The following is a 129013-nucleotide window of genomic DNA, read 5'->3' on the forward strand; positions in this document are numbered from 1 at the left end:
AGAAAGATGTAACTTATCTTCGTGAATGAACTGTGTATGATACAGAACTAGAACACTGTCAGGAAGATGTAACTTATCTTCGTGAATGAACTGTGTATGATACAGAACTAGAACACTGTCAGGAAGATGTAACTTATCTTCGTGAATGAACTGTGTATCATACAGAACTACAACACTGTCAGAAAAATGTAACTTATCTTCGTGAATGAACTGTGTATGATACAGAACTACAACACTGTCAGAAAGATGTAACTTATCTTCGTGAATGAACTGTGTATGATACAGAACTAGAACACTGTCAGGAAGATGTAACTTATCTTCGTGAATGAACAGTGTATGATACAGAACTACAACACTGTCAGGAAGATGTAACTTATCTTCGTGAATGAACTGTGTATGATACAGAACTACAACACTGTCAGGAAGATGTAACTTATCTTCGTGAATGAACTGTGTATGATACAGAACTACAACACTGTCAGGAAGATGTAACTTATCTTCGTGAATGAACTGTGTATCATACAGAACTACAACACTGTCAGAAAGATGTAACTTATCTTCGTGAATGAACTGTGTATGATACAGAACTACAACACAGTCAGGAAGATGTAACTTATCTTCGTGAATGAACTGTGTATCGTACAGAACTACAACACTGTCAGGAAGATGTAACTTATCTTCGTGAATGAACTGTGTATCATACAGAACTACAACACTGTCAGGAAGATGTAACTTATCTTCGTGAATGAACTGTGTATCATACAGAACTACAACACTGTCAGAAAGATGTAACTTATCTTCGTGAATGAACTGTGTATGATACAGAACTACAACACTGTCAGGAAGATGTAACTTATCTTCGTGAATGAACTGTGTATCGTACAGAACTACAACACTGTCAGGAAGATGTAACTTATCTTCGTGAATGAACTGTGTATCATACAGAACTACAACACTGTCAGGAAGATGTAACTTATCTTCGTGAATGAACTGTGTATCATACAGAACTACAACACTGTCAGGAAGATGTAACTTATCTTCGTGAATGAACTGTGTATCATACAGAACAACAACACTGTCAGGAAGATGTAACTTATCTTCGTGAATGAACTGTGTATCATACAGAACTACAACATTGTCAGAAAGATGTAACTTATCTTCGTGAATGAACTGTGTATCATACAGAACTACAACACTGTCAGAAAGATGTAACTTATCTTCGTGAATGAACTGTGTATCATTTATGATATTCGTGGAAAAAACAAAACAAATTTTAAATACTTATACTGTTTTCTCAGATCTTGAAAATGTTATCTGAGCACAATCGTTGTACAGTTTTATTTATAGATATATTTATTTGATTTATTAAGTTGTAAATGCCCTTCAGTCAAAACAATTAGTGTATTAACCTTTACTCACAATCAACTTAAAATGTGACTATTCAAAAGCATTTTAAGTTAATTGACTCATAAAGAAAGGCTAAATTTTGACACGTGCACATACCCATGTTTGGTAAACTGGTCATCAAAATGACTTAAACAAATAAAAAAAAACACAACAGACGGACATATACATTTAAATTAATATACAGTTGCAGGAACATAAGTAGCTTTATGTAAAATAACATAGATAATTATTATACAGACAAGAACGCTATTCTTTCTGAAGCACATTTCTTCTAGGATCGGATTGGAGCCGATACTTTATAAATTAAAAAAATAGTTGCAAATCCTGAACTAATATCTTGACCACTTCAGTAATAATTACCTACAACAGACCCTCATCTACTATAATTTACTGTAGAAAAAACACACACATATATATATATCTTTTTCTAGATGTTTTCGGGCAATCTGTACGCAAACATATTCTCACAGGTTGTCTTCATTAGGTTAGGACCTGGCTGGCAACAGCTTTGGTAGACGGCGGGGCTCTTGTATAGCGAAGAACAGCGCTGACAAAGATCTCCTACCGGCGTTCCTGGCGTGCACACATTAGCCCCTGCAAGGTCAAGACCGTTAAGATTTGACTTATTCTCGGAACGCTTCGATAAAAATCCAATTAGTATTGCCATTGTGTGATACTTTATGGAAATAAGAAGCAGGCACCCAAAAAAGTAATGTCGAAAAGTTGAAAGATCTTACGAACACTAAAAAATACATCTTCGTTCCCAATGGAATCTGTGTCTGATAAAAAGAGTTATTGTGTTAATTATTATTTTATATACTGTCATTGTGTAATGTATTATTTACTTTTATTGTGTTAGTGCGGTGTCTACTATTAATTTGCTAATACATTGTGTACTGTTATTTTGTTAATATGTTATACAATATTATTGGTTAGTATATGATATACTATAATTCTGTTGTATTGATAATGTGATAATTCTGAAATGAAACGAAATATTCTAAAAACACATTTTAAACAGCAACATGTATCTCAAGAAATTCATAGCCGTATGTAGTTCAATGAATACTTAGTTGTTTTTGCCTCAATGAACACACAGAATTCTTTACTTAAATGAATATGTAGAACTATGAGACTCAATAATTAGACAGTGAATTCAAATAAACGATCTGTGAAACTTATGTAAATGTCGTCAAAGCACATCCTTTCTTGGTTTTACGTCTTAAAGAAGATAACTCTTTTAACGATTGTAATCGTTGATAACGAGGGTTTCCTTTATGTACAAATATTTCAGAAAAAAACATATTAAACTTTATTTTTGGAGCGCCTTCAATAACACTCCAATGAGGAGTGACTTAATGAGCAAAGTATATATTCTGTTTTATTTATTTATTTGCTTTTAGAATAAAAGCATCTTATTAATACCTTTACCTATGAGTCAGGGCCATCACATCGCCTTATATTCGCGCCAAGAATAGAAAAGACAAATATGAGTTGATTAATGACAAGTGTAAATTCAGAAAAGTCACTTCTGTTGTTAAACACTTGTATTTGAACTATCGAACAGTAAGGATAATATCGACCGATGAACCTTAAAGCCTGTATGGAGTTACGAGTTCATGTACAGATGCCGAAAAAAGTTCCATTATATACATTGTCGAATATAAAATGTTACAAACCTACAGTATTGGATTTGTTCATTAATAACTTCACCTTTTTTCTTCCAGTTTAATTAACTTACAGCACGTAAAAACTTAGTTATTATAGTCTTTCACAAATAATTATCTAAATTTTGTGATAAAAATCCGAGAGAAAAATATTTCGTTATTTTTAAGATTTTTATTTCTATGAAGAAACCTTCCGTTGGTTCGACGGTAAGCTTTGGTACTAACAAGATTAAATCTGGGAGTCAATCCAACGATAGGCACAACAAATAAACAAATCATTTGAAGAATTCTTTTAGAATTTTCCTTCATACAAGTGGCTTACTTGTAAAGTAGTTTTGTTTGTTTGTTTGTTTTTGAATTTCGCACAAAGCTACTCGAGAGCTATCTGTGCTAGCCGTCCCTAATTTAGCAGTGTAAGATTAGAGGGAAGGCAGCTAGTCATCACCACCTACCGCCAACTCTTGGGCTACTCTTTTACCAACGAATAGTGGAATTGACCTTCACATTATAACGCCCTCACGGCTGAAAGGGCGAGCATGTTTGGCGCTACGGGGATGCGAACCCGCGACCCTCAGATTACGAGTCGCACGCCTCAACACGCTTGGTTATGCCGGACCTAAGTAGTTTTGCCCGATATTTTCTGACAAGAAGAGCGGGTTGTCGGCTTTCAAGAGCTAACTTTCTAACCGCCTTTGTCCTAAACTTCCTGGAAAATCGGTTCTAGTGGTGGCAACTCGGATAGTTACAGACTTAACTATCTGAGGTAACTGGTGGCAAAAAGTGACGTAAACATGGATTGACGTCATCACTCCTATACTTGTCTAATCACGAAAGCAAGATTTCTTTTTTATAAACTTTTTCGAAATATATTAGAACTAAACATATAAACTTGTAGATTTTGTGGGAACAATCATCCAATCACATGCTGAGCTGAAGCTTTTTCCTTAAGTTGCATTAGTTCAAACGAAGTAGATAGTTCTCAAAGTTTCAACATTGAAGATAAGACACCATTCATTGTGAAATGCCAGTTCTTTGTTAAGTCCTGCTCTCCCAGCCAGTGATACATTGGTATGTCTACGGATTTATGCAGAGCACACATAGGCCAGTTTGTAGCTTTATGCTTAACTACGAACATACACATAGTGAGCCCCCCTGTACATAATTACAATTTTGTATGGATTAAAAGTTTAGCCAGCTCAAGCACATAAATATAATAGTACATTACAAAAGTATGTAAGCATTATTTACACTGATTTTTTGTCTAAGTTGCAGGTAATCTTTAGAAGTGAATTGGGAAGGTAAAAAAGTTCAGGAGTGGACTGTTATCTCCTATAGCGTAACACATGATATTTTAATGAAGAGGTTGACGCTGTAAAAATAATAGTTATTATTATGGAATGTAACAATTATAAACAAGTAAAATCCTAATTTTTTATTCGGTATTTAGTGAAAAAAGCTTCAATCACAACGACACAACAAACACCCTACGATATATACTTTTTACTGTTTTATTTTACTATTGCACAGCAGAATACCACACGATATCCAGTTCTTTACAGCGATATTTTACAATTAAAGGGCACAACGTCATAATATCCTATTTTACAGTGCTGTATTTCACCATTATAAAGCACAGCTTTACGTAATATCCAATTTGTTACTGCTACTATTACAGTAGAACCCCCACTGTTAGACAACATTATCAACACAAATGCAATTTTTACTCCGCTATCTTTGACTTCAACAAACAGAAGGAGAACAGTAATTTTACCATGTTTTGACTATTTATTTTTTAAATAAAACTGATCATTCTCATTAGTGTTAAAGTGTTCAGATCTCTTTAAAAACAAAATAGGAATGGCATTCAGGATAATATTACTGGATCGGCCCAAGGTATTAACATCTTATCTGTAATGAGATCACTACCATGGGCTTAGATATGTTCTATAACTGTATGATATATGTTTTTGTTTATTGTTTTATCATTAAATTAACGGATATAAAGTGGTAAGATAACGTGTTAGCCTTGAAACAAAAAATGCACTATTGATTTGTTGTTTTTCAAACTATTAGTTCATGAAACTAAGCATCTAGTAATCACGTGTGTTAGTTACATCTAACACTAAGGCACAGTTAATCACGTTAAACGGAAATGCAGTAGTTGTAACTGGTAGACTAATAAAATAACCAAATGGTAACGCCGTGTTGAAAGAAATCGTAATACAAACAGCTGTAACTGTACATTCTTTGTTTTTCAGATATATTCCATTAAAAACGCGTTTCCATTATCACAACTTCATAAATACGCAATTATATTTTAACGTAAATCATAGCTGTGTCCATGTCGATACAACGAAAACATAGTCATATCCACGAGGGCTGTTCAAAAAATACGCGGACTGTTTGAATTGCGCGGCTCCAGTTGGTTCCAGGGGAATCCGCTTGGTGTCACGAGGTTCGCACAGATCAGCTGATTACGACGCCATTTCCCGATTGCAGATATCTTCATTTGAGTATTAGCTACGCGGTTTTAAGTGAAGTGCAATTTTTTCGTTTTGCGGATTTCAGAATGAATGATCTGAAGGAGCAACGACTTGCTGAGAAATTTTGTGTTAACTTGGAAAATCTGCGACTGAAACTTTTGCTATGCTTAACACGGCTTACGGTGATGTTGCTATGAAGCGTACAGCATGTTTCAAGTGGCATGAACGTTTTAAGGATGGTCGACAGTCCATTGAAGATGATGAGCGTCCTGGACGTCCTTCCACGTCAACTGACGACCCACACGTCGACAAAATCAACACCCTGGTGCGGGAAAATCGAAGTCTGACTGTCAGAGAGCTTGCTGAAGAGTGTGGGATATCAGTTGGATCTTGTTACGAGATTTTGACCGAAAAATTGAAGATGCACCGCGTTGCTGCGAAATTCAGCCCTCAGAACTCGTGAGTTTTTGGCCAAACACTCGATCACTGTTTTTCCCCACCCCCCTGCTCACCTGACCTTGCTCCTTGGGATTTTTTCTTGTTCCCCAAACTCAAAAGACCCTTAAAAGGAAGAAGATTTGAGACGATTCCCGAGATTAAGGCAAATGCGACGAAGGAGCTGGAGGACATTACAAAAGAAGCGTACCAGGACTGTTTCAACAAGTGGAAACACCGTTGGGATAAGTGTGTGCGTTGGGGAGGAGAGTACTTTGAAGGGGTCCCAGACCTGTAACTTCTAAATAAAGTACATTTTGTTTTATGACGTCAGTCCGCGTATTTGTAGAACAGACCTCGTATACGAAGGAATCGTAGCCATATCAATACGAGAAAGACATAGCGATTGTGATATGACGAAACGTGTCATGTTAACACGAGGGAAACATATCCCTGTCTACATGAGGGAAGTATAGCTATGTCGTTACAAGGACACATAACCATGTCGCTATGAGGAAGTATAGCCATATTTCTACGTAGAAATACAACCATGTCCCTACAAGGAAACGTAGCCATATCGATTATATCGCTACGATAAAAACAGTTGTGTCAAGGAAGGTTAGAATTTCAAATAATTCTTCTAACGCTATGTGTAAAAACTTAAATCTATTACGGTTTAGATCTTCTCTCCTTTCCCCCATCCCCTTTTATTGATTAGCAAAAATGAATTCTGGTACTTGTAAATGGTAATAATGAAAGTATTTATTTAGACATGGAAGTACGTCAGGGAAACAGTCTCTTGCCACAAATAGTTCATTGCTAATGTTCTCAGAACTGATGATCTTGTCTTCCGCCACGTCAAGATCATCTAATTTTACGAATGTCTAACGTGCTAGAATGCATTAACACGAATCGTATCATATGTCAGAACATCTCCCGGTAACACATACCTAGAAGAGCCATTCATCTTCTGATACTGGAAGGTTAAGGTGGGAAATAAATTTTTCGCAGTGCACAACAATGAGTACTATATTCATAAGCACAAGGTAAAACTATAGATCAAATGAAAATTTCTAGAACTTCGTTAAACCCCTTGTATCTAATGATATGATCTGTGTACACATTTACTTGACAACAGTTACACCAGACTTTTAAACACGTCCTGGTGATTATTTATAATATAATAAACTTGGACAAAAAGCAGTTTTTTAAATGACACGCGGTGTTGAAACATCAATAATTTTGTTGGTTCAGAAAGCCACACACTATTTTAGGGTTAAAAGGGAGCAAGTTCTTTAATTCAAGAGTCAACATAACACAAGGCATATACAAAGAAAAGTAGTTTTCAAATATGATAATTTATATAATATTGAGTAGATTCAAAGGTAACTACATAATATTAATAACTGATAGTAATAAGCCTTTCATGAGAGGTTTCGGAAACTGAGTGTAATAAGTCTTTCATGAGAGGTTTCGGAAACTGAGTGTAATAAGTCTTTCATGAGAGGTTTCGGAAATTGAGTGTAATAAGTCTTTCATGAGAGGTTTCGGAAACTGAGTGTAATAAGTCTTTCATGAGAGGTTTCGGAAACTGAGTGTAATAAGCCTTTCATGAGAGGTTTCGGAAACTGAGTGTAATAAGTCTTTCATGAGAGGTTTCGGAAACTGAGTGTAATAAGTCTTTCATGAGAGGTTTCGGAAACTGAGTGTAATAAGCCTTTCATGAGAGGTTTCGGAAACTGAGTGTAATAAGTCTTTCATGAGAGGTTTCGGAAACTGAGTGTAATAAGTCTTTCATGAGAGGTTTCGGAAACTGAGTGTAATAAGTCTTTCATGAGAGGTTTCGGAAACTGAGTGTAATAAGTCTTTCATGAGAGGTTTCGGAATACACTTATTAAGAATTCGGCTAATTCCTAGAGTAAACACTAAACTATAATTAAAAATAATAATCTGAAATTTGAATACAAGCTTATACAGTACAATAAACATTTGAATGAAAGGGCAATGTTCAGACTTAAAAGGATGGGGTTTTAAAGTCCAATAGATGAACTTGGCTATAGTCTCACATTGAGTTCTTATTTAAGCTGGGAATATTTTGTTTGATAAGTGTAATCAATTTAATCAAAATTTCCAAGGCTATGCCGCCCATAGCTAAACTTTTAAAGTCAACTTATGTTTTGGGCCTCGTAAATCTGTAAAATATTATCATTATTTCGTATATTGGCCATGAGGGGGTTTACAAGAAACTTGTTTGTTTGTCGTTAAACACGAAATTATGCAACCACAAATATCGATACCCGTTTTTTAGCAATGTGATCTCTTATACTTTACCACTAAGCCGTTGTGAGACCTGAAATGTGTTTATTTTTCGAAAATATATACTGCACTCCGTTTTTTAAAACCATACATATTTTTTAACGCTGTTTAATTTAGGCTAAATGATTAGAGAGCTTGACTCCTAACGTGAGGATAGCGGGTTCGTCGCACCAAATATGCTCGCATTATCGCCGTGCGGGCGTTATAATGTATAAATCAATCCCACTATTCGTTGGTAAAAGAGTAGCCCAAGAGTTGGCGGCTCATAGTGATGACAAGCTGTCTTTCCTCTAGCTTATACTGCAAAATTAGGAACGGCTAGCGCAAATAGCCCTCGTGTAGTTTTTCGCGAAATTCATAAACAAACAGTTCAGTTTTACGTATATACTACGAAGTCATTGTGCAGTATCAGTTATGTGAATGAATATCAATTATAGATTTTTCTTGACATTAAGTATAAAACATGTTCAAGACATAATAGTGACAAGTATTTACACGTGTGGTCTTAAGTCTATATTAAACGATTTTAATGATATCTTAAGCTTATACTTAACGATTTCAAAACAGCCTTGAGCTTATACTTCAAAAGTCGTATTAAGCCTGCATTTAATGATCATAGAGCGTTCTTGACACACGTGAATGATTTAAAATAACGCTGTTTAATAAGGTCTCTTTTATTAATCGGTACTAATCTATCAGGGTAAATGCGTTATTTTAAGAAGTATTGAATGTCTTGATTCCATTTTGTGACAGGTATAAAACTAATTGAATGTAATTTAGACCGTGCCCTTTTAATAGTTTAACCTACTAATTATTTATATTTAAAAATATGAGATCTGTTAAGCCAAATCGGTTTTAAACCTGACGATTACAAAAGTTATCCCCACCTTTATCGACTTATTTGTTAGAAATACACCTCCGAAGTTCGCGAGAGACGGAAATAAGTAAAGAAATATATATATGGGTGAGAATAAAGTAATTTTATCTTCTAGCACTCTTAAGATTGTCTATATTTGGAAGGTGACTTCCAAGGTTTGTATATTCTTGTTTGTTTTTGAATTTTGCGTAAAGATACAGAAGGACTATCTGCACTAGCCGTTCCTAATTTATTAGTTAAAGACTAGAGGAAAGGCAGCTGGTCATCACCACTCACCGTCAACTCTTTAGCTACTATTTTACCAATGAATAGTGAGGTTGACCAAAACATTATAACGCCCCTACAGCTACAAGGGCAAACATGTTTGTTTTAACAGGGATTCGAACCCGCAACCCAAAGATTGCGAATCGGACTCCCTAACTACCTGGCCACCACGGACCATGTGCTATTGGTTTTTATGCTGTTTATACCAGGAACTGTTGAATTTTATATTCATTTCTAACATACCATGTACTACTGACTGATCTTTTGTACTACTCCTATCACACCAAATACTGATGATCACTTTATTCCTACTAATCTTAGTACACCAGACCTATTAAATTTTATTTTCTATTATTCTAATGATGTGAAGCAAGGTGTTCACAAATATATGAAACTAAATGTCTACTTTCTTTTACTGTGATAAGAAACCAATATTTATACTGCCTTATATTAATATGAAATTTAATACGTACCTGTCTTACTATGATGTGAGCCTCCAGTGCCACAGCGGTTTCTCTGTGGACTTACAACGCGAGAAACCATGTTTAGATATCCGAAGTGGGTAGAACACAGCTAGACCATTGTGCAGTTTTGTGCTTAACTCCAAACAAACAACAGACAATGATGTTTACATAAATTTATAGCAATCTGAAATCAATGCTTATACTGTTTTACAATGATGATGTAGAAAATATGTTAATACTGCTTTAGACTGAAATGAAACCAAATGTTCATACTGTAATAAAAAGAAGATGCAGAACCAAATCCTTAAAACGTTTTACAATTAGTCAAATCAAATGCTTATTCTGTATAACAATGACGTGAACTCAGTCTTTATACTCTTTCACCATGATGACGTGGAAACAAATGTTTCCACTATATTATGATACGAAACCAAATGTTTATACTGAAATTTATTGTTTACATTATCTTAAAATTTGAGAAAGCAACGTTATTCTATGTAAAAGAGCAACGTGTACCAGTCAATCAATCCACGTGTGTATGTGGAAATCAGATGTTCCTTCTTGTTAATTGCATAGGTACTTTTAGGTTTGCCCCTTCCCCCAGTGGCACAGTCTGCGGAACCACAACGCTAGCGAGTTTCGATACCCTGGTGGACAGAGGACAGATAGCTCATCATCAGGGGCGTAGATGTTTTACACCCGATGGGAGGATGATTTTTGCAACCACTTATGTGGATTGTTAAATTTGCAAATTGGTAATCTCTGATTACGTGAACCTGAAAGCTGTAAACATGCAGTCACAGAGTAATCTTGTTGTCACTATACTTGCATGTATACTTACTGACTGATACTTACGAACTATAGCTTAGATCGAAAAGCTTAAAAGCACGCCTATATTAAAGATGTACATTTCGGCTACTGAAAAAGCCTACACCTAGGCCTAATTATGTAATTCGATTGGTAAGAACACGAGAATCACAAGAACAAACACACAGTTTGTAGGCCTTTGATGCTATAAAACAATTCAACAGACCAAACTGTAGGGGGGGATGATTGTATGCACCATACCCCCACCTAAAATGAAGGGGGTGTATACCCCTATCCCCCCAGGATCTACGCCCTTGCTCATCATTGTGTAGCTTGTGCGAAGTTTTAAAAACAAAGAAACTTATATATATTTATACGAGTGCAAAAATGAACATGCATTGTTCTATACGAGTGAAAACAACGGCGTTTATAACATTAACATCAAAGGCAATTACTTCACTATCAAAAACAAATATGCAAAGAAGCATATTAAGTTAATTCTTTACCTTTCCACTACACTGTATTACACTGATGTAAAAACAAATGTTTATAATGTATTACAATGAAGTGGAAGTAAATGTTTACATTTTCGTAAAATGATGTGAAACAAAATATTTTGTGTTTGATTGTGTGGATATTGAAGCAAATGTTTACAATTGTGTTGTGAAATAAAAAACTTACACTGTTTTACAAAGGTATAAAACTGAATGTTTACACTGTTTTATATCGATGTGTAATGAATCTTATGCTATTTTACAATGTTAAAAACCCAAATATATACCATTACAATGATGTACCAATGTTTAGTGTTTTACAATCATAACGTGGAGATAAATGTTCGCTTTTTCTTACTAAGATGTGAAGTTATACGTCTATTCAGTCTTCAAATGACGTGGAACAGAATGTTTACATTGTCTTACAACGACAAATCGAATCAAATATTTATGGTGTTTTACAATGATGTGGAACAAGTAGTTGCTAGAGGCTTAAAATGAAATGAAACTGAATAATTACGGTGTCTTACTATCATGTAAAAGTAATTTTTACACTGTTTTACACTGATCTGAAATAAAATATTTTCCCTGTATTAAAATTACGAGAAACCAAACGTTTACAGTATCTGATAATAATGTAAGATCAAACGTTTACCTTGTTTCACAGTAATGACATGGAGCCAAATTTACATTGCCTAAAGTTGATATGAAAGCAAATGTTTACAATGTCATACAAATATAATGTGGAACCAAACGTTGACTTTGTATTACAATGATGTTACAATGTCATACAAATATAATGTGGAACCAAACGTTGACTTTGTATTACAATGATGTTACAATGTCATACAAATATAATGTGGAACCAAACGTTGACTTTGTATTACAATGATGTTACAATGTCATACAAATATAATGTGGAACCAAACGTTGACTTTGTATTACAATGATGTTACAATGTCATACAAATATAATGTGGAACCAAACGTTGACTTTGTATTACAATGATGTGGCACAAAATGTTTTTTCAGTGACGACATGAAAACAAATCATTACATTATATTTCAGTGATGTCGAAATACATGTTTACAACATCTTTCACTGATGTAAAAAACTTGTATAAACTGTCCTTGAAGAGTGATATGGAAACTAATGTTTACACTTTTTACAATGATATGAAACTAAATGCTTTCAATGTCTTGAAATGATTTGAAACCAAATTGTACACTGTCTTACAAAGATGATGTGGAACCAAATGTATACTGTCTTGCAATGACGAGCAACTAAATGTTTATGATGTCTTACAATGATATGAATTCAAAAAGTTACACTATCTTAAAATATTGATGTGGAAAATAAGGTTCACACTTGCTTACAGTCATGTGAAAACAAATATTTGTATTGTCTTGCAATAATGTGAAGTTAAATGTTTTCACTGTCTTACAAAGAAATGGAACATAATGTTTTCACTTCTTACAATAATGTGAAACTAAATGCTTGTGGTGTCTTACAGTCACACCAATCCAAACTTTTACACTATTATAGAATGATGATATGGAATCAAATTTACTATATTGTATAATAATGTGAGAACAAATATTTACACTGCCTAAGAAAGATTATTTTGAAACACGTGTTTACACTGCCTTACAATGATATTGAATGAAATGTTTAGATTACCATACAATGGTGATGTTGAAGATATGCTTACAATATTTTACAATTATGTGAAAAAAATGTTTACAGTCTTAGAATGATGCGAAACCAAATGTTTACACTGAGTTAAGGTTATGTAAAACCGTTTATTTATGTTTTATAACAATGATGACTTGGAACCATATGGTTATTTTGTTAATGTTTGGCCTATAACAGTTTGATATTGTGGAAAATAGAATCATAACTTTTTTTTCTAAATTTTCCCTTTTGTCCATTGAGTATATGTTTTCACAACAGCTTGACAAATAAATAGGATGATACAGAACCAAGCATTAGTCCCAGGCCTAGTCCAGCTGCTAACATAGCTGATGCTGTCTGTCGGAATTGTTGAAGTGTTTCTCTGAAATGAAAAAAAGAAATATGTAGGGGTTTACTGTTTCTCCTATTGAAATTGTTTGGTGTATCAGAATACACAGCACCATCAGTTACATTAAAATAATAATAACATCAGTGATACAGACGCATTGAATATGAAGTTGTATAGAAACAATTACACATATGTACAACCACATCAGTTATATAGACACGTACATATAGGTACAAAACTATATGGGCCAGATAATATTTCCACGAGGGTTGTAAAGGAAGTAAAAGATTGGATGTGTGAGCCACTTGGCACAATTTTTGTTAATCCTTGAACAGCGGACAAGTACCAACAGACTAGATATTAGTTAATGTCACTCCTATCTTTAAGGAAGATAGTATAGACCTGTTAATTTTACATCAACTGTGGGAAAGTTTTGGAAAGTCAGATGAAAGATACTTTGCAAATAACAAATTTCGAATTTTATCAAACAGTCAATATAGTTTTAATAAGGGAAAATATTGCCTTACAAATAATTTAATATGCTTTGAAAATGCTGCATATGTAGATGAGGGTAGAGATGTAGATTTAGCGTACTTGGATTTTCAGAAAGCATTTGACAAAGTGCTTGTAAAGAAACTTATCTCTGCAGCAGTGGAGGGAAAGTTACCTAATTAAATAGAAGGAATTTATAATGTTGATGCATCAACATTTTTCATACTTAACAGCGAGAATTATAGAACGAGTGTGCAAAAATATAGATTTAGGCAAGGTAGAAGACATCTTCAGCTAAGGCAATTTTATTTTTCCAATAGAATGGTTGGTCTATAGAATGAGTTGTCTTCGGATGTTGTGAAGGAAGTAAATTTGAGTGAGTTTAAAAGAAAGTTTTATAAATATATGAATGATAAGGGCTGGCTTTTGATTTAAAAAAATTAATAGTTTTAAACTAGCTCAGAGGATGGCACAGAATACATGGCCAACAGACTCCTTGTTGTCCCTAAACATTATGTTATATCAAGTTGTGGAGTTGACACAGACCACAGAATATTAATTAAGCTCACTTTGTCCTTTATGATTATTATTATTATTCTCTCATTGAAAGGTATTACCATTTCATATTTCAAAACAAAATACATTAAATATTCAGACAAACTGAAATACTAAGATTACCACCTCGGCTCATATGTTTAAAAATCAAACAAGAAGTGAATTATCAAGCGTTCTTCGTTCATGCACTTTATGATGTGTTATAAAGCATCTAATGTTCTGAACTTTCGTATCATTTAACTTTCATGTGTCCAAGCGAGTGAACTTCGACTATAATTGGATTTTGATACATGAAACGTGCAGCAGTATAAATAAAACAAGGGCTTTGAGTAGCAGTTAGAAAAATTCAGAACTCGTTAAATATTCGAATATAACTTTAATTAGTTATTTGAGTAATTGTGGTGTTGTTATTAGAAAACAAGTAAAAATAAACATAAAAATAGTGTATATTGTGTAATAACCAGAAAGATATTGTCATCAGCTTTACCAAAGTGTAAATGATTAGTTATATAGCATGCAACTAATATTTGATAACTTTGCCTCTGATTGGTCATTCAGCCTGTCCTTAGTATAAAGATCTTCCATAACCTTTTCTCTGATTGGCCATACAGCTTTTGCATTGTGTCATGGTTTTCTATAACTTTGTTTCTTATTGATCTTTCACCCCGTTCCTTGTGTGGTGTCGTCCACAACCTTGCTTTTGGTTGATAATTCAGCCTCTACCTTTTTTCGTTGTCTTTCTTAATTTTGTCACTTTGATGTGGTTAAAGTTTTCCAATTTGTTCGTGGACAATGACTAGATTTCAAAGAAGACATTTCAATGTTTCATTCAAGTGGAGACTTATTAGACGAATGGAAGTTGACCAGTCACGACAAGCTGCTGTAAAATGGCTATAACAGTCTCTAAAAGTCCTTCTTGATGACAAGAAACCTACTTGAGATAAAAATGTATTTCAGAACGGCTGGTATGGGTATTAACATTTTTATTGATAAACAGAGAACGAAAAATGTCATTTGGTGAAATAAGATTCATTTTCAATACTAGACTGGTTAATGATACAGTTGAATTTCCCATCGAGGAACCGAGTACAAGCTAATATGTTATACAGATGAGTCCTCGGTTTAACAAGAATGACCAAATTACTTTTGCTTGTGCACTAACTGATATCAGCTGTCTCTACAATGTACCAATAATGAAGTTCTTTGGACTAATGGGCAAGGTAGACCATCCTTTAGAGCACAATAAAATGATTTCTGTTTATTCACTCTGTCTTCTTACTGTATTTATAAGGTACTTGTTTTGAAAGCGGGTTTTATGTTCACAGTCATATATGATCAGCCTACAGGTATCCGGAAGCAAGCATAAATACACAGGAAAGTAGAAAGCAGACTGACTGCAATTGTGCTAAAAGAATATCCAGAACACCAACATGATGTGGAGATTGTTCTACAGAAGATAAAAACCAATTTGTGGGTGGGGGGAACAAACATTAGTGGATGTTCTGATTTTCACCAAAAGACTACATATTACAGTGACCACATTCTATTCGACCCTGTGTGACATCATTTCTGAAAACTACGTTCTGTTTATCGTGACACAGTTCTCTTTAGCTTTAGATGTTGCGCTAAACCAGTCAATCGTTTCTTTTACTAAATGGAGAAGCTGACCTTTCATCAGGTTTCAGACTCATTGAACATGTCTTGAAAGATGAATATAATCCTGTCAAGTGAAATATCTCCTCCAAAGGACGACCTCACAACAGCGTTTTAGTTCTATATCATGAACTATAAATATGTAAACCAATTTTTGCAAAATATTCAACTGTAAATACGTAAATTCATATAAGCGTACGAGATGTGGGGGTTCTGAAGCTATCTCAGATTGATCCTTTTATGAAAATTTGGAGAAGTTTAATCGACAATCAAGGTACCATTAGAAAAGAAACATCCAAGATGATTTCAAGCTCTGTTTGGTTAATTGAATTGCACTGAATGATTTATAATTGATGTAAAAAAAACTTTTTTATAATGGGAATATCGTCTTTGACAATCTATGCCATGTCAGAAACGAGATGTGGGCTTGCGACTATAGAAACTTGATGAAATTTTGAGAAGGGAGAAAAATAAACATGACAAGTACAATGGTAAAGTAAGCTTTCATTTCTTCTGAAGAATCTGATGCTGAAGTCGTTCAAAACATTTTAATAATGATCTTTTCTACGTGCCGTCTGTGTTTAACAAATTTGTATCAATTACTGTAACGGGGAAATCATCCAGTTCCTGACATCGAGATAAATCATACTTGCATATAACGATAACTAAAGACAGATTATTTTCATCCACACTTATATAAACTCTGAGAGAAGTCTAACAAATCAAACTTTATCAACTGATATGTACAACATTATTGATAAATTAGTTGTTTAAGTGAGAGGAATGCTTATTTTTTTCTAGTGCATGTCATTAGTTTTAAAAGTGACATATTCACTTTTGAAATTATTTTGGATTTTTTTACTTTTGCATGTTTATAGTTTATCTTTATACTAATTGTTCTCATTTGTGTATGCTATTGTTAGTAAACGAAAAAGGTTTACAAAAGATTAAAACACTTTTTTTTTGACATTTGGGAAAAATATTTTTCACGCAAGTAAAACTCAGCATACACATTTCCAATATTTCTTTGTAAAACCAACCTCTGCAAGGTGTTCAGTTGCAAATATGGAAACCCAAGTGTGCTAAATATACAGATATTTCAGATCACACGATTTACCATTAGATGTTTGAATTGTATATAAATGAACACAAGCGACGTTTGCTATTATTTTATAACTGTTTTTTTTATTATATTATAGCAATATTATTGTATATCAATTATTTATCTTTCAGTTATCTTTTACAGTTTACTTAAGGTATTTTTTCTGTATGCATTCACTGATTTTTCGATAAAAACTGTCACTTTTTACATGATTATAACAAGATTCGCTTTAAAAACTACAGATATTCAACTTTTTCAAAACGCTTGAGAGTAGAAACAATTGTTTTTTAAAGACACGATTCTTATCAGGGAACTGTTTGAAGTGCAACCATCACAAAAGTGCTCTACTTTGTTACTTGTTGTGGACCTTCTGTCGTTACAACAAAGGAAACCGTTGGAAAGGCCAAATATGATCTTAAATGTTATTTACTTGGTTACTTTCGTGGAGTTTGAATCATTAGAACAAAGCAATAGAAACTGTTGTAAAGGTTAAATATTGCCTTCAAAGTTACTTGTTTCGTTATTTTTTGTTAATCTTGTGTCATTACAACAAAGGAAACTATTGAAAAGGCCAAATGTCACCTTAAATGTTATTTACGTAACTTACTGTGGACCTTGTGTCATTAGAACAGAACAAAGGAAACCGTTGGAAAGACCGAATATCACGTTGAAGATGACGTAGCAGACGTCAGTCTTGAACAACACTGGTAGAAGTGTTCGGGGATGTGCGTTGCACAACATGAAAAGTGGAATGAATATTACACGAAGGGCGCAAAGGCTGACTGTCATTTTTGGTCTTGATTGTGGCTGGAAAAACAAATCCAACCACTTTTAAACAAATATTTTTTTTATAATCCTCTGAAAATAACATTAGTTTGCATCTCCAACAAATGTTTATCTTTCTTTTTTGACTTAAACTTCTGTTACTATCAGAAGAGCGAGACTTTTAATACCTCGTATCGAAGCTTAAAATATATAAAAGTAGCTTAATTAAATTTTATAATAAACTATTGTCGTCAAAATTAAATCAATAAGTAACACAATGTCAAAGAAATACTCAGGTTATTTTTGATCTCCTGTGATGTAAATAAACTAATACAAATTACACTTTATCAATTTACTCACAACAGTTGTGTTTCATCGATTTTTTTTGTTTGTAGTTAAGCTACACAATGTGCTATGTACACTCTTCCCATTACGAGTATTGAGACCGGGTTTTGATGTCTGCAGACATACTGCTAGAGGACAGCTTTATCGAATTTAATAATGTAAAGAGCGTCTAATCACTACAACATTTTGTAGCGTCGAAGTCAGCCAGAAAAGCTATGATTGTGGGCACTGGATATGATAGATGAATGGTGATTAACATTTTATTATACATCTTTTACTTTCACACAGAAGTTCTCTTTTATAGTAATTATTAAATAAAACATCTTAAGAAATACTTCAATATTTATAATGTTCTTTAATGTGAGGCAGCATACATCGTCTTCTTTCAAAAATGGGGTTACATCATTTTTCTACCAAAGATATCAACTTACCATTGCACACCAACCCGCGATCAGTCTGCCACAGACATCTGCAGTATTAAATACCAGAAAACAAGCCACGGGTGTGAATAACCGCCCTGAAAAACAAAATTACATTCTCTAACGTAACCCAAATATACTCTTCAAAAAAAGAAACGCAAAAGGGATATTTTCTTTTATTTTAAAGAGAAATATATGTAATAACGTTACAAGCTCAGTGTATGTGATGTTAAGGCACTGATTGTCAGACCAAAATGACAATAAAAGTTGTGCACTTTGAAAACGGAGGAAAACATAGGATTTTTCGCCAAAACGCATTCGTGTCCAATAAATTTGTTTGAGAGATTTGCATGTTCTGTAAGTGCAACATGTGCAAAATCCCTATAAAAGTGACGGGTTCTCGGTTTCCATAGCTCAGTGTTAAGCCACCGACACGCAATACAGTTATGCCAAGACTGACTGAAGCACAACGCAACAACGCCATTGGTCGCTTGGAAGCAGGCGAATCTCAATCAGATGTTGCCAGAGCTGTGAATGTCCACCAAGCACCATCACAAGGCTATGGAATCGTCACCAACAACATGGATCAACTCGTGACCGTCCACGATCTGGCAGACCTCGTGTGACCACGCCCGCACAAGATCGCTACATCCGGTTACGTCACCTTCGGGATAGGACCACCACTGCGACGTCTACTGCCTCAACCATACCAAAGCTGCGTAGGATTTCCGATCAGACCGTACGCAACCGTCGACGAGATTCTTAGGCCCCATGTGCAACCCATCATGGTGAACGTCAATGACGTTTTTTCAACAACGCCCGTCCTCACACAGCCTGACTCACCACTGTCTTCTTGAGACACCACAACATCAACGTTCTTCCCTAGCCCTCCAGATCACCAGATTTAAACCCCATCGAACATCTTTGGGACGAATTGGACCGACGTCTGCGACGGCGACAACCTCAACCGCAGACTCTACCTCAGCTTGCAGCAGCTTTGCAGGCTGAGTGGACAGCCATTCCACAGGATGTGATTCGTCATCTCATCGCTTCCATTGGCAGGAGATGCCAAGCAGTTATTGATGCTCACGGGGGGCATACTCGTTATTGACGTTGAGTGACGTTAAACTTCAACTAGTGAGCGTGGACTTCGCCTTTGCAGACTTTGGATGTTCAGCAGTGAATGTGCAAAGTTTCACACATGTCATACAGAACTACCCGGAATAAACTTGTTAACAATTTGTCTCATATTTTGCCTTTTGCGTTTCTTTTTTTGAAGAGTATATTTTCTTTATGTTCATTGACCTTAAGATTTTGACGAGCAGTGTATATGTTATTAAAATAACAAACTTAAGTGTCGCACATACTAAAACATTTATTAATAAAACTTCAAAATGCACTAATACCTACCATCATGAAAAGAAAATATATAATTTAAATTTTTTAAAATCTGGATCTGGTTTTTAACTATGTATTCTTCAGAGTAATGGGTTTAATTTAACTACACAGTTTCTGGTATTCTGGATCTGGTGTTAAAACAACACATTCTCCAGGACAATTATTCTAGTATTAATTATATTTTCTTCAGAACAATGGATGTGGTGTTAGCTACACATTTCTGGAGTGATGGGTCTGGTGTTAATGCAAATAATCAAAGGTAACTGGTTTGGAGTGGATATGGATATAATGTTAATTACACATTCTCCAGAGTAATAATTCTAGTGATAATTACAATTTTCGGAGTCTGTCTTAGTGTACACGGTTGTATATTACTATTAAATTAAGGATTAGATAACAGATTTACTAAGCGAGTAATACACTAATTAAGATTTTTCTGAATAAAACAACTTAAATAAGAGATGATTATATCAAGGCAAGAAACAAAGGATCATAATGTTTAGATGTTTGTCTGCAACAAACACATTCCTATTCACTGACCTGTTCATATTTACTTCTTGTTAACTTGTCATAAACGCAACAATTAGTCTATTATTGACAAAAAAATCTTTTTCTTACTAACCCGTCAAGGAAGATCCACTTTGTTTACTTACAGACTCTACTAACACAATCACTGCCGGATAAACTGACAAGGTCACCCAGAATATCAACACAATGCCAATAAAGTAAAGCATTATCTAGGAAAGAAAAAAACAACAACTAGTGAGCTGACTGTTAATGATACAAATAAATATGTATATTTTTTCAACAGAACAATTCAATTTCTTACTTACATCTTGAAAGACCTTCAGTAGAGGCACGTCTCTACTTTCTTCAATTTCGTTTATTTTCAAATAATTTCCTAAATAGAAAACTAAAATCAAACAATCGAACGAACTGTTAGTAGAAGTAGAATTAAAGTGTCGTGAAGAAAAGTAAAAGTGTTTTGTAACATTGAAATGGAATATATAATTGAATTCTAACGTAAAACTCATTTCTCGTAATGTTGAGTACGTTATGTTAAAACATTTTTAAAGTTTTATCAGGTCGTTACAGCCTATGTCTCATTTTCGTTCATGATCTGTCTTACGATTGTACGTACTTACAATAGTCCTACTGTGTAATTTTAATTGCAATCGCTTAGATCGTAAAACTGTAATGCTCAAAGTAAAACTCTTCCTCGCATGGTTTCCACAGTATAAATGGTGTACAAGGTCGATGGTTTCCAGTGCTAATACCTACAGCTTGATCACACATAAGTCTATTGACGACTTGAATAATATGTCTTCTTAGTTTGAAATAGCTAAATACCCATGTTTCTTCTTCTAAAAGGTTGAGATATGTTACAGTTCAAAGAATATGTTATAGAAGAAACTTGTATTTGCATGAATTCTTCCACTTTTTCATGTGTATATTTGTTTTTTTTCTCATATTGTTATCAGGGGCAATGTATGATTTTTACAGTTGATCATTATATTTATGGATTTTCACCTATTGCAAGACGTAGCACCTTGCTTTCAATGGCCAAATACACATTTGCAGATCTCTTTCTTGATGGTTCTGGTACCTATAGTTAATCTATATTCCTTTGATTTCCATTGTTATGAAGTATAAGGGATATTCCCAACTTGGACATTCTAAATCTCCTATCTAAACACATTTTTATGACCCGAGTATATAAATAGTTTACATTGAATAGAATTTTGCACACTCTCCCCAAACCAATTAATTTTAGATAGCATCACACTGTAAATGCCAAACAAAGTCAGAAAATGCAGTTCTATTCATGTAATTTTACTAAGATTTCCCTCATATTTGCTGTGGCTGTCAGATGACTTGTTGAATTCCATAGTTAAAATATTCACAGCATAACGTGCTCAACTTTCTGCAGTACATAGCTTTCATTACCTGTTGCATTAGGAAACAAGTTAGAGAGAGAGGGAGTTAAGTTAATAACTCTAGAAATTCCCTATCAGCCAAGTAAAATCATGTTTAGTCAAATGTTTGTTATTCTTCCTATTTATGAAAAATTCTAATGGTGAAATATGTCAATTTTGAGTAGCATACTTAAATAAATATAAACATCCTCAAATCTCCTTCTCTAGTTTCATATTACAAATGTAGTAAACAATGCTCAGTGAAGAATTAATGTTTTTCTAATCCAATATACAAAGAATACTCACCACAACCAGCTTGGATTGATAGGTAGTGCTTGAAGAAGCTCTAATAAACAAAATGAAAGGAAAGAGAGATTCACACCATATTTCTTGCTATTAACGGTACGTATCATTATTTTCACGATCAGCTAGTACCTCTAACTCTTAAATGCATTTTGTTGAATTCACATTCAGACTGTATTTCTTAGTTGTAATGACATGAGTAGGTAGCATGACCATCTGGTGGCCGAAATAAAGTAACATGACCTTGAAACTTAGTTGTATGTACTGCAACTGCTTTTTGTAGAAACAAGTGTACAAGACAGGACAACGTTGCGAAAGGTTTCTGTTTTTCGTCTTTAGGCCAGTGTGTGTTTAATTTAATTTTAAACTGGGTAGGTGTTTAAGTTTTAAAGACCTTTGGGGAGACCCCAAAGGCAAACCTGGGGCGCCCAGAAACTTCTGTTTCTCTTCAGCCCCGCACATGAAAGTAGGTTAAAGTCATCAGGAAGAGTAAGATAAACACTTGGTAGCTTAGCGACTTGGTAGATTTCTGAAGATATACGTGGGGCAATTGGGACGTAGCTGCAATGCCGGCCAGAAGAGCTGGAGGAGAAAAGGAGGAACGAGCAATAATATGAAAGGGGGTAGTGGCTTCACGAGCTGGAGGGTAGGGATACAGATTAATGTGGGTGTTACATGAATTACAGAGATGATACAGGATAACGGACCTCTTTCCAGGGCCTGGGTATTGAAATACCCAAAATTTTTCTGTAAGGAGAAACGGGAGCACCCCGAGGAAAACCCACTTTCACGTTCAGGGCGCCGAATAATTTACCTTGAGCGTGCCCTGGATAGCTGGGGAAGTTTGAGTTAGGATATCGCATAATGCTGAGGAATAGGCTCTGTAATAGCTGAGATGTACATATAAACAGAGCTGGAAGAAACAAATGGAGTAAACAGTGGATCAGTAATCAAGGGGGTAAGGGTTCTTTAATATCGCTCTGGTGTAAGGTGAAAATTCCATATCCTTGGGCCATCATGGTGGAAAGGGGGACAGAGGTGGGGAATGTTCATAAGGCTGACACTGTGGGTTATCGAAGGTAGTTAATCGCGGCAGCGGTTATAGAGGATTCAGTTCTAGAGGAGGGGAAGAGAGTGGGAGCTGACCTTGTACAGGTAAGTTATCCAGGTGTTTATCAGTTGTCTGGGAAAATTTGTATCTTCTTGGTATTCCGGTTTGAGTGACTTGGGATATAGTGGGATGCTTGTCTGTTATAGCTGACTTATTTGAATAGGTAGCTTGTAATGTCAGCAACTGGGAAGACGAATTAGAAAGAAGAGAAATAAATGACGTCTGAGTGAATTTGCTGAGATTCTGATATTTGTTCGGTCCAAGATCAGAGGTCGTACTGTCGCTTGTCTGAAAAAGGTTGTCGTGCTTTTTGGTGAAAGTTTGTGTTGAATAGGGTATCAGCTTCGCAGGAGACGAGTTGTCAGTAGACTGAGGAGGGCGGATGAGCGGATGAGATGATAAGATAGGTGGCAAAATAGATTCTGGTTGCTTGGGTAACAGAGGTTTAGTTGAGCGACGGTGGGGACGTTTGGCACTAAAATGGAAAATGTGATAATAGCAACCATTACATAGAATGGTATCGGCAGAATGTTTGGTGGTCGTTGCTATTTTCATGTAGCTGGTAGCTTGCTTGGTGGATTTCGAGAAAATACGATGCATGGCGTATATCTCGGACGTTGTTTGACTTTCAACGGCACATTTGATTTCGTTAGGGTAAATGGAAGGGTGAGTCCCTTTCAGAAAAACAGAGAAAAGGCTAGTTGGACTCTTGATGGGTGAACATCTGACATTAATTTGGGAATTCCATGGCTCACAAAGGTAGGATAGGTCTGCAGGCGTTGACGGCTGGAGGAGAATTCCCCATCGGCGAAGGATCCGTGTTCTGGAAGGGTCTAGGGAAGCGCCAAGTTTAGCCTGCGCGATAAACGTAGCTATTTGCAGAGGCGAAAGGTGGGGCGGCAGGCCGTCGACGATTACCGGCGGGACAGGTGGCGAGATTGGCACGGCAGGTCCGAGTAATGAAAACGTCATGCTGGCAAAGCAGTGGGAGAAAAACACGTTTTACTTGCTCAGGGACTAGTGGTAAACGTAAACCTTATAGAGTAAAAAAGAACAGTTGGGTAAGTATGATATAAAATGTAAATGTCGGGTGTTTCATAAAGTATACCCTTAGGCAGTTAAATGTAGTATAAAAGCATTGCAAATCTACTTAGTTTTCATCTCTCTACTGAACAACAGTCAGAGTTCCAAGGGATGAGACGTCTGTCCAACAATAGTGAAGCTGGAATAAGTTTATGTCTAATGATATTAGCAAATAACTATATTCATTTGGTGTATTAGAATCAATAATTCTGCTTTTGTGTTCTTTCCATTTACAGACATCTAGTAACTGTCCTCGACCTGAGTATTTATTACTAACAAAACTTCTCTGAGACATATCAAAATATATAATTCTCTGACGATGACCTATTAAAGTCGAATCGTTGTTCTTTACTTTATTAGTAAACGTGTTAATACCAATAGCAGCTGTTCTGAGATACATTAGTAACATAATCGATGTTATCAGTGATATATCACAGAAACAAATGAACTTTATAACCCTAATAGATGGAAATAACTTGCAGCTCAATTGTCAATTTTAAATATCCCACAAGACATCGTCGGAAATGTAGATATATGGGTGTATATGAAGTATAAAGATCCTAGCGTTAAACACCCAAGTGAACTGTATCTAAATTGTCACATTTTAAAGAAACGAATATTGTATTCTATAATCATTTGTTTATTCAGCGTAAATCATTGAAATCTGTTACTATTATTAGTCATAATCAATCACACATACGGAAGTAGACGAAAAAGTGACCTTTCCATGAAAATATTGTTATTTTTTTATCTTTTATTATATAAAAATATGTAAAACTACATGTTTTTAGAACGTGCTCTACGAGATCTGTTCAAGTATATTGTAGAGTAATTGGAATAAGAAGATATAAGAAATTATAGCAGGTGCAAAACACTTTTTTATGAGAAGATGTACCTAAAATCATGAAAAGTTAAGGTATTTACGAAAGCCAGTGTTAAAATTAAAATTTGATATCACATTGAATAGATCTCGTCCAGTGCATTCTAAGAGCATATAGTTTTTACATATTGTTCTGCTATCTAATAAATTATATAACACATAAAAAAAAATTTCAAGAGGAGTTACTTTCGTGTCCACCTCCTGTAGTAAATATTGTCTAATGTTAATAAAACTTTATGATTTATTTATCATAATAGTTCACCCTCTGCTAGTTAGAGTTATAGAGGCCAGTAAACGTATTAAGTAGATTCTTCGGTTTAAATCAGGTCAAGGCATCAAGATACAAATCTACACAAACCTGCAAGATATAAATTTTCAAAAATGAATGATATTTTATTGTATTGAAGAACAGTAGAAAAATTAGTTAGTAGATATATTTAAGTCACCATAACAATCAGCATAAATATTTGCTGAAGTTTTAATGTATTTTTTAAATATGCACAAGTTGTTCCTTTAAAATATAATAAAATCACATTCACCTTTAATTTTTTTTAAAACTAGGTCGAAAACCTTGTAAATTTCAAACCAATTCTGGAACGAAATTTACTGACTTTCAGTTTGAACAATACCTTAAAGAACAAGATATTCATTTTTTTACTACACATACTGAAACAAAAGTATCTTTGTTGAACGTTTTAAACATATTCTCAGAACTAAAATGTGGCGCTATTTAACCCATTATATAACATAGAAGTATATCAAAGTGTTGAAATAGTTAATCAGTGCATATAATAGTATTAAAATGAGGTTGAGAGACATTGATAAGTTTAATTAGACTGAAGTGTGGATACCCCTCCACAAAAGTTAAATTTAATTAAAGTGGGTGATCAAGTTTAAACTAGTAAAGCAAAACGTTAATTTAAGAAAGGACATATGCTTGGGTGGATAGACAAAATATTTACAATTCACAAGAGATTGGAGAGAAGCCCTTCAGTGTACAAACTGCAAGACTATCTTGGAGAAGAATTAGATGGAACATTTTACGATACAGAATTACAACATGTTATCAAGTTTTCAAACAATGTATATGACGTTGTGAAAGAAATACTACGTGAACGGGTAAACACAAACAGCATTTCATTAAATGGACACTGTATCCAGATACATTTTATAGGTGGATTCCTCAAGATGATTTGAATCAGCTGTCATCATTAAATGCCATGTAGAATTCTATTACCCATTACTTTGCACGGACCAATTGTATGTGACATTACCAAGCGATAGTTCTATGAATTATTTTGCCAATAATACTCTCAGGCATAGATCGAGCATAATCATATCTATATATATATATGTGTGTGTGTGTGAAGCAAAGATACAAAATAATGATGAACCTGTTCCTGCCAATCTTTTTCCTCATTCTCTATTTTCTTAAGTGAACATATACCTGAATGTCAAACTAATTTCTTCTTCTCATAATCTCTATATCTATAAAGAGTACGTAGAAGCACTATTGAGTTATAATGAAGGAGCCAAGATAACCCATTTGACTATGTTTATCTGGGTAAAGACGAAGTTTTGACAATCTCAACTTTAATTAATGGAATCAAAGACCAATACATAAATACCCAAGATAGTTAAACAGTCTACATGATTGGCCATTTATATTTGGACATCTTTTTGCAAAGTAAGTTATTGCCAAATGTTGTATTTTAAAACTATACCTCAAACCAAATAAACATGCATTTGTATTATGTCAAGTGATGAATCAGATTCCAAACTTGTTCTACAACACGTTTCTATCTACACTACATGCAAAAGCCCTTTAGCAAGGATCTGCTAAATATCCTTTTAAGTATATTGAGTACAAATCATTTTTAAAACTGCAAACAGGTAATTTACAAGCATCTCTAGATAATTCATTTGTAGGTTAAGTAAGTTATACGTCTTGTTATAGAATGCGTTGAATGATGCATTTAATGGATCTTGGAAGAAAAACACATACGAATTCAATGCCAAAAAGATGTCGAAAATGGCTATCACAGTCTCTGAAAGTATTTTTCATTGAAAGAATACTCATTTTCAAACCCAGGCATATTAATGATGTAGATGAACTTGAAATTGATGAATCAAGTTCAGGCTAATATATTAAAGAAATTTGACAGAAATGGCCAAACTATTGTGTGTTGACCGATACTAACTGTTTTTACAATGTTTCAATAGTGAAGTTGTTTGAACAAATGGAGAAGGCAGGCCATTCTTTAGAACACAAGCAGATGATCTCTCTTTGATCATTCTGGGTTTTTACTGCATTTACAGGGGAATTATTTCGATTGTTTGCTGTATATTCACCGCCTACAGATGTCTTGAAACAGGCGCACATACACAGCTGGGCACATTTTTGGCACCATTGCAGTCAATCTGTTTTGTACCTTTTGGTAAAAGAAGAAGCTGCGTACATTCATCAGGCTTCAGGATCATTAAGATTAATATTATCTCATCAAGTCACTCCAAGCAGTAAAATATCCTCTCTAAAGGACAACATGATAATGTTTTACTTCTATATCCTCAACTGTAAATATGTAAACCAACATACGGGATGAGGGCTTAAGTTACTTCAGTTCGACCCTTTAATGAGAATTCGATTAAGTTTTGTCAAAAGTCAAGCTACTATTAAAAAAAATCAAGACATCTTCAGTCTCTGTTTGGTGAACTGACTGACACTAAATCATGTACCACTGAAGTAAAAATTTATTACTATTGGGATATCTATTTTGATAACAATAACCAAGCTATTTTTTATGCATTGATAGATGTTTTTGCAACTAAAAATTGCAACTATGCAATTATTACAGTCTTGTAAAATTGATAAGAGGGTATTTAGGAGTGAGAAAAATATGTGAAAACGACAATAGTAAGTAAACTTCCATTTCTTCTCTAAAATCTGATGATGAGGTTATTTAAAACATTTTAATAATGATATTTTCCATATGTTGTCTGTGTTTAACAAAGTTCTATCAATTCTTGTAACGGGGAAATCATTCAGTACCTGACATCGAGTGAAACCATTCTTACATTCAATAAACAACTCAGAAGGATTATTTTCATCTACCTTTATAAAAACAGAGAATTATAGTAAATGAAACCTTACCAAATGACATGGACAGCATTATTGGTAAATTTAGTTGTGCAAGTGACAAGAACGCTTATTTATTCTAGATCATTACACGTTACTACTTCTAAAACTGATAAATCCACTTTTTAAATTATTTTTGCATTTTTGTGCGATTATGATTTTTTTTTACATTATTTGTTTTATTTTAAGCATATAACACAGGCCTGCTGTGGTTTTATTGTCTTGAAAATTTTACATGCTGTATGCTGAATTCGAAAATAATAACCATGTTTATACATCATTACAGATTTTAAACAAAAAGTCATACGTGCATTTACATAAAAGAATAACTTTCATTGAAACTGGGTTACATTTTGTTACACGTAAAATGTTTATATTCACTGACTATAGATTTTTCTAGACCAATCGTTGACACGAGTTATCAACTGTTCTATAACCCATTAGAAACACACCATTATTATATGAGTGGTTAACGGGCCTCATGACGTGCAATTTTTGGAAGATATTTGTTTGCGCATGCACTTTATTACTTTTTCAATATCATTTATTCATTGATTGGTTTGGTTTGTTTTTCATTTCGCGCAAAGCTACACGAGGGCAATTAGTGCTAGACCTCGATAATTTAGCAGTGAAAGGCTAGAGGGAAGGTAGCTAGTCTGCCAACTCTTTAACAATTCTTTTACCGACAAATAGTAGTATTTATATTAACATTATAATACCCCCATGACTGGTAGCATGAGCATGTTTGTTACTCATTGCTACGGCAACAAGAAATTGTGTAAATTATCGAAACATTCTGTTATATTTGTGATAAATATTTGTCAATAACATGTTTAAAGGTAATAGACGATTCTTTTTTAACTTTACTCATTGTCCTTTTGAACTGTTTATTCAAAATCATTTTACTATTCTGAAGTCCAACAAATACTTATTGGCAATATTTTCGTAATTGGAGTTCTTGTTGCCAATTACATGCTCAATTCAGAGTTGGGTTGTAATGTGAGTTGGAAAATTCACTTTTTATAATTAGTCTTTGACTATTTTCCTGAAAATCTCAGTACCACGAGAATAGAACAAGGGAAGCATTTCATCAGGAAAACGGAGAAGAGATATTAGGTAAGGTGAAACATCAGCATGATGGCTGATTACTGATAGTTACTTAAACGGGATTAGAAGACTAAAAATTAGAATGAATGAGGATGCATATTCATTTGGCATCAATGTTCTTTCATTTTCTGCAGTTTGTTTGTATTTTTAGTAACATGATAATAAAAAATGTTCATTGTGGTAAATGAATTGTAATCTTATCTAAGTAAGACTTTTTACTCCTCGATTTGTAAAGAAATCTTTTCGAAAATGATACTCATAAACAAAAACCTAACAAAAAAAATAATTTTTACACCTATGTAAAAACCACCAGTGCCAAATATTTAACTCCACATAACTCCAAATATACCTCTGCCAGGTATTAAACTGCAAAGATGTAAGTCCACCTTGTCAGGTGTGTCAAATATTCAACTATTTCAGAACATATGACTGATCATTAGATGGATAATGATTGTACATTGATCAAGAGATGGTTGAATTGTCTATAAATGAACAAAAGCATGGTTTGATATTATTTTACAACACTGTTTTTTGGATTGTCAGAGTAATATTATTGAATATATATATATATTATTTATTTTTTAATTGTTTTTATAGTTTATTTGAAATAATATTTCTACGTGTATATATTCATAAATTTATGAAGATAACTGTCACTTTTTGTATGTATATAACGAGACTCGTTTTACAAACTACAGGTATTCTACGTTTTCGAAAACGCTTAAGAGTAAAAACAATTCCTTATTAAGGCGTGATTCTTATCAGGAACTTGTTTGAAGTACAAATATCACCTGAAGTGTTCTTTACTTTGTTACTTACTGTTGACTTTGTGTTGTTACAACAAAAGAAACCATCAAAGTATCAACTTAAATATCAATTTGGTCATTACAACAGAGCAAGAGAAACTATTATAAAGGTCAAACATCGCCTTAATTGTTATTTGAGTCATTATTTTCTGTGACTTGTGTCGCTACAACAAGGGAAGCGTTGAAAAAAAACTAAATATCATGTTGAAGATGAAGCAAACGTTACTCTTGAACAATACTGGTAGAAGTGTTGGAAAATGACTGTAGCCGTAAATAAACGTTAATAACGACATACATCCAGCCAGTTTTTAAACAACCCAATTTTTTTTTTTACCTGTAGAAAATAACATTGATTTCCATCGCCAGGAAATATTCACTTTTCGTTTTTTGACTAAAACTTGTTACTATCAGAAGAGTGAGACTTTTCATATATCGTATTGAATTTGAAAAGTCATCAAAACTAGTCTAATTAAACTTCTTTATAAATGATTAGTTTTAATATTAAATGAATAGTATAATGTTAAAAAACTGTAGGTTATTACTGATATATGTGACATAAAGCTATGAAAATTACACTTTACTTACTTAATCATAGCAGCCGTACTTCACCGAACTTAATAATGTAAAAAGCGTCTAACCACTACAACATTTATAGCATCCAAGTCAGCCTGAAGAGCCTTGGTTGTTGATATTGGATTAACATTTTATTATATATTATTTACTTTCACAAAGAAGTTCTCTATTATAATAATTACTGTATAAAACACTTAACAAAATACTTGAATCTTTATCATGTTGTTCAAAGTGAGGTAACACACAGCGTCTTCTGTCAAAAATGAGGAATCATCTGACTATGCTTTTGTGGGTAAAGGACACAGCAGATACTCTTGACTTCAATGGTGGAATTAAAGTCTGACGTAATCAAACTTTTGACATGATTGGCCGTTTACGTTCTTGCCAAATGGTGTTACTATGTCAAGCGATGAATCAGATTTCAATTTGTTCTACAATACGTTTCTATCTACACTACAAATTTAAAATCAGTCCTTTGGTTTTTCTGTAACTCATCACGTACAAAACTAATAATATATTTATGATAATACAGATCAAAGTCTTTTCTATATTTCAAATGTATACCATTATTTACTGATGGTATCAGTTTTTTAAATTCTTGCCATTCAACATATGTAAATGTAACATCTTTAGTAGTGTATAATGTGCTATTTTCATAACCTTTATGCTGATGAATGCGTATCTTCATTTCATAATTAAATAGGACAATTGCAATATACTCGTTATTTTCTAGAAGATATATCTGAGAATATTCAGAGGGTTTACATCTCCTGAAGGGATATGATGATGACTCATATTGTGCTGTCGGGAGTGAGTGGGGAAATGTACTGGATACCTGGATTGTTATTAGTATATAGTTAATTTTTAGAGTTTGGAAGATGTTTTAATTATTATTACTATAGAGTTATTGATTAACAGTAATACTGAAATATGCATAATACAGATATGAGGGTGAAGGAAACAGAGTTTTTAATAAGGTTTAATCTTACATTTGTATTTTCCATAATGTAGTAGGCATTCGAAGTTAACTCTTTCTCTCTTGGACTGTTTGTAGGCACAATGAAACTAAATAGATTTTCAAAGACTTTTTATAGCTGTTTTAATACCATAAGGTTCTACTTTATAAAACACATGATGTTTTTGTTTTTGGTCACACTTACACAAATTGGGATTATTAAAAAAAACACTTATAATTACTATCCATTATTAACATATCCTGCGTTTGTTTTCTATAATAATTTGCATCACGTCATTACATACTATAATTATGTTATCTTGACAAAAGTGGGTCATGTCCTCGGATGGTGCATCATGTCGTGAGAACTTGTCATTACATACTAAAATTATATACGCTACGCTGTCGAAATTGGTTTATAATGTTGCTGACGTGATCCTACTACATCATTTAGCAACACGCAGCCTGATATTGATGACTTATGAATGATAAAGTTATTAGGTCAAAGCTCCCTGCACTGTTAAAATTGGGTCAAAGTCATGTTTATCTGCTTGAAGTTAAGAATAAAGTTACACAGTGGGCTATGTGTGCTCTGCCAACTATATGTGTCAAATCTCAGTTACTAGCGTCGTAAGTCCAGAGGAACATTGCTGTGCCATTGGAGAACCATTCAGAAGGATTGTACCAAGTATTATTATAAGTAGTAAAATTTGAACAATATAAATAATTCAGACATGCAATGGTTTCATAGTCTTGAAATGTTTACATGTTCAACAATAATTCTCGTACATTGAATCCGAAAATATCCATTTTTCTCCAACACGTACAGATTTTAACAAAACTTCATATGTTTTCATTGAAATCGTGTCACATTTTGTTACAGTTGAAATATTAACAACCATTGGCTGTAGACTTATCTAGAACAATTGCAATGCGAAAGTCTTAGAATTATTTTTTAACACACCACAAACATACCATTGTTATATAAACGGTTAACTGACAGCATAATTTGTCATTTCTGGATAGTATTTTCTTGCACACGCACTTTGATATTATTTTTAAAGGAAATTGACTTTGAATGAACAGTTCGAAAAGACAATGAGGGAAGATGTGGAAGAAGTGTGGATTTACAGATATTACTGATGTTATTTATGAAACAACAAGACTACAAATTAAGAAAATATTGTTAATAGCATGCTTCATAAGCATTGAGTTGTAATATGAGTTGGAAAGCTCATTTTTTACACTCAGTCTTTCTCTGCTTTCCTGAAAATCTTGGTTTCGTCAGTAAAGAACAAGGGAAAACTTTCATCAAAACATCAGGAAAATGGAGATTTTACTGATTACTGCCGGTCATTGCATCTATAGCCTCTTGTTTCAGATCTACGTCTTTTAGCCTCAAATTTCACAAAAATATCAGTTTGAATGAGGATGCATAGGCATTTGCCATCATTGCTCTTCCTTTTTTCTTCAGATTGTTTACATTTTTGTTAATTTGTGTTTATTGTGGCAAGTGAAATAATAATTGTATCTATGTACGTATTTTCTTCTCAGTTTATAAAAATCCTTACGTGATAGAAGAAAGTGGAAATTATTTTCAAAATCTGCATAGTTGAACTATGCAAAATGCTATTAAAACCTAAACACCTTTGAAGACGTTTAAGGTAACAGCCTTACGTAATATAGTTTGAACATTACAATTAATAGAATTTGATTGGTTTGAATTTCGCGCAAAGCTACTTGAGGGCTATCTGCGCTAGCTATCCCTAATTTAGCAGTATAAGACAAGAGGGAAGACAGTCATTCATCACCCACCACCAATTCTGGGCTATTCTTTTACCAATGAATAGTGGGATTGACTATCAAATTATAATGCCTTCACAACTGAAAGGGCGAGCATGTTTGGTGTAACGAGGATTCGAACCCACAACCCTCGGATTAAGTCGAGTGCTTTAACCACCTAGCCATGCCGGACCAATATACAATTTGAACACCACAAAAAATGCAATTTAATCATTATAAGTGTTGCTATTTAAACATTATACGTAATAGAATTGATTTTCATACTTACAAAGTATGTTTTTCACTAAGTAAATGTTAGTTGATCAGAAAACCAATATAAAATGGTTGATATAAATACAAAAAATTAAAAGAACTATAAATTTATGAAAGAACAATCTAGAATGTTTGATAAAAAGTAAATACATAAAAAAACATGTTAACAATAAAACTATTATAATAGTTTTAATTATAAATAATTAAAAAATTAATTTAATTATAAAGAAAAATTGTATCTTTACCGTGTTCAGCATTATCCAGAAAAAGATAATTGTTACCAGTATGATAACAATAGAAGAGAGAAAGTAGCCAAATGCACTGTTGGTTGGTGAACTATGGCCAATAAGAGAGAAGACTTGAGCCAAGGAGGCTATAACTCCTCCTATTGCCTGAAACAGGGATTGACTTGAGTATGCACATACTGGAAAAACTTGCATTGATAGATTTTACACCAGGTCATAAGCTTCCCATTAACCTACACAGCATTATAGTATCAAATTCATTATTGAAAGACTCAAATGGAATCATACTTGTCCATTGACACTGGCTTCCATGAAATTTGTTGGAAAGCACCCTGCCAGTCCTGCTGTCCCACCCTGGAGGAAAGCTGCAGCCACTATACAACAAGACAGAAACCTAATCATTCAAGACCTGGAACAAAAAGCTTGGTATGGGTAAATCCAAAGCAGCTTCATTAATGATATACTTGACTAATTTTAACTGAGAGTAAGACGATATTCATAATCACTGTCAAGCAGAACTAGTTAAAAATAGCTTTAATTATCACAAATACCTCAAAATAAATGTAATGTACACTATAGGTTAATCTAAATAAGGCTTAAATCTTCATTGTATATTGCAATATAGTTGAGACTTAATATACACATGATTTTGATCTTTAAGAAAAGTTGATTGTACTGTAAATAATATTTATCATTAAAGTGTTTCACAAATGTTTATTGGTTTGTTCTTCCTGCTGGTGGTTCTCTATGGTAACTGTCATACATTTATCTTCTCGTGATGGTGATTTTTACACATTTCAACTCCTACACTTGTTTTGTACATTATTGTTATTCATTTATCCTCGTGACTGAGATGCTTTAATTTGTTTCAAATTAGACCCTGGTTACATATTCACTTGTCTGATAATGGTGCTCCTGGTTGATTTTTGCACATTTACTCCCTGGTGCTTGAACTGTGGGTTTAAGTTACAGATTTAACACCATGATTTTGGGTGAGTGTTATACATTTGAAGAAATATATACCTGTGATAGAAGTATTTCTAAGTAACATAACAATGTTTTTAGGCAACATGGGACCTAAATTTAGTAATAAATAAATAAATAAATTAATTAATTAATATACTTATCAATCTTTCTCTTAAACTCGCTTAAATTTAATGCCTCAACAGCATCCAAAGGTCACCCATTACAAAGGCCAACCACCTTGTTAGAAAAATAAAACTGTCCTAGATGAAGATGACTTTTAATTTTCCAAATGTTATACTTGTGTCTTCTAGTGCTACTATTCTTACTGTTAAATATGAAAAAATGATCATGCATCAACATTGTCAATTCATTAAGTATCTCAAACACCTCTGTCAGATACTTTGTAATTATGTTTTCAAGAAAAACAATTTGTGAGATTTCAGCCTATCCTCAGATGACAACTCCTCCATCTTAGGTACCATTCTAGAAATCCTTCTCTGAAACCTTTCCAACAATTCGATGTCTTTCTTAAGGTAAGTAGCCCAAGACTTAACATAATATTCCAAATGTGGCCTGACCAGTAATCTGTACATTCAAATTAACCTCTTTAGACTTGTAACCATTATTTTTTCTAGATACAACCGTGTATCTAAATGTCCTACCTCTAGCAACAACACAAGATTTGGATGGCTTTAGAAACTGATAGACTACTACAAGATTCCTTTCCTTCATAACATTGTCAAGGTTATTCCTATACAAAGTATACTTGTAATTCAAATTATAATAACCCACATGCATTATCTTGCATTTATTATAATTAAACCCATCCGCCATTTATTTGCGCAATTCAATAAATGATTTAAAGTAGTAGCAATTTCTTCGCAGCTAACAGCATCAATACCTTGATATCACTTGTAAATTTAAATAATTTATTGACTATTCTTTCATCTATGTTATTGCTGTAAATCAAAAGGAGCAAAAGTCCCATAAGCATTAACCTTTTCAAATAATGCCAAAAGATTTGTAAGGCAATATTCTCCTTAATGAAACCATGTTTATTATTAAATAAAATTCTAAACTTAGTTAAATTACTTTACAAAGCATCTCTTAGTAGACACGAAAGTTTCCTGTAAAAGTTTGATTTACTCTGCTTCGTTAAACTTGATAATTGTGATTCATTTTGATGCTGATTCAAGTTACATTTGACAACTATTTGTTGCCAAGATTTCAAAACCATATCTAACTATCATTAAACACTCACCATTTATTACTACAACAGAACACAGAGTAGCGATGACAAACGTCCTCTGGTCTAAACGAAGAAAAATCAACAAAAAATAAGATCATCACCCGGACAAAATATGAAGCCATTAGTACTAGGCCTATTATAGTCATGGCCTATTATAGTCAAAGTACATTGTTTATATAATAAAAATAAATAATTTAGTATTTAAAAATATAATACTAGTGTCTTATGAAGTTAAAACTGTAAATTGCTTCACCAGCTTGCAAAGGACTTTCACACTATAATAAAAGTTCGAGCCGTTTTCTTCTTCTCTATTATCATACCACTCTTTCTCTCTTAACTATCATTTTACCATTGAAATGACATCTTTCTCTTCATTTATCAATATATCTCTGGAATAAGAGATCTTACTCTTTATCAATATATTACTAGAATACATACATACCTTTCTCTTTATCTATTACTATATCATTAGAATGACACTTCTCACTTTGCCTATCAGTAAGTCACTAGATTAACAGGAATATGCTCACGTCTATCTGTATCTACTTCAATTAGGGCTGTTGTTACTATGAACACGATGAGACACACTAAAAGAGGACCACCGATTCTTTTCAATGGGCTTACTCTAGAAGATTTAAAGTTTTAAAGAATAATAACTGCTTCTGTCGCATTATCTACAACTTAAGAAGTTCACAAAGAAAGATCTAGTAATGAATAACACACCCTGTAAGTTACAATTTATATCATTTAATACATAGTAAAATGACAGAATAAAGTTTATATGTGATGTTGTTTACTATGTAAATAACGGACCACAACCTAATACTTATTGTTATAAATCAGATGACAGAACACGGCTTTTGTATTTTGCTATAAACCCTATCTAAGATGACAGAACACATATAACATTATACTCCTTGTAGAGAATATAACACACTTTATATGTCTAAGATGACAGAACACATATAACATTATACTCCTTGTAGAGAATATAACACACTTTATATGTCTAAGATGACAGAACACATATAACATTATACTCCTTGTGGAGAATATAACACAATTTATATATATAGCCCGACAAGGCCAGATGGTTAAGGTCTTCGACTCATAATTTGAAGGTCGCAAGTTCGATTCGCTGTTACACCAAACCTGCTAGCTCTTTCAGCCATGCGGGTATTATAATATTACGGTCAATCCCACTGCTCGTTGATAAAAGAGTAAAAAGAGTGTTGGTGGTGGGTGGTGATAAGTTGCTGCCTTTCTTCTAGTCTTACATTGCTAAATTAAGGACGGCTAGTGCAGATACCTTTCTTGTAGCTTTGCACTAAATTCGAAAATCAAACAAACAAAACATATGTATGAAATCGCATACCCTACCAATGACAGCAAATAATTTTACATGTGATGTTATACAGCTTTATAGATGAAAGAAACACTTATATGCGATTTTATTCACCTTATAGATGACAAAAGACGATTCATACATATATTAGCGAAAATTAATACATTTTGATAAAATTAAGTGAACAAAATCACATTATAACTTGCACTCTGGGATCTTTTCAATTAGTGCAGCGTTTTTTGTTTAATTTATTTTTGTTTCGGCTTGTTTTTTTTAAGTTATAACAAACTAATATATAAGTGTATATATTTTTTCTAATAAATAAGAACAAGACCAAACAAAAATAAAAAACACAGCACAAATCAAGAGGATCCTCACGGGACAGTCTATAATGTGAGATACAAAGTGCACCCTAGGTTTTGGAGTTGAATGTGTAATAGGGCCCACAATGCAATGGGGATACACTGTCTATAACTGTCAGTCTTATGTTCGTTCGCCCGTGTTACTTGAAAAAATTCATAAAAATAAATAAAAATAACAATAAAATAATAAAAATGAAATAATAATAATAAAATAATAAAAAGAAATAAAATTAGGAGGGCAAGATGTAAGGGCTCAAGCCCACAACGTTTCACATTTATATCACCCTTCATTGCCTGTAGACAGTTATGATAAGGTGACTGCACTACAAAGTAAAGAACAAAAACAAACAAACAAACAAACACAAAATAAGGTATTGACACTTGGAATAAACAAGATAACGTATCTCCTGAAGTTGGCATTCCTTTTTCCATTATAATGGCAAAGCACAGCAGACAAATTATATTAGTATAAAGAATTCTAACCAGTTATCTAAACCAGCAAGCATAGCTTACAACCACCACCATCCTAATAGCACAGCGGTTTGTATGCGAACTCACACTACTAAAATCTGGGTTTCAATATCATTGGCGAATAAAGCACAGATAGCCCTTTTTGTAGCTCTATGCTTGATTCCAAACAAACCAACTTAACCACCACTCGTTAAGTCTACTGAAACTACCAAATTTCTGACTCTAAACAATTCTTTATTATGCGATAAAGTCTTCATCAGCATAGCAGTACCACTTTGTTTAAATGATGCTATTAACAACTAAAAATTATTATCAGGAACTTTCAGAAAAAAATTTTATTAACTTTTACTTCTTTGTATTTATCTAATACATTCTTATCACAGAACATTTTAATAATTTTATTTAGTTTCTTAACTGAATCCACTAACTATTAATATTTACATAAATATTTCAACATTAATAATAACATATGGTAATTCTTTTATCAAAACACAGATTAGTTAGTTCAGTATCACCCTTAGATTCTATCAAGGCAGATAGGGCCGCAATCGCTTGCGGATTCTTCAACAGGTATTTAAGCGAGTAGGTTGTTAGCCCACTGCACCGAGCCGTCCCTAATTTAGTAGTGTAAGACTAGAGGGAAGGCAGCTAGTCATCACCACCAACTCTTTTGGCGCTACTTTTTTGAGCTACTTTTTTGCCAACGAATACAAGGGCTGTTAAAAAAATACGCGGACTGACGTCATAAAACAAAATGTACTTTATTTAGAAGTTACAGGTCTGGGACCCCTTCAAAGTACTCTCCTCCCCAACGCACACACTTATCCCAACGGTGTTTCCACTTGTTTAAACAGTCCTGATACGCTTCTTTTGTAATGTCCTCCAGCTCCTTTGTCGCATTTGCCTTAATCTCGGGAATCGTCTCAAATCTTCTTCCTTTCAAGGGTCTTTTGAGTTTGGGGAACAAGAAAAAATCGTAAGGAGCAAGGTCAGGTGAGTAGGGGGGGTGGGTGGGAAAGAACAGTGATCGAGTGTTTGGCCAAAAACTCACGAGTTCTGAGGGCTGAATTTCGCAGCAACGCGGTGCATCTTCAATTTTTTCGGTCAAAATCTCGTAACAAGATCCAATTGATATCCCACACTCTTCAGCAAGCTCCCTGACAGTCAGACGTTGATTTGCCCGCACAAGGGTGTTGATTTTGTCGGCGTGTGGGTCGTCAGTTGACGTGGAAGGACGTCCAGGACGCTCATCATTTTCAATGGACTGTCGACCATCCTTAAAACGTTCATGTTACTTGAAACATGCCGTACGCTTCATAGCAACATCACCGTAAGCCGTGTTAAGCATAGCAAAAGTTTCAGTCGCAGATTTTCCAAGTTTAAAACAAAATTTCACAGCAAGTCGTTGCTCCTTCAGGTCATTCATTCTGAAATCCGCCAAACGAAAAAATCGCACTTCACTTAAAACCGCGTAGCTAATACACAAATGAAGATATCTGCAATCGGAAAATGGCGTCGTAATCAGCTGATCTGTGCAAACCTAGCGACACCAAGCGGATTCCCCTGGAACCAACTGGAGCCGCGCAATTCAAACAGTCCGCGTATTTTTTGAACAGCCCTCGTAGTGGGATTGACCGTACATTATAACGCCCCCACGGCTGGGAGGGCGAGCATGTTTGGCGCGACGCGGGCGCGAACCCGCGAATTACTGGTCGCACGCACGCCTTACGCGCTTGGCCATGCCAGGCCCAAAATACAGATTAGTATTCTATTATTTGTGCTGAAATATAATACTTTAAGGAAGTAAATTTTAAGCACCAAATTTTTATTCATGCGCTAAAAGAATATTTTATTTATTTTAACGTGTTCTAGTATTTTAATATAGTATATGCAAATAATCGCTTTCTTGATATATCGAATAATACTAACTAAAACATTACTTACATCACAAAATAATTTAATATTAATAACAATAAGTTACGCTACTGAAGAACGCACCTGTGACTGATGATAGCGTGGAAGAGTAGAAACACCACGAAGGGAACTTTTGCTGAAATAGCCAGGCAACTTGAAAAAACACCTTGAAGGCTTGTTTTCTGGTCTGGATGGTCGACATCTCGTAACTTATACATCCAGTACTTCAGTTAAATGGAAAAGTAACGATATGCCTATTTAAGTAAGTCATATCGGTTTTTTTGAACTTTAATTTTAAACAAACTGTCTACTTCTTTTATAAACAGATTTAAAAGCAGATAGACGCGATATTATGAGGTTGGTTGATTGGTTGTTTTATGGGGCAAGGCAACTAGGATATCTGTGCCAAACAATCGGTTAAAAAATTAAAAAATGAAGTAAAATTATTAAAATTCGTAAAAATGAATCATGTTTAAACAAAATAAAGTTCAATTTTTGAATGAAGAACCTAAATAGCGTTAAAAAGGCAAATGGCCTTTAAAAAAGCTAAAAACATTTATAAGGTGGACAGTGTCACCATCACCAATAACACTGTCCAGCATCAGAGGTAAACCTATGGATAAAACATATCTAAAATGGTGCCGTCGTTCAGAGTTGTAACGACGCAACGTCTGTAAAATGTGGACTATTGTGACTTGAGTGTCACACAGACCACACATTGGTGCGTCAGTCCTGAATAAAAGAAGATGATGAGTTGAAAAGGGTGATTAATGCGTAATCTAGTTAGAAACAACCTCTTCCTTCCGATCCTTACAGAAACAAGACGGCCAATGTAGGGTGTTATCTGGAAAAGCTTGTTATCACGTTGCTCACTCCAAGACGACTGCCAAATGATGCAAGGTCGAGCCTTGAATACAGGACCATAGTTCATGTGTGGAACAGTCACAGCAGCGAAAGCACCAGAGCAGACAGACTTAGCTGCGGTGTCAGAGAACTTGTTCTCGTGAATACCAACGTCGCCTGGTGTCCTAAAAACCGAATAAAAGTAGGTGTTAAAGATAAAAGGGTGTCCAAAAAACTGGATAAAAGTAGGTGTTAAAGAGAAAAGGCGCAGTCGATTTTGAATTTCAGCGAGAACAAGATAAAAACTAACGTGAAGCTATTCCAGGGCCAGTAGAGAGCTAAACAGGTCGGTGTAAATAGTAAGGCTCTATGTGATCCAGAGCAAAAGAAATGGCATATAATTCAGTAGTGAACACAGAAACTGTAGAGGGGATTCTGTGTGCAACCACTGAACTACAACAAACCGTGGCAAAGCCCACAGATCACCTGATTTTGAAACATCCATATAAATGGAAATGGAAGGATGGCTCAAAGGTGTTCGTAAAATAGAAGACGGTACTTCCAAGTACTTCCAATCGGGAGTATCCGTCTTTCTCAGATGACTCAAAGAAAGGTCACACTTTATACTGGTAATAAGCTATGGCAGGATGGGCTGACCAGTGAATACAGCAATATTATCCAACGATAAACCCAATTCATCCCACTGTGCCTAGATATGAAAGCCAAAAGGAAGAATGGCAGTCCAACTGTTCTGAACAAGAATGGCCCACTGAAGAAGAAAAACACAACCCCAGGTGGGATATTGTGGTAAAGATCGAATTATTGAAGCATAGAGTAAAGACAGTTCCAAATGATGGAGGTGTAGAGGAGATTCATGAAACTCTGTATACAAGCTCTGAACAGAAGCCAAAGTCCCTGATGATAAATGGGTTCCAGCAACTTCAAGACCAAAGTCCTGAAAGAGCCATAGACCGAAGATCCATAGTCTAATTTCGATTGAATGAAAGCATAATGGATCTTTAGCACAGAACATCGATCTGCTCCCCAAAAGGTGGAAGAGATAACATAGGAGATGTTCAGTGCTCTTGTACACTTGAACCATAACTTCTTGATTTGTGGTATAAAGGTCAACTTAGGCCAAAGATAAGCTTCAAGTACCTTGCCTCAGGGTCCACGGGTAACACAATTTCACCAACACGGAGTTTAGGTTCGCGTTGAATACGCCATTGGCGGCCAAAGTGTATGTAAACGGTTTTAGAGAGAGAAAAGTTAAAACCGTTTGCTGTGATCCACTTCAGTAAATGACTCAGGAACGTCTGTAGCTTCCACTCAATAAACCTCATGTTCGACGATTAACACGAGATGTGGAAGTCATCGACAGAGAGCTGATTCGAAACAGTAGGAGTGCGTTGTTCAGTGATGGCATTAATCATTATACTGAAAAGTGTGACACTCAAGGCACAGCCCTGAGGCACTTTAAATTTCAGTAGGAAAGAATGGGAAAGTGTCAAACCCACAAACTTCGAATCGCCAGCTTATGAAAAATGTTTTAATAAAAATGGCCAAATGATCATGCAACCCATATAAGTGATGGTCTTGTAAAATGCCATATTTCCACGTAGCATCATAAGCCTTCTCAAGGTCAAAGTATATTGACACAAGATGTTGTCACTTGAGAAGGGCTTTTCTAATTGACGAATCAAGTCAAATTAGGTGATCCACAGTGGATCATTGTCGTCAGAATTCACACTAGAGGGCGAGAAGAGGTTGTTTGATTTGAGGAAACAAACAAGACGATCATTAACCATCCTTTTTAAGATCTTATAGAGACAGCTTGTCAAAGCAATTGGATAGTAATGTGAAGGAACCTTGGGATCCTTCCCAAGCTTAGAGAAAGATACGACAATACCCTGGTCTCACGCATCAGGAAAATATTCTCCTGCCAGATCCAGTTAAAAACAACCAGAACAATAGCAAGAGAAGTAGGAGAGAGATAGCACAGCATCTTGTAGTATGTATCATCGAGTCCGACCAATGTACTGCCAGACCAATGAAGAGCCAGCTTGAATTCCACCAGTGTAAAGGGGCAATTATAGTCATAGAGGCAATCATTTTAAAAGTAAAAAGGCGATCACTCTGCCCGAGTATTGATGGCTAAGAAGGTGGAGGATGAAGCAGAAGCACTAGATACCCAGCAAAAGCTTTCACTGAGAGTATAGGTGATGTTCTGGACATCAGCAACTTCCTGCTATTGGAAAACAAGATCGAAAGGGATCAGACTTATACCGCCCACTAACCTTCTGAATCTTGTCCCATGTTACTTTTGGAACTTGTGGTAGAAGAGATAATGGTTGTGAATTTAATCCAAAATCCCTTCTGGCTTTGACATCTTACCTGCCAAGCATGTGCACGGGTTTGCTGAAAAGCGTTGCGGTTTAAAAGTGGATAATACTTACAAAAGGTATTCCAGGCCTGTTTTTGAACCTTCCCTGTCATGTGGGAAGCAGGAGTCCACCACATACGAGAATACTATGGAAAATGTGTCAAGGTTTAAGGTATAGACTGAGCAGCTGCTTGGACAATACAGTCAGTTACTGGTGCTACACAGTTGTCTATTGATGGCTTACAGACTATGGCAGGATTAAGTTCCGAGAGAGCAGTGAAAGAGGGCCAGTTGGCTTAATCCAGCTTCCACTAAGGCACACGGGTCAGGTGACATTTCGCCACGACCAGTCTTTCTCAAAATTTTAGGAAAATGATCACTGCCCCTGTCAACCCTCCATAAAATGTGAGAAAAAGTGAAGGGGAGCAGACTGAAAAATCAACAGCAATAAAAGACTAAATAGGTGCATGAAAACAAATATCTCTCATCAATATCAGCACTTTCCCAGAGGGAATTATGTCCATTAAAGTCCCCAGGATTGAAAAGGGAGACGGCAACTGTTCAATGAAACATCGAGGTCTGATTGATCATAGATCTCTCTAGGAAACAGGTAAAGAGAGCAACTAGTGATAGGTAACAAGGGTGTGTCGAGGGGCAAAGACAGAGTGGGCACATGCTGATCGACCAGCAGTGGCACCCCTTCATGCACTCGTCCATCAAACAACCTGTCATCTCTGTACAAAGAAAACCGCCGAAGGGTTACTATATCAGCAGTAACCCGGAATGTTTCTTTAAGTAAAGACACACAGGATGGTAAGAATCAGTGGTTTGATGCCATCCAGGTTAGAATGTAAACCTCTATTTCACTGTATCAAAGTAGCCAATTTTACTTACGTATAGACGAATTGGGTGGAGAACCCTTCTGTTTCTGACCACGTGTTTTTCTTTATTTTCTTTATTAGAAAGAGGTCTGTCTATCAACTTCCATGGATCCTGTCCTGGTTGGATTGGGCAGGTCTCTGTCATTGGAAGAAGATTCTAGCGACTGAAGTTGTGAAGGAATGATCATTCTGTATCTCATGGCTGGAGAAGAAAATGGACCCGAGTTAATACCAGAACCTGGAGCTAAAGGAAGTTGATCCAAGTAGTTACTGGATAAAGTGATGGGAACAGATATGGGAGTAGACGTTAGCTCATCTACCCTCTTAATGATGGAAGGCAAAAGACTCTTGAGGTGGTTTGAAAATGACTCTTTTTGGAGGCACAGAGATATCTGTCTGTGGTCCCACTGTAACAGAGGAATAAAGTGCAGCAACATATACCCGAGATGGAGTAGAAGACATTAATTTCCGAACCTCAGGATAAGAGATATTATTGACAATCTTCAAAGGTTGTATTTCTTTTTCCTCCCACCACTTAGGTCAAAAACGTAAGTACGAGGTATGTGAACCACTGCAACTGACACAGTGTGGTCCAAGTTCGCATTCGTAGGCATCATGGTCTTTATCACCACAACGAGCACAGGGTAAATATTCACAACAAGATGTCTTTGAATGACCGAATCTCTGGCACTGAAAACATCGAAGAAGTTTTGGAGCATATGGTCTAACCTTATATTTTAAGTATCCTGTTTCATAGTGGCAGGTGGATGTGGCTATGTGAACGTCAAAATAATTACACTTGTGGGTACCATAATTCCGTCTTTGCGAGTGGAGATTCGGTGCAATGCAGAAACGGAAACGGCTAGGCTGGAAAAACAAGCGAGGATTTCCAAATCAGGAATGTTCTTTAAATTCATCTCAATTATAACTCCTCTGGAAGAATTAAAAGTTATATGGGGAGTAACCTCGATAGACAAATTACTGATTTTCTTTGCGTATGATGTGGTGAAGATATTTCCATCAAAATGTCTCCAGATTGTAACTTTCTTACTTAGTTGAGGGAACCAGCAAGCCCGTCTAATCCATTTTAAATAAAAAAGGAAGGCATTTGCTCTAAGGATTCTTCGGATAAGGAGTGCATGATTAGAAGTCAGAATCAGACTGAGATGGCGACTGTACAACAGAGTCGTCGGTGCGTGTTTGTTTTCCGATAATCTGTTTTCCTCAACTTTTTCATTTTTATTTTTTTAAGTATGGGAGTATCCATAATAAAGAGAATACACTTCAGTGTCCACTGACCCCACCCACCATGGAGCTCTACGAGGGGGCGCGTTACTATGCCAACCAAAGACGTTGCAGCAATGCCATAGTTTTGTGAGCACTATATCCAAACACTAGCATTAGACATAATGTCCAAGTGTACTAACCGACTGATCGTGGGGGAGTCACCCCAAGGCCGCCCGTCTACAGGAATTCAAGGCCAAAGTGGTGTTAGGGCTGGACCCATCAACTACAAGGATTCTCTTCTCCCCTTTAGGGGTTGCCACGCACGGTAAACAAGTGGGTGGATATTTAGATCCCAGAAGATGTAAACTGAAAGTACAGAACCTTCTCTGGGAAGTCCACTCATCATATACAGAAAACCACACCGAAGGGATATTATAAGGAGGGTATAAAACAAAATGACTGTTATAGTTTAAATCTTAAGCAAAATTACAAGTTTAAACAACAAATAAATATATTGAAAAGTTATATAAAGTTACAATAATTCATTGTACATAGAACATCTTATAAAAATTATCAGTGGAAAGTTTTTACTCACGTCAGTAGCAATGATAAAAAAATTCCAGGGAAGGAGAGTTGTGATTCCCAAAATGAATGTAGTCATGTAAACAAAATTGTACCTGTGAAAAATAAATTAATTTATTCACAAAATATTTATTTTTGCTTAGAAACCATTACAGTATTTCAGTACAGTTTATGAGAATAGTTAAGACGTAAATTTTTAAGTACAAGTAACATAAAGATTCGTGTGAAGAGTTAAACATAATTGTTTGTGTTCTAATGACGTGCCGAGTTTATGTAAAAGGGTTAAGTCGCACATGTTATGTATTAGTGACATATTAGTTAAGGAAAATGACAGAAACACCTGTTTGTGTACAAGTGACGTGCTGAGTCCATGCGAAGAGTTGTATTACATAGGCATACCATGCACATTCTACACTCGTAGTTGATATATAAGTTCTTCAAAATTGTAGCACATTTTGAGAATATTTTCTTACTAAAAAAAGTTACCAAAGTGAACTAGTTCGTTCCTCTTTCCCCAGTTACTCATAAAATCTGGTCAGTCAAATAGGAAATCACATGCTTTCGTTCAAGTAACGGATTGCTTTGACATATTAAATTCATATAGAAAGTAACAATGAGACTGATAATCAGTTATGAAGAAAATAGTGTCATTGTTTTCAGTATATAATGTAATGTTTTCTTAGTCCATAGCAATTTTTGAATTATTTATTTAAATTTAAACACAACATTTATCTTTTAAATAAATTCTGTCACTCTAACTTGTCAACAACTTTAGAGAACCACGGATAGAATGTAGTATCACATCTATATTTCTATTAAAAATACTACATTTACACTCGACTTTTATCTTGATTTATACATGGTTTGAAAAAAGATTGTTTTACTGTGTGCCAAAGTATATCCAAGCGTTTTCTCTGTTCCAGATTCAAAAAGTAAGAATTTCAGCTTTGCAGTTTCTTAATTGGTGAACCTCCTGGTATCTTCCAGTTACTACCTTGTCACTTTAAGTGAAATAAGTGAACCGAAGAATACCACAGGGTTAAAGAATAAATTTGTGCACTAATGACCTATTGCGGCCACGTGTACACTAGTGAAGTACTGGATCTGTTTGAATGGTTAAGGCGTAGTGTCTATGTACTATAGATGTAGCGGGCACGTACGAGGGATTAAGATATGTCTGTATACTAGGTGAGACATAATAAATATTTTTTTCCTGTTGTTAGTTCAATTTCTCTGAAATTTTGATAAGTAGGTCTTTTTGATGCTCCAACAGTGTAAGTGTGTACACATTGTAATTGTGTATGTGTATATGTATATATGTGTAATTATTTATGGGGAGAAAGAGTAAGTGAGGTAGTTGTCCTTTGTATTCTTGGAATATATATGTAAATATTCTAATAAAAAAAAACAAGACCAAACAAAAATATAAAAAAGCTACATAAATAAAAAGAATCCCCAGGATACAGGCTATAATGTGGGATATGAAATGTACCTCAGATTTTGGACAGAACTGCGGAAATAGGATCCAGATTGCGGTGAGGATGTACTGTCTATTAGTCTTAAACTCCTTCTGCTAGCCTCACATGAAAATATTCTTAAAGATAAATAATAATAATAAAATTATCAAAAGAAATTAGGAAAATGAGATGTGGGTGCTCAAGCCCACAACATCCCACATCTATATCAGCATTTACTGCCTGCAAACAGAAGGGTAGAATCAAGCCCACAACATCCCACATCTATATCAGCATTTACTGCCTGCAAACAGAACGGTAGAATCAAGCCCACAACATCCCACATCTATATCAGCATTTACTGCCTGCAAACAGAAGGGTAGAATCAAGCCCACAACATCCCACATCTATATCAGCATTTACTGCCTGCAAACAGAACGGTAGAATCAAGCCCACAACATCCCACATCTATATCAGCATTTACTGCCTGCAAACAGAAGGGTAGAATCAGTTGAAAATGACAGCTAGTTGAGACGGTAGTGTATAAAGATATTTCACGGCAGAGAGTTAAATCAGTCATTGTGAAGTACATTTTATATGTATTAACTATCGTGCTTAATAAGTTATATTGTACAAGTACGTTGATTTTACGTTAGTCCTAGCATTTTAAGAAGTTTAAAAGCCGTTTATAGCAAAGGCCTAAAACAACTTACGTGTATACAATTGTTTAAGTTTATAGAATTGAAAAAGGAAGAAATAACCTAATTTGTAATTGTTACGTGTACTGGATGTTACAAAACTGATGTCTGGAGTGAAATATTATTTTGGTAAATATAAAGTAGAACTTTTACTCAATTGTAACTGCTGAAGATCACAGTAACATGGTCAAGTGGTTAGATTCAAGTGTTACTACGTATAATGAAATAATTAATGAAAGATTAGAAAATTTAAAGAAGAATACGAAAATCTGATACAAAATTAAAAGAAGACCGGGAAGAAAGAAAGAAAAAATCAAAAGAAATAAATATAAAAGATAAAACAAAACAAATGATAAATTTACAGAAACTTGAAAGAGGATAAAGAAGAAAAAGATAAAAAATAATAAAAAGACTGAGAAGACATTTAAAGAAAATAAGAAGAATGGTTTGCTTTTAATTAAACACAAAGCTACACAATGGGTTATCTGTGATCTGCCCACCAAGAGTATCAAAACTATGTCTCTAGTATTAAGTCTATGAAACATTAAGTGTAAGTCGATAGGCACACCACTGGTGCTGATGCGAGTGTTAGAAAAAAGGACGAAAAAATTAGTAGAACGTGACAAGAGTTTAAGAGAAAAGTTAAAAGGAAGAGACTGTTTAAAAAAATAAAAACAAAAGTAGATCTGACTAAATGCAATATTAACGAAGCTGTAGGAAAATAACAGAAGATTTACAGTAATAAGTTTCAAGAAATGCACAAGTGCATGGATGAGGTCGAAAGAAAAGCAAAAAAGATAGGGAAGAGGAGATGATTCAAATAAAGGAATACGTTACGAACAAGGTAGAAAAGAGTATTATTGAGGTAGAAAAGTATCAGTGATAGAAAAAAACACACCTAGAAAACAAATGATTCGATCTAAAGATAAGACAGTTGTTAAGTTCCAACCAAAATCACTAATTTCTACAAAGCATGGAACAGGATATCTTTCGTGGTCTACAATTATTACTACTACTGCTGTGTCACCTGTTGCTACAATCATGATGAAACCATATCCAGTTCGAGAATTTAGCTGACCAATTCGATAACAGTATAGAAGAAACAATATACTATGGTATGAAATTATCACTGGAATAATAACAAATCAGTTTGAAATATCTTGCAGAGGAACAAGACATCAATCCTTCTATTCATCTCAAAGAACCAGCTTTGATAATCTTTAGTAAAATTCTAGCTGAGAGCCATAACATCTACCAAAAAATGGTAGCTATCTCATCAAATAGGTTCAGAGATGAACCAAAAAGAATTACTTAGAGCAAAGTTCTGGAACTTTGTAAGGGGGGAGGAAGGGACCCTAACTTGCAGGAGGTTTGAAAAGCCTTATCTAAGTATTTCACTTGTACACACCTGATAAAATAATGAAATCTTCATCACGTGATGATCAATTTATAGACACCACAACAAAAATAGGATGAAACATAGTAGATTTACATTTTTAAAGGAAACTATGCAGATGTTGGTGAAACTAGAGTTCATTAAGGTTTCAGATAAAACTAAACATTATTAAATTAAGTTGTATTGAGACGTCAACTCACATTGATGGTAGCCTAAAAGAACAAAAGAATTGTTTAGATAATAAATGTAGCAGAATGTATTGGAATAAACTAAAATAAAATAGGTGCATATAGAGAATAATAAATCTTCTAAAAAGTATCAGAAAGGGACGCTATTATAGATGTGGGAATCGTAGTCGCTATAGGAAAGACTGGGTAGAACCAATAGCTGTTAAGACCTTTGTTACGTATTATGATTTACTTCGAGCGAGTTTCCAATTTATTGTGTTATATATAGTTAACATATTACGATTTTAAGTTGCCGAAAAATTTAATTTAGAAGTTAATTGTATGTCAATATATATCAAATTTATAATATTTCCCAATAAGATTGACATACACTAATTTCTCTCTTGACATAAATGTATTTTAATATACACACAGCAATAACATTTATAATAACAGTATTTGCAACTAGTTATTATAAATAATAATTTATGTAGAAAAGTTTTATAAATTTTCAAACAATACCGAATCTTCTGTTTGATCTGGAACTGAATCGTTTATCGACGGTTCACGGAGAACGAATTATTTCTATGTTGATACACAAGTACACCTTTCTTGACTAGTTAGCTGCTTCACTGAGCACACTTTAAGTTTTTTACCACCGAAGTTATGCAGTGTCTTCGTAGAAATACTAATGTCTAAAATTGATTTACTGAAGTTAAATGTTTGTAATTTTCGAAATATATAAACGTTCTGCAGTTTTCCGATTAACAAGTGTTTATCGTAATTATAACTTCCAAGGTTTATAATATAATGACAGTAACAACCCAACAATATTAAACTGTCTTTCCACATGTTACAGTTGCTACCTTCTATACTCATTAGACGAGGTTCTTGAAATTTCAGTTGGCAACACAGTAAAGCATACATGTATTGTTGATTCTTACTCTCGAGAATCATCTTCACATTTAGAGAACAGGCGGGATTTTTGCGATACACATTTGACAGTATAAGTCACATGCATTTTTTAAATATATATATTAAACTGAAACAAATATAGGTAGTAACATAAATACGTAGTAGTAAATCAATTACACTCTATACAGCCAAAGGAAACCAACACGTTGTGTTACTCCTCTTTCTGTGAAGATAGCTATCCTAACACGCTGTGATACTCCAATTTCTACAAATAAGCTATGCCAACATAATCTGTTACTCTGCTCTCTACGAACACGCATTTCTAAATATATATATTAATCTGAAACAAACGTAGATAGTAAACTAAATACGTAATAGTAAATCTGCTAAACCTTTCTCCTTGAAGAATTAGAAATTGGCATTGGACAATTTTTAACTAAGATATTATATCTACACAGATACATTGAAAACAACACATTAAATGTGATACATTTTCAAAGAATTACTCAACTTCAGTCATCATGACAGTATATAACACAATAAATACAAATAACTTTATCGTCATAAAATTATATAACATCTGAAAGTGCTTAAACAATAAATAATCACATGACTAAGGTGTTCTTCAAAAGCTGAAATAGGTTTCAAAGAAGCAGAATGAATTTTCTGTTTTAGTTTTCTAACCAATTGACAAATAGGACAAGTTTTACAAAACTGAGAAACATTTTGTCTAATATTTGGCCAAAAGAAATGTCTCATAATTTTGTCACATATTTTGTTGACACCTAAATGACCTCCCATGGGCTGTTTATGGGCAACTTTCAGCATTCCAGAACAACGTGCTTTAGGAAAAACGATTTGCCACATTATAGTTCTCTGAAGATCATACATTTCGCAGACGTCATATTTTTATGACCATTTGTAACTTTCTCAAATTTATCTTTTGAGAGTGCATATTTAAATAGTAAAGAGGTCTGCTGATCCCTTTTTTTTTCTCTTGGCGATTAGTTTACTTCTAGCAAACAGATTTTCACCAGGTGAATTAATCTCTCGCGTCCATCATTGTCATTCACCAATGACAAGTATTCATAAAATCCTCGTTAGATCAAACAAAAAGTATGAGAAAAATCCATAATACCGTTTTCTGAATACGTGCGTATCATTCATTTTTGGCTTAATGTCTCTAGCTGTGCTCGAGTCCCAGCACATGAGGAAAATACATCCAGATTCCCCTCAATAACAATATCAGCTTTAGATGAATCAGTGATCAGCTCAATAACCATTTTGGGTTCTGCAACTTTTCCCCAGCCAAACCATTTCCGAACAATAATGATACACCCTTAATTGGCAAAGTAGGTCTTACTCCAACCATAAATGGTCCTGAAACTAGTTTGATGATAAATAAGTGTTATGAAGAGGAACTTTAAAAGTTACCCTCAAAACGCTGAGCAATAACAGATTCACCAGTGACAGAACTCGAATCTAAAGGCAATATATATATTTTTTAAAAACAATGATTGAGTCGCTCAAGTATCACATATAATACGTATAGGTATGGAATTAGAAGTGTCATTTGTGAAAGACAGAACTAAGAGACAAAGAAATATCTAAATTCCTCTCTAACTATTATCTTTTATATCAGTGGCCATATTAACAACATTGGGTGATCTGGTAAAACTACGTACATATATGGACCCGAATGAATTCGGTGTTGCTTCCTTTTCTTTTCTTTTCAATCGCCAACAATCGGACATAACATGAGAAGTTTTTATACATATATAAGAATGATAAATAGGCCTTGATGATTTTGATAAAATTTTATCCTGTCTGAAATAAGATACAAAACTAGAGAAGTTGGATTTTCAAAAAAAAAATCCTGAACCTTATTGGAGTGAACAAATACATTTTTTTTCGAAATGGTTGGAATTTCTTTTCATAAAAAGTGGCTTTATGTGTTGAAATGTAATAATCAGAAAGAGTAACTGTTTCCTCTAGTGTTTGAACTTTCTTTTCATCCAAGTAAGTTTTTAGGTCTTCACTTGCACAATGCTTGAATTCCTCAATTAGAGATAATTGCCTTAGTTTGTCGAAACTATTGCCAATGTATATAGAATTACACTATGGATCAAACTTTTTTTAAAGCAAATTCCATACAAGTTTGGCTTTCTTTCTTGCGATAACCTCGGATCTTTTGGCTATAAACTACTGGTACTAATCGCATGTTTTGAGAATAGCTGATTTAACCTTATTGGTGCAATTTTCTAGAGAAAGATTGGAATAAGCTTCTTGTGCTTTACTAGTTACAGCACTTTGGAACAACAATAATGGCAATTTTTGGTGGACCATTTCATGGTGTGGGCAATTTTCTCAAAATGTTGGAAATATTTATCAACTTTATTTTAAAATAATTGGTGTTACTTTAATATGTTGATTGCATTTAAAGTTGTCATTCACCTTGGTCGATTGAAGTTGGGTTCAGTTTCCATTCCTTTCAGCCTAATTTCTTTCTCAGCTTCGGTACGGGCATGAGACATTTACTTTCTCTTTCAGCTTCTATACGAGTTTTTGTTCTTCCTCTTTTTCGGCTTTTATACGGGTTTGCTCAAGCTCGGTTTGTTTGAGTTTTACCTGGATATCTAACTTATCACTCAACATAGATTGGCTAGCAGAGACACAAGAGAATTCACCTAATGCATCTGTAGACAATAAATTATCATCGATAGATATTTCAATAAAACGTTTTTAAGTTCATATTTTTCATTGATACCTTTACTTTTGATTCTAAAATGTTGGCAGTTTTGTTCAATTCACTTTTGTTTTAACTTTCGAGCTGTTTGGTGGAAGATGGTTCAAGAAAACCTTGATAATGATATATGAGCAAATCCTGTTGGTATGATAAATATAAACTGTATTAAGATTTCAATTTGAATTTAGACCGAATTTTATCTCTCATTTAGATCCCGGATAAGCCTTCAGTTTATTATTTTACGTATTGTAATTTATTTCGGACGAGTCTCTGACTTATTATTTTAGATATTACTATTTCAAGCCTCCCAGTGGCACAGTGGACTCACACTGCTAGAAAATCGAATTTAGATACCCGTGGTGGGCAGAGCACATATAGCTCAATGTGCAGCTTTGTGCTTAATTATAAACAAACAAACATATTACCATTTCAAATAGCAGAAAAACTAAATTTTAATTTACAAATTTAGTGAATGTCGATATATATCAAATTTATAACATTTGCCAACAAGATTGATACACACAATTTTTTCTTAACACAAATATATTTTAATATATAAACAGCAAAACAATTTAAAATAATGGTTATTACAACTAATTATTTCTATAGAAAAAATTTACAAACTCACAATTAATACTGAAACTTCTATTTGGTCTGTAAATGAATCTTTTATCGGCGGTTCTTAGAGAGCGAATTAATTTTATGGTTTTTAGACAGGTGTACTTCTCTTGAGGGCAAGCTTGCTAGTTGCTTATTGAGTACACGTAAGCTTCTCATTGCCGAAGTTATAAAATGTCTTTGTAGAAATACTACAGTCTAAAATTAACTCAATGAAGTTAAATGGCTTATAATTTTCGAAATATTTAAATGTTTCTGGTCACATTTGGGTAGTTTTCTGATTAATAAGCGTTTATCATAGTTATAACTTTTGAGATTTATAATTGGTTCAGACGGTAGCAATCCAACAATATTAAACTGTCTGCCAGTATGTTGCGATGCCTACATTTTATACTTATTAAGTTATGTTCTAGAAATTTCAGTTTGCAATACAGTAAAAACATATATTGTTGGCTATTACGGTCAAGAATCTTCTACAGATTTAGAGAACATGCAAAAATTTCGCAATATACATTTAACAATATAAGCTACTTGTATCTTAAGACGACTGGTATGAGTATTAAAACTTTAATTAAAGCAGAGAACAACGTTTCAACTTCTTAGGTCATCTTCAGGTTAACAAAGAGAGAGTTTGCAACCAGCAGTCTTGAGATATATTTTTACTTCAAGTAGGTTTCTCCTTATCACGAATAAGCTATTTGCATTTCTAAATATATATTAAACTAAAACAAATATAGTTAGTAATATAAATACATAATAGCAAATCCTTTATATTCTTTACGGGCGAAAGAATTCAACATGCTGTGTTACTACTCTTTCTGTGAAGATTAGCTACTCTAACATGCTGTGTTACTACTCTTTCTGTGAAGATTAGCTACTATAACATGCTGTGATACTGCGATCTCTACAGATGAGCTATTCCAACATAATCTGTTATTCTACTCTCTATGAATAAACTGTACTAATACGCTCTGTTAATAAGATCTCCACAGATAAACTATGATGCATGCTCTACAACTTTACTGTTTATAGATATACTTTGGTAACGTCTTTGTTGCTCTGCTCTTTATCTTTAAATCCGTTACACCCTCAAGAAACAATGCTCCAAGGACGAATCTTTAAACACAATCAGATTGAAAGAACAAGAAAGAGTTGGCCAGATATTGTGAAACAGAAATTAACTGGTCTTAATGGGTAAAATTAGATAGAATACCCCATGTTTCCCAAACGACATAGGAAGTTCATTGTTTAAAGAAATCAGTTCACGCGTTCACGGATTGATTGATAGAAAGCCTTACAGTACGTTGATGAATCCGAGTTCTAAAGCTATCCCAAGTGGGAAGGATGAGTGGGAAACTGCTTAAGATGTGAAAAAAGGAATTATGCAAATCACAAGTAGGCGTAAAGTTCTAACATAGCTTCATAACTGATGACCAGAGAAAGCCAGTCCACTACACGACATCTACTAAACAATAGGTTGAACATACCAAGAATACTCATACCACGACTTATAAGGAAAAATTTATATGTAGTAGCTGGAGCACAGTAAAACCAAATACTCCAGCACTTTATGAAGGATTAACGATTGGTAGAACTCTCGGGTGTCTAAAAATAAATACGGCGTCATTAGAAACTTGGAAACAACAAACAATGGAGTTAGATCCATATATGGGTGAAAAATTGCAAAATATGAGGTTTTACGTAATAAAACATCCTTTGAGGAATTATGTAAGACATTTTATGTTAAACCATGATATAAAGACACCTTATTACTCACTACACGTATGACAGCTATATGACTGCATCTGTGCAGGTCTTATAGCTAATAAATGTCAGATATTAAATAAATTGTTCATTGAATATCAATAGATCTTTTTCAGTGAAACTCAAGACTCATATTTTACAAATAAAATATCTTAACTATACTGACACGAGATATGCATTCCCAATACATCGTTTACTCAGTTAACTTCCACTTGTAAAATGCGCTGAGGCTTTCAAAGAGATAGAAACCGTGAAGAAACATTATCCATTTCCAATTTTCTGAAGAAGGTTGGGACCACAAGGTTCTTTGTGAATTATTCAAAAGTGATTTAATTTTTAAGGAAGGATGACTACGTATTGACTGTACCTTGGATGCTATATCAAAATCAAACGTTTCCGATATTGGATTTTAAGAATGAAGATTGGTAAATGTAGGTTGACAAAGCAAATATAAAGAGAAAAGAGCCCTTATAGGAAATGGATTGTAGTAATTTGTCGCGTATTACAATTTAGATTTTTCAATGCTCCTGTTATATTTCAATGATTAATGGAAAGTTTTTTTATGAACTACCCTGACACGTCTTACTCGTCTACTTCAGTAACATAATGATACATGGGAAGACTTTTGGTAATGCTTAATAAGTGATAAAGGAGTTTCTGGATTAGTTGAGAGAATAGAACCTAAGTTGAATCCCAAGACGTGTGAACTTTTCCCATTAACAGACAATTTTTCTGGAACAAAGCAGAAAAGAAGTGCCAAAGGTCGACTAACTCCAGAAATAGTCAACAGTAAAGAACCTGTATAAATTATATAGCTTGTCCTTTACACAAATCAATTGAAAAGCAAAATAAGTGTCGTTGGACTACTAATTGTAAACAACTATTCAAGATTCTGAAAAAGGAATTGACCGCTACTCTGATATTGAGATATTAACCATGTCAGGTTCAATCATCTTAGATACTGATGCTAGTGACTTTGAGTAAGAGATGTTTTGTCAAGAGTATAGTACAGATAAGATAGAATTTATTGTACAACTCAAGAGAAAATACTAAATATTTTTCCAGCTCAGTGTCACTTTTATTGTTATCTATGTGGACAAAGGTTTACACTTCTAATAGATCATGCAGATTTGAATTCGCTGGTGAGCTTTCGTAATCTAGAAGATCAGATAACAAGATGGCTACAAAATTACAAGGAGTACAAATTTAACATTGTACGTTGTCCCGAAAAGGATCATAGAATTTCTCACGCATTATCTCAAACATTGTGTATTAAGGAACAGTGTAAGCACTGTAAGAAGAGATACGCATAAGATAGAAAAGACAATCAAAGTAAAGCATTCAGCAGTAATGGTGAGGAACTGCTGTTGGCTAATACCCAATTGAAAGATACTCAAGAAAAATATAAGAGTTTAAAACCAATTAATCAGTGGCTAAATGATAGGACCTGAAAAGAAAAAATCCCAATGGCAAACAGTTGCTCAATGCAAACTAAAAAAGGTGTACTTTTTTGGTACAATGGAATTCTTTGTGCTTACAAGTTAGTTTATTATGTCTGAAAAAGGAAAATATCAGTAGACAGAAACAATGACTACAATTAATATTTTCCCAGCAGCTATACTTTGAAGCACCGAATTATTTTAACATCCTTCCGACTTTTGGACCCTTGAACGAGTAAGACAGTTCTACTGCGTGAGGCTGGATTTAATTGGAATATCATGCAAAGCTACTCGAAGGCTCTCTGTGCTATCCATTCATAATTAAATAATAATAGACAAGATAGAAGGCAACTAGTCAGCATTACTCAGCAATAACTCTTTACAAATTAATAGTAGCCCGGCATGGCCAGATGGTTAGGTATCTCGGCTCGTAACCTGAGGGTCGCGGGTTCGAATCCCCGTCACAATAAACATGCTCGCCCTTTTAGACGTGGAGGCGTTGTAATATGACGGTCAATCCCACTATTCGTTGATGAAAGAGTATCCCAGAAGTTGGCTGTGGGTGGTAATGGCTAGCTCTCTAGTCTTACACTGCTCTATTAGGGATTGCTAGTAGTAATAACCCTCTTGTAACTTTGCGCGTAACTCAAAAGAAACAATAGTGGTATTTATCTTTGCATTATAATGTTCAACTGTTTGACTTTCACATTATAATTGTCTCTATAGTAGAAAATGTAAACATATTAGGTGATGGGGATTTGAACTTGCGAATTGTAGATTGAGAGTCGAGCATCCTAACCACCAGGCTGTGCAATGCCTTTCTACTGGGCTAAGTGCCACTGTTCTGAAGGGGATTATTGTAGAACCTCTGAATTCCACTGTGAGTGGAAAAGTACATAAAAGTAATAGCATTGGCAAATACAACAACATTGTGTAAGCGCACCTTTTGTAAGAGAGTTACTGTTGATGTGCTTGGTGTTCTTCCACAGAGTAACAATGGTAATAAATACATCGTGGCCGTGATGGACTATTTCCCCATATGAACAAAGGCATATACTGTTTCTAACCAAGAAGTAGAAACTGTTGTGAAAGCATTCGTTAATGAATTTTCGCCAAGAGTTGATATGCCAGTGGAATTTCACTTGGATCAAGAACAGCATTTTTAATCAGACTTGTTTGTGAAAATATGTCTTATCGTTGAGGCAACAGTTCTTCATCTGTCTTCTTATGGCATCTGCACAATAGTGACTCAATAAGCAATGTATGTGGAAGAATATTAGGAAATATGATATTACTGACAGGTTATTGTACATAACGGTTACATGGGGCTACTGATGGTAGTATGTATTGCGTGGGACAGAACTGGAAGCGTCATTGTATCATTTAGAAAACAGTTATTCACTCAGATGAGTTTTGCATAGGATATATGGAGAGATTAACGATAATTGTCAATGATTTGTTTGTTTGTTTGTTTGGAAATTTCGCACAAAGCTACTCGAGGGCTATCTGTGCTAGCCGTCCCTAATTTAGCAGTGTAAGACTAGAGGGAAGGCAGCTAGTCATCACCACCCACCGCCAACTCTTGGGCTACTCTTTACCAACGAATAGTGGGATTGACCGTCACATTATACACCCCCACGGCTGGGAGGGCGAGCATGTTTAGCGCGACGCGGGCGCGAACCCGCGACCCTCGGATTACGAGTCGCACGCCTTACGCGCTAGGCCATGCCGGGCCAATTGTCAATGACATGTACGAGTTTACGCGAGATAGATTTAAATCAACTAGTGATAAAATGAAAAATCGTTATAATGATGTTAATGTTGAAAAGACTGGATTCCATAAAGATGACACAATATGACTGTTCAATTCCTGCTGCAAGAAAGGACGAGCAGGTGCTGGGAGAGGCCATGAAAATAATTAATAATGTAGCTCAGAGAATACAGAAAGATAGGCAATTCAAGCTAAAGATCATACACTGTGATTATCTTTGGAATTACGTCTATAAGAGAATGATAAGTCCGGTAATTCCAAGGATGAATTTGTCAGTAGCAAAAAGCTCAAGTTGTTGAAGAGCCCAGGGTTTTATATTATCATCCAGATTAAAGTTGTCGTAGATTATAAATTGGAGATAGTTGTGGAACGTGTAGAGTTATTTTCAAGAAAGAAAACACATATTTTAGCTATCACGGTTACTTTATATAAGTCAACTAATCTTGCTTTATGTTAGTTAACGTCATTTGTAATGTGAACCCGCATCAGTTTACGGCAGTTTAAGAGCTTTCAAATACGTATAAATATTACAAGAAGAAATAAAGTAATTTACAATCGTTACGTGGACTGGACATTAATTATTTTCATCAAATAACGTAAAAGAATTCGCTGAAGAAAGAATTACGTTAAACTAGTGTATAAATTATAATAAAATACATTCTCGTAGAAAGAGGATGGTCATTTAAACTAGTGTACTGTAAGGAGTGCTACTTGGGTCTCTCTTTTTGTTTGTGAACGACTTATTGCAACGAATTTGAAGGATTTGTTTTGCAGACGATACAAGTGCGTTTATTGGTAGAGATGAGAGTAATAGTTGTGACAGAAAAATAAAATAAAAAATTAAATTACTGACAGTTTTTCTCTAAAACAAAATGTCTTTTAATAATAAGAAAAGAAATTGTATGATATAAAAATGTATAACATTTGATTAGATTATTAAACAAAAATGAATGATGATTTTCTAACTCAAATTGATAGGTGTAATAATTAATGAAGAATAGAACTGAAGAAAGCGTAATGTAGCCTCTTAGTGGCGCAGCGGCATGTCTGCGGACTTAAATGCTCAATTATGAACAGACAAAGTATCAGGGAATATTGTTAAGATTCGTATCAATTAATTACTAATTGTAAAACAATGGCAGTAAGTATGTTTCGCTGGAAGAAATAAACTATTTTTGTTGAACTAAAATGCCGGGTCTCAGACAATTAGAACTGTTAGACCACAGTATATATAGCAAGGGCTGTTTGAATGAACAAAATATTTTCAGAACGTAACAAATTATCAAATCTTTGAAGTTTACCTAGATAGTACTGATCGTATTTTAGATAACATGATACGTAATCATATTTGTGCCGTCATTGTATAAATTGTTCAAATTGAATGAACGAGCATTTTGACTTCAGATAAAAGAAGAGATAATTAGATATGTGATCTCACATCATTGTACGTTTAATACAGACTTCTTTAATATCTTCGATTACGTTATAGAAGAATAGATTTGTGAAGTCACCGAATATGTAGTGTCTTTTTTATGGACGAACAATTGTAATTCAAAAATAGAAAAGATGGTCAAATCTGTGAGACCACTGTTTATATAGTAGACTTTATGAACGAACTTTTTTTTTCTCTCGGTTATCATAACAGATGACCCAAATACAGATAAAATGCTGTATCTCAAAGTACAGTTTGAGATCGCTGTACATAGAGTTCATACTGGATGAAATAACACTTGCAGAAAACACGATATTTTATATAATTTGCTACTCCACCGTATAAACAGTAAAGACTGGATGAATAAACAATTCTATTTCAGATAATGTAACAGATGGTCACTGTGTATACGCTACAGAGTGGGTGAAGAAACTTGTATTTCAAATAACGTTACAGATATTCATAAATGTAAAGTCACAGTATATGTAAAATAGGGCAGATGAACGAACATTTTTATTTCATGCAACGAAACAGATGTTCGTATATATAGCATAAACTGGATAAACAACTGTATATAGAGTACAAACTGAATAAACAACTGTATATATAACATAAACTAGACAAACAACTGTATGTACAGTATAATCCGGACAAACAACTGTATATATAGCATAAACTGGATATACAGCTGTATATATAGCACAAACTGGATAAACGATTTTTTTTTTTAAATTTTAAACACCATAACAGATAACCAGATTTTCTAGGCTATTGTATGTATAACATATAGATGGTATGAACAAATATATTTATTTCGTATATCATAAGAGATGATCAGGCCTCAGATGTCACTGTATATATATATTTGTATAATTAAAACTGGATGGGCAGACATTTGTCTTTAAGAAAACATGAGAGATGATTAAATTTGTTACACCATTGTACATTAAGTATAAACTGTATGAACGAACACCTGCATTTGAGTTAAAGTTAGAAACGATCAGACTTATGAGATCAATGAATATACAGTGCACATTGGATGAAAGAACGTTCGTCCTTTCAGATAACATGACAGATTATTACGTCTGTCAAATCAATGTGTATGTAGTACAGGCTGGATGGACGAATACTTTTATTTGAGATAGTATCACACATGGTTAGGTCGATGAGGTCACTTTATATATATTTCAGAGCGTATGATTGGAATGATGTATTTCAGATAGTGTTAGAGATGAATAGATCTTTGAGATCATTATATACATGTATATATATATATATATTGTTAACCTGAAGATGACCTAGAAAGGTCGAAACGTTGTTCTCTGCTTATTAACAGAAGTGTTAATACCCATACCAGCTGTTCAGAGATACAGATCTGAGAAGTTACTGTGTATATAGTACAAACTGTAAGATCGTACATACTTCAGATAACATGACTCGTATCTTATATGCAGTATGGGCTGCAGAAATGAACTGTTGTATTTCATAATCATGAAAGATGCTCAGGTGTATGATATTACTGTTTATGTAGTAGCTAGAGACTGTATGAACGAACCTTTTTTGTTTCAGATAACATAACGGATGATCAGGTGTTTGAAATAACAGTATGTATAGTACAGGATGGATGAACGAATGCTGGTATTTTAGATGATGCTACAGAGGATCAGATCTGTACATATAGTTCAGACTCTATGCACGAACACTTAATTGATACAGATGATCAGATATGTATTTATGATAACGAGGCAGATTACACATATAAGAAGTTTTGAGAGTACTATTTGCGGGATAATAGATATAGAGCTGCACAGTGTTTCATTACTTTAATGTATTTCAGATAATATGATATATGAACCAATACTTGTATTCCAATTAAAATGAGCACTCACCAGTTAAGTAAAATAAAATATACTCTAGGTTTTGGAGGTGATTGCGAAAGTAGAACCCACACTGCGGTGACGATACACCGTCTATCATCTTAACCTCCGTTCGCCAGTCTCACATGAAGAACTAAAATAAAGGAATAGCAATGGAAAAAAAATAAGATAAAGGAGTAAAATAAAATAATAGAAATAGAAAATACAAGAGCGAGAGGTGGGCGCTCTCTAAAGTAAAGAAAAGTAGCCACAACTGTCTGCAAGCAGTGAAGGGTGATATAAACGTAGGACGTTGTGGGCTTCAGCACCAACACCTCGCTCTTGTAATTTCTATTTCTATTATTTTATTTTACTCCTTTATCTTATTTTTTCATGTGAGACTAGCAAACGGAGGTTAAGACTGATAGACGGTGTATCCGCACTGCAATATTGGTCCTACTTCCGCAGTCACCTTCAAAACCTAGGGTACATTTTATATTCCACTTTATAGCCTGTACCCTGGGATCCTTTCAATTAGTGCAGCACTTTTTATCTTGTTTCGGCTTGTTTTTAGTTATAAGTATGTATATATACATATGTACTATAAACTAAATGAATGAAGAATTGTATTTCAGATAAGGTTTCAGATCATCAAGTCTATGAGGTCACTATATATGTCATACGAGCTGTGCGTTGAACTTTTGCAATTCAGATAAAAATATAGATTATGATATTTGTTAAGCCACTGCTCATATAGCACAAACTGTATGAAAGAAAACTTCTATTTTTGATAGCATGAGGGTTTATCACATTCTGAGATCTAAAGGAGTCACTAGGTGTTTAAAAGATTCGGCGTTTCTGTATGATGTCGATCATGGTTTTCTATTCTAATTTTTCAAGAGACCAACTGAGGATTTATAGCACTGTCAAATAGAATCGGGGAGGAACCGACCCCGCATTCCAGTGCCTATCGACGTCTCTGCTGAAGTTAATCTGTATATAGTACAGGCTGAAGTAATAAATATTTGTATTTCAGGAAACATTAGAGATAAGTACATTTTGACATCATAATATATATAATACACATTGGATGAACGAACAGTTGTATTTAAAATAATGTTGCTAAAGATCAGGTCTTTCAAACCACTGTATAAATAGTACAAACTCGGTGAACGAAGATTTGTACTTCAGAAAACACGAAAAACGATCAGATCCTGGTAATATGTAATATTAAAATATTTAATAGTTCAACCAAAATCTTCCATGAAGAACGTGTTATATAAACTTGTTTAATAAGGTTACTAAAATCATATTTAAAAAGGGATTTTAAGAAATCACGTAAATGGATAGTAAAATCTACCATAAAAATATTTTTTTCGATTGAATTAACCAAGTTACTAAAATCTTATTTAAACAAATGTGATACAAAAACACTTAGAGTTAATATGATCTTCCATAGACAATGAACTATATTAAACTACTTAAAAGCCATAAATAAATGATTTTTTAGAACAAATATAAGTTATTTCTTTCACTTATTTTTATTATAATTGAATCAACACTAAGCCCTATAACAACTGAAATAAAGAAGATAAAATACTGGATTTACTCACTGGTCTTTCAATAGTTGAGATTTGATCAATCGAAATACAAAAATGATACTCTATTTAATATACTTATTGGTATTTCGGTAGATATGATTGGTCCAAAACATAAAAAGACTCACTGCTGGATCTACTTATCGGTGTTTTGGTAAGTATGATTGGTTCAATACATAAAAAGACCCACTGCTGGATCTGCTCACTAACGTTTTGATAGATAGGATTGGTCCATTACATAAGAAACCACAGCTGGATCTACTCATCAGTGTTTCAATAGATAGAATTGGTCCGGTATATAAGAAGACCCACTGCTGGATCTACTCATCAGTGTTTTGATAGATGAGCCTGGTCCACCATGTAAACGAAAGGAGATTACATAGTTCGATATATTCACTAATATTTCGGTAAATGTGACTGGTTCAAAATATATGAACATAGAAAGATAAACTATTACATATGCCCACCAGTATTTCGGAACATGTGATCAGTGAAACAGATGAACAAAAAAGATAAACTACTTCCTATGTCCACCAATATTTCAGCAATTGTGAATTGTTCAACAGAAAAACAGAACATATATCGTTGGGTGTACTCATTGATATTTCGGGTCATGTGAATGATCTAGTAGATGAAGAAAAGAAGATACATTGCTGGACCCATTTATCAATCTTTTGGCTGATGTGGCTGACTGATGACGTAAACAAGAAAAGATGTACTGCTAGATCCATTTATCAATAATTCGACAGATGTGGATGATTGAGGATATAAATAACAGAAGATACTTTACTGGATATTTCGGTAGATGTCACTGATTTGACAGATAAATAAAATAAGATATGTTACCGGATCTACTCACCGATCTTTTAGTAGGTGAGGTTGTTCCATTTCGATCGAAGTTGTTCCTGAATAACAAAATTAAGAAAAAGTGAAATAAGCTCAAGCCTGAAACTCGGTATAGATATTTCGCAACACTAATTATGTAACATAATATATATCAACCGCGATAACCTAATAGAAAAAATATTCAAACATATTTGTAAAAAAGAAACTTAACGATTTCAATAATAGGTGATTTGAGTTGGGTAATATGAAGCTCTAGATTGAAAGGTAGCTTAATTAAAAAAATCGAAACTTCTCTCATCTTTTCAGCTAAGAAATGAATATTATATTTATATGTTAGAATTTGAAGTGATTGTATTCCAGCTCTAATAATCTATTTCTATTTGACATCTATTGTATTATCCTTTTGTATTAGAAATTTAAAATGTAGAACAAACACTCCCTGTCTTATTCCTTTACCATTTTTAAAGTATCTCCTCATCTTTTTACCCGTTTTTACATTTAAATTACTATTGATCTATAGTTATTTAAAAGGAGTTTCAAAGCTCATTGCAATATTTTGCACAATAATTTTATAGCAGATATTGAATATCTACTTAATTTGAAGTCAATAAACAAACTGTGTTTTTATTTATCATATTCTCACTACTCCCAGCATGATTAAAACAAAATTATCCTCCGATTTTTCTCGCCATTAACCATCAGGATCCAAAATCAAAATCCACTGGTATTTTCTCATTATCTCAACATTAACAATCCTGGTTTAAATACACACTAGTACTATCCAATTATCCCATTATCAACTGTCATTGTTTAAAATCATACAGGTACTCTATAGTTATTTTACCATTAACCGTTTTGTTTAAAACGACACTGATGCTCTCTAATTACCCCAACATTAATCGTTCTATTCTAAAACCACATTGATACTGTCCAATTATGTTAATAGTCTAAAACAACACTAGATATTTCCAACTTTTACACTACTAACTGTTCTGATCAGAAACACACTGAAACCCTGTAATTACCTCAATATTAAACGTTGTCATCTAAAACCACACTGGTGTCTCTAACTATCCCTTCCTTAACCGTCTTAAAACAAAACTACATAGATACTCTCCATTTATTCCACCATTAAACGTCCTGGTTTAAAACCACACTGGAACTCCCAAACCACTCCAACAATACACGTTGTCATCTGGTATTCTCCAAATATCTAAACAATATACGCCTCGATATAAAACCACATTGTTGCTTTTGAAACATCTCACCTCTAATTGTCCTGTTTTGAATGCACACTGAAACTCTCTAACTAGACCAGCATTAGAAACCGACGCCTAAATCCTCACTACTGAACTATTCAGCAAATAAAAGACGGTACTTCCAATCGGGAGTATCCACTTTTCTTAGATGACTCAGAGAAAGATCACACTCAGGAATTGTAATAAGCCATGGTGAGTTGGGTTGACCATTGGATACAGCAATGTCATCCAAGGACAGATCCATTTCATCCAAATATTCCTGGATACGAAGGCCAAAAGAAATAATGGCAGATCGTTTGTTCTAAAAAAGCATGGCGTACTAAGAAAGGTAAACACAACCTCAGAGGGGATACTGTGGTAAGAATCAAAGTTTTGAAGCATACAGTAAAGACAGTTGCAAATAGCGGAGGTGTAGAAGAGGTTCATGAAACTCTGTGTTCCATCTCTGGACTGGGAAAATGCAGAAAGCCCTGGAACAGAGCCGAAGTACATGATGATGAATGTGGCCCAGAATCTTCAAGGCAAAGGTCCTGGCAGAACCATAGACCAGATACCCATAGTCTGGTTTTGATCGAATGAGAGCATGATATATCTTTAGCATAAAACATCGATCCACTCCCCAAGAGGTGGTAGAGAGGACATGGAGGATGTTCAGTGCACTTGTACATTTGACTCGTAGCTGCTTGATGTGTGGTATAAAGGTTAGCTTAGGTCAAAGATAAACCCCAAAAACATTGCAGAACAACGTGCGATGCAAAGTTCGGTTTTAGAGAGTGAGCAAACGGTTTTAGAGAGAGAGAAGTTAAAACTCTTTGCTTGGGTGCATTTTAGTAAATACTTGAAGGCAGTCTGTAGCTGCTGCTCAATAAACCTCATGTTCGACGACTAACACGATATGTGGAAGTCGTCGACATAGTGCTGATTTGCAATGGTAAGAAGGAGTTGTCCAGTGGTGACATTAATCTTTATACTGAAAAGTGTGATACTCAAGATACAGCCCTGAGGGACTCCAAGTTGTTGTCGGACAAAGGAGGAAAGTGTCGAACCCACTCGAGCTTTGAAACACCTGACCATTAAAATATTTTTAATAAAATGGGGCAAATGGCCACACAACCCATATAAGTGGAGGTCTTGCAAAATGCCGTACCTCATAGTATCATAAGCTTTCTCGAGGTCAAAGAATACTGACTCAAGATGTAGTTTGAGAAAGGCTTCTCTGTTTGATGTTTCAAGTCAAATAAGATGGAGTGCTATCGTCAGAACCCACTCTGGATGGGCGAGAGGAGGATGTTTCATTCGAGGAACTAAACAATACGAGCATTAACTATCCACTCTAAGGTCTTACAGAGACAGCAATTGGACGATAGTTTGAAGGAATCTTGGGATCATTCTCAGGCTCAGAGAAAGGTATGACAATAGCCTGGCGTCAAGCACTGAAAAAAAAACATTCTCTTGTCACATCCGGTTAAAAAACCAGAATAATAGCAAGAGAAGCAAGAGAAAAATAGTACAGCATCTCGTAATGTATATTGTCATGTCTGACTGATGTACTTACTACCAAACCGATGAAGAGCCAGCTTGAGTTCCACCAGTGTAAAGGGGCAATTATAGTCATAGAGACGATCAGCGAGAAAGGAAAGAGGCGATCGCTCTGACCGAGACTTTATGGCTAAGAAGGTGGAAAATGAGGCACAAATGCTAGATATCTAGCAAACGTTTTCGCCAAGAGTATCGGCGATACTCTGGGCATCAACAACTTCCTAACCATTGAAGAGCAAGATCGAAAGGGGACAGAATTATATTGCCCATTATCCTTGAAAACCTTGTCTTATATGACTTTTGGAACTGGTGGTAGAAGAGATGATGGTTGTGAATTTAATCCAAGATTCCTTCTAGCTTTGACATCTTATCTGCCAAGTATGTACACGGGCTCTCTGAAAAGCGATGCTGTTCGAAAGTAGAGGATGCCTACAAAAGGTATCTCAGGCCCGTTTTTAAGCCTTCAGTGCCATGTGGCAGGCAGGATTCTACCATGGACGAGGTTACCGTGGAAATCGTGTCGAAATTTTAGGAATACAATAAGCAGCTGCCTGTATAATACAGGCAGTCACAATCATCTAACAATGACTTACAGACAATGGTAGGACCAGGCTCTGCGAGAGCAGTGAAATAGGTCTGGTTAGCTTGAGCCAACATCTACCAAAGCACGCGGGTCATGTGGCATCGACTACGGCCAGTCTCTCTCAAAATTATAATAAAACAATCATTGTCCCGTGTTAACTCTCTATGAAAAGTGAGAAAAAATGAAGGGGCAGACCAAGAGATCAATAACGGTAAAGGACTAACTAGGTGCATGAAAATAAGTATAAGAACCAAATTTAAAGAGAGAAAGGTTGTGGTCTGAGAGCATATGCTTTATTAAACGACCCCTTTTATCAATATTAGCCCCTCCCGAGAGGATATTATGTACTTTAAAGTTATCCAGAATTAAAAAGGGAGATGACAACTGTTCCACAAGAACTTCAAGGTATGATTGATGATAGGTCTCTCCAGGTAGAGAGTACAAAATGTGATGGTATGATACAAGGAATCACAGATGGCTACAGCTTCAAAGGTTCTGTCGATTAGTGAAGACATGGCGGGCACATGCTGATCGACTAGCAGTGCCACCCCTCCATGCACAACCTGTCATTTCTGTACAAAGAAAACTGCCGTAAGGTGACTTATCAGTAAGCTTCAGAAATGTTTTCTGTAAGTAAAGACACACAGGATGGTAATGGTCAATCAGTGCTTTTATTTCATCCATAATAGATCGTAAAACTCGACAGTTCCACTGTATCAAAGTGAAAATTTTTACTTATGTATAGACAAACTGGGAGGAGAGCCCTTCTTTTTTCGACCACGTGTTTTTCTTTATTTTCTTTATTAGAAAGAGGTCTGTCTATCAACTTCAATGGATCCTGCCCTGAGTCGACTGGACAGTCTCTATCATTGGAAGAATATTTCAGGGACTGAAGGCGTGAACGAATGATTGTTCTGTATCTTGGGGCCGGAGAGGAAGATGGACTTGAGGAAATGTCCATGCCCGGAACCAAAGGAAGTAGATTTGGGGAGCTGCTGATAGGAATAGTAAGATCAAAGATGGATGGTGATGTTGGTTCATCAACTTTCTTAACCATGGAGGGCAAAAGACTTTTCACATGCTTTAAGAACGATTCTTTCAGAGGCATGGAGAGATCCACCTACACTCCCACTGTAGAAGTGGAATAAAATGCAGCAGCATAGTCCGAGATGGAGTGGTGGACAGTAACTTTCAGGCCTTGGGATAAGAAATGTTGCGAACCGTTTTCAAATGCTATACCCCTTTTTCTTCCACCCACCTAGGGCATGAACAAAAGTAAAATAGGTGAGAGCTACTACAATTAACACAATGAGGGTTTATTTCACACGACTAAGCATCGAGGCCCTTGCCATCATAACAAGCACATGTAAAGGAACCATGACATGATGTTTTTTGAATGACTGACCCACTAACATTAGAAATATCTGAGAGGGTTCGGAATATATGGCTGTACCTTGAAATTTAGATAACCTGTCTTAATGGTGGTAGATAGACATAGTGAAATAAATGTTAAAATTAGGACATTGGTTATCATCATAATTCCATCTTTGCGAGTGGAGATACACCTCACTGCAAAAACTCCTTGGGTGGAAAAACCAGCAAGGATTTCTGACTCGGGATGTTCTTCAAATCCATCTCAACAATAACTCCTCGTAACGAATTCAAAGTAGAATGGGGAGTAACCCAATAGCCTTTGAATGCAAAAGGAGTTCACTGTGTTTAGGAGTTGATGTTTACACCAGTATGAGGCCTGGCATGGCAGGGTTGTTAATGCACTCGACTCATAATCTGTGGGTCGCGGGTTCGAATCCCCGTCACACCAAACATGCTCGACCTTTCAGCCGTGGGGGTGTTATTACATGCGGCCAATCCCACTATTCGTTGATAAAAGAGTAGCTCAAGAGTTGGCAGTGGGTAATGATGACTAGCTGCCTTTCCTCTATTCTTACATTGCAAAATTAGGGACGGCTAGCGCAGATAGCCCTCGTGTAGCTTTGCACAAAATTCAAACCAAATCAAACCACCAGTATATCACCAGAACGAAGCTTTGTGACTGACTTAGGAGAGCTAGCAAGCCCTCAAGTTCCTTCTGAATGAAAAAGTGAGACACTTGCCCTAAAGATTTGTCTGATAAAAAATGTAACATCAGAAATGAAGTACTGGTGTTAAAGATGTTGAAAATTGCTGTTCAGAATCTTCAAGACGTGGTCGTTTACAATGGTCTCTTTTTAACTACTTTTATAATTTGATTAGGGTGATCCATAATAAAGAAAGAATGTTTTGATGCCCAATGATCACACCCATCATGGAACTCTACGAAGGGACGCACTACAGTATCAATCAAAGACATTGTAGCAATATCATGGTTTCGTGAGCATTATATCCAAACACCAGCATCAGATACAATGTCCACAATACCCGTTGAAAACATCAAACACTGGTACTTGGTTGACCCTAGCCCAAGTGGACTAGTTGAGTGACCCTTGGGGAGCCACCTCAAGGCCGCTCGTCTACAGGAATTTAGGACAAAGTGGTGTACTAGGGTTGGACCTCTCAACAACCAGGATTCTCTTCTCCCCTTCACGGGTCACCACGCACGGCAAACACTTGGGTGAATCTTTAGATTCCAGAGGAGGTAAACTGAGAAAAGAGAATCTTCTCTGGGAGGTCCTCTCACCACGTACAGGAATCCACACCAAGAAGCCATTAACTTACCTGGTATAATACTATTATAGTACTTTGCAATTATCCCATCATTAGAATTTCTTGTTTAAACCACACTGGTATTCTCCAACCAACTTCATATTAACTGCCATTGTATAATACCACTCTGGTTGCCTCCAACTATTCCACAAATACATTGGTCATAGCAAACTATCCTGTCATTAGCTGCTCATACTTAAAACTATTCTACTACTCTTCAACAATCAAACATTAACCTTCCTTATCTATTATTCACATTGTCTCTTTTTACTTATCTTACAATTAACTGTTCTAGTCTAAATCCTCACAAACACTCTTTACTTATTCCACCATTAATTGTTTGGATCTGAAAACACTGGTGGTACTCACCAAATAATTTATTTTATAACACCCAAGCTTGAAACCACTCTGGCACTCTCCAATTATACAACAAATAATAGTTATTGTCTAAAATCATAATGGTGTTGTATATTTATCCCACTATCAGCTGTTTAGGTCTAAAATCATACTAGTACTCTCAGACAATTACAACATTAGCCATTCTGGTCTAAAGCACAAAAGTGATTGTCAATTATTCCACTATTAACCACTCTTGTTAAAACCCACACTGATTCTCTATGATTATTCTATTATCAAACGTTCTCTTCTAAAACAACTTCTGTATTCTTTAACTATTTGAATGTTATCTCTCCTAATCTAAAACCACAATGGTAATTTTCCATTATCACACCATTAACTGTCATGGGGTAAACCAGGAGTAGGCAACTTATTTTTCATAGTGGCCACAACTGTAATTAATGAAAACAACGTTGGCCATACTATTAAAAAAAGTTAGTTTAATCAAAATAACTGGATTTCAACTAACATTCAATGTGAAAATTGATGGGGGTTTTCATCAACAAGTTCCGTGAAATTTGGTTTAATATCTATGCTCAATGAGCATCTTAGCTCTGCCTCTAAATTTATATGAATAAGCCGAGATCTGTATCTAGACTTGAGAAAATCTAGCGTGGAAAATGTTGACTCACAAACCCATGTTGATCCAAACATGGAAAATAATTTTGAAATCCCTATCGTTAAATTTGGAAGACTCTCATTTATCAGAATAGTGACTCATATCTCTGATAGAACATTTTCGTTTACCTTTTATGTGTTCTACACCTTGCAGTGTAAGCGTCTCGTCTTCAAATCCACACTTATCCAAAGACAAAAAAAGATGTAATTTCCTTACTGAAATTTCCTAAGTTAAATTGAAATGGATCATTCGAAAATTCAAATATCAATTTCAAAGTTTTAAATTCGGAGAAACATGATTCAAATTTTTAAGGTAGATTTTTGATCCAGTTTACATAGATCATCTTTAGCTTGTTTTTGTTTTGGAATTTCGCACAAAGCTACTCGAGGGCTATCTGTGCTAGCCGTCCCTAATTTAGCAGTGTAAGACTAGAGGGAAGGCAGCTAGTCATCACCACCCACCGCCAACTCTTGGGCTAATAGTTGGTAAAACCGTCACATTATACACCCCCACGGCTGGGAGGGCGAGCATGTTTAGCGCGACGCGGGCGCGAACCCGCGACCATCGGATTACGAGTCGCACGCCTTACGCGCTCGGCCATGCCAGGCCACATCTTTAGCATAAGAGAAATCATATTCCTCATTATTTTCTAGAAAACTTTTCAACTTTGCAAAATGTGTCAAATCATTCTTTTGTAATTGTTCCACAAGTAGGCTTAGCTTTAACTGAAATTCATAAAGAGACTGTGATTGCTCGCCTGTTATTATACCTCTTTCCCGAAGCTTTATATTCAAATTATTCAAGTGAGCCATCATGTCGCATATAAAGTATAAGTCGCATTGCCATGACAAAGTTTCAATTTTAGGGAAATTTTCAAACTTTCCTTTTCAATAAGATACTCTTTTATTTGAGGAAATAAGAAAGTAAATCGTTTCAAGACTTTTCCTCTACTTAACCATCTTAAATTTGCAAAATCAATAAAATCATCAAAAGTACAGTCACTGCTTTTCTTCAAAGACTCAACAAACTGTCAATGGATGAATGAGTTTTCACTTCTAATATAATTCACAATTTTTTACAACAATGTCCATCAACTTTTTCAATTCATCACTTTCAGACATCTGAGCACATAAATTTTCCTGATGAAAAATGCAATTAAAAGATGGCAGCGTGGACTTCACATTATTTTTAGTTGAATGCTGTTTCAAAAGAGAAACAAATTCTAATTTCGCCCCATTCATGGCGGGAGTACCGTTTGTTGTGACAGAAACTAGTTTTTAAAATCCAGATTGAATTTTTTTGACATTTCAAAAAATGTTTCAAAGATGTTTTTTCCGCATGTTGGATCTCGTAATCCACAAAGGCCAAGCATTTTTTCCCTCATTTGAAGATCTACAATCGAACCCAAAATATCAACTGTGCAGTGTCACTAACATCTGTTGACTTATCTAGTGCTAAAGAAAAATACAGTCTTATAGTTGTTCAAGCAAGTGATTTGCTATGTCTTTCGCTAACTCTAGCATCCAGCGAACAATTGTTCTTCGACTTAATTGCAAATTATTTACCTTTTGAAGAATATCATCTTTTATTTTTGAAACATAATTCTCCAACAGAGTTTCAATGACCAAAATCAATATTTCTTTTACTAGTTCAACATCATAAAATTATTTCTTTTTTTGAGCTAGAATCTAAGCTACTTTATAGTTAGCTAACGTAACTAGTTCTATCGATGATAAAAATCTTTTTAGGCCTCCTTTTTGTTCATGAAGTTGTGCTTTCAAACAGATAATTTCATTCATACGATTTTTGTTAGAAGCTGGAAGTTTTACATCAAATTCATTATGAAAATTGTTAAAGTGTTGCTTAAGGTTGTATACTTTATTATTCCTTTAACCTTTGTTACACAAAAGACACATTGACTTATTATTTGCTTCAATAACCGCAAATATCAACTCCCATCTTTCATTAAATTCTCATTTTATGTTTTTCCAGTCACGCGCTATTCTCTTTTCGGCATAATGCCAGAACCAATTAAATTGTCTTTATTTTCTGAAAGGTCACCATCATCTGGATTCTTTCGTTTTCGAATTATCCACTTATCCACATTATGGGATTAAAAACAAAATATATTTAAACACTTAAAAGTTGCACAATAAAAATATGCTTGCAAACGCATGCAAAACATTGCACACTCAATAACAAACATCTAAACCAAACTGACGTTGCAAAATGGGCGGAGTCTGTGGCAGTGATGAAGCGCGCGACATTAGCGATGGCGTGAGGCAGTGCGGTTACTGATTGCCAAATTTGCGATAAAAAATAAATGATGGAAAAAGTTCATTCCTAAATTCGAGCTGACCACAATTGTGCTATCCACTGGCCACATGCGGCCAGTGACCATGGAGTTGCTCACCCCTGGTCTAAAGTATTCTAATACACTACAATTATCCCACAATTCCTTGTACTGGTTTCAACTCACACTGGTAATGTCGAATTATCACACCATTAGTGCTCTACGAAACTTGCAACATCAACCATCTTTGTCTAAAACCACACTAAAACTCTTCAACTAACCGAATATTAAACATTATCGTCTACGGTCGTAATGATTCTCTTTATTTGTACTTATAATCTGCATCTACCCCTACATTAATCATCCTGGTATAAAATCACACTGGTGTTCTTCAATTAGTACTCCACTACCTATCCTGCTGTAAGCCACATTGGCATTCTTCATCTATCCTACTATTAACCCTCTTAGTCTAAAACTAGATCACTGTTCTCCGCCTTTAACTATCTTGGTATAAAACCAAGAACACTGGTGTTCTTTATTTGTCTAACCATAAACTATCCTAATGTAAAACCACATTGGTTCTCTCCAATTATATCTCTACTATCTGTCCTTGTCTAAAACCACACTGAAACTATCAAAGTACCACAACATTAACCATTTTCACTTGGTGCTCTCCAACTATTCCGACATTAATCATCTTACTTGATATCTATACTAGTACTCTCCAACTATACTATCATTAACCATCCTGGTCAAATCCCGCTGGTAATCTCCAACTCTTTCACCATTGACTCTTCCCATCTAAAAACCACATAAATACTTTCTAAATATTCAACTATTAACAATTCTAAACGGGTCTAAAACCATCATGCTATTGTTTAGTTATCTCAACATAAAATCATTCTCGTTTAAAATCACACGGTTACTCTCCATTAACCATATTGGCATTAACAATACTGGTACCCTTCAATTATCCCACTATTAGCCATCCTGTTTGAATCTACACTGCTACTCTCCAGTTATTGCACCAATAACCATCATGGTAAAAACATATTCAGTTATCTCATCATCAACCATTCTGGTCTACAATCACACTGTTATTCTACAATTATTTCGTCATTATCCATCCTGGTCTTAAACTACAATGGAACTCGTCCCCAGTCCCTACATTAACCATCATTGTCAAAAATCATACAGGTACTCTACCTTAATATTAACCACCCTTGTCTAAAACCACACTAGTACTCTCTAATTATTCCACCATTATCCATTTTTATCTAAAAGTACGCTAATGTACTTTAGTTATCCAATCAATTATTCCATTTTTATCTGTAGTGGTTTATATCTACTCTTGTACTCTATAGTTTTTCATTATTCTGCAGAAACTATTTGTTCAATTTACGTATGTTTCCAAAGCTTGGCTCTTCATACTCTTTGCCCAGTTCTTTAGTTTATGTTTATTTTTTGTCAAATGACTCACAAGTTTAACTGTGACATAAAAGCTCGATAACCTATAGAACACTAAAAACGTAATTAGTTTTACAACACTATTTTAAAAGCTTTACAGTAAGTTGGTGAAATTCTTCTAAGAATAAAATTGTTTGTTTGTTTGTTTGTGTTTGAATTTCGCACAAAGCTACTCGAGGGCTATCTGTGCTAGCCGTCCATAATTTAGTAGTGTAAGACTAGAGGGAAGGCAGCTAGTCATTATCACCCACCGCCAACTCTTGGGCTACTCTTTTACCAACGAATAGTGGGATTGACCGTCACATTATAACGCCCCCACGGCTGAAAGGGCGAGCATGTTTGGCGCGACGGGGATGCGAACCCGCGACCCTCATATTACGAGTCGCACGCCTTAACAAAGAATAAAATAAGAATATCTTATTGAAATTATTTACGAAATTATTATAAATAGGTTCTGAATAACTGATTATACCAAAAGTTTACTTGAAATAGATTATAATGAACCATTTAAAATTACCACTTAAGAATATACAAATTTTACTTTCAACAACACTTAAATTTTAAGAACATTTTTATTCAAAAATATATAATATTTTATATAGACTTGTAGTCTAGCCATCATATAATATTTTATATAAACCTGTAGTCTAGTCATCATATAATATTTTATATAGACCTGTATTCTAATAACCATATGATATTTTATATAGACCTGTATTCTAGTCACCATATACTATTTTATATAGATCTGTATTCTAGTCACCTTATGTTTCCGATTTGTGGTGTATTTTGAGAATCTTGGTGCTTTACTAAACGCTGCATTTATTTCGTTGGTTGTGAAAGTCAATTTCGCTTTTTGAGTGAATAAAATTTCCCAAGAAATATGTTTTTACAGCTGTCGTTTTTATCTTCTTTTATTTTGAGGTTATTAATTATTTGAATAAGAGGCATTAAAGCGGAATTAAAGGGAACTCTTTGGTGATTAAAGAATGGTTAGAGATAGAAAAATGAATGAAATAAGCGGTTGTAGGCTTACTACCTTTGGAACATATAAAGAATCAAAGAGTTTATTGGTGGTGAGAAGTCGATAAGTAGGAAATTAGTCGTTAGGGGCACGTGGATATAAACAGCTTAATTAATAAATTCACTGTTACTTACAGTTTAGTCAGCAACTCTTAGTTTAAGCAGGCTTGTAGGATTTTTCTTTATTGTCTTTCTTCACTTTTATACAGCAAGACACACTAATTCATTACATGAACCTGTAGAAATCCCGTGACATAGAAGATCACGTGATAAAGCAGGTGGTGAGAATACAGGGTGTTATCTGATGAGAACAGAGTGCACTGAGAGAAGGCTTTTACAGTACCATATATCTTTCAAATAGATAAAGTGTATCAGAAGAAAGAATTTACGTCATAAAATATAGAGTTGTTTCCACCATTTGTATTCTGATGAACACGGTCGTCGTTATTATAAAATACATCTACTGTATTATAGATACGTGAAAAAAATTATATTATTAAAATTTTCTACATAACATATAATAATTATTCTTACGTCAACGTTTATCTAATGTCTTACAGTTTACTTTTCCAGTAACTATCTCTATTTGTAATTTTATAAATATTCCAATAATGTTTTACCCTTACATTTTGTGTTACTGGAACCATATAAAATTGTTTGTCCTTGCAGTGTTAAAATGAGATAGTCCTTTGTTATTACAGTTTGTTGCAATTTATTGACATGATCGTTTGTTTTCGAACCCGTTGGAGAAACTTAAGACAATCTCTCTAGTGCCACAATGGTATGTCGTGGGACTCACAACACAAGAAACCGGGTTTCGATAAACATGGTGGGGGGAGCAGAACATAGATGGCCCAGAGCATAGATGAAACTGTGCGCTTCATTACCAACATACATTTTATGTTAGCCAAAAGTAAATATTTGTTTCATAATGTTCTATACGTTAACCGTCTGTACTCTACAAAATAACTTTGAGAGTTTTCTACCATTGACAATATATTTGCATTTATTATTATTTTATTATGCTGTTTATATGGTTTTATAATGTATTTCTAAAATTCTTTGCTTTTAGAGTTTATTGTATTTTATCACAATAATATTTCAATTAAATGTTATAAAAATCACATGTCATGATATGTATAATACAGAAAACTGGGCTATTGTCTCAGTAGTGCGTAACTTGAAACGGCTCTTGAAAAATTATTGATTCAGATAATGAAAAACTACATGGCGAAACAAATGAAACAGTTCGTGAAAAAGTTGAACAATCACAACACTTCAACATTCTTGAAGGGGGCTGTAAACATGAAATTTCGGAGGACAATATGAGGTGTAGTTAACGTTTTCATGCATATCGTTAAAACTTATAAACGACTACTAGGAAGTCATTTATCTTTACAGTTTATACTGTCCAGCTACATAATCGTTTATGCTTGTAGACAACTATAGTGATGTTATAAAGAACAATAATTTATGTAACAATCAAATTAAAGACGGATTAACAAATAATACACAAGGGTGTTGATAGACGTTTTAAATCAGTAGTGAACTATACGACCAGTAAGGAAAAACCAAGAGGAGCCAATAACAATCATAAAACGTCCTCCGTTGTTGCAGTGTGACTTGCGTTTGCCAAAAACTGGTATATTTACAATGCCAATAAGAAATCGTTTTCAAATATAAAGAAACAGATTAGTTAAAAACATTCCTGAAACCTGCTAGTACAGTGGTAAGTCTAACAATTTACAAAGTTAAAATCAGGGGTTTGATTCCCACCGGAAGACTCAGCAGATAGCCCGATGTGGCTTTGATATAAGAAAAACACACACAATGATAAAACGTTAGTAACAGCAAAATATATATATATACATTGGTTTGAATTTCACGCAAAGCTACAGGAGGGCCATCTGCGCTAGCAGTTTCTAATTTAGCGGTGTAAGACTAGAATCGAGGCACCAAGTCATCGCTGGGGTACTCTCTTACCAACAAATAGTGAGATTGACCGTTAGAATGAAGCGGTACTAACGTTTGGTGTGATTGAGATTCGAAATCAAGACCCCCAGATTACGACTCGCGTGCCTTAACCACTTGGTCATAAAGATATCAAAATAAAATAGGAACATTGTAAATCAATTTGAGATTAACACATTTAAAATATTTATGTGGTAATTATATCAACGTACATTAACAATACAATAAGCACTTAACTGTGGTAAAATGTGTAGTTATTTGTTTTCATAATATTTATTTGTAACGATACTCTGTCGAATGATACACTGTTCTATCACTAAAGTGTTATTTATTCATGTGGTCACGTTTGTTTCACATATTAATGTTAGTTTAGATAACACTTATAATATAAAATTTATTACTTTATATAACATTTGTTTGAAATGTGTAGAGTAAAATACTTCTGATCCACTTACTCCTAACTTTTCTCTTTCTAATCGCACTCCTATAAAAATAGTTGAAGAATCCTTGTAGTATGTATACTCCCATGAGTCAGCTGTAAGTTTACAAACTCAGATTGCTAAAATTCGGGGCTCGATTCCCAGATGTACATAGACTGTAGCTAGCTCATTGTGTAGTTATGCGTTAAAATAGACACAAATATACATACATAAATCTATTGAAACGCATTTTAATTTCCAATTGTATTATGCAGTAGTAAACATAAGCCTATTGTATTGAAACTCTTCACATACAGTGATATTTCAACAAGAAGTTACTGAGATTGACCGTAAATAATATTATTTTCTGATCAGACAAGCTAGGTGTTTAGAGCCAAATTAAAATACCCTGGTAATTAATAGTTCCTAACTACATTTATATTTCTTACGTTCTTATATCTGAATGCACTGTTCCATCAGTTGGATATCTTCAGTACAATATTTTCTGTTACCGTTCTCAGGGTATTTGTACATATTAATATTACCTATTATTCAGTACTGCCATACAAGGGCTGAGACATTTTATGTGTAAGTTGTGCTTCCATTATATATATTGCAACGGATTCACTAAAGTGCATTTATTTAAATATCGATATTTGTTTTAGTTAAATATATGTTTAGAAATGCATGTGAAATAACCGCCTATTCTCTAAATTTGTAGAAGATTCTTAAGAGTAAAAATCAGAAATATATGTTTTGCGAAAAGATTAACGTATCTTCGAACAGAATCAAAATATGATCAACTTAGTTAGTCAAAGCAAGGATAACCTTCAGTGATTAAGTTCCCCACAAGGGAGTTTCCATAAATGAGAGTTTAATTTTAAATTTAATTTTATAAATATTATAAAAAAGGCATGATTTTATTATATACATGTCCTTATAACCATTATTTTTCTATTTATTATGAATAATTGGTCATCATCCATAAAATGATTAGTATTATTACAAATTACTACAAACTCTGTTAAGTGGGAGATAATAATTCCTTTAACCATATCAACGGAACGGGTAAGTATTCCAAGGAAGGGGAAACGAAGTTCTCTTCTTTTATCAAAAATAGCCACACGCAATTTGTCTTCTACAAAATTAATATCTATATCTAATGTAATGTGCATGACACTACTATTTCTTCTTTCTGTTACAAGTTCTATTGGGTATATTGGGATTAGATAAAATATCAAGTTATTAATTGATATTAAATCGTCCAGATAACGAAAAGTATAAAAATATAGATTAGAGTTTGATAAATTTTCGAAGAAGATTGGATAGGAGTTGGCCATATTTAAAGAGAAATTAGCATCCATCAAAATACCTACTGTTTGTTTATACACTTCTTCATTAAGAGTTTTGTTTGTTTGTTTGTTTTGGAATTTCTTACAAAGCTATTCGAGGGCTATCTGTGCTATCCGTCCCTAATTTAGCAGTGTAAGACTAGAGGGAAGGCAGCTAGTCATCACCACCCACCGCCAACTCTTGGACTACTCTTTTATCAACGAATAGTGGGATTGACCGTCATATTATAACGTCCCCACGGCTGAAAGGGCGAGCATGTTTGACGCGACGGGGATGCGAACCCACGACCCTCAGATTACGAGTCGCACGCCCTAACACGCTTGGCCATGCCGGGTCCCATCAAAAGTAATATCAAAATTATAGATAGAAACCCTTAGTATACTTTTTACAATGACGTTGAAATAATTATTTCTGCACCTATAAATTTATAAAGCAGGTCAATTAAAAACCTTGATTAAATCCTTCGTATCTATTTTATTATATAATGTAGTAAAATCTGATGTAATAACAGAAATGGCTGTTTCAAAAGAGTTTTAATTAGTTAAACAATCCAAAACAGGAACATATATTGTACTATATGTAGTGTGTGTTAAGTACAGTAGTACTTATAGTAGGTATTGGGTGGAAATCCAATACATGTCATACGAACACTTTATTCAAATACACGTTTGGCAATCAGATAATAAGTCTTCAAAATTATTTGAAAGACACCTTTAGGTGATAAACAAATCATATACAAAATTACAAGTTGTATAACCAATTAAGAAAGCCAGTAAAGCAGATGCAAAAACTCACAAAACCACAAATTTCTCAATCTGACTGACTGATGCTGTTGAAAGTTTATAGTTGTGTTACCAAAAAGACTCGCCATAATTATATGTACGTCAAACAGAACAAAAGCACAGGAACCACGTGCTGGTGCTAGCGTTTTTCTACGCTAAACAGCACGAAAGAGAAATATTTGACGCTCCTCAGGTAATACTTTGAAAAGGGATGCTATTTTAACATACATAAGTCCTCTTACTTACTCCATATAATGTGTAGTCGTGAGAGTCAGCTGATGAGACCTGTTACTATACAGAAAAGGGAAGAAAGGTATTCCTGTCAAGGTATTTTTATTGGTTTCCTTGAGTTACCGAATACTAGAGTTCAAGCAGACTGACAATTATGTCTAAGTATGCAGTGTTATAATAATTATCAGAATACTTGCAGATAAAGTCCAACATAAACTTGTTTCTTTGAAAAAGCACAACTTTAATTGCTAGTTTTACCTACAAGAAATTCTAGTTATTGTCTGTAGTAGATGCAGCAGTTAATTAAATTATTTAACAAATTTATCAGCCCTTATTATACGTAGTGTTTGTTGGATATTATTGCTCGTGAGGTTGTACAGAGGAAGTTTTATTACACCATGCCCATTTGTACCTTGTTTCCTCACTTTTTGGTGCATCCATTTTTAAATGTTCAAAAAATTTATTTTTTAATTATTGTTTCCTTTGTATACACATATACATGTTTCTGGTTGTAAATGACAAGAGAAAAATGTTGTTTATGTTGTGCTTTTGTATACCCGTCGACGATGTTTATGTCGTGTTAATGTATCTGTTGCTGATGTTTATATTTTATCTCAACTAACCCCTTACTCTTTTTTTATTGTGTTTATTTATCCTTTTCTGGTGTTTAAATGGTGTACTTATCTTACCGTTGTCGAAGCTATTTTTTTTCATTCTTTTGCGGGCTTATCAACTCGTACACAACTCTTTAATTAGAAAAAAGTTTATACTGAAATATGTGCTCATGCAGTCACGTGTCACATGTATTCATATGTGGTTCGTTCTCATCTTAGTATATTCTACACGTAGATTAATAATTCAGGACATTGTAGTCATTTTAGTGGAGTTAGCATTAGCAAATACTTTCCAATGAAACGTCATATTTTATAGGTTTCCACCTTATCCATTCTAAGAACCATTTAAGAGAATTTTCTTTCGATAATAAAAATTATTATTAACAGCACACTTTGCAGAAATACCAGTTTTACATGAAGATGTGTCATAAAGACCGTTTCGTATGCCAAAGATGTTCTAAAAGAAACACGAATCGCTTGCCAACAGGTTCTGTTATTTCGCTTTCTACAGATATTCTATTCCTACGAGCTTTGTTACTCCGCTATTTATAGATGAAATATGATGTGTTCTGTTACTCTATATTCTACAGATAAACTATGCCGGCTATCTACAAATATACTTTCCAAACATGCTCTGTTAGTCCGCTCTTTATCGATAGGTTATGTCAATATGTTCTTTAACTCTGTTCACTACAGATAAACTTTGTCATCATGGTCTGTTACTCCACTCACTATCGACATACTATGCCAACATCCTTTGATAATTGAATCTTTGCAGACAAACTGTGACAAAACTCTTCGATTTCTACAAATAAGCTATGTCAACATGGTATGTTACTCCACTTTCAACAGATAAACACTATTATCATGTTATGTTACTTATATCTCTACAGATAATCTATGATAAAATGTTGTGTTATTATGTTCTTTCCAGGTAAATTATACTAACATACTCTGTTGCCCGCTTTCTACAGATAAGAAACACCAAATATGGGGGCATCTATAATAAAAGGAATATATTTCAGTGCCCACTGACCCCACTCACGCCAGGTTTTCGTGAGCACTATACCCAAACACCAGCATCAGACACAATGATCACAACACCCGATGAGAACGTCCAACATTGATACTCGGTTGACCCTAGCTCAAGTTGACCAGCCATTTGACCCATGGGGACACCCCAAAGCCGCCTGTATTCAAGGTCAAGGTGGTGTGTTCGGGTTGGACCCTCAACCACCAGGATCCTCTTCTTTCCTTCACGGGTCACCACACACGGCACACACGAGGGTGGATGTTTAGATTCCAGAGGAGGTAAAATGAAAAAACAGACCTTTTTCTAGGATCTAAACATCCACCCTCGTTGCGACGCTCTCTACATAAAAACTATGCCAACATGCGGTTTTACTCCGCTCTTTATAAGTGAACTACATCAAAATGTTCTGTTACTCAGTTATCTAAAGGTAAATTACGTCAACATAATCTTTCACACAGCTCTCTACAGATATGGTTTACCAAAATGCTCTGTTATATTGTTCTATACAGAAAACCTATGCCAACATATTCTGCTATTATTTTCTTTTCAGACAAGATAAACCAACATGCTCGGTTCTTCAGGTCTCTACATACATGGTATGCCAATAGAGTTTGCTACTCTGCTCTCTGAAGATAAATTATGCTCTGATAATACTCTGATTTGTATAGATAAAATAGGCCAATAAAATAGGCTACCAAAAACTACGCTATCGTGATTGGTAAGTCCATTATTTATTGATAAAGTACGCCAACATGTTCTGTTAATATGTTATTTGCAGACAAACTATACCACCATATTCTGTTACTCTTCTCTTTACCCATAAACTACACCTACATAATAAGTTACTACTATTTTTAGATATAATCTGTGTTACTCCCCTCCTTTCTCATACGCTATGTCAAAATAATTTGTTGTGTGGCTCCTTAGAGACAAATTACACCAACATGCTCTGTTACTCAGATCTCAATAGATAAACCATGCTACCATGCTCTGGTACTTCCCTCTCTCGAAATAAATCACACAAAAATGATTTGCTACGACGCTCTGTATAGATTTTTTATGATACATACTCTGTTACAATATACCATCGTGTTAGGATACTCCCCTCACACTATATGTTCTATGCCAACATCATTTGTTAATCCGATCTCTACCGATAAACTATGCCACTATATTCTGTTGGACTGATGCCTATAAATAAACTATGCTAAAATGTTCTGTTACTCTGCTCTCTACATACGAAGTATCTCAAAATGTTTTGTTACTCTGCTTTCTAAATACGAAGTATCTCAAAATGTTCTGTTACTCTGTTATCTACTGATTAACTGCAGTTACGACATAAAGTGTTCGTACCCCTGCGTCCCGAGTAATTTTTTGCTCATAACTTTAAAAGTATCATGATTAGGCTAATAGACGTAAAATATATTATAAATATTATACTAACACACATTTACATAAATTTTTATATAAATTAAACGAAAAATAAACTGTTTATAAACAAATAACCAAAAATAGGAGGAGCAGAAAGTGTTCGTACGTCTTAGAAAGTGTGAGAAAACTGATATTCCCGTAAACATTTTGTTTAGTTTGGCGAATGAACTACATTATACCATTCCAGAACTAGACACTGAGTTCATAATTATTGGAATTTAGCCAGAAAAATATTTATTTCCGGCAATTTATCGCCGTCTCCTTCATTATCTGCTTGGTCGTCATGGCGAACAGGAAACAACTGTCTAGTGATTTAAAAAAAAAAAACCGAATTATTGTAAAATACAAGTCTCGTGTGTCTCTTTTCGGTATTGCTACACAACTTAATTTGCCGAAATCTACTGTTCAAAGCATAATTCCCAAGTTTAAGCTTACAGGATCAACTGCTAATCTCCCTCGTTCCGGACGCCCCACCAAAATTCCAGAGAGAACCAAGAGGAAGGTTCTCAGAGAAGTTAGTAGGAACCCTCGTTTAACACGTAATGGCATACAGAAACTGGTAAGGAAAACTGGGGTTGAAGTAAGCACCTCTACAGTTACGAACATGTTACGCTCTTCTGGGTTCAAAGCATGCCGTCCTCGTAGAACTCCATATTTAAAGCCTGTTTAGTTAGAAGCACGATTGATGTATGCAAGAAAGCATGTAGATAAACCCTTTACCTATTGGTTAGACGAGACTAAAATCGAGATTTTCGGCCACAATGATGTTTGCAATATTTTCCGTAAGAAGGGGGGAACGAAATCTTCCAAAGAACACCGTCCCTACACGGAGGTGGTTCGATCACGCTATGGGGTTCCTTGAGCTCTTTTGGTGTAGGCAGCCTTCACCGCGTCAACGGAATCATGAAAAAAGAAGAGTATGTTATTATATTAGGCACTTATGACGAAATATGTGCAATTTTGGTTGCAGAGGAACCATATAGGCGCTCTGAAGTGGCCATCGCAGTCACCCAATCTCAACCCAACTGAAAACGTGTGGCATGAGTTGAAGACCAGGGTTTATCAGCGTCTTCCGAAATACATGCAAGAGATGGAGGCCTTCTGTAGAGAATAATGGAAAAAAATACCAGTCGAGTACTGTCAAATGATCATGAAGGGCTATGAGGAGATATTGCACCAAGTAATTCACCTGAAAGGCTACACAACTGACCATTAAAGTAGACGCACGAACACTTTCTGCCCCTCCTATGTTTGGTTATTTGTTTATAAACAGCTTATTTTTCGTTAAATTTACATAAATATTTATGTAGATGTGTGTTGATATAATATTTATAATATACTATACTTTCATTATCCTAATCGTGATACTTTTTAATTTATGAGGAAAAACTACTCACGACGCAGGGGTACGAACACTTTCTGTCGTAACTATATGTTAAATGCTCTGTTACTCTGTTCTCTTACAGATAAACTATGACAACATGTTGTGTTATTACTGATAAAAACGGTAACATATTCTGTTACTCCATTATCTACAGATAAAGTACGTCAATGTTCTTCTTCTCTTTCTACAGATAAGCTATAATAAATCGCTCTGTTGTTCCACTCTCTACAAATAAACAGTGTTAACATATTCAGTTACTACGTTTTCTATAGCTAAACTTCTCCCTCTTCACTCTCATTAGATAAATTGTGCTAACGTGCTCTGTTATACTCTCTCTGTAAATAAGCTATGCTAAAATGCTCTGTTATTCAGTTCTGTATAAGTAGATTGTGTTAACATGTTTTGTTATTCAGTTCTGTATGAGTAGATTGTGTCAACATGCTCTGTTATTCTGCTCTTTATGGATTAACTACAACAACATGTTCTATTACTTTGTTCACGAGAGATAAAGAATGCCAATATGCTTTGCATTCCCATTCATTACAGATTAACAATGTCAACATCCTTAGTTACTCCGGGAGAAGAAATTTCATGCTATTCCACTGTCTACAATTAAACTTTGCTGACACGATTTATAACTTCTTGTTTTATGCATAAAATAGCCAAAATGTTCTGTTACTCCGTTCACTAAAGATAAGCTGTGCCTACATATTCTATTACACCATTTTCTACAGGAAAAATATCCTAAGATGTTCTTTACGTTGCTCTCTTCAAATAAATTACACCAAAATAATTTTTTGCATCGCTCTCTACAGATAACATAAACTAACATGCTCTTTTACTCAGATCTCGATAAACTTACAACATGCTCTGTTTATCCGATATTTATAAATAAACTGTACAAATATTCTTGGTTACTCTTCTCTCTTTAGATAACATATGCTATCATTTTCTGTTACCACGTTTACCAGAGATAAAACTACGCCAACATAATATCATGAATAGTTCTCTATAGCTAAACTACTATTACCCGCCCTGTTATCTGCCCTTTACAGATAAGCAGGGCCATCATGTCCTGTTAGATCATTCTTGTTACGTATTATAATTTACCCCGGACGAGTGACGAGTGTATATAACGAGTGTTATATACAAGAGTTCAAGAGTTTTACAAACACAAACAGTACTGTGTCTTACATGTGGTCCGTAACCGAATTTTTTATCGATGGTTCACGGAGAACGAAGTAATTTTACTTTGGTATACAGGTACACTTTACATGCCAGGAATGCTAGCTACCTCTATTCTTGTCTAATCTCACAGCTGAAGTTATACAATGCGTTCCTAGAAATACTAACATCCGAAGCCAATTGTCTGAAGTAGAACGGTTCGTAATGTTCGAAATCTGATATGTCCCTGGTCAAATATCTGTAGTTTTTAGCAAACCAGCAATATTATACTGCCTCTCGGCTCATCAGTTTATAATCTTTAGACGAATTGCTCGAAAGTTCAGTTGTCAACAATACTGACAATCACTAGTTTTACATATGCACATAGTACATTGTTGATTATTACTCTCGAGAATCTTCTATAAGTTTAGAGAACAGGCAATACACATTTAACAACATACCTTATATGCAGCTTTAAATATGTATTAAACTGAAACAAACATACCTATTAAAATAAATGTATAACAGTAAATCCACTACACTCTTTACAGACAATAAAAGCCAACAAACTGCATTACATCTCTTTCTGTATAGATAAGCTATCCTAATACACTGTGATACTCCGATCTTTACAGATAAGCTGAGCTAATTTAATCTGTACTCCGCTTTCTACGAATACGCTGTCCTAACATGTTCTGTTAATCATATATCTACAGATTAACTACGATGCATGCTCCACCACCATGTTGTCAATACGTTCTACGGTAACATCCTTTGTTGCTCCGTTCTTTATAGAGAAAGTAAACGAACATAATCTGTTACTCTACTCTCTGCAGATACGCTACGCTGAAATGCTCTGTTACACCGTTCATTAGAGATAAACTATGTCAAATGTTCTGTTATTAAGTTTCCTTCTCATAAGTTAATGTTACTTGCTATGTTACTCTGTTATCCATGCAAAGAGCGTAATAAACAAAGCAACATACGATAGCTTTTACATAGGATAGTAACAGAACATTTTGGCATAGTTTATCTGTAAAAAGCAATGTATGTTGACAAAATTCACATCTAAAGATTGGAGTAACAGAACAGAACATTTTAGCATAGCTTATATTTAGATAGCGTAACAACACATTCAGCGTACTGTATTTGTAGAGACCGGAGTAACAAAGCATACTGACATATTTTTTCTGTAGAGAGCGATGTTATATGTTATGTTGTCTTAACATTTTCTCCTGTAACTCAGTTCATTACATATGCAATATGCCTACATGATCTGTTACTCTGATCTCTGCAGAAGAACTATGTCAACATAATCTGTTGTATCACCCTGTACAGATAAAAAAAAACATCGTAATCTGCTCTGTTATTTCTTTCTATACAGATAAAATACGCCAACATACTCCGAAAATTGTTTAATTTCGAATTACAAGTTCATGGCAGATGCAGTTAAACTTACTCTTTCATCAACATGCGTTATTGGGTTATATCTGTTTCAGATAATTCCTCTTCTCCTCAGTAATCCTGAACACAACTTAACCAAAGAGACATAAGTTGGATCAATACCACTGTGAAAGGTATCAAACATACTACTGAAGTAAACGACCTTTCTAGTCTCTTTTAGGAAAAACAAACAAACCATACACTGGATAGGTGACTATTTGTTACAAGAAATAAGCAACACGTAATAAAGGTATCAAACTTTTGTTAAAAAAATAACGGAAACGTAATGGAGTAACGGAATATTTGTCACAAGAAATAACTAAATAAATGCGGCAGTTATTGAGTATTATCATTTGTCGCAAGAATTAACAAAGGCATAATGAAATTATTAAATAATTTTTACTAGAAATAATCAAGACGTAATTAACTAAAAGGTAAAGAAATTAATGAACATTTCTGCAAGAAATAACCTACACGTAATTAAGTTAATGAATATTTCTCACAAAAATAACCAAGATGTAATCAAGTTACTGAATATTATTACTTATTAGAAAAAATGACAACTAAATAATTGAGTTTCTGACTATTTATTATAATAAATAACTAATACCTAATGAAATTGTTAAATAGTTGTTATAATAAATGGTTTGTTTTGGTTTGGATTGTTTTGAATTTCGCGCAAAGCTACTCGAGGGCTATCTGCTCTAGCCGTCCCTAATTTACCAGTGTAAGACTAAAGGGAAGGCAGTTAGTCATCACTACCCACCGACAACTCTTGAGCTACTCTTTTACCAACGAATAGTGAGATTGACCGTGACATTATAACGCCCCCAAGGCTGAAAGGACGAGCATGTTTAGTGTGACGGGGACTCCACCCCGCGACCCTCAGATTACGAGTCAAGTGCCTTATCCGGTGGGGCCCATGCCGGGCCATTTTTATAATAAATAACCAATACGTAATGAAATTATTGAATGCTTTTTGCAACAATAACCATGATGTATTGAAGTTACTGAAAATTGTTTATAAAAATAACAAAGAACTAATAAAGCTTTTGAATATTTGTCACAATAAATAACCAAGAAACCTGATGAAATTATCAAATATTTCTCACAAGAAATAACCAGGAGAAGATGAATTTACTGAATACTTATTAAAATATATAACCAACCAATAATGAAGTCATTGAATACTGTTTACGAGAATACCCGTTCACTGGACTCAAGATATGTATGTTGAGTAGTAATGAAAGATTATCTTAGAACATGAAAAGCTACTTTCGTTACATATAATTTTAGAAAAACACCCACAAGATATGCAAAACTAAAAAGATGAAACCAAAAGTGTACATATATTTCCATATTCAAGCAACAAATCTTCATACCAAATTGATGATGATCCGTAAATAGGGAGGAAATTGTTGAAAAAAAGTTCATAAAAACCTCAGATCTGGGTTTCGATACTCTTATGAGCCAGGGTACAAACAGCCTATTATGTAGCTTTGTGCTAAACATTAAGGAAAGAAACAAATGTATTTTAAAAATATTCATAAACTTTGCTACGTATTATTTTTGTAACAAGAAATAGTTAATTATTAGTAGATAATTATCGCAATACAAAAAATAGCAGTATTTAATAACATCATTATGCCTTGGTATTTATTGTAATCAATACTGAATAAATTCACTATGCTTTCTCTGGATTCATTTATAGTTTTTAGTCTATTCACAAAATAATTACTTAGTGTGGGTGATACATTTTATACCTTCATGTTTCCATCTACTTTGCTTTCACTAGGGGAAGGACATATTTTACTAATTTTTTGATAATCTTTGCTAAGTTACTGCTTATTTGAATGATGATAATGAAGTGGATAATGGTATCTAAATTTTCAAAAAGTGTATGACAAGGAGTTTCATAAAAGCTTGTTTAAAATTATCCCTATACGTTTCAGGGATGCATTGATTCAGTGGATATAAATGTTTTGAATAGAAAGAATCAGGTTGTTATAAATGGAGATCAGTCAAACTGGATCAGTGTCGCATTAGTTAGTGATGACGAGAAACCCACTCGAAGAAAAATATATCAAAAGACTGCTGTTATGGTTATTAACACTTTTACTAATAAAGCAGAGAAAACGTTTCGACCTTCTTAGGCCATCTTCAGGTTAACAAAGAGAGAGTTTACAACTGACCGTTGCCGGTCACATGTCTTAGGGATGAGAATATAAACGGGTACGGGATTGTAGGGGGCGTTGCTGTTAGATGTTAGGTTATTAATTAGTATAGGTGTAAAGATGTTCCTTTATATTGGTTTAATTTTTGTTTTAGTTGTTATATAAGTAGGGCTGCTTTGATTTTGCGTTTGTGTATATTTGGTTCCATACTTAGTATCTAGGTGTTTTCTATGATTATGTGTTTATTAGATTTGCAGTGTTCAAAAGCGTGCGAATGTTTTTTTTTTTTAACGTTCTTTGAATCTAGTTTTCATTTTTCTGCTTGTTTCTCCAATATAGAAGTCCTGGCAATTGTTGCATTGTATTTTACAAATTATGCTGGTGTTGTATTTGTTAGTGTAGTTTTTACATAGTATGGACCTCAATTTTGTACCTGGTTTTTGAATAAATTTGTTGTGTACTAGAATGTTGTGTTTTGTTGTGAGATTGTTTCTAAATCTTGGTTATTTATTCGTTGCTGTCAGAAAAATATGGTATGCAGCAGTATAAAGTTTTGTAGTTTGTTGTGTCTTGGGATTTATTATCGTTTGTTTGTTGTTGGTTGTGTTGTTGATCTAGGTGTGTGCGTATAATTTTTTCAACGATTTTTGGAGAAAATTTGTTGATGTTGATGAAGTGTTGTTTTATTTTGATTTCATCGTTAATTTTTATCAAGTGAGTATAGTTTTGTGGCTATGTTTATTTGGTCTCTTGATATGTTGAGTTTTTGTTTTGTTTCATGTGCTGAGTCCTAGGGAATGTATATTCTAGTATGGGTGATTTTTATGTGGATTTCTGTTTTGAACTGCGTATCGGTGTTGTGGTCTTGAGGTTGAGAAATGCTATTTGGTTAGTTTTTTTCCTGTTCACAAGTAAACTTAATGTTGGGGTGTATCGAATTAACGTGGCTGTAAAACCTAAGTGTGTGTTTTGTAGATGTGAATCCAGCAGTTCTATCGTTAACATATCTGTACCAGTAGAATAATGGGTGTAAGGCTGAAATGGTTGCTTGAGAGCCAATCTGTGTCATGGAAATATTGGTTAGAACTGGAGATACGAGATTGCCCATACATAAGCCATTTATTTCTAGGTAGTTATGATTATTGCACATAAAGTTATTTTTGGTGATAGTGAATTTTATAAGGGTTGCTAATTAGTTGCTGGGAATGTACATCAATGGATTGGAGTCTAATATAAAGTTCTAAAGCTATCTTGCAGGCTTTGGTAGTTAGGACTTCTGTGAAGAAGGGAGATTACATCAAAACTTGCCTTTAAGGCTTTGTAGTTTAGTTGATTAAGAAGAGATTTAATGTTAAAAAATTGATTGTAAAAGGAGCCGAATGATGTTACATATTTAGAAAATGCATACGCTACGTACTTACTGAAGTTGTAGTTAAATGGTTCATAGGTTTTCATTATGGGTCGTAGTGGACAATCTGATTTGTGAGGTTTGGGGATGCCATATAGTTGTGATGTGTGTGAGTCGGTTTTGCATAGGTAAGAATAAAGGTTTCCTGAGATTGTGTTGATTTTTCAATTATTTTACCCTGAGGCGGTCACTAAACTGCCACCTGTCTACAGGAATTCAAAGCTCAAATGGTGTTCTGAATTGCCATTGACATCTCTCGACAACCAGGACCATCTCCTTCCCTTTAAGGGTTGCCTCACATGGAAAATATCTGCGCGGATATTCTAATCCCATAAGAGGTGAACTGAAAATACAGAACCTTCCTGGAAACAGAGACAACAAGAGACATGTTTGTCAATTTAGGCAGACATCTCATTCATTAAAATAATCTTAAAATATGTACACAACCAGCCTTTATCATTCAAATCTTTATAAAACCTCATTTTAAAGTTATTTAAATTTATTGCATTTACCACATCTCAAGGAAACTATTTCCAAAAGACAACTACCCTGTTAAAAGATAAATTTTTCTTAGCTGCAAATTATTTGTACATTGCCAAAACTTAATTGTGTCCCCCCAGTCCTACAGCTATTAAGCAAAAAATATTACAACTCAATTCCCTTAACAACCTTAAACACCTCAGTCACATTCACATTAACTGTTCTTTCACAAGAAAACACCTGAAATGGAAAAAAATTGTCATATGAGGACAGATTTAAATCTTTGAAAAGAGAAAGACATTAAACTGTTCTTAATAGCTCTCTTCTGAACTCTTTCCAACAGTTCAATATCTTTTCTATTGCTAGCAGCCCAAACAAAAACACAATACTTCAAATCTGAACTAACAAATGACCTATGTAATGATACTATAACCTCTTTAACACTTATATTTAATATTTCTCTAAATACAACCAAAACTACTGGTTGCTCTACCATTAGCAAAAGCATACTATTTAGATGGGTTGAAGAATTTATCAAATTTTATCAAACATAATATCAAAATCATTTTATTCTTTAATATGGATACAGTAATTTTCATCAAAATAATAATAATAATTAAAATGATATTCGCAAATACATCAATTTTTATTTATTATAAATAAAAAAGCCATATACCATTTATTCGACCATATCATTTTTCCTAACTCCACATCATCTTCTCAAGAGCCATAAATGTCCAAAACTTTAATATCGTCAGCAAATACAAGTAATTTATTGACCATTCCTTTATTTATATCACTGATGTAAATCTAGAACAGCAAAGATCCCAACACTTAGTAATAATGTATTTTCAAGACGGCTGATATGGGTATTAAAACTTTCATTAAAATAAAGTACAGAACAATGTTTCGAACTTTCGAACATGGTGTTGCGACAATATCTTTGTTTAACATTGTACTGTGTTCCCTCATTGGACTCTATAGTGGATGAGGTCAGTGGGTACTAAATCATTTTCATTTTATTATGTATCCCTCAATTTCTGAGAAAAATATAAACTAATAAAAAAAGCAGCTAATGTGTAAGCTGACACGTTTAGAAGACTTTGAACAGCAGTCTCCATCCCATTTTGCACCTGTACCTCGTTTTTCCATGTTGCATTCTATATGAGAAAAACTTTGAAGTCAACTGTTTCCCCTGTTTTATTTAAAAGTAATTAGAAGGTCTACTCAAAGCACAATAAACTTCTCCTGAATTCGAAAGCTATTGAGATTACTCCCCATGCTACTTTGAATTTATTTGTTGAGAAGAATTTACGAAACATCTTTCGGTCGGAAATCCTAGCCGACTTCTTCATACAAAGTTTCTGCTGCGTGATGTAGTTCGAGGCATGTTATCTGAGCTGTATAGTACGGTCTTATGTTCCTAACCCTCTCAGATGTTTTCAGCGTTAAAGGTTTGGACATTCAAAGGCATCTTGCCATGGTATTTGACACGTGTTCATTGTGGTAACAAAGACAATGATGCCTATGAGGGTCAACCAGATCTTTATAATGGCAAATGTGGTTTTTCTCGCCTGAACTTTCCCTAAGTGGGTGGAGGAAGAAAGAAGTACAATCCTCATTCATGATGGTCTGCTGTTTACCAGCCAGCACAGGAGCTCAGAAATGGCCCTGTGGTAACTTTCATAGGTATCCCACTCTTTTATCCAAGCACAGTTGGCTGAATTGGGTCTGTCGTTGGGTGCTGTTACTGAATGATCATCAGCCCATTCTACCATAACTCATTATCATCCCCATCTGTGATCATTCTTTGAGTCATCTGAGGAAGACAGATACTCTCAATTAGAAGTATCATCGTCTTTTGAGCCATTCTTCTGTTCCCATTTTTATTAATAGTTTGAAATAAGTTGGCTCTGCGGGTTCTTTTATGGTTGGTTGTGACTTGGTGGTTATTCAGAGAATTCTTTCTACAGTTTCTGTGTTTACTGCTGATGTGTATGCCATTTCTCTTTTCTGAATCAGGTAGAAGCTACGTAATACATTTACTGTACAATTTACACCAGTACCCTTAACTCGTTTTGGTTCTGGAATTGCTTAATGTAAGTTTTCACTCTGTTCTCATCAATATTAAACGTAGTTTTTCTGGGTACCTGACTATATTAGTGTTTACGGGAATGAGCTGGTTGATATTGTAGCTACATCTGTCTGCTCTAGTGCTGTTACAGCCGTGCTTGTCTTATGTATGGATCATTGTCCTATAATCAAGGCCTGTCTTAGTGCAAGTTGGCAGTCGAATGGGGTGAGCAACCTCATAACTGACTATTCAAAATCAAATATACTGTTGTTATTTGGCCGATGAGCTTTCATAAAAATCGACAGGAGGAAGTTTTGTTGGCTAGGCTATACACTGTTCACAGATTTTAACCCATCATTGTCTTTTATGCAAAGTAATCTACCAATGTGTGGCTTCTGTAACATTCAAGCCACAATTGTTCATGTAGTGCTTTCGTGCCATTGTTATGACACTAAATGGCAGCACAATTTTCGGCATGTTTTTTCTCGAGCTACACTCCTGACGTTGGACAGTGTCATTGGTGATGATGAAACTATCCACTTTGACTGTGTTTTTATCTTTTTTCTGGACATAGGCCTTTTAAATTCTGTTTAATGATTTTTACCTAAATTTTGGGCTTTGTTTAGTTTTTCAATCGAATTATTTTTACATTTCGTAGCATTTTACTTCTAAGGTTTTTCTGATTGTTTAACACATAGCCTACATGCTTTGCACCAAAATGCCTAATAATCAACAAACCTGTTGGTGTCCTTAAATTTTATGTTGTGTTAAAATACATGTAATTATCTTTTGCAAATATCTTACATACGATAAACTCTCAGAAAAAATGTATCTGTAATTCAACATCTCACTTTAATTACTTTCTTTACAATATGTCTCGGGTTTATTTTTGTATGTCTGTAAAGCTACTGTTGCCCTTAGTGGGGTCCAATGAGTAAGTAATCAAGAAAAAATGTCACATTTTATCAACTCTGATGTTGAGGCAGTACATCCTATTGGTGGTTGGTTTAACGAAATACTTATTTTAAGTTTATGAATTCCATAGCTTAGTAATGAATTGTCAATGTTTAAATAATGGAACGGGTTGAACTGCTAATATTAAGAAAATGATAACATTGAATGTTATGAAAATGGATCCCATCGGTTGATATGAATTCAGTTTGACCGACCATATTTTAAGTTCCAATATATAAAATGAATATCTTTATAAAATTTGGCAGTCTCTTAATTAACATTATAAGTCTTTCACATACTAAAAATTATATTTTTAGGAAAGAATTTTTAATCAAATAAAATAAAGATTTGTCCATGAATATATTGAGTATTTATTTTGAATAAGTCCGTGTAAAAAGTAATTTTCATGTTAAAATAAAAAATATTTTTTTACGTCTAAAATCTCAAATTTCCTTTGTGAAATTGCTAAAACCTCATAAATACATATCAGACGTTGTTTTTTCTTCAGTGTAACTTTATATTTTACATGTTAGTTTCTCTACCCTGCCTCAAAACGGTACCGACACTGCAACCACCCCAAGAAAAAAAACACGAAATAAACATGAATACCGTTTTTTTATTTTGAGATTGGCTTCAAATTGTAACATGAAACTACATTCGTTTACTGTAAGTAGTTTTGAGCTCATAACAGTATAGATATATTTATACATAAATGTTATTGTTTTATTGCCTTTCAGACTGTTTAACTACTATCCACGCCATTATAATAGCGGATGCCCGACTTGGCTTTGCTATAAGAAAAATACACACACACTATTATAAATTTCAAATCAACCGGAGAACGTGCAGCTCACATTTCCCAACTGAATTACATTATCCACGAGCTACTACAAGTTGTTCGCTTGCGTGAGTCGTGAAACATTTTTATTATATTATACTTATTTTACCTAATATAATCTTAATTAAAGCGTCAAAGAGAATTGATGCTTATTTAAAACATAACGTAATACAATATATAATTTGATAGATGAAAACCTTGAATTTCTATTGATTATAGGCAATATATAATTAAACGTAAGAGAAAGCTAAAAGAAGTCCTGAAAAAGAGTAAGTGGCAGGTGGGTATGGAAAGAAGATCTGAGTTGCGATTGAATAGCTCTTAGCAAAACAAAAGTTAAGGCTATAAAAATTATGGTTTGTCAGACCAATGACGATTTTGTAGTTAGTACTTTTCGTTTAATTTCGTACGTTTTAAAGGGGTGGTATATAAAATTGTTTGTTTTGTTTGTTTTTTTAATTTTCGCACAAAACTGTACGAGGGCTGCACGAGGGCTGTACGAGGGCTACTCTTTTACCGATGAATAATGGGATTGATCGTTACAAAATAACGCACCCAAAGCTGAAAGGCCGAGCATATTCGGTGCGACGAGAATTCGAAATCACGACCCTCGGATTTACGAGTCGAGTGCGTGACCATAAAAAATAAATTTCTTACATTATTTAAGAACATTATAATAGCGTTATATATTATATATAATATAAAACTATATATGTTTTCATATAGTACAGAGTATTACAAATACTTTGGGGAACATCTTCGTGAATTAAACTAAAGACCTATCCGAAGAAAAGAGCAGATGAGTTTGGTTGTTTAGTACTTTAATGATTCAGAAGCTCATTAAGAAATTTTGGTTTTGAAGCTGCTGACGAACTTGATGCAAGATCGTTGGTCAAATATATCCTGGAAGAGTTAAAGTACAATGCATTTTATGTAACAAACCTGATTGGTCAATTATATTATGCCACTGCTATCATAAGAAGCAAGTGCGCTGGGGTTTAACAGAAAATAAGAAAAATCATACCTCAAGCCATCTACGTTCATTGTTTACAGCAACAACATCCACTAAAGATTTTATGTATAATATAAACGATAAAGTTATGTTAAAGCTATATATTGATCGCCTATTTAAAATTACGATATATATTTGTTTTCAGAAATTGTGTCACCAATGACACAATCCAGTCATCATCTCATTTTTCTGAGGTGTTTGGTGATGAATGTGAAGCTTGAGACGTTGACACTACTGAGATAATTTCTTGTGGTGACGACACTACTGATGTACAAACTGGTTTACTTTAGACGCAACTTGCTTCAAGCACAGACAACTTCGTTCTTCCTGGACCGTCGTCATCACACGTCACTACAGCAATCATAGATTTATCAGATATTTGTCATGGTATTTCTGTAGTCATTGAGCCATGCATTATATTGGCAATTTATTAACACAAATAAAGTCACTTGGTCAAAAACGCCAAGGTATTAGTGTGTGTGTGTGTTTTCATATAGCAAAGCCAAATCGGGCTCTCTGTTGAGTCCATCGAGGGGGATTGAACCCCTGATTTTAGCGTCGCAATTACGAAGACTTACAACTGTACCAGCGAAAGACCAAGGTCTTAGTAATCCATATGTTGGAAAGTATTCCTAAGCATGGGGCACCACCAAAATTGTTTTTTACCACCTTTTCTCGTGGTGGTAACCACAAAAAATATAATCTCGGCCAAAATGTTTTCATATTTTGTAACAAATAATATCATTATTATTGAGGTAGAATACGAATATACTTAGCACCGTAAAAATGTATGTTATATTAAACATCTACATGAGTATTTTGCATAATGAGACAGGTTCTATACATATCATGAACGATTTATTATAACAGCAAACAATTTTTTTATACTACTATTGGAAGATCTGTAATTCACTAGTTTACCTAAAACTAGTAACAATAGTTTACAATAAAAACCTTGTCAAAACATATATAATTACAAAATATAACATCAAATTATTACAAATAGCGTCTGTAACCTTATAGCAGTTCCTGTTCATTCAGTTCTTGGTTTGTTCTCCTTGACCTCTACAAGAAGACTTGCTATGCTGTTAGTGAAGTTATTGATGTAATTCACCGTGATTTCATTTTAACTCATTACTAGAAGACATTGCAACTTACCTTTAATAGCTTGTTTAGGGCCGTGGTTAGCAATGTTGAAATACTGATACAAAAATTAATAGTTAATGGATTTCATAAATAAACTTTAAATAAAATTATTAAACTATTCTGTAACAAATATAAGAGTGTATTAAATAAATATAAAGAAATAAAAATTAAAGAATTTTTACTTAAATTTTCTAATAACTATTTTTAGTTATGAACAAGATCATTTAACAACTAGCTGATGTACACCATGCCGCATATAAAGGCTTCTTTAGAGCATGATAGTCACAGTAGACTTAATAAATGGGTGGTGATTGGGAACTGTACTAATTTATTTACATAACTGGAGAGGACGCTTCATGATAGTATAATTCGTCTTTTGTGCCTTTCTACCATATGGGGGCTGGAATGCTAACTTCAAGTGGTAAGTTTTAACTTACTTACCCCCAAATGGTGGTAGCTTATTTTATTATTCTTATTTTTATTACAATTATCATTTTTTCCTTCTTTACTTTGGAGAGCAGTCACCTTTCCACAACTGTCTGTAGGCATATAGATGCGGGACATTGTGGGCTTGAGCCCCCACATCTCGCTCTCCTAATTTCTATTTCGATATCTATTGCTACTCTTTTACATCTTAGGTGAGACTGTCGAATGGAGGTTAAGATTGATAGACGGTGTATCCCCACCGCAATGTGGGTCCTACTTCTTCAGTCACCTCTGAAACCTAGGATACCTTTTATAATTTCACATTATAGTTCATGCTCTGGGATCTGGTTTGAATTAGCTCGAAGTGAGGAAAGAAACTGTAAAACAAGCGACGATTAATAAGCTTTTAGAGAGATGGACGGTAGTGGTTCTGATTTCTGTAATGTTTCATTGTTTTCGACTGCTGTTGTATATGATGAAGAAGACTTATTCAAGTGCCTTATTAAACAACAGTCGAAATCTGCAAGTAATTCGTTCGAATTTAGCAATGATGAAAAAACACAAATCCTGAGCAACGAACCATCTACATGAAAATATATTTTATAAAATCAAGCTTGTTCCTTCACCAGCTTTTATTTACTTCAATACACTAACCCTATTTTCTGCAGCTTTAGAAGACATTTTCTCAATACCGGAAAGAAATTTTGAATTCAAAAAGCTAGAATGATGGACAATAATTTCTAGAATTAAATGCTATTAAGATGAGATAATTTATTTTTAACACTGATTATAAACTATATGTCCTTTCTACTTATTATTGGTCATTAGCACTTTTGTTTTCCACCTGAGTATTTTTTAAAACTAATCATAAAACATATTGTTGTTTTCAATATTTTTGTGTCATAAAATGATTATATATGTATCAAATGCTGGTACATATGTATAGTTAGCATTATAACTATACTATGATAAAATAACAATTATAACAACTTGCACATTGAAAGACAGTCGTTACGGCAGACTCGATAAATTGAACATTACAAACAGTTTTATAACTTAACGACTACTTTAAATCAGTCAATTGTGCATATTAATCCTGAGGAAGTCGCAAAGGCGAAACATACGTCATAATAAAAAACAAGTTAAAATAATAATAAAATTCTACAAATAATAAGAGATTCAATATCTTCTAATACTAGGTATTTATTATTTGGTGCTAGCTTATTAATCAGTATGATTTAAGTATGTATACATAAGAAATAACCAGAGTGTATTAATTATTTACACAAAAAATAACCAGTACGAGTTAATTACCAAAGTAATAATTTAAGAATATGGTTATCTATCAAGATAAAAAATAATCAGCATGATTTGACTAGCTACACGACAAATAACAAGTGTGAATTGACCACGCGCATAAGCTAAACAAAAAACTACCTTTATAAAAAATAACTACCAACGTAATAACTAACCAGTATAATTTAAATACCTAAGTAAGAAATAAGTAATAGGAATTAGGGTTTGGTTTTTAAATTTTGCGCAAAGCGATAATCTGCACTAGCCATCCCTAATTTAACAGTGTAAGACCAGATGAAAGGTAACTAGTCACCGCCAATTTTTGAGCTACTCTTTTACCAACGAATAGTGGGATAGACCGTAACATTATAACGCTCCTACGATTGAAAGGGCGAGCATCTTTGGTTTGACGGGGATGCAAACCCGCCACACCACCTACGGATGAGAAGTCAAGTGCCTTAACCACCTGACCATACCGGGTTTAGTAAGAATTGATCGCCTATATGATAAATAATAAATATGATTTAACTGTCGACGCACTTATTCACGTACGGCCCGATTTTCATGAGTACTATCATTAGTCAGCCGTAGTATGCGTACAAGGCAACGTGTTATAATAAACACAATATCAATCTTTTGTTTACATTTTTGGTTTTTTCTTTTTCTCTTTGTAATTCTTATGGACAGTGCTAAAAATACGAAATTGGTGATTTCGATTAAAGGTTGTTCAAATGAACGCCGCAAACTGACTGTATGGAAGTAATCTATGTGTTAAATACATGGGAATTATATAAAGACTGTACGTGTTTAATCCCGTTAAAATTTCGTTAGATGTTATATTTTCTTACAGCAAGGTCACATTGGGCTGTCTTCTGTGTCCATCGAGAGGAACTGAATCCCTGATTTTAGCATTGTAAAGACTTACCGCTGTTCTACTAAGGAACTCGATAGATTAAAGCTGTTAACCGAAAAACATTACTGAATAAAGCGTGTTTGTTCTGAGGACAAATTCAGATGGAATGCCGACGAAGATAAATCCATATCCAAAGACAAAATTAGTTTCTGCAACTAAAGTAACACCCGGTTGGCAAAAACTGATAAGAGATACTTAAAGTCCAAGTGTTAAGAAAAGTAAATTGGCAAACTGTAGCGCTGATTAAAATAAAGAAACAATTTTGTACGTAGTGAACTGACAGTTCGATTGGTGGAACAGATGGTGTTATTTCCAACAGTATTTGTGACAAAATCGTTACTGAAACAGCAACCTTATTTACACAGTATGACGAAACATGTCTTAAACTTCACAATGACAATTGTTATGCACAAGAATGGACAAACGTTTATACAAAGTGTTATCAGACAAATGTAAACTTAATAGAGGAAAATGAAGTTAAAACGAAACTAGGGGGAAATAAAATGTCTGCAACCGAAAATTTAAAGACCAACAGTGAATGGTCTACTATATACAGACGTAGAATCTATGTCTCATTTCAACACTTTTAATTTTGGCTGGATATTGCGGATTAAACAACTTGTTTTATATTTAAGGTAACATACTATACATAAAAGGGGCCTGGCATTGCCAAGCGCGTAAGGCGTGCGACTCGTAATCCGAGGGTCGCGGATTCGCGCCCGCGTCGCGCCAAACATGCTCGCCCTCCCAGCCGTGGGGGCGTTATAATGTGACGGTCAATCCCACTATTCGTTGGTAAAAAAGTAGCCCAAAAAGTAGCGCCAAAAGTGTTGTCGGTGGGTGCTGATGACTAGCTGCCTTCCCTCTAGTCTTACACTACTAAATTAGGGACGGCTCGGTGCAGTGGGCTAACAACCTACTCACTTAAATACCTGTTAAAGAATCCGCAAGCGATTGCGGCCCTATGTTCTTTGATGGAATCTAATGGTGATAACTAACTAACTACACATAAAAACAAACACCTTTAATGATAGCAAATCACGTTCACTGTGATCAAGCACGTGAATAAAGGTTTTATTGATTGTTGTTTCTTTAATTTAAAATAATAGCAACAATGAAGAATTTTGAATAGTAACCAGATATATAATGCGGTGTGTCCCTAGCATCCGGAACATAATAATCATCGTTTGGCATTACATCAGCACCAAGCCTTTGTAATGCACAACAGGCATAATCGGTGTACAAAGCATGCTAACGTAACATGAGTTTGAGATCAAATCTGGAAGCACTTTTGCTTGAAATATAGCTTAAACAATTGCATGACTGTTTGCATAAAATTACAAACATCCTATGACAACTCAACAAATCATCATTCTATTGCAATAATGAAGAGGAGGTAGATTTAACTTCGCAGAAATGCGCATGTTTTCAGACAGTAGAGTGCTGTACTATTTATACGCAGAGTAGTTGCGAACTGTTAAATTATGTCGCTAATTTAAACAACTCTATACATAAGTTATGTAAAATCATTGTCTATCATATACATACATGTACACACTATTAAAATAACATTTTAGCATGTTCAATTTTTCTGAGCTGCATTTTCATGAATAACTTACAAATATTTTTAATGATGATAGCAGTACAATAATCATTATGTTCTGAAGCTAGAACACTCAGTCTTTTTTCGGCTTGTGTATACCTCAGGTAATTGATTCAATCAGCAGTGTGGTCAATAACTTCATGAAAACAAAAATATTTGATGCACTGAAGCACACTTTTAAGTAGCCAAACAGCATCAGAGGAACTCTCCTGGAGGGGTATATGAAGCCATCTTGTCTTCTATCGATGAAATTATCCAATATAAATATCAAGATTTGGCAAATTTTTCCTGTAAAAAAATCTATAGCCTGATTGATATCAGTCATATGAAACTTTTATGTGAGTTTTGAAGGCATAAGTTTCTGAACTAATACTTCTTGTTTTACATATGTATCACATGTGGAGGAAAGATTACTGATAATTTGGTAAAGAAAGGTAATGGTTATTTTACTGTTAAGATAGCCTTACACAGAATTATAGTCTGCATTCGCACGTTTTGTTTGCAATATTACTGTTGTACTTGAGGATACAATGTGATTAACCATCTAAGTTTACTCTCAGTAAAGTCGGTTCTTTACGACATTATTTTATCATAGAAATACTGAAAACACTGTCTTTGCTTGGACGTGGTTAAATACAGAAGCTTGATTTACGTAGCGAAGAGAACGTTATAAAGCCACTAAACAAAAATCAATTCAAAAGGTCCCAATATTTTCAGATAAGCCATATAATTTTTCTTATCTTCAATAGTTCATTAGTCATTAAACATTTTAAAATTATCATCTTTATACACAGTAACCTCACACATGGGAAGTAAGAATGGATGATGTGAACACAATCTTTCCCATTCTTTAGTATTCTTAACCCAGCATGTAACGTACATTTCAGTAGTGGAAGACGTGATGAAGCTTTCCCATGGTGGATGACCTTTTGACAGATTACCTTTAATAATTCCCCACGTTTAAGTGAGGATTTAATCCAAATTACTCCTTTAACCTGATTGATACACTTTCTTACTGGTTGAACTGAACATAAGTTTATGATAAGTATATTAAGTAAGTGATCCGTGCAATGAGTGTACAAAGCCTTGCTTTGTGTAACTTGAACTTGATTTTTGGCACCAGATATTTCGCCAGCTATGGTGAATTCTCCAATATATCATTCACCATGCAATTTCTCTAAAAAATAATCCAATATTAGTGAATATATTTGTAATTGCAAATACTGTATTTGTTGTTATGATCTGTTGTAACTCACCTAAGTTATTATATTCTTCCTTAATTTCACAGTCATCATCTATAAAATGGGTACATATTGGTAAACGTTTCACATTGTGAGAAAACACTTCATCTACAAGAATAGAGTGGAATCTAGTTTTTTTTCTTTCGCCAATAATTTTTAGTCAAATTATAATATATCCCATAACTTTTATGATGTCATTTTATGAGCAGGAAAATACATATGTATGATTTTTTGTCTTGAGATGATACAAATCTATTCTAAGTATTTTATTATTTTCAGCATAATATTTTAACAAGGCCATAAATTTGCTAGAATTTTTTTGTGAGAATTAAACTTAGAGCATCACTATAAAATCTCAAGGTATGTTTTCCTAAAAACAAAATGGCACAAAATATCTGATGAAGAAAGTTTTCTTTCTTAGTTTGAGTTATTACGTGTTGATAATAAAATCAGTTCTATTGGTTTATGGACGCTCAATGGAGTCCTTCAAAGCATGATAAAAAAACTTAGTGGTTGCTTCAGGTATTACTAATTTTTACCCAGTTGTTAGATAGATCATTTGTTAACAAATGTTACTTTTTTATGTCGACTATGCACTGGAAGAAGGGTAGTACAAGGACAACAACAAATGTCATCCAACTTTGATTTATAGATATCCATGGTATTTTTCAAGCCGAGCTATTTTAAACTTGTGACTGCAGCTCTGAAAAAGTGATAAGAAAAAAATTTTCGTGATGTCACATGCTCATAAAGATAGGAATACTTTTCAGCATTTGCTAGATTATTAATAGCTTGGCATTTTTTATAAAGTGATTTTGTTGGTGTTAAAAAATTGCTAATGTCAATGCATGGTTCAATGATTACAGAATTACCATGACAAGTCTCTGAAGTAGTTATCAGGACATTTTGCGCCACGCCGCCGTAGGACGTCACACATGTGAAGACCTCAGGCAATGGAAAGGGGCTGAGACAATGACGATTTAGTTAAAAAAGAAAGTGGAGTGGTAATCACGTTCATCTCACCATAGATGTCTCAACATGTGATCAATTGACTAGATTAAATTATAATTTAAAAGCAATAGTCACTTTATTTATAGAACACTTCACCAATTCATTAGTTTCATAGTTAACCACACTTTTTTTTTTTTTTTTTTACATTTCTTGACCTTTCATCATCTTTAGTGATTACTAAACATGTAAACGTATGAAAGTTTTATTGCTTCATTAGTTTATCTTTATGCCATCCATATAACTTTGGTTTTGAGAAAATATTTCAATTTGTTGTTTCTTACAGTAATGGAAAAGAAAATATACAGCGTGATTTTTGTGCTACTCAAAACAAGAATTTACAAAACTCATCACGTCAATTGTAACCTATAGAAATAGTTTGCTTACCATTAAAATTATGGGCCACACAGCAGTTCCCCTCGTGTATTACAGTTTAGTTTTTCTGACTATTCTCAAAGGTTATTAAATGGTTCTTTGATATCTTTACTCTGCAGAAGACTTAAATAGTAATTTAAAACAAATGATTTACGGCCTAATCATCTTATTTCACCACATTGACGGAAATCGGGTTTGTTTTTTATTTTTGTCAGCGATAACAAAATGATTTTACATTGATATAAATTACAGCATTATACAGCTTGCTTTTCACTCTTTGTTTTATGTCTGTTGTAAGTTTTCTGATTTGCAAAACTTTCATAATCAAATCAGACTATGAGTTTGCATTCTGAGCATTCGTCACTGTAAAAAACATTGCAAAAAACTTGTACAATGGTGTTTATTTAAAGTACTACATTCCTTGTTGCAATATAAATAATAACCTATCCCAAGAAACCTCTTCATTGAATAAATAATGTCAAAATTATTGTCATGATAATACAAAAAATATATTTTTTTTAGGACATGAATGACATTTATAAATTATACAATTTGAAAATACGTAGTTAAATGCTTATCTAAAGAAATCAGTGATGACGAGAAACCCACTTGTTGAGAAAATGTTTGGGCTGAGAAAACACTTTACATAGAAGAGAAAACAGGTTCACAAAGAAAGAGGTAACTAAAAGAGGTCAGTTTTTGCATATAAAATTCGTATTGTGAAGTTTCTCCCATTATTCAAGGTTCTTCCAAAATATTAGATGGTCATAACCATAATTTTTCTTCCATTTATAATAATGTCCTGATGGAAACATTTAACAACAAATTATTCCTGCAAAGCAACTAAATAAGTGCGATTATTTTTTTGTTATATAAACATAGAAAAATTTATTAATGATATACAATTTTGTAAGCGATATGAAAGCAAATTTCCTGTTTTTATTGCGAATATTTAAATTTGAATAAACATTGAAAACATACCTCTTTCTTGTTGGATGTATGCTTAACACCTCAGGAAGTCTAGATGTTACTAACTCCTTCATAATGTGCAGTGGTAATGTTACATGAGGGGAACGTGGAACATTTGGCCACTCAAACTTTTCTCTTGCTCACAGTGTGCTCCTTCCAATTCAATTCCACATGCATGAACCGAATGAAATGTAAAGAAAACCCTTTCACATAGGCATCTCCATCTTACAGGATGTTTTTTTCTTGTGTATTAAATACATTGTACAATGTCATTTTAACACAGCTTTTTTAATACAAATGGTATTACTGCAATAAATAATTATTTATTTAATTAAATAATGCTGGATAGAGCACAGAATGATAAGATGCAAAAAAACAGACTATGTCTCAAAACAATCACAATTTTTCTCGCTTTCTAACTATGGCATAAAAGTTGTTAGAAATTAAGCAAACTGGGTCGATATGTTTTCTGTGAAGAAAAAAAAAGAATAAAACTCAAACTAAAACTATAGATTGTCTATTGAGAAAAATGAAAATAGAAAAGTATAGAATTTCAAATGTGGAACCCTTGGTTTTATATTAGCTATGTTATATGTAATATAAGATTAAAAGTAAAAAAATATATATTGGCAAGTTCTGAAAGGGAGGACTGACAGATGGGCGTGGCAAGAGTGGTCTGATTTTCTATTTGATACTTTTTAACTAATTAAGAATGAAGGCTACAGGTATTATGTTTCGCCTTAGTGATTACAATATTAAATTGCTCCCCATAAAAAGAGTCGAAGAGAGACTTAGGTCTGCCTTTTTCAGAAACTTTGATAAATGAGATCTTAAGATTGGTTTTACAGTAAGAAATTGTGACAAGCATGGGCTTGTGTACCAAGTGTTCTTTGGCGCTTTACTTTGCGCCTCAGTACTTATTTTACGGTTCTTTTTCAAGTTTCTGGGTAAAAAGGTTGCGAATATATTTAAAGAATACATTTTACTGTTGTTGATTGTTACAGTAAGTTGATTTTCTGCACACATGTGTAGATACATCAACTCATATTATTGAGAAGATTCATATCAGAAAATTTTGCAAAACACGTGTAAATCACGAAATTAACAGAAAGAAGAATCTTCCAAAAGATCAAAGATGAAATATTCATACCTGAAGACCCAAGAGAGGATAGGATATTGAACGAAACAGGCAAGATAGATACTTCTGATCAATAACATGAAAATATATTGGGCACACATGCTATTTTTGGAGAATTACACAAACCGAGCAGCAGCAATGAAAAATGAACTCTGCCAAAGCTGAAATATCTTAAACACACTGTAATAGAGCAGTCTTACCCCTTTATAAATATCTTAAACACACTGTAATAGAGCAGTCTTACCCCTTTATAAATATCTTAAACACACTGTAATAGAGCAGTCTTACCCTTTATAAATATCTTAAACACACTGTAATAGAGCAGTCTTACCCTTTATAAATATCTTAAACACACTGTAATAGAGCAGTCTTACCCTTTATAAATATCTTAAACACACTGTAATAGAGCAGTCTTACCCCTTTATAAATATCTTAAACACACTGTAATAGAGCAGTCTTACACCTTTATAAATATCTTAAACACACTGTAATAGAGCAGTCTTACCCTTTATAAATATCTTAAACACACTGTAATAGAGCAGTCTTACCCCTTTATAAATATCTTAAACACACTGTAATAGAGCAGTCTTACCCCTTTATAAATATCTTAAACACACTGTAATAGAGCAGTCTTACCCCTTTATAAATATCTTAAACACACTGTAATAGAGCAGTCTTACCCTTTATAAATATCTTAAACACACTGTAATAGAGCAGTCTTACCCCTTTATAAATATCTTAAACACACTGTAATAGAGCAGTCTTACCCCTTTATAAATATCTTAAACACACTGTAATAGAGCAGTCTTACCCCTTTATAAATATCTTAAACACACTGTAATAGAGCAGTCTTACCCCTTTATAAATATCTTAAACACACTGTAATAGAGCAGTCTTACCCCTTTATAAATATCTTAAACACACTGTAATAGAGCAGTCTTACCCTTTATAAATATCTTAAACACACTGTAATAGAGCAGTCTTACCCTTTATAAATATCTTAAACACACTGTAATAGAGCAGTCTTACCCCTTTATAAATATCTTAAACACACTGTAATAGAGCAGTCTTACCCCTTTATAAATATCTTAAACACACTGTAATAGAGCAGTCTTACCCCTTTATAAATATCTTAAACACACTGTAATAGAGCAGTCTTACCCTTTATAAATATCTTAAACACACTGTAATAGAGCAGTCTTACCCTTTATAAATATCTTAAACACACTGTAATAGAGCAGTCTTACCCCTTTATAAATATCTTAAACACACTGTAATAGAGCAGTCTTACCCCCTTTCCAAAGACGGGAATTTATAACTGAATCATAAAAAGCATATTTTGACTATTTCACATTTACTAACAAGGCTTACAATTTTGTCTCTCGTTATTTTACGGAAGGTGTTAAATATTAAGGCGAACAAGCTTTTGTGTCAAATGGTACAATACACATAAAAGTGAACTGGTGAATCTCCAAAAAAAAATAACAACAACAAAATAATAAAGTTATGAAACTCAAGCAGACTGGTGCACATTTGAACAATTCATGCTAATATGATGCTTATTTAGATTAAAAAGTTTCTGGAAAAACAGTAGCAGACCACATTAATGAAGATCACCAGTTGATTATGAAAAAGAACAATAAATGCTGTAGAATACTTGTAGGTATGTTGAGACTTACATCTGGCTAAAACATAGCTCAGAGAGGGCATTATGATGAAGATAAGCTGAAAATACAAGAACCTTTTTGAAAATATTAAACCTCTTAAATACTTGTTCCCAGATCCTAGATGAACAACTGTGTGAAGGCAAATACACGCACTATAACTTACAAGATGCCATTTTAGATATTTTCAGTGAAATAATTTTGGATGAAATGAAAGAAGGAATAAAATAAGTTTAGTACTTTTCAATCTAAGTGTGTGTGTGTTTTTTCTTATAACAAAGCCACATGAGGCTATCTGCTGATTCAACTGATGGGAATCGAACCCCTAATTTTAACATCATAAATTCAGAAACTTTCTTTTGTCCCTCTGGGGAACATCTTCGTGAATTAAACTAAAGACCTATCCGAAGAAAAGAGCAGATGAGTTTGGTAGTTTAGTACTTTAATGATTCAGAAGCTCATTAAGAAATTTTGGTTTTGAAGCTGCTGACGAACTTGATGCAAGATCGTTGGTCAAATATATCCTGGAAGAGTTAAAGTACAATGCATTTTATGTAACAAACCTGATTGGTCAATTATATTATGCCGCTGCTATCATAAGAAGCAAGTGCGCTGGGGTTTAACAGAAAATAAGAAAAATCATACCTCAAGCCATCTACGTTCATTGTTTTACTCATTATCTTATTTAGTCATCATAGAAAGTATAAACTTTATTACCTTTGTGGCTAAAATCCACTCATAGCAATAAGAAAAGACCTGTGGCGAAATGAAAGTTTGTAGAATTTAAAACAATGTTGGAGACAAGAAGGGCTTGTCAGGTGTGTGCTGCAAGTACAATTGTAGTAAGATTTGACTGTTTTATTAAATTTCTGTGACATGTTAACGTGAGTGACAGATGTCGAGCGCATGCATTAAATGTCCCATTCATTTAGCCACAACCTGACCTGAAATTCATATAGTGTATACTGCTTCTGAATGACTTCTTACATAAAGTAAAAGTGGCGTAAAATGTGCTGTAGAGTTCCAAATTTAAATACTTGAAAGTAACTTTTTCTTTTAGATATAATGCAATAACTTAACATAAAAGCTTGTACTTTAACTATTTTTTATTGTGCTATTTATGTCGTTACATATGCAATTTCACTAACATACTTTTTACAGTGTTTCAAATGAGACAAAGCATCATTACTAAGGATAGTGTTATTTTAGGAAGACAATATTCTATAGGACATCTGCTGTTTCGCTTTCATAAGTCAACGAGACAACTATTATAACATGCATCAACTTTCATTATCAATTATTTGTATGAGATAATTTTTATAACCAATAATTTACTTTATAAAGTTTTATTGGCCTCGAAAGGGTGCTTATTTGACTCTCTCTATATCCTTTTATTTTGCCACAGTTCCGTTTAAGGAATGAACTACTTAATGTTTGGCTTTACTATTATTTGAAATAGTAACAATAATCATTCATTTGATGTTCTGTGCATAATATTTTGAGTGTCTGATGCCAATACTGCTATATATAGGTCGTCACACGGTTACGTATTAATGTTGTAAAGATTAAAAACATTAACCTTGTGTTTACCTAAACCAAGTAATATTTTCGTTTCTACAAACCAGAGATTATATTTCTGTATTTTTCAAAAGTTAATTTAAGCTTATTTGTTTTCGAAATACACAGATGAACATAATTGTAAAAGGACATGTGATTATTACAAAAATTTTGAAACAGTGTTTCACTAACATGAATTATACAGCTCAGTGTTTTTATATAAAACTCATGTTTTGTTATAACCCAATATATTATCACACTTACTTATCAAAACTACAGGTAGTTTAGAGGTTCTACGTAAATAATAATTAGTGTTCAGTGATGTCGAGAAAACCCACTTGTAGAGAAAAATATATATGTAAAATCGGTTAACCTAACGATGACCGAAGAAGGTCGAAACGTTGTTCGCTCCTCTACGTAAAATATTTTCTCAACCTAAACGAGCCGTTTTTACATATATAAATAATTAGTGTTGTCATCTCTTTGTTTAGAACCTGTTTCTTGCTAACTACATGTGGTCTATACGTTTGCTGGGTCTCTTTCAACCTATTCGTATTCGTGACATGAGTCGATATTCCACACCACTGAATGACTCAATAAACTTTCATTTTAGGAAATATACAGGGCAGGACGTCAAGTTTGAGAAAAGCTTTTCATCTTCAGTGTTTGGTTTCATCTGAAAGTAAAACACTCTATCTGACTCACGGTTTTACTAAAAGAAGAGGGTGATGAATGTGGCATAAAAAATATATGAAAACAAAAGTTGAACAAGACAATTATAATACAATGTCGCTATTTATATATTTGCTTCACACTCAATATTGAAAATAAATGGTTCAAACTTTGCATAGTCATATATTCTTTACATAAACGTAATCTCACCGTACTTTAAGTAGAACTTTTGTATCTTACTGAATTCAGATGTTAGAAAAGATAGTTCTTTCACCCTACATAGTAATACAAAATACTAATTTTGTATTTACGATATTTGATGGGTCATTTCAGTTAGCATGTAGTTCTTGTTTACTTTATATTCAATTAAACTCCATAAATTGTTCACGTTTCTAAACAATCTGCCGTCACAAATAATGAAACATATAAAATATATGGTGAACAGTTCTTGTTCATTTTCATCATATTACTTTTTCAGTTATATTTTGTATTGTGTAACAATATGTGAAACAGACTGAATTACATGAAACGTATCAGAGTAAAAGCTGAGTTAGTACGCTCAGAAAAACAAGTTTATTGACTAGTTCAAAGAAGATATTTTCTCACATTGATTTTAAAACTGTTACAGTAACATAACTTATCTGTTTGCTTTGAAACTATACAAATTAGCATTTTGTAATATTCTTATATAAAAATCACTTTTAATCATGGGTTAATATACTTGCTACTTAAGTAAAATCTCTCTTTTATGTAATGTGAACTGAAACATTTCTTGACAAAACTTCAAGATACACTAATATATTGTTTACGAAAACATCTTAGTTTATAAAATACTGAACTATACATGTCTAGCTTAATCTTTTATGATAAATTACACCTCATAAATATTAGTTTCTAATGATATGTGTAATCATAAACTTCTCTTGAAATTTTATGTGTTTAAATAAATTCGCGTCTCGGAAAAAGAATAACTTTTTTCTTCACAATCGTCAGTACGAATTCTAACTTCAAATATGTTTATGCTGTACAACATCAATAGTTCAGTGAAGTAATACTTAGGGAGTACTTAAACGTTTAATCGTATGTCTGTGCAAATAAAACAACTTTCAATAAACAAAATACATAGGACACTTACCAAAATCATTTGTACAGAGATGAAAATCACATGATTGTACGTTTCAAAAATATTCACCACAAAGTATAAACTTGTGACTTGTGTTTGTAAGTATGTTTGACTATTATTTTTATATACGTATATAATCTAGATCAAAGGAACTCTCTAAGAAATGACGCCAAGTGGTAAAACACAGTAACCAATGCTTTAACCTTTGTTCATTACTCACAGGACTTGTACTTAAGAAAAACAAATAATGCTTCCTTTCTCCCAAACTGAGAGACAAATCAGAAATTGTGTTTGTGTATCTTTCAAGATTCTTACAATAAAAGACAAGAAAATACGTATTGTTTTTATCACAATTTTTAAAGCAGAATGTTTGTTTTTTTGAACTTCGCGCAAAGCTATTCGAGGGCTATCTGCGCTAGCCGTTCCTAATTTATCAGTGTAAGACTAGAGGGAAGGCAGCTCGTCATCACCACCCACCGCCAACTCTTAGGCTACGTTTTTACCAACGAATAGTGGGATTGACCGTAACATTACAACGCCCCCACAGCTGTAAGGGCGAGCATGATTGGTGCGACCGCGATTCGAACCCGCAACCCTCAGATTACGAGTCCAACGCCTTAACCCACCTAGCCATGCAGGACCTGAATTAAAATATTAACTGCTTATCATTAAAAACGTACGTTACAGTCAAAATAAACTATATGTTCAGCTTTAATCCGATAATAAAGAACAGAGTTTATATGTGACTGAGATTAAGCTTAATTAACATTTAGTAAAATGAAATTACCTGTTCATGTGCTTTATATAACAACACAGAAAATTAAATGTACATTCATGAAATTTTCAGTGTTTGATAGCACACTAGAGAATTGTTTTCTGGTTCTGTTTGTTTGTTTTTAAATTTCGCACAAAGCTACTCGAGGGCTATCTGTGCTAGCCGTCCTTAATTTAGCAGTGTAATACTAGAGGGAAGGCAGCTAGTCATCACCACCCACCGCCAACTCTTGGGCTACTCTTTTACCAACGAATAGTGGGATTGACTGTCACATTATACACCCCCACGGCTGGGAGGGCAAGCATGTTTAGCGCGACGCGGGCGCGAACCCGCGACCCTCGGATTACGAGTCGCACGCCTTACGCGCTCTTCCTGGTTCTAAGTTACTACTTTCTAGTACAAAACATCAAGATATATATAGTTTAACTTCTTGAAGATGTAATTGTTCAGAAACGTAAAAAACACGTATTTTCCATCATTATACTTTGGGACGTGTTCTTCGGGTTTTTCTGTGTGAGGTTTAACCAAACAGTAACGCTAAACATTTGATTCTTGTAAAATATGAGTGACTGTAAAACAACATTTCTAGAGTGAAACATGAACTTACGAAGTTATTGCTAAATGTATACTCGCACAATTGGGCTGACGAGTCTTGTATCGACAAAAGCCATTTTCACCAGTAACCCGAAGAACACAAAAGTTAGATTTGAAATGTTCAGTTTAAATGTCTTTGATTTTGAATCCTAGATGGTTAAGTTAAGAAGAATATGGTAAAACTGCAGTCTGTTTGATTTTTATCGCAAATGTTTGACTTATTCATTTCTAATACGACACTATCTTTCGGCGTTTAAACCATAGCTGTTAGTTTTTTTTAAACATTTGATGAGCCTAATAAATGTTATTGTTTGTTTGCAATTAAGCAAACCTATATAATAAGCTTTCTATATTGTATCCCCCTATGGGTATCAAAACCTGGTTTTTAGCATTACAAGTCTGCCCACATGCCACTAGAGGATAACTATTTTGTGGATGAATCTTGCAGTAAAGGAGTAATTATAATAAGTTATATTTCTTATAAGACAACAGTGCATTTTTGTATTTTTAAACACTACATTCTTTATTTAGTCTTTTATTGAACGAATGTATTGTCGGCAATAGACGAAGCGGAAATGGTGTGGTCGAAACTATTACACACCCTTCTTAAAATATCTATTTACTGAGTTTAAACATTCACAGTTCTGTGAAGTGCGCTGTTTAAAACCTGCAGGAATGAATAATAATACTTTTCTTTTGTTTCTATGGTTGGTACATAGACAAGAGCATCCAAACGGATGTTGTATTTTGACGTCACCAATTTCATTGAAAGATAGCTTTAACGACTGTTTTCGAATAGGTACTAAAGCACGAGCGATTTATCGGTATTTACGCACTCAGAGTCGGAGAAACATCACGAGACTATATAGCCCACTATAGAGTGGGCTATAGTGACTCATAAAATAAAGAAACTAACTTCATTTGTGACCTTTATAATAACTTTTCTATCGCATGGTTTGATTTTGATGGGGGTCGTGGAACAGTTGTCAAGATAGAATGATTGTTTGTTCCACATTTTCGTACAAAGAGTTTCCTAATTTTGGACTTATAGACTGGTGCGAAATTTTTTGTTTCTTTTGTCTCACTGCATAGTTGGATTTCACATTTACTTTTGTAGTACATTGCGGCCCTAGAATGCAGTGCTCTTTTTTGATAATAAAAAGATGTCAACCACAAACCCTCAATTTTTACATCGAGGCACTCCAACCAATAGCACTCACTGTCCCTATGCTAGATTTATTCAATGATCTTGCATATAACCCAATCATGAAGATAGTTTTATGTTACTTGTAGCTTTGTTGTTTTCTTTTTATTGGAGGTTTGCTGTGGTCCACTAGAGATAGCTTTGTTGTGTTATTTGCACATACATTTTCTTTTGAGTTATTGTTGTTTGAAGTTAAGCACAAAGCTACACACAGGACAATCTTTGTCCATCATAGGAATCGAAACCTGGTTTCTAATAGTAGAAGTCCTTAGACATGCTGCTGTGTCACTGAGTGTGCGTGTGTGTCTTTTGGAGAGGAGGTCAACCTTTATATAGTTAGTATCATTCCATTATAACAGTAAGGTATTTAGTGATCTATAATATAATATTTATAGAATACAGTATTTAGAAAGTGACATGTTTGATATCTACGTAATACATTATAACAATACAGTGTTGAATAATTGACATGTCCTCCGGTGGAACAGTGATAATTTCTCGGATTTATAACGCTAAAATCAGGAGTTCGATTCCTCTTGGTGGACACAGCAGATAGCCTAATATGGATTTGCTATAAGAAACCACACGCGCACTAGAAAGTGACATGTTTGATATTTACATCATACAGTATAAGAATACGGTGTTTAAAATGTCACTTTCAATATCTACACAACCATAGATTGTGATACGAAACATCCTGTCTAATAATTACTCAACAGTGTACTGATATTTTTTCTTGAATAATTATTTCGAAACGACTTAAGTTACGATTTTATGTTGTAAAAGCTAATTATTTATTTCCTCCAAAAGCTAGAGTTATTGTGTGTGTTTTATTTGTCTTCATATTTAACAAAATCATTACTAGCCTACATACTGATTGAGACATGGTAATGGACCTGATGTAAGAAAGTTAACTTTTATGAATCATTTTAATGCGGAAATGACTGAACTGAGGTCAGTTCGCAGCCAGACTCTGACCGCAGCTGATATTGTAATCGTAGCGGCAAAGGCAGAGGGTGTAACAAGGAAAAAGTATTAGAAGTAGTCATTTGTTATCACTCAGAGATTTTGGGTTACTTACCTCATGTATATATATTTTCATTTCCTGTTGACCACAGTGATCATTGCTGAGTTCTTTGGTTATTTCCAGTTTAAAGTTGTGACAAAATTTTGTTTATTGAATAAGAGCTAAAGGTCAGTGCACTGAGATATTACTCTGAATTGTTCATTTCCATGTTATGAACTGGCGTACGAGGTGTCAATGACCTCCTACTCATCTCACGTCTACGTAACATTAATATTTTCCTTGTAACGTAGCAGACCTAAGAATTACTGAGACTAACCTTTAAGTAATTTTAACCGAATATATTATATTTTATTCCGCAAGTATGTTTCTTCTTTACAACGCTAAAACAGAGGTTCGATTACCCTTGGTGGACTCAGCAGATAGCCCAATGTGGGTTTGCTATAAGAAACACACACACACACCGTTTCTTCTCAAATATGAGAATTGGCGCATGTTTTTTTGCCTTGCTTCTTGTCATAGAGACACCAATGTTAGTGCAATACTTTGTTTCAATGTGGGATATTCGCGGTGAATTAGCTACTGCGAACAATGATTTTACGATTCTACGAAGCTTTGAATATATAAGATAACAAGTAAGATACTAGAGCAATATCAATGGTATCTTTTAAATAAAATTCTTGGCTCTACCCCAAAAAAAAAAAAATCCTTGTGCAGTACATTAACCAATATCGGTAAGATGACAGGGTCTTGTCTGACTTGTAAAATTCCATAACTCACTTTCAGTAAACACAGGTCATTTTTGGGTGTGTTTTTTTGTAACCCTGAATTTTCGGTGAAATAAGAATCATAACGTGTTCACTAAATACCGTTTTCCAAATTCCGACATTGAAAATTACAGAAACCCAACGTCTTTCTCAAAATAGATTCGATTTACAAGGTTAACCTTCGGGATTTTTGAAATCCATAAAAATTGTCCAAAACGTTAAAATTAGAAGCAAAAAGAAAACATGTACATTTTATTTGCTTCTTCCCTCAAGCTCTATCAATATAAAAAAGATGGAAGTTATTGTAATAATAGAATAAATGTTAAAAAGGGTTTATATAAATATAGGTATAAAAAGAATAAATAATAATATTTTTTTTTTTTGCAAACCATAAACATTCAAAATGTTTTCGTAGTTATTAGTAAAATTAAGGGTAGTCTGTTAAATGATTAAAAATAATTGATGGGTTTTTTAAAGATTTTGTTGATATGAAATGCTGTTTTTAGAAGTTATGAAAATATAGGGTAGGTTTGTTTAAATATTTAGTTGATATAAAAGTAATTTTGTTGAAAATAATGATAATTTTGTTAAAATAAGGGGCAGATTTGCGAAATCTTTTACTCAAACAAAGGGCAGTTTTGGTACATCTTTTGTTAATATGAAAAGTAACTTTGTTTAAACAAATGGTGGTTTTGTCAAAACCTTATTAATATAATAGGTAGTTCTATTAAAATGAGAGGATTTGTCAAACCTTTTACTAAAGTAAAGAGTGGTTTATTAAAACTTTTGTTTGTTTTGAATTTCGCGACCTGGATTCAAACCCGCGACCCTCGGATTACGAGTCGAACGCCTTAACACGCTTGGCCATGCTGGGCCCGAAACCTTTGTTAATATGTTTGTTTGTTTGTTTTGGAATTTCGCACAAAGCTACTCGAGGGCTATCTGTGCTAGCCGTCCCTAATTTAGTAGTGTAAGACTAGAAGGAAGGCAGCTAGTCATCACCACCCACCGCCAACTCTTGGGCTACTCTTTTACCGACGAATAGTGGGATTGACCGTCACATTATAACGCCCCCACGGCTGAAAGGGCGGGCATGTTTGGCGCGACGGGGATGCGAACCCGCGACCCTCAGATTACGAGTCGCACGTCTTAACACGCTTGGCCATGCCAGGCCATGTTAATATGAAAACCAGTTTTGTTAATAAGATGTTTATATCTTTCAAAACGATATCATAGCAGTAGTGAAGAGCGCGTTGCAAGTAATTTATTTTGCATATTGCTCTGATATTTATTTTGTTCCTACAAAATCACTAGAATATCTTTAGTTCTAAACCACAGAAATTAAACAAGTTATTCTTAGTTTTTTATACTTTTAATTAAGATTTCTTTCAAATAACTCATTTTCGTCTCATTTTTAAGTGCATGCACACAATGTGCCCTAAGAAATGTTATTACCACATCCGTCTACAAGTGAAAAGCGGAGAAATGGGAAAAAACAACAACATTTATCCAGAATATCTTTGGTGAGAACCGAGGAAAGCATTAATTGTTCGAAATATTTCTGATAGGATAATGCATCATTGCACATTAGTGGGTATACATCATTTATTCAAAACATTCTTGGTCGGAATTTAGTAAAGCATCGTTTATCCAGGGCATCATTGGTGTGAAATGGCTAACGCTTCATTCATCCAGAACATCCTGCTTGGGAAACAGATAAAACGTAATTTATCCTTGATATTCTTGGCAGTAAGTTGGTATATTTATCAAAAATATACTTGTTGAAAAAAATTGATAAAGTGTCATTTATGCAGAACATCCTTGGCAAGAAGTAGGTAAAGCATCATTCTTACAGACTATTGCTGCTCAGAAAGAGGTAAAGCATAATATATCCAGAACATCCTTAGTGGAAAGCAGATAAACCATTCTTTATTCTCGTTGAGAAGTTGGTAAAGCACAATTTATCAAAAACACCCTTAATAAAAGCAAATAAAGCATAATTTGTCCAGAACATACTTAATGTGAAATTGGTAAAGGATTGTTCGTCCAGGATATTTCTAGTCCGTGGTGGGTAAAACAACATTAATTTAGAATATTCTTGGTGGAAACGAGTCAACCATCATTCATCTGGAACGTCCTTGGTAGGAAGCGAGGGAAGTACAATCCATCTAGAACATCCTTTGTGGTGTCTGTGATACGCACACTCACATGAAGGAAATTGTTAAAGAAAAAACACTAGGTCAATATTAACATAGAAATCTATGCATACTGGATTTGTTACCATCTACTTTCTCTTCAAAGAAGACTGAGTACACTTTTCTTTATTAACTCATTCATACATTTTTCGAAGGAGAGCATATCGAACTTTCATAACAGCGGATAACTAAGTGAAACGACTGCAAATGTAAGGATTTATCGTGTATTCAAATGAATGTTCAGAAGTCTGTGAATATCTTCAAATTATGCATTCGCTATATAGCAGTTAAGTTAATACTTGGCTCGAACTAGAAATATAACAAATACACATACTGAAGATATTCAGACTTTTGGACATTCATTTGAATATGACGCTAATTATTTACAGCGGAAAGCTTTGTTTCAGAAAATATTATCGTATTAAAATGATACCAAAATCCACCTGTCATTAATGTCTGTTCCTTTCTTCAGGGGCGACATAGCCAGTTGGTTAGCTGAGGATCGCGGGTTCGAATCCCCATTACACCAAACAAGCCACCCTTTCACCCGTGGGGGCGTTATAATGTTATAATCAATCTCACTATTGAACAAGGGTTAGCGGTGGGTAGTGATGACTAACTCTCTTCCTTTCTAGTCTTACACTTCTAAATTAGGAACGGCTAGAGCAGATAGCCCTCGTGTAGCTTTGCGCTAAATTCAAAATACAAACAAACCGTTTTTCAGTGAACAGGACAAAGTTCCAGGTGAAGTAAAGGACTCTGTTACAATTGTCATTTTGTCTACTTTAATTTATTTCAGTAAGTAGTTTTCATATAAGATATCCTATTTTTCATTTTAACATGTTAAGTGAATGTAAGCTTCAGAGTTGTAAGCTATAAAGTTATATTTATTATAATACTTTTTACTAAAACCTAGTCAGAGCAACATTTTAAAATTCTTAACAAAATCTGCTACTCAGATGTACATTCTCTACAAAACTTTTTAATGAGTTTGTTAGCCAAAGCAACAATCTATACATAAATTCTTAAAGAAACTATTGCTCAAATAACGTTTTTTTAGATTCAAAACAACGCTCTTCACATGACATTTTAACGCTTTTTTTAACTCAAAGCATATTCTTTACATTATTTTTTAATAAAACTGTTACCCAAAACAGCATTAATTAATTATTTCTTAACGAAATTGTTATTCAAAGAAACATTTCATACATTATTTCCTTAAATAATTTAAATCAACGTTCTTCACATAACTTTTTAATGATTTTTTTACTCAAAACATTCTTTATATAACTTTATATATTTTTTTATTTAAAGCAATATTCTTCACATGCCTTAGTAGTGATTTTTTAAAAACAATATCATTACCTCATTTCATTTAGTATTATTAATCCTTTGTAATTATTATTTAACTTTGTTCAGTATTATTACCTCTCTCAGTTTATCATCATTATATCCTTTTGTTAGTAGTATTATTTCACCTTGTTTACTACTATTACCTCCCACATTCCTTACATGACTTCACAGTTTTTAATTTAAAGCAGTATTCTTTACATGACTTTTATCGAAATATTTTTATTCGAAGTAACATTCCTATGTATTACGTCACTGGTGGGCTAGCGGTAAGTTTTCAAATTTATAACCATCAAACTGGGGGCTCGATTCCCTTTGTTAGACATAGCAGATAGCCCTCTGTGACTTTATTACACACTCACACAACCTTTTTAGCGGCAAATTTTTATTCAAAGCAACATTATTTAGACAATATCTTAATAAATGAAAGATTGACGTTGAATGAGAGTTTTGGAACATCACAGCTCGACTAACGAGGGGTGTAGACACTATTTAAAATGGTATTTTTAAATGTTGTCGAGTAATAAAAGATCAATATCATTTCTTAACAAAACATTTTGTTTCTTTGCAAAAAATAATGACGATCCCTAACTATATGATAAGCTGTATAAAATACGATATAAATTGAAATATAGTTAATTGGTATAAAATTGTAAAAATGACTGCACAATCCTACATACATTTATTTATGATACATTACTTTACCTGAATAAATTCCGATTTTTAATACTTAGATATAAGAAGACAGTTATTTTCTTTTTGAACTGTACACTTAACAAATTATTTGTTTAGAATAATTTGTACACTTTCTTTAAAATAGCACAAGTATCGTTAATAAACCTATGTTATATGCTAGGGTTAAAAATTAAGAACAATTACTCAACGATTGTTTTTTTACGATAACATAAAAATTATCCTGCTGGACTAATGTCAAGTTTAAGCCCATAGCAACACCATATATTTGATCATAAATGCATCCATTAAATTTTAAATGCAATTTTGTATAGCAAACTTTAATAGTTACATAACATTTATGAAATTAGACCTTATAAAATAATATTCTGAAATACTAAGTCTGCTTCTAATTGAACGGACACTTGTAAAAGAATGTTAGTATAGAAGAACTCTGTCAAAACTGTTAATTATATACTCGTCCTTTTCAATGTTTCAAAAAGTAATTGAGAAAACCGACGTATTTCTGTTTATAAGTACTTATATTCGAAACTATCATCAATAGGACGATTGTTCTTATGAATTTTTGGTAAATCATACGTATCATTCAAATTGTTGTTAATAGTAAAGAACAAAATTAATAAACCTCGACCTTTTACTGTTTTTACCGATATGTTTGTCCCAGATGGGGACTGCAGGAAAAAAGGACTTTGGAATTAAATGCGATTCCAACAGAGATACGATGAGCAATTGAAACTCCTTTAATAAAGTTATTACTTAACGCACCGTCCTTTATAAGATAACGAAAGTATTACTAATGTATGCAGAAGTTTCTAGAACCTTTGCAGAAAACCGGAACTTCCACTAAAAATTTGACACACATGCAGTCTGAGGAAGTGGAACTGTAAAATGGTGACCCCATGGGCCTCAGGCTAACCCTTTGTCCATAACTCTCGGACGAGAATATGACGCCATAGGAAACTGGACTAATCGACCAAGACTGTAAGCTGATTGGTTCAAGCAATAGATTACATGAACTTTGCATATTTTCGAGTGGCAGAGAAGAAAGAGCCAGAGAAAGCACTCTTTTTGTCATCCATTCCCTACTGAATTAGAAGCCCGGTAAAGTATTTTGGACTTGAACAACAACACCCTCTTGAAAAGGTAAATTAATATCGTTTTGGCTCCTTTCTGAATATCTGATCAATGTTAAGAAGTAATACGATATACAAGTTTTGAGTAATTTTTCATGGTAAAGGTCTTGATTGTTTTATTACAATGTACAGCTTTTCCAGTAAGTAAGATAAGTTTTAGAATATGTATTTGTTCTAAAAACTAATTTTACTTACTGTAAGTTGTAATAAAATATACTTTACCAGAAAGTAAACTCAAAATGAAATTACTAGTCTCGATATTACTGTGAAATATATATATATACTCTAGGCTAAATTAAAGTTATGTCATTATAGTCACTGTCTTTCAAACGCAAAAGAAAAAAGTAAAACCACCTTAATGCTAAATCTAGTTTCGAATTTGAACTTAGCTCTAGATCTTGATTTGGATTATTAACCATCCCCACACGGTGATGTGGGTTGTTAAACATTACTCTAGATGGTTTTCTGAATTTAAACCAACACTTGTGATAGTGACGTGGGTATTATGAACTTTTGATAACGTATAGAGTTTGAATCAGTTTTCAATATAATAGTTTGAGGGAAGAAATAATTTTCCAGAGGGTAGTTTCGGACTTAAAATAATACCATAGAAAGCTATTTGAAATTCCAGATTGTAACCTATATTTTATTTTCGAGTTTTAAATCATATATATTACTTGGAAGACTAGATTTCAGGTTATTCCCTATTTGGTAATTTTGATATACTAAACCATAACTGAGGTAGTAGTTATCGAAATTTTAATCCACATTTTGTTACCCTGGGTGTAAAACTAAAATTTTTTTTATGTTAAACAACAGTATTAAGTGCAGATTCATATTTTAAATTTTCCTGTTTAGGAAGTAGGTTTTAATTTATTTTTGAAATGTTTAAATATTAATTTATTTACCACTTAATAAAGCAAAAAAAAACTGTTATGATTCTAAATATGAAGAAATTTTTTGATTTTTGTTATCTGATCTATTCGTCGTGAGGACTCGTATATCAAATTGTATCATTGTAAGTCCTTAGACGCACCAGAAGACCCGAAAAACATAAAAAACACATATTTTCCAGTTGTGCGAAAACAACTAAGTAATCCAAGTAATATTGAAAGACAGCTTTTTATCATTCGTGTGGTTTCTTAGGGCTAAGATTTTGGTAAGAGTTAGGGAGTTCCAGGAATTTTAAAATAAATCAGTAATCTATTATTACTTTGCGCTGTAGAAGATGCCATAGTATTTTGTGCGGAAATTTATATAATAGTCAGTGAAATCTACAAGAAAACAATATATTAGATCGTATTTTTTATATGCAATAAAACTGTAAAATTAATTAGCAAATATTTTTTATAGTAAAAAGTATTATTAGTAAGCATGTAAGTATCAGAAAAATGTTACAAGTGAATTGTTGTAACTCATAACATCGAGATTTTAAGAGCATTACGATTTTGGTGATTAAATGTAGCCCAAACAGCACGTTAACAGTACATTTAACCAATCCTGTCACGATGACACGTTGGATAGCTTAAATAGCAAATATTTTATCGGCTATCTCAGCATTAAAATATGAATGAAATTTAAGAACCCCAACATTCCTTAGAAAGTTAAAAAGATTCATCTAATTTTATTATATATAATTATAAATAAAATTAAAGAACACAATAATTAACAAATGAAAAAAGATAACAAATTGTTTAGAAAAAAAAAATGTACTGATGTTTACGTCAGAGTCCATCATCATGAACCACTTTTTACCGATTTATTGAAACGATCTTTAACAAAACATTCCTAAAAAAACACCTTTTCTTTTACGACACGAAGATTGATCCCGAGGTTCGTTAAGTAAGAGACGATTACAGATTTTGATGATTTATTTTTCCTTGATTTGCCACAATAGAGAAGGCCAAACAACGATGGTACACTTATTGGCCTGGCATGGCCGAGCGCGTAAGGCGTGCGACTCGTAATCCGAGGGTCGCGGGTTCGAGCCCGCGTCGCGCTAAACATGCTCGCCCTCCCAGCCGTGGGGGCGTTATAATGTGACGGTCAATCCCACTATTCGTTGGTAAAAGAGTAGCCCAAGAGTTGGCGGTGGGTGATAATGACTAGCTGCCTTCCCTCTAGTCTTACACTACTAAATTATGGACGGCTAGCACAGATAGCCCTCGAGTAGCTTTGTGCGAAATTCAAACACAAACAAAATTTTATTCTTAGAAGAATTTCACCAACTTACTGTAAAGCTTTTAAAATAGTGTTGTAAAACTAATTACGTTTTTAGTGTTCTATAGGTTATCGAGCTTTTATGTCACAGTTAAACTTGTGAGTCATTTGACAAAAAATAAACATAAACTAAAGAACTGGACAAAGAGTATGAAGAGCCAAGCTTTGGAAACATACGTAAATTGAACAAATAGTTCAAATAATTTAGGGACGGCTAGCATAGATAGCCCTCGATTAGCTTTGTGCGAAGTTCCAAAAAACAAACAGGTACACTTATTAATGAACTTTCTTATTACTTCTGAATTTCACATTTATCTTAAAATCGTCAGAAGAGATTGGCAAATTCTAGTTTCCTTGCATGCGTATACGCTTGGTAGAATGGATGTTATTACAACTATCACCCAAGGACAGCAAATCGTCTTATTTAAAGTTGCATTACAATGCTGTACAACAGAAAAAAATTAATTCGATATCGTGTATTGATGCATGATGTAAATAGAACAAAACTTACGCTGATTAACCTTCGTTTATTTTAAGGGCATTCGTTTCGAATGAAGTTTAACAGTTTTACTCAAGGTGTCATATCTGCCAAGTAAATTAAGCTCTGCGATTGATAAACTATGATTTTAGAAATCCCTTTACGCCCTTTCAAATACGTTGTCCAATATATTTTCTAGCTAGAAATCAGCTATTGTATGCATGTCGGGTAGCCCTGTTGTAAAAAGACAAGAACTGTTTCTGATTTGACAACTCTCAGAGTGATGAAATAATCAGATAGGATTTTGGAGAGTAGAGATATTTGCAATCTTCGCAAACTATATATAGATAATAAATAACACTTCTGCTGTTGTTATCGTGGCACGTGCATATGTTAAAAGCAATAGAATAAATCAGCTACACTCAACTATTGTGATGTTCTGCTGGTCGATACTTTATCATGTACCGTTCAACACTACCACAGTGGAATAACGGTCACTAAGTGCTTAGACTTAGGTTTCGCTTGAACCCAGCTGCACGATACAGTTTCATTCACATATTGAAATTTACTTTTGAGTTAGAAATTTAACAAATATCTACTTTTCATGTTTTTCAGTTTGACCATACCGTCATTCCTAAATCTCATGGCCAGCGAATTAACACCGTTTTATGTGCCTCAGGATTTCCGAAACCAGAGTAATCACTTGTCAAAATACAGTATTCACCTGGTTGTTGAACCGGAACAACCGCTTGATTTCTCCACCAAAAGGGTTCATAGCACTAGTAAACTGACAAGTCTACTGGAGGGTCGAAATCAAAGCTTCAACTGTTCCCGGTCGCCCACATATCTTGATTCACTGAGCAAAGAATTGAAGACTTCCGTAACCCTATCTAGCTACAATGGAGTTTGTGAAACGGGAGGTACTTTGCCAATAATGCTAACAGATCAGTCCGCTTCTGTAAACAGTCTCTCGCTTCCTGACGTGCACATGACCCCCGAATTGAAAGTATTACCAAATGAAGTTTCTATAAGTAATAGACTACTGAAGACTATTCCCGAGAGTGCAGTGGAATCCCCAGAGGAAAGGAATTATTCCACGCCTTTCAAGGTTTATCCTAAGGCCACATCGAGCGCGTCAACGCAGGGGTACTACAATTATCCTATTCATTTTCCGCTGACCGTTGACACCATAACAACTCAAAATATATTTTCCTTTGCTTCCGATCAAGCTTACCTTCAATTCCGAGAAAAAATATTGTCGATAAAGAAGCGCTCACAGGAATATCGCAAGTCAACCTCACGACAACAGAAGCAGAAGGAGAACGTGGAAACAGCAGACACAAACTCTTGTTTTGCAACTGGAATCTCGAGTTCTGTGGAAAGAAACGGGGAAACCAGTACTTTGTACATTCCTGAAAGTGACTCACTTGCAATGTCTTCGGTGAACACCTCCATTTCTGCCACAGCAGTTCTTGAATACCCTTCATCCAACGCGGTATCGACTCAAATCGAAACATCAACCTGCAGTGTGTCAGAAGACAACGAATTTGATACAAGAAACGTGATTATAAAAAATGAAGTTGACACGAAGATTTCAGGTGAGAACAGCCCCTCTACAACATCTCACATACCAACAGATTTAAACAAAACTAAACGAAGCAGTTCTTTGTTAGATGAAGCCTATTGGGAAAAGAGAAGAAAAAATAATGAGGCTGCTAAAAGATCGAGAGATGCTAGAAGAGCCAAAGAAGATGAAATTGCAATAAGGGCAGTATTTCTTGAACAAGAAAATTTGAGACTCAGAGTGGAAGTGGCTGCTTTGAAAAGTGAGACTGTTAAACTGAGGTGTTTGTTATATAGTAGTTGAAACTTAGTAAACACTACTATTAACGTTTAAAATCCACGAACTCAAGTTCACATTGTGAAATTGAAAGCGAGATCACGATTCAGCAAGATATTGTCAGTACCTTATCTACTTGTAACCAGGAAACTTAAGAGCATTGAGAAACTTTTCTAATAATTGAAGAGAAGTTTTAAATATAAATGAAGGGCTTTCTGTTCTGTATAATGAGATGAAGGAAAAGTCTCAATAACAGCTGTTTCTTAATGCTCAAAAAACGAAGGAATCAACAATGGGAATACTGGATAATAAGAAGTAATTGTTTTTTAAGCTGGCAAAGGGAAGGAACCAGATATATAGGTTAATAACATTCGTAAGTTTGGAGATATAGTTAAGATACGAATTAGTGCGTTGAAGGTATATTAAATGGCTTTAGGTTCTCTGACGCAATAAATTTGTCCTTTGTTGGATATCACGTGCTTAATTTAACAGAATTAATCTAAAATGAAGTGTTTACATAATGCCAGAAGTTTAAGTATTTTTTAATCATTTCGTTGTAACTGTCTTATAATGTTTAACTTAAAATGTTTCTACGTGCGTGTAATGGTAAACAATTTAATAACAGAAGTAAATCTACTTTCACTAGAATAAAAATTCTTCTTATAAAAGCTTGAATAGCTGACATTGTTTTTATGTAAACATTGTTTGTTCAAACCTTCTGCTTCTCCTTACTATTAATTTACTTACACAAATCGTATCTTTCACAATTCATTTTTATGCCATTAAGCTCAGTTTTATATTATTTTCTTTGAAAGTATTGACCACCCGAACTTGTTTCAAAATTTATCATTTAAACTTTATTGTGTACTAACATCTGAAGACCCAACTCTTCTTTGCAAAGACGAAACGTTGCTGTTTAATTCAACGAACGTTTGTTTATCTGTATCAATTCTTCTAAACCGGAATTCTGCTGAACCCTCCATCACATAGTTGACAGCCTATTTATAATCAGGCTCTTCATATTAAGTCTTAGATGTTTCCTGAACTGAGAACTTGCCACTTGGTATTTGTGCATCTGTTCATGAATATTACATACCTAGTATTATAATAACTAAAATCTGTTGTATGTAGTGCAGTTCTGATCGATAGTACAAAAATATTTTCTATTTTATAAAATGTTATGAGAGTTGATCATTATCTTAACAGAGAGTTAATATTAACTTCTGATCAGAACAATCCTGGAACGTTATGCAAAATAAAACCAACTTGACCATCAGTATAATTAAATATATTTCTTGTTATAAAGACTATAATGTATTGTTTAGTTAGCTGGGTACCGTTCCAGTTAACAATATTGTTCAGAGTAAATTAATGAAAAGTACCAATTTATTGTAATAATAAAATCCATAGTAAAATACCAATATTTGCTACAAAGTCTATGCAACTTAATACTAAAAAAAATAAACTTACGAGAAAACAGATGTACAAAAGTTTATATACACATCTTTCAGTCAAGTCATAACACAGAAATTATACTGAAAAGGGAGTAAATTTGTTGTTTTTTCAAACGTTGTAGATGACACACAAAATATGCACTGAATACACAAATATTAAATAAGTTTATAACTAACCACTATATTATTATATTACTTATTTGTACATGATTCACAAAACAATATTGGGTCTTCCCATAACACAAATTTGATAACATTTACACTACAACAACTTAATCCACTTCACACAATCAAAATAGTTGCTTATGCAATTTGATATAACCTTAACCTCTGCAGTATCTAAGGTGGCCTGATGAAACCTGGGTATTGCTCAAAAAATACTGATGACACTGAATATAGCAGATATAGTGTGGTGCAAATTTATAGCATAGTTATCTTTACTTTCACTC

At 34.0% G+C, this 129013-nt stretch overlaps 1 protein-coding gene across 8 annotated transcripts; it reads right to left on the bottom strand.

The window, feature by feature from the left end:
- Positions 1 to 1606: 1606 nt before the first annotated feature.
- Positions 1607 to 77221, bottom strand: LOC143247141 (equilibrative nucleoside transporter 1-like). 8 transcript variants are annotated; one of them, XR_013026394.1, is made up of 15 exons: positions 77077 to 77220; positions 65073 to 65118; positions 46373 to 46454; positions 40528 to 40667; positions 36882 to 36976; positions 36364 to 36414; positions 34425 to 34510; positions 34137 to 34283; positions 22189 to 22228; positions 20800 to 20867; positions 20589 to 20703; positions 18581 to 18666; positions 17647 to 17846; positions 9923 to 13270; positions 1614 to 2001 (listed from the first exon to the last, which is right to left on the bottom strand). XR_013026394.1 is itself a non-coding variant. In XM_076494742.1 (14 exons), the coding sequence occupies exons 2-14, from the start codon at positions 65099 to 65101 to the stop codon at positions 13159 to 13161; spliced, it is 1251 nt and encodes a 416-aa protein (XP_076350857.1). In that variant the 5' UTR covers positions 65102 to 65118; positions 77077 to 77220; the 3' UTR covers positions 7281 to 13158. The 8 variants fall into 8 exon arrangements, 1 of the variants encoding a protein (XP_076350857.1); XR_013026397.1 differs by lacking the exon at positions 17647 to 17846 and having other exon boundaries at positions 1607 to 2001; positions 77077 to 77221; XR_013026396.1 differs by lacking the exon at positions 46373 to 46454 and having other exon boundaries at positions 1612 to 2001; positions 77077 to 77205.
- Between the last annotated feature and the right edge of the window lie 51792 nt (positions 77222 to 129013).

This window comes from Tachypleus tridentatus, chromosome 3 (genome assembly GCF_004210375.1).
Source record: "Tachypleus tridentatus isolate NWPU-2018 chromosome 3, ASM421037v1, whole genome shotgun sequence".
Taxonomy (NCBI): domain Eukaryota; kingdom Metazoa; phylum Arthropoda; class Merostomata; order Xiphosura; family Limulidae; genus Tachypleus; species Tachypleus tridentatus.

Excerpts from the sequence above, each read along its gene's own strand:
- LOC143247141 (XM_076494742.1), bottom strand. The coding sequence starts at position 65,101 with ATGGAACAACCTCACCTACTAAAAGATCG. Across the intron at positions 34,284-34,424 it reads AAGCCAGTGTCAATGGACAA|GCAATAGGAGGAGTTATAGC; the intron begins GTATGATTCCAT and ends TCCCTGTTTCAG. Across the intron at positions 20,704-20,799 it reads TACTGAAGGTCTTTCAAGAT|ATAATGCTTTACTTTATTGG; the intron begins GTAAGTAAGAAA and ends TTTCTTTCCTAG.